Here is a 121,921-nt window from a genome sequence, read left to right as displayed (position 1 = left end):
ATGACTATAGAGGAGCTCACTGTGAACAGATCTGACTGGGTTTGATTGTCTACCAATTTGAAATGTCCTTTTTATAATGAATCAAAATAGCCTCCAGTTTCAATTACATTGCTAGATTCACTGATTTGAAGAGCAATAAATTTAAATTTCTGCAGTAAAATTCTACTTTCTACTTTATATTTCTAAATGAATTCCTTTCTATTGTAAGCACAGAGTAGGTCACTGTATACTGATTTGAGTGAGTTTGAGATTTGAAATGTTAATTTTATTTCAGCAGTATGTAAGAAAACATTAATATTTAATAATATAAAAAAAGAAATATTAATATTTTTGGTGTCAGAGACTTCCTCTGTGAAATGATCCATCTATATTTAAAAAAAATTCATCTATGGTTAGATTTATAATAATATTTTATAGTATTATATTAATATATATTTTCTATATTAATTTATACCAATTGCACGAGCGGCTAGATTAACCGTAGTTTCAGGAAGAGCGGCTGGCTTAACCGCAGTGCGTAGACTTCCAGATAACCTCTTTAATCTTAAAAGTACTGTTGGGTATTTCAGTAATTTTACAGTTAGTACGAGCTCAGGTTTGCCTCCTCACACCAGTGACGTAGTGGGCTCTACATTTATAAACTAGCTTTTAAATAACAACATCTCTCAGTGCTACAGAGAACACATTCGTGTATGTGCTCTGTCAGTAAGTACAGTTTTAGTGATGAGTGGCTGTGATGCTGTTTCTGTGATTTTGGATGAAAGCTTTAACTTCTAATCATGCGTTAGGTTTTATATAGAGTGATTTCTATTCCTGATATATTTGTATTTGTATTACTTGTATGCATTTATTTTCACTATTTAAGCTTTGCTTTGTATTAATGTTGTTTTTTTAGCTATATGTCTTGTACTTTGTTTAAATTCAATATTAATGTTTATACTGTAGCCAGCATTTACTCAGGGATGAATATGCAGTATGGTTTGATGCAGTGTAATATTTGTAATTAAATAGAGTAAAGCTTATTTTGTAATATTTTATGGAAAGATAAGTTTTGTTGTTTAAAAAAATGTGCTTATGTTTGGATACATTTTAATAAAAACAATGAAGTCTGTAAGAAAAAAAAAAAGTTTTCAGTTTTTACTAAATACCCCATGGGATCATTTATTGCCTAGTTGTCTTTCATAAAACTGAATGACTTAAAATCATTACCAACAATATTACAACCGAAAATTTCTGCAAATATAGTCGCTTCTGCTGTCTGTCCTGCTTAAACCCGTTCAACAGGTTGACAGAGCAGATTTGTTTGAAAATGTTGAGGAGAATGGAGTGTCTGCGTCCTGCAAGACTACAAACCACGCCCACTACAAGGAACGCCCACTACAAGGAACGCCTACTAGCAAATCACACTACACAACATTCCCACGCCCACTACACAACATTCCCACGCCCTCTCCCCCCTAACCCTAAGCCTATGTTTTACGTATTTGTTGTGGGTGTAACTTGTAATAGTGGGTGTGCCTTGTAAGGGGTGTGGTTTGTAATCTTGCAGACGGATACACTTGCTATTGAGAGCTACAGGAAGCACGTGACTGCGTGGCGGCGAGAGCAAAGAGAGTCGCAACTCTTTATTTCAGTGGCGCTGGTTTGCCAGAGAGAGAGAGCGGAGTTGGGATTCTTCCTTCATGAGTGGCGAATTAAATGTCATTGTCCATCTGCAGGTATGAGTAATTCCTTTTTATGCTGTTTCATTCATCCTTTTTTAGTGGAATATTTTGTTTTGTATATTTTCAGTCGTTTTGTTTCTTTTGTACTTGTTTAGACTGGATGAAGTTTGCGGCAGATGTGTTTGCTCTCTGTACTGGTTTGGATCGGATGAACCCGTTTAGATGTTAGTGGAGTTAGTCATATATTGTGTAGCGGGGCTTCCTCGTCGTCATGGTTACGGGGGAATTCCTGCGTCCAGTGATGCTGCTGCTTTGCTTCGTTGACTTTGGTTTTGAGTTGTCCTGCGGGTTCCAGTCATCTCTCCATTGCATTTCTGGCAGGTTTGGGTTGTTGATGTTATTGTGTTGGTTTGTCGATTGTGTTTTGTTATGTTAGTTTGATTGCATTGTTTTATGTGTATTTTAGTTTAGATATTTTTGTTTGATTATTTGTTTAGAAACCGTCATATGAGCGGAAATGATCTGGATGCAGTCTGGTTTGGTTACGCCTGTTGTCTCTGATTCTGTTGGCATTGTGTACCATCTCTGAACATCCTGCAATCTCTTTTCTGTCTGTTGAAGGAGCTCAGCGCCTAAAGCCGGGGTTGGATCTTATTCACTTGTGCTGTATGCTGTGCTCTCAGTATCGTGTGTGTGTGTGTGTTTGTGTGTGTGCTATTGGGGTGACTCCTTGATTGGTGGGCTGATTGTGTCCATCCTTAACCTCCTCCCTGTGAGTAAGCCTCGGCTCCTCCATTAAAAGTTCAATGATCGTTTCTGATCTTCAGATGGATACTGTATATTATATTTACACTTAGTGTGTGACTATCAGTGACCTGTCTTCATGGTTTGTTTCATGGATTATTTTTATTGTGGGTTGTAAATTAATATTTGTATTTTTGTATATCTACGTCTCCTGCCTTTCACTAGTGAAACGAACCTGTGTTGTTCTTTTTGTGATCCTGTTTAGATTTAGTAAATATTCTGAGTAAATTTCCCAGGGTGGTGTAGTCATTGCTTTCTATTTAGCACTTGAGCTATTCTCTTTGCCCCCGAAGCCACACAGTGAAAAACCCCATCTCTTTACACCTGTTACTGTGTCTTATCTCATGAACATATTTGGCATGGGTTTGTACAGTTTCACCAAATTAGGAAACGTCCAGGACAACCTTCCCAAATTGCAGATTGTTTACTGACTGCTGAAGAATCAACACGGGAAACCTCCATTCTTTCTTGAAGTCTTTGTAAATGTAACAAGATCCAGGCTCTTGTCTCTCTATTCTTTTTTTCTCTCTTCAGGTATAGCTCATGAGCCACCCATATTCATGTCACTTGTTTCTCCTTTTTCCTTAATAAGGTATTGTAAGAATGATTGATTGTGTGTCGCTGTACTGGTGGTGCATCAACTGGCCTAACTCCTCAGTTAGAAAGAGCAGCAGCAGAACCCCAGATGAAATAAACTTGCTTTATTTCTTATTCCACTGTCAGAAGAACTATTTAGTGTTGTATACTTGATGGAGATATGTGTGGTTCCTACAACAATGAAAATATAACATTAGGTACATGGCTCATTAGCGGAAAACTGCTAATAGTTCAAAGCAAACAAATAGCAGGTCACTGATTGTTTGCTACTGCTGACTACATTAAGTCATTACAAGCAATAGACTGTATATAAGCAACACACAGTTACAAAAATATATGAGAACAACAGTCCAGGAAGTGAATCTAGGCAACAATAGTTTTCCTCCCCACTATAAAACTAAACAAACTGTACATGCACTGTGCAGAAAAGGATGACATAACCATCAGGACAGTCTATGTGAAGCAGGGAAAGCTCACAATCTGCACATCTGAAGCAGGGACCTGATGATGTACAGCCTCAGTTGTATCAGTAGTCGAAGACAGTGACTTTGACCATTCTTGGCCAGAATCCACAAGTCACAGTTCCTTTCATAGTGCATGCTCTTTATGTAAAGTCTGAACAGATATCCACCAAAAACACACCCCATCTGCTCCTACCCAACAGAAAGTAGTCTACAGTCTAAAACAACAAGCTGTGCAATGCAAATCTTTACTGATATATGCTAAACAAACTGATTCAGACGTCCCTCAATGTGAAGACTTATGACATTACCATGCCGGTAAAATCACAGTCACATATTTAAGATGATAAACCATTAATGTGGAGTATTACAGCAATTTTATATTTAAAAATATATTTTAATCATTTAACATAAAAACTGTAAATGGGCTTTTATGATGTTGTAGGTTAAATGTTCTGTGTAAAGTCGTGTATATATCCATCTGAAAACCCAGCATTGTGGATTTATTCTGTTTATATAGAACAGCATATTAATCTGAAACATAAGAGCATGAAACAATGAGGTAATGACGTATATGTGAAAGCCTACAGTAAACAGACTTTGTTATAATTTGAACATTTAAATTGAACACTTGAAATTGAATTGAACATTTTTTTCCCAACAAAAGTACCAGGGATTTGCTAAAACCTAATTATGTTAGTGTTTATGATACAGACTGAGTGAACATTTCCAACTCTGTTCATCACTGGGCTTGAAAATGGCTGTTGTGTTTTGGCTTTTCTCAGCAGTGTGAGTTAAACAGTGAGAAAGAGGGAGCAGGTGCTAAAATGTTTTTGCACTGCTGAGACATCGTTTCACACTCTCAAGCTAAAAGGCTAAAAGATGCACTACTTAAAACTTCTATGGGAGGTCCGGATGACTTGTAATGAATAATGAAATAAGAAAAAGAGAATATAATATTATTGTGAATGAAGCAGCTCCTCACAGATATACACCAGTCAAGTTTGTCACCATATACTGTGATAAATAAAAAGTTTAGAACATTAGACACATTTACCCTGACTTTGAGTATACAGTATGTTAAAAAAAAAACAATGATAATTCTCTGCTCATATGTGAAGCTCAGTACCACAGTAAAGCCACATTCATTGCAGTTATGTTGTGTTTTACTTGCAGTACCTTGTAGAACCAGTAGGTACACACAGCACAGCCGAGCTCAGATGTGCAGGCGCTAATCTATGATTACTGAGGCTTTTTTTTTTATAAATGGCAGCAGTGATGGCAGTTTAAGACAAACCTGTAAAGTAACAAAATTCCAACTTCTCAGTTTCACTTTATCCTCTTGTCCTACCTAATAATCTGTTCTCTCTGTCTGTTGAGCTGTAAATGCACTCCGGCTGCCCGATATGATTAACTCACATCTACTGCTGTGGCTCCTCTCAGCCTCGAAGCTGCCTGACTGCTGTTGATGTTCTACGATTGCTCTGTTCCTCCTGCTGCTTCGGCTTTCTGCATTATGACTCGCCTCCTGCTGCTGTGGATAATCTCACCTGTATACCCTGAAGATGTGCACTTCCCCAAACCAGTTTCCACCACTCACCTTCCTGCTTCACTGAGTAGTCTTATCTGAAAACCATACACAACTGCAAATTAGCTCACGTCAGTTATTTCAGATCATTTCAGATCTAAAAAATAACCATTCACATCTAGCAATGAATGTTCTGATTAATTAACATTATTACACTGAGTTTACTCTTATTTGTTCTTCAGAAAATAAGTGACTTTCAGTGGTGTAAAGTAACGAATTATAAATACTCTCGTTACTGTAATTGAGTAGTTATTCTCAGGAATTGTACTTTATTAGGTAGTTTTAAAACTTTACTTTTACTTGAGTACATTTTTAGCGCTGTATCGGTACTTTTACTGCGCTACTTTCCCTCAACCTGCCATCGCTACTTTATATGTTTATTTTTTCGTCAACGGTGATTGGCTAAGGAGAATAATCAGTCCCGTGATTCCCGTCGAATCAAATCACACATAGAAAACTTGCATCAGACAGACTTCAAGACACCTGGCGCCAATTTAGTTTAATCATGGAGGAGGGAGGAAGTGTGGTGGATGCTTCAACATGCAACAGCTCAAATACAGCACTTCAGCATCCTTGGCCACAATGAAGGAGCTTTTTGCAGTGAAGGCGAAGAAGGGCAATTGTGTCATTATGTCATGTCAGCTTTGCCTGCCTAGACCAGTTGAAATATCGGCATTCAAGAGTTCTTCCTCTAATTTGAAAAAACACATTGAGGTAAGTTTTGAATATCTGCTAAGTATCATATCTTAAATATGTTAAATGGTATAATAAAAGTCACAACCAATATAGTGCGGGGGCGTAAATGCGCAATCTTTCTGGGAAAGTGTGTTCATGTAGAGGTTTTATGAGCCAGTGTGAATTAGGGATGCACTGAACGTTTGGCAACCAGAAAATAGCACAAAAACTGCTGGACACCCTTAGCTTGTTAGCCAGGGTTCAAAGTGCACCTATCGTTAACCTCTCGTCACAGCTGTATTTTTGCCTCCTCAGGTTTCGCTCAGCATATAAACACATTAACCTGCTTTCTGTCGGCTTATTATCGGGGCATATATTAATGTAATGTGTTCTCACATGGTGATTTAAAATTGTAGTCCATGAATAGCAAGTAACACTTATATTTTATAGTTTTATATTTAAATCATGTTTGTTTTTAAATGATGCAAGCAAGTTATCAGTGGTTACAAATGTGAGTTACTCAATTTTGAAGTGTATTCTTTTTACAGAGAAAACATCCATCGAAATTAAAGCAGTACAATGAATGTGTCTTGAAAAGAAAAAACTCAGAAGAACAGAGGTGTGATTCAGCTGTGAAACAGATGAAGATTAAAGACTACTCCATGTCATGCAGGCAGGTTACTCAGTCCACAATTGACAGGCTTGTAGTTGAGTTTGTCTGGGAAAGCCTTCAGCCCTTTACCATAGTTGAACTTCCAACATTCAAAAATCTAATCCATACAATGCAACCTAGCTGTACAGTTATGTCCAGACCAACTGTGAAGTTGAGAATCGAGGAAGCAGCCGCAAAGGTAAAAAAAAAAAAATCATTCCTCAGATGGCAAAAGTCAGCTATATAGGTACCACTACTGATTGTTGGACAGCTCGACAACGGAGTTACATCGGTGTAACCGCACACTGGATCGATGAATCTACACTGGAAAGAAGGTCTGCTTCGATTGCCTTTAGACGCTTGAAAGGATCACATACATTTGATTTGCTTGCAGGGACCCTGGATGACATCCACTCGGAATATGACATCTCAGGAAAAATAGTCAGAACAACAACTGCTAGTGGATCAAATTTTATTAAAGCATTTAAGGTGTATGGTGAACAGAGGCAGCAAGAGTTGACTGGTGCTGACTCTGCTGAGGCAGTGACACTGGAGAGTGAGGAAGATGCAGAAGGAGTTGAGGTTCAGGACACCTGTTCTATTTTAAACACTAACAGTGGGTTGGAGTATCATCTACCCGAGCATCAGCGTTGTGCGTGTCATCTTAATTTGGTGGCTACTGTGGATACTTCCAAGGCAGAGGACAGCAGTGAGGTATATAAGAAGCTTCCCCATTCAATGTTTGCAAAATGCCAGGCATTATACAATAAAACCAGCCGGTCTGCCATCAATGCAGAGATTGTCCAAGAAGAATGTAAGCTGCAGTTCATTCAGCCCAACCACACAAGATGGAATTCGGTGTACAGTGCTGCAGAGAGGGTAATGCGGATCCTAAAGGAGCAGGGAGAAGCATCCCTTCAGAATGTATGTGCAGCATTCAAAATGAAAATGTCAGTCTGTTTGCTCAATCTCACATTGTTCTAATTGGAGTACTTAAGGTGTTTGTTTCTTGCTTCTCTGAATACTGCACTGTGATGAAGCCTGTATCCATGGCCTTGAACATCCTTCAGTCTGAAACCAACACTCAGATGGGGTGGCTGCTTCCCACCATCTACCTTCTTGAGTCCAAGCTCAGAAAGATGGAGAAGATGGAGGCTTCAGTCAAGGTATGTCTTCCCCTTATTCATGCTCTGCAGCAGGGTCTACAAAAGCGCTTTGGGGAGTTTATGGAAGATCCGGAGCTCATCAGTGCTGCAATTCTTCTTCCAAAATTCAAAATGTCATGGACAGACAAGGCCCACATCATAAAAGCAGGTAAGATGTTCCTAATATTTTGTCAGGAGTCATGGGTACATTTTGCTTATCCCACTTGTAACTGGTCCACTACTGTGTATGGGTTTGTGTGGAGTTAAGCTATTGGTTCAATATTTATTTACTTGCCTACTGTAGCACAGTCAGACTGTGAAACAGTGTTAGAAAAGACAAGGGTATTGAGGGGTTATAGGGGAGTAAATGCAGCAGGGCTTATGTAGCAAGTGAACGGTTTTATTTAATTTCTAAACTATCCATGAAAACCCCAATAGTTGGTCCATAACACACTAGTAAACATGCCAAAGTTTGTCTGTCAGCATTATCCACAATTATTATTAATGTTTGTGTGTATGGTAGGTATGGATTACATCCTGCATTATCTTGATGCCATTAAGGGCACCCAGCAAAACGAATCACAACATGATGCCTCTGACGAGGATGACTTCTTTTCTTCCATTAAGACTGTTCCATCCCCAACTGCATCTGAATTGGATGGATACTTGGCTTGTGCCTCAGAAGAGATGGGACTGCTTCACTTGTTTCCTTTGGTGAAAAAGCTAAGCCTCAAACTGAACACACCCTTGCCTGCCTCTGCAGCATGTGAGCTCCTTTTTAGTTGTGCTGGGCAGCTGTTTACACCTAAACGAGCAAGGCTGGACAGTACAAATTTTGAGAATCCGCTCATTGTAAAACTGAATAACAAATTCAGAATATAGGCTCGTTGTTGACCCCTGCGCTAAAATCGCTGCAAGCCTGCGTTCATGTTCAGAGACTTGTCAGTTAATGCATGTTCTATTCACTTCAGTGTAATTTTCTAATTTGTGCTACAGGCTCATCTTTTTATGTTAAATTGTTAATGTACAATGCTTTGCAACCTTTATTAACCTGCAAGAAGACCTCTACAGAATGCTCGTCATAAATGTTACCTGATTATTGGTTGCTTTATCAAATATTACATGCCTGGATTTTCAGTGCTAGCAGTCAGAACAGGGTTCCCACAGGTCCTTGAAAGTTTGTGAATCTGAAAAAAAAAAATTTCAAGGCCCTGGAAAGTTTTTGAAAATAAACATACATAGATACAGAAGATTACAAAGAATGGCTTGCCAGAGATCCAAAGGACCATCACTTGGCCAGGTGCAGAGCCTGTTGTAAATCTCTCAAAGTGCATAGGATGGGAGAAGCGGCTCTTTCAAGTCATGCAGCTGGATCTACACACAAGACGGCACTGCGGAAATCGGAAGCAGGTAAGTCCTACCATAGCCTGCATCTGACATAGAAATGTTGATTTCGAAGGCTGTTGAGTTGTTGGCGATGTGGATAAATTTGCACCAGCTCTGCAATCGGCACTCCAGTCACGCCACGTTCATTTATATAGCGCTTTATACAACAGATTGATTTAAAGAAGTGGTTCTCTGGTACGAGTGCCAGTAGTGGTACTCAGGCTCCCTCTAGTGGTGTGCAGAGGAATCACTAAATTAAATATAAATTAATGTTAAAACACAATACATTTTAATTTCATCTTTGAGTATTTTTTATTTTTTTTACATTTAAGTACAGTACAGTTTTTATTTAACTTTTAGGTACAACACATTTTAATTTAATCATTAAGTTTTTTATTCACCTGTGTGTAAGCACAGTGCAGTTATAATGTTCAAACTGTGTATTTACAATGTTAAAGTGGCAGACAACAATAAATATTCTTATTAGGAATAAAACTGCCTCGTTTTTTAACTGTGCAGAGCTGTAGCTGAATAGTTAGGCCTACTACGCTACTGTATTTTAATGTTGGTCATTATGGTGGTACTTGGAGATCCAAATATTTTCTGAGGTGCAATTGCGAAGACTTTTGCCTGTGGAGCAACAAAGTCCATGTACATTTGCACGCATGGTTTGGCTCCGGATTTCAAACACTTGCTGTGCAAAAAACTCTCTTCTAATAGGGAGGACTATGATATGTTTTCAGTGCTTACACCGAATCCAAATATGTTCAGTCAATGACTGTATCTTGTGTTCAATAAACAAAACATTTGTGATAATCTGTTGCCCAAATATTTTATTTAATATAATGTTGAATTGCTTTGCTTGTTAAGACAAAGTAAACCCATGAGGCGAGAAAAACTTAAGCATATTCATATGTCTTAAAACTTCTGGTTACATGATCCTAAGCTCCTTTCAATAAAATCCATGCAAAAGTTAATATCAGAATTTTTAGAATACAATATAGGATATACCGAATATTCTTCAGTTTTATGCAAAACAGAAATACAACAAATAGAATATCAGATCTGTCATATGGCCAAAAATAAATGCAAAAAAAATGCTTTTTTGCATAGTTGTGTTTGACACATGAAAACTGTAACAATGTATCTTAACAAGGTAACACGATGTAACCTTGCTCTCACTTGAAATGTGTATTGGGTATTGGACCTGGATAGTCCTTGAAAGGTCCTTGAGTTTGAAGTAACCAAGGTGTGTGAACCCTGTCAAAAATAAAACTGTTGGAGATATATATTAGTTAAAAATAAGAGAGAATGACACTGTAAGCTACACTTTTAATTTGCAGGGTATAATGTGGAATAACATTCACAGCATAATACTCACTACTCATTACTCTTGAGTACTTTTAAAAGGGCTACTTTTTACTCGTACTTTGAGTAGTATTTAGGACACGTACTTTTACTCTACTCGCACTACATTTTTTGGGACGTAATAGTACTTTTACTTGAGTATGATTTTTCATTACTCTTTCCACCATTGCTTATTACCGACGGTTTGTTTCCATTTCACACGGCTATCGAGGCCCTTGCATGCCCTGACAGGTAAAGTAAAAAAGGGCAGTGTTAAGCCTCTACCACAACACTTTGTGTGGATTGAAGAGTGCCAAGCAGCATTTGATAGGCTGAGGAAGTGTCTGATGGCACCACCTGTACATGCATATCCCGACTTTAATCTCTCATTCATTGTAAGTATGGATGGGAGTTACCTGGGCCTTGGGGTGGTCCTGAGCCAAAGACAAGAAAGGGTTGAATGTGTGATAGCCTTCGCCAGCCGAGGCTTGCGGGGGTGCGAGAGAAATGACGAGAATTATAGCGGCTTTAAGTTAGACCTTCTTGGCCTCAAATGGGCAGTCACTGAAAAATTCCGTTCACTGTCATCACAGACCACAACCCCTTGTGGTACTTGGAGACAGCAAATCTGGGTGCGGTAGAACAAAGCTGGGTGGCCTAGCTCACCAAGTTCAACTTTGAGGTGCATTATAAGCCTGGAAGACTGAACCAAAATGCAGACATGCCGTCCCATATCCTGGTGGCTTCAGAGCCAGAAGTTGAGTACATACAGAAAGACTTCTTAGTGATAAAGGAAGAAAACGTTTGTTTGTGGCCTGTCTGCACAGTTAGGTCCAAGAAGCCGGTGGCACACTCGGCAGCTCAGTCCAGGCTGAAAATCCAAATCTGTGGACACAGCTGGAATGAGCTTCAGGAACCTCAGATGCAAGATCTTGACATCGGGCCGGTGTTGACTGCCGTTAAGGTGCATGAAAGGCCCAAGAAACAGAAGATGCATGAGATGAGCTGGCCACAACAGAAATGGACTGGATAGTGGAGCGACTGAAGTTGCTGCACGGCGTCCTGTTTCAGTGCTTACGAGACCCCAGACATGGTGAGGAAGTGCGACAGCTGATGGTGCCTGTAAAATGGGAAACTCCCTGAAACTCACTCCTTTTACTTGCAAAACACATCACACTTTAGAAACTGAGTAGTACTATCTGAGTAGGACTAAATTCTTACCCTCACTATATGGGCACAGTGGTACCTTTAAAAATTACACTCAAACGTAAGTTATTGACCACAATTATAAGCATTAAACTAAAAATCTACATAACCATTTCTAATATTTTCAATATAAAACTTCTATAAGCACTACATACTCCTTTTTCTTTGGAACTATTAAAATACCAGTCACTCTGACCATGTACTCTTCCACTCATACCTCATAAGAAGTAGAGTATATTCATCAGTGATTAAAGCCCATGAAAGAATCATTAGGCTAGAGCTGATTCATGCTCAGAAGAGTGCATCAAAACTCATCATTGTGATTAGAGAGACATAACACTTTCAAATCACATTTCCTAGCTAGAAACTATAGAAATGATCCCTGAACGTATAGCATCTTAGCATTTCTTAGCCTCACACAAAACATGACCCAAAATAACACACAAATCCAGAAGATGGTAGATTTTAGATTCTACATATAACACACTACAATGAACAGCGAGAGGCTACACATAACACACACTAGAATGATCAGCTATCCACATAAACTATCTTAAAAACAAAAACTATACTTACTATGCTTAAGTATTATTTTAAAATATTTGTACTTAGGATGATCATTAGGATGAAAGTAAGTACTTCTACTTTTACTCAACTACATTTCCAGGAGAAAAAACATAATTGTACACCTTACATTTTTCATTTAGACCTACAAAGTGCCCACTGTTACAAATCTCAAAGGTCAGCAGACTTTTCAGTTGTTTTTCTCTCGCCAATTAGTCAAGTTTAATAATAATAAACCTAATAATTAGTCTGTTGTTTTTCTCTTGGCAATCAGTCAAGTTATGTGCATTTTAATTTATTATTGATATTTTATTAATAAAGCATGCAATGAAACTCATAAGTGTAAAATTACATATTAATGTACACTATATGGCTAAAAGTATCTGGACACCTGACCATCACACCCACATGTGGCCCTTCCTCAAACTGCTGCCACAACATCGGCAGCACATAATTGTATAGTCTTTGTATGCTGTAGCGTTATAAATTCCCTGGAACTAAGGGATAAATTATAACTGATTAGGGTTTTTTTTTAATATTCTTAATTAATGCTAATAATATACAACTATTGGTTTTCACTCATTTTTCTTGATGGTACTCTTAGTCCCTGACCTAGTGTACTAGCATGAGGGCGTGCTTTTCATAGAGACTCCAAAGCACTTCTATAAGTTGCTCTGGATATGGGAGTCTGCTAAATGCTTTAAAAGTAAAAGATGTTTACATTAGTTAATCTTCTTACACATAAATTTTTCCACACGCTCACTAGCATGAGTAGGATACAAAAGTTTTTCTGAATTTTCATGAATACCAAATTTCTTGTGTAAATGCTCGCCTGAACAATTTACACATAAATCCATTCATATCTAGCTTGATAAATAAGGCCCATTGTGGAGTCAAGAAGCTGTGTGTGCGCACACAGGCACACACACATACACACACATTTTCTTTTAAAGCAAAGTAATTCCACTTTTATTATATCGGTTCCTTTACACCAGAAGCATCACATGAACTTCACATATGAATAATCATGACTCATGAAGTTTACACATGCGGTTTTTAGAGATTTCACATGTTCTGTTTCACATGTAGTGCATGTTTTTATTTTCATGTGATTTTTTTCCTTATAATTTTGTCATATAATTCATTTATTTTCACATGTAACATTTTTAACATGATACCTTTATTTTTACCTGTAATTTTTCCCTCCCATATTATTTATTTTCACAAATAAACTCCACACATGTGAGGCATCTGGTTTTATTTCCCACACATGATTAATTCATTTTTACATGAACACGTTCACTTAATACCACACTTGTGGATTTGAACTCACTCACAGAACATTAATGAAATGCACTTTTTCTGTATGGCTTAAAAAAAAAAAACATTATCCACAAAGCCTAAAAGAAAAACACAAGCCTAAAAGAAAAACATTTATGTCTCCCATAAACAAATGAACAATAAAAGAGCTTCAGAAATCAAGCTCTTTTTTTGGATCAAAATAATACATAAATAAGAGTAAATAAAAATATATAAAAATATAAAAATAAGACCAAAGTCAAGGAAGGTAATATCAAAAACATACAAATTATCACCATAAAAGTTTGAGTGAAAATCACAAAATACATAAGAAGAGTTAAATAAAAATAATAACAACAAATTAACAATAAAACCAACAACAAGCATTCATAAAATTTATGATAAAAATCATTTACCAGAGAAGGGCACACGTATTGATTTGAATTGAAGTGTTAGTGTAGTGTTTATTTATTTTAAAAGACTATAATGCTTTGTAAAACAATGAAAATAATTATCCATCCATCAATCCAGTTTCTATACCGCTTATCCATTGAGAGTCGCAGGGGACCTGGAGTCAATCCCAGCTGACTTCAGCCAAGAGGTGAGGTACACCGTGGACAAGTCGCCAGTCTATCAAGGGGCTTGAAAATACATATTAAATATGTTAAAAATATTATAAATGACAAAAATATTATTGTAATTTAAATTCTATAATATTATACAACTGTAAAATTGAAGAAAATGCAATAAAATTATTTTGCGCAAACATGTCAGTGCTCAAATGTGCTCGAGTGTGTGTAGATTCTGTTCTTACCTAAAAACAAAAACCGAGTAAGAAAATATTGGTGAATGTCAGAATATTGGTGAAAACTGCATAAGTAGGTTTTAAGAAGAAATTTGGTTGATGAATGAGGCCTAGTGCCTTCTGTGACAGTGCTGAGGCGGCCGTTGTGAAATTGCCAGGCAGGGTAGTGTTTCATGGGTGCCATGGCTGATTACACTATGTTGCCAGCATCGCATATCAAATCCAGGGATAGATTCTTTGGCATCCCACAAAATCTCTAGAACCTGGTTTTCAAGGAAATTGGCCCATCTACCAGTCAACACATCAGTGGAATGCCATACCTGATTGCACTATGCTGCTAGCATTAAATGTGAGATCTAGATACAGATTCTGGTTGGGTATCCCACAAATCACCCAGAACCCAATTTTCAAAACATTGGCTCTATCTGTCAGTCCACGCTAAGCCTGAGGCCTTCACATATAGGACTGTGACCTTTTTTGACCTTTGTAATCGGGAGGCTGTACCTTCACACTGGAAAGGCCTAGAGACATGCAGTCAACTGTTCTAAAATCGTCCCAGGTTTGACAGGTGGCTGAGAAAATGGGTTTTCAGGACTAAATGTTATAGACACACAGTCCTCGGTGTGTCTGTACTGATCAGGCATAGACATAACAAGGACTGTGTGCTCAGGCCTAAATGTTATAGATACACAGTCCTCAGTGTGTCTGTACTGATCAGGTATAGACAATAATGAGGACTAAAATGGCTAGGCAGGGTAGTGTGGAGCTGTTTTCATTTTCTGCAACCCAACCTGGTTTACATATTACACAAAATCACTAAACAAAGTATTACATAAAACATTATAATAAGGATACACCAGCTATTGTAAACATGGCACTGGAACCTGAATGTTCAGAGGATCTCTACCAGTGGCGAGGTTACATAAGGTCCAGGGTGGCATTGGCCCACTGAGATTGACGGCTGGTCCACCCAATCAAATGAGGAAAATATTTTTTGTGGGAAAGGAGAAAAAAAATCACACATACATTACTATAATAATCGCTCAAACACACGCTCAAATATGCATATCAAGTTTCAGAAATAAATATTTATTTTAGTGTGAAAACGTGTTTTTTTATAAATAGCCTAACAACAGCCAATCGATAAACATACTGGGTTACTAACGTAACCTCGGTTCCCTGAGAAACGGAAACGAGTACCGCGTCGCTAGACGCTATGGAGAAAACTCCTTTTTCCCCCGATGACTGAAGCCTTTACAATCACGCAGTGAAACTGCACGGCCATTGGTTCATGCAGTGCAATAAACGAACCAATGGCTCGGCAGCGGAACTGCACGCGCCTATGGCGAGGAAGCCCGCCAGGATGAGCGGAGCCATCTGGCTATATGAACGGGCATAGCGCCATTGGATCTCAGGTCAAAGATCTGAAGCGATGACTCTGAGTTGTGTAATGTTATGGCACGGCCTGCAACACAGTACTCGTTTCTGTATCTCAGGGAACCGAGGTTGCGCTAGTAACCGAGTACGTTCCCTTTCGATACTACACTCGTACTGCGTCACTAGATGCTATGGGGAACCAATACAATCACGCCGTGCCATGAGAATGGAACGATAGGCACAAACCGGCCTTGAGCAATAAAGTCCAGAGGGACCAGTAAAAAAGGGTGAACCCCGCAGGAGGCAGGGGGGCTGAACTCACCAAAGACAAGATAACCGTTCCAAAATAATCCTGTGTCGACTCAGCACTTTTTAGAAGGGCCAAGAACGCACAAGGAATACGCCTGTCATAACACGCGTGCGCCCTTCATGCAGAAAGAATCCGAACCAAGACTGGAACGTCCAGGCTATAGAACCTGGCGAACGTGGACAGCGAGGCCCAGCCGGCCGCCGCACAAATGCCTGCCATGGACACCCCGCTAGACCATGCCCAAGACGAGGCCACGCCCCGAGTGGAATGGGCTCTCACTCCTATGGGGCTCTGGAGGCCCAGGGAGGAGTATCCTAGCGCAATAGCGTCAACTAGCCATCGAGAAATTCTCTGCTTTGTGACCAGAGACCCCTGGTGCGGCCGCCAAAGCACACAAAGAGTTGTTCCGACTGCCTAAATGGAGCAGAACTCTTGATGTAAATTCTAAGCGCCCTGACAGGGCAGAGAAGGTTCAACTCTGGGTCTTCCTCCGATGAATGAAGCGCCAAGAGAGAGATAACCTGTGCTCTAAACGGGGTGTAGAGCACCTTAGGAACGTAACCATGCCTCGGCTTAGCATCCTCTGAAACATCTTTAGAGGGCGAAGGGCTCCAATTTTGAAGGAGACCGCGAGCTGCTGTATGACTAGTGCACGTTCTGGTGCGATTGCAGCCCTCGTGTGGACTGAGTCGAAAACTGCCCCCAGGAACGAAGGTCGTTGGCTGGGGGACAGTGAGCTCTTGGCGAAATTGACCCTGAGTCCTAGGCACTCCAAGTGGCTGAGGAGGAGGGATCTGTGGGACTAAGATGAGCCAGTCGTCGAGGTAATTCAGAATGCGGATTCTCTTCTGTCTCAGAGGAGAAAGAGCCGCATCTATGCACTTCGTAAATGTGCGAGGAGCCAGGGACAGTCCGAAGGGCAGGACCGTGTATTGATAAGCCACTCCCTCGAAGGCGAATCTCAAGAATCGTCTTTGCTGGGGGGCTACCTGGATGTGAAAGTATGCGTTCTTCAGATCCAGAGAAAAGAACCAGTCCCCTGGGCATATTTGCGAGAGAATCGGGTTCAAAGTAATCATCCTGATCGGCCGCTTCATGAGCACGCGGTTCAGGCATCTGAGATCGAGGATGGGCCGAAGGCCGCCACCCTTTTTGGGGACGAGGAAGTAGCGGCTGTAAAATCCTGACTCGCTCTGTGCTGGTGGAACCGTTTCTACGGCACCCTTCGCCAGTAGGGCCATCACCTCGGAGCGTAGGACGTGAGCGTCCTTGCCCTGCACTAAGGTGGGAACCACACCGCTGAATCGCGGGGGTATTCGAGCAAACTGGAGTGAGTAACCTCGCTTTATAATCCCCAAAACCCAATCTGACACTCCGGGGATGGCCTGCAAGGCCTCTGCCCGTGTGGCGAGGGGTTGGATTGGTTCAAGTGGCAGATCCCCGTGAGGGAACCTGACACTCGTTATAAGTGGAAGAGGAATTTTGCTCTCTGTCTGAAAATGTGTTTTATTTTTGTTGTTACAACAGTGGCTGCTTGTTTGGGCACTTTCAGAACGGGCCCAGTGTCCACAACAGCATTTACAAACACACTGCCACCGGCACCCAGAACAGAACGGGGTGCTTGGGGGCATAACAGAGATCATTTGGGGGGTGGTCCGGCGATGGCGAGACTTTGTCCCCTCCTCTTCCTGTCTGGCATATCAGGATGACGCCCGAGGCGCAGGATCCACCGTCAGCTTGGGCCGGGGTCCTTGGCGTCTCAAAAATGAGTGGCGTCTGGCCGAGCATGAGCGATGCGGAGGGTCAGGCTTTTGGGTAGGCTGAGCAGGCGCAGGCACAGATCTAGCCAACTGCTGCGTTGGAACAGGCTTGGGGCGACTGGTGGCGCTCGCAGAGCTTGACTGCTTCGGCAAGAAGTGTCACAATGCCTGGGACGACTTCTGTGTGGCAGTAAAGCGCTCTGCAAACCCTTCGACAGCGGGTCCAAACAGCCCCGTGGGAGAAACCAGAGAATCCAGAAAGGGAACCTTGTCCGCCTCTTTAATCTCAGTCAGGTTCAGACATAAGTGGCGCTCCAAGACCACTAGATTGGCCATAGACCTCCCTATGGCCTGGGCCGTCGCATTCGTAGCTCGAAGGGCCAGGTCCGTCGCACTGCGCAGTTCCTTAAAGGCCGCATTAGTCTCGTAGCTCAGAGGAGAGAAAATCTTCATCGCTGAAGGAGAATTGATCTGAGATCCAATGGCGCTATGCCCGTTTATATAGCCAGATGGTTCCACTCATCCTGGCGGGCTTCCTCGCCATAGGCGTGTGCAGTTCCGCTGCTGAGCCATTGGTTCGCTTTATTGCACTGCACGAACCAATGGCCGTGCAGTTTCACTGCGTGATTGTAAAGGCTTCAGTCATCAGAGAAAAAGGAGTTTTCCCCATAGCGTCTAGCAACGCAGTACGAGTGTAGTGTCGATAGGGAACGTGTGAAGTCAGCCATCTCCTCAGTTCACTCGAGCTGTTGAGAAGGATGGTAGGTGAAAATGTCTCTGGTCAATCGGTCAAAAAAAAAAATGTCGGGAGACATTGTTTTATTTTTGTCTAAAGTCAGTTGTATTTGTCTAGAAATGTGTTTAAGATAACTTTACTCTGTATTATTGTGTTAAGGAGGGTAAAGCGGTGTGTAGCAGAGTTTTATGTGTTTTACAGGTAGTTGTGCACACCATGTGCTAATGGCGTCTGCTCTGTTTTTTTTTTTTTTTTCATTTTGTATATTCGTTTGATTTATCCTTATGTGTATTATTTTTCGACAGTTTTGTGACCGGATTAGTAGTATTTATTGTCTGTTTGGTACTTCCCATGTCTTTTCCATGTATGATGTATTACTTTTTCATGCAGTTCTGTGTTCTCTATCTGTGATATACACAGCTGTTACTGATGCAATATGGTCCGTGTACTATAAAGTAATATAGTCAACATGTGCCAAGTAAATTTCAAATATTTCAACTCGAGACCATCTTGCGATGGGATCACACCAGCCACGGTGCAAAATCAGAATTGGAATCAGAAGTCAAAATCACACATCACACAATCAGTGTGTATGGCATGTTTACGTACATGTTACGACCCATGAGTACTCGACGAGTACTCGGACTACACCCATCTTTGAACTCGGCCTTCATTTTGATCTCAACTACACTAACTAACTATTCCACCCTGAAGCTCCACCCGGTTGTTGCTTGTACAGCACTTGTATATATCTTGCATAATATTCCACGTTTTGTATATATCTGGTGTGTCCTTTGTGTGTGTTCCCAACAACACCTCATACTGCCCTCCAGCTAACACAACCCTGTGCTACTAACACTGTATGACCCAACCCTAGACTGCGTCGTAACAGTAGATTTAAACAGAAACTGAAGCCCAATAACATAAAAACTTTAAGTACAGTGCTATTTTATTTGCCATTATATTATATTTGCTAGTCTATTAAAATTTAAAGTAATTAGAACACAAAAACAAAAAAATCCTGAGACTCATTGGAGGTTCAGTGCCACTGCGACCTTCAGCAGCAACAGGAATCTGTGGAACCGTCACACATTCCCCCTCAGTGCACAGCAGTGTGTGTCCTGCAGTGAGTGCTGCTGTGCATTTGTTTCTGTTTCTGGAGCCATATTTCCATGTTCCTGTGTAAATCCACACTTTTCATTTGGATTATGGATCTGCCTACTTTCATATTGCCTTCCTGAACTTTCACCTCTGCTTGGAAATATGATGAAGATGATTGGTTTGCCCTTAGTAAAGAGCATGCTGAGTTTACTCACTTGTGTCCTCTCTCATCAGCTTTGCACATTACAGCTTCTCACATTATTTTTTTGTCTTTATCCCTGAGGAAAATTGTTTCGTTGCAGCAGTACAATAAACAACAAAAATGCAAGGACACAGAAAATGCACAGATGGTAGTACCCATTACAGTAAGTAAATAAAAATAAAATATGATAAAAATAAATGATAAAAATAAAATTCTAAGTAGCAACAAAAGTAAAGTAACTGTAGTCCAGGTGATTAATAAAGTGACTGTCAGTAGAATTTGTCCATAAGAAAAAGAATATATATGAAAAAAAAAAATACATTGTGAAGGAATGTAAAAAATGTTGCGTTATTGCATGGTTAATACAGGGTGGATGAGCTGTGCAACAGCTCTAACAGTAAAAATGATGAACTGTTCACACCTAAAGGGAAAAAAAAAGCACACCACGTTCACTGACTGCTTACATGCTGGTCATTGCTATTATTGGTGACTTTTTACCACCACATACAGAAACCACAACAGCTCTCTCTTTCTCTATCTGACTCTCTGCACGTCCTCTTTGAAACATATGGTTTTAAGACTCCCACTACAGAGGACATCAAAAGAATTTACAGTCCTGTTAAAACTGCAGGGTTTTGTGATACTAAAAATGAAACCAAGATAAATCATGTTAGATCTTTTCCCAACTTTAATGTGATATAGAAACCAACAAAATTCAAGTGAAAAACAAGGTTTTTGTTTTTTTTTTTAATTGGGGGTGGGGGTTCTAACGGGAAAGAAAAACATATTCTGGTTGCTAAAATGTGCACATCCCTTTACTAATACTTGGTTAAAGCACCTTTTACTTGTAATACAGCACTCAGTGTTTTTGGGTAAGAGTCTACCAACTTAGCACATCTTGATCTGTCAATTTTATTCCACTCTCCCGTGCAAAAAATGCTCCAGATCTATCAAATTGCAAGCGGATCTCCTGTGCACAGCCCTCTTCAAGTTATTCCTCAGGTTTTCGATAGGATTTAGATCTGGGCTCTGAGTGGGCCATTCCAAAACACTGAGCTTCTTCTTCTGAAGCTTGTACTTTGTTGACTTGGATTTGTGCTTTGAGTCAATATCATAATGGAAGGTGATTTTTTTTTCATCCTCAGCTGTCTAACAGAGTCCTGCAGGTTTTGTGCCAAAATAGAACTATCCATGATTCCATCTATCTTGACTAGAGCGTCAGTATCAGCTGAAGAGAAGCAGCCCCATAGCATGATGCTGCTACCACCATGCTTCACTGTGGGTATAGTGTTCTTTGGGTGATAAGCTTCCTTTTTTTATAATTATGTCCAAAAATTTCTACCTTGGTCTTTCTCATCTGACCATAACACATTTTGCCACATGATTTGGGGTGATTTAGGCAGGCTTGGATGTTTTTTTTTTTTTTCTTCATGAGAAAGGGCTTCTGTCTAGCTATCCTACTCTATAGCCCAGATATGTGTAGAATAAAAGAAATTGTTGTCGCATACATGGAGTGACCAGTACTTGCCAGATATTCCTGCAGCTCCTTTAATGTTGCTGTAGGTCTCTTTGTAGCCTCCCTGATAAGTTTTCATCTTGTTCTTTCAACAATTTTGGAAGGATGTCCTGTTACAAATGTCACTGTGGTGCCCCATTGTCTCCACCTGTTGATGATGGCCTTCACAGTGTTCCATGGTACATCTAATGTTGTGGAAATTCTTTTGTACCCCTCTCCTGATAGACCTTTTAACCATGAGATCCCATACATGGTTTGTAAGCTCTTTGTGGACCATGGCTTCAGCAATCAGATGAAACCAAGAACCTGTTAAGAAAATTCACCATAAACAGCTGATCTTTATTTGGGGTTAATCAGAATCACTTCATTGATGACAGGTGTATAATAATTACTTTTCAACATGAGTTTGAATGTGATTGGTTCATTCTGAGCACAGTCATATGCCCAATTGTATGAGTGTGCACTCTTGGTTGCTATATCATATTAAAGGTTGAAAAAAAATGTCATGATTTATGTTTTTTTTTTTTTATTCAATTTTAACAGGGGTGTGTAGACTTTTTATATCCATTGTATATTCAGCCATGTGGGGAGAAACTTTTTACATCACTACTATAATGCACATAATGCACACTATGAGTGGTGAAAACATTTTTGCTGCTTGTAGTGAATCTTAATAATGTATGTAACTATAATATAAGTAATGTATGAACTTCCATCTGCATTACCTCTCTCTCTCTCTCTCTCTCTCTCTCTCACACACACACACAAGTGTGATTGGTCTTTAGAAACACAGGAAGTCTTCAGGCTTTAACACAGACACTGCTCATTCAGTCAGTCAGTCATCAGTAGGACAGGATGGAGCTCCGTCCACTCCATGTGATGCTCTGTGAGTAAATGTTCTCTGTATGTCTTCATGGCAGTGAGGGGTGCTGAATTAAGTTTCTAATTAACAGCCTGAGAGTCCTGTGTCTGTGTGATTATTTCATTTGTCTGTAGTTCTGATTTGATGCTGAATTTAGAGTAAACAGTGAATTCTGCTTTTTGTGGTATGTTTAAATTCCACCCAATTTATTTTCTGAGTAAAATATTAAATAGTCACTGTATTAAATCTGCAATTGCATGCTGGTGTCTCACATATGTCCAGAACATTAAAGCTGAGTTCATGATTTTAACTGCAGTTATCTATTGGAAGTCAGTTTTTATTTAAGATTTTACATTTTATAGTTTATTCAATATTTTGGTGATATTTTCTGTACTCTAATGTTTGTAAAGTGTAGAATGTTGCTCTTGTAGATATACTATAAAACCTAGCGTCTGGCAGGAGACTGTGCCAAGCAGACAGGAAATCAATTGACTCAGTTTCTAAATATAAGATGTTTATATTCATAGAGACATGGCACTGTGTTCAATAACAGAACAGAATGGATGCTGCTTTGAATAAATCTATTTGAGATTTATATAGCATATACAGTGTGATAACTAACAATTCATTTTATACTACCACACTGTTGAATTCTCAGTTCTGATTGGTTAGAAGGTGTTGATTAATTTTCTCTAACAGCAGCTCTGACAGTAGTGTTTGTTGCAAGACAAAGTACAGGTTTATATTACTGTTGTCACACTTTATCATTGCTTTATAAAGTGTACAGGGACAAAATCATGTTATTTAACAGACAATTTCATAATGGTTGATATGGTGATGTTTTCTGTAAGAAGACGATTATTAACATTTATGGAACATTTATTTAACATTTATGGAATATTTATGGAGTCTCGAGTGTCAGTGCTTTGTAATGGTGAGTAATTTTTCCATCATGGGAAAGCCTTTATTCCACTAGATTTGGAAAGGAATGTAGATTAAGACAAAGTGTCCTTTGAGGTTTCTCAGTAACATGACAACATTTTTTGTCTCTATATTTTTTGTAACTTTAAGTGTGAAAACGGATGCTGGTGAAAAGGAAATGACTGTTTTTAGTTGCTACAACGCTAGTGACAACAAGAGCTAACTTGTGGTTTGTGTCTTGTGATTGTCACACAACATTAAACATGAACATAAATGGTAAAAAGTATGACATGTTCATTAATAATTTAAAACATTTTAATTGTTGGCAAATTGCTGTGGTATAAGAGGAATAAAACACTTCCGGATATGCTGTTATTGGAAAATAATCAACTTTGGAATGGTAAAAGTAAATCCACTTCACATTGAGCCACATCAGACCACCCCATTGTTGGATTGTTTTCTTACAACAGCAAGCCCCCCAAGCTTTATTGTATACTTCATCTGTCATTTCTTCTGTTTCTCTCCCTATTTTTAGTGCTGACGGGACTCATCCACTGCATACCAACAGGTGATTGCTGTTCTTGTTTATGTAAAACTCAGCCTGCTCATTTTAATAGATGATTAAGACAAGTGGCTCAAATTAGTAAAATCATATCTAATAATACATGTACTGTAAATTTGAGTGTATTCATCTTTCTACATTAACCTTTACTCAATGTTTAGATCAGCTTTACACATATAGATTCAGTGAGACCTTAGACTAAGAGCTTTTAATATAAATGCATGGTCTGGGTCAGTATTGGGCTGGGGGGCGGGGGGGGCGTGTGGTTGAAAGTGTGTGTAACAGAGGTTTGTGGGGAAGTATGCCTCCTGTGGTCAAAAGTGTACAAGATGTGTGTAGTTTTTATGGGGTGGGGATTATCTGCATATTTGCATAAGACTCGTGTAGATTACAGTACAGTAAATTAGCATCATGATAGGAACACCTCATTCCTTTTTAGAATGGACCATACCATTTGGCCTTAAAGAAAAAAATATATAGGAATTAGGACATATAGCATGTTTTAGTTATAAATCTATACTTGTTAAAAAGTCTTGAATATAAGAATATCATGAATACGTCAAGCAACTTGTCTGTTCCATCTTGAAAGTCTAATTAGACTTATTAATAGCCTGTTTAGAAGATGGTATGCCCCATCCTTGCTACCCACCTACATAATGAAGAAAGAAAGAAAGAAAGCTCTTAGCATGCTGTGAATTAACTTTTCCAACTTGGTCCTCACTGTGACCACCCCTCCCCAAACATCATGTCTGATACACTGTTAACAAAGCAGATAACATACTTGTCACACTCTTGTGGGTTAGGAGTGAAATGAGGAAATGGTAAGCAGGCCTGTTACGACTCAAAACGGCTGTTTATTTGTTCCTTTTTTCTTTTGAGCACTTTTTTTTCTTTTGAGTGTCAGGCAGCAGAGACATTTGCAGTTAGGTTTATTAAGATCAGGCAAACAATTCAAAACTTGAAGCAAGATCAAGGTCAAAAACAGGTGGAGATTCAGGCAATCAGCAAACAACATAAAGTAGGCAAAGACAGAACTCATGGAACCAGATAAAAAAAAAAGTCAAAACCAGAATAACTAGAACAGAGATAAAGGCATGGTAAGTCAGACAATCATACACTGAGTATTACTTCGCAGTGAGTGAGTGTTTTTGAGTTCTTTATATAGTAGTGGGTGTGAGACAAGTGTGCATGATTAGAAGTCTGGTGACTGTGAACATGACAATGGACGTGTGAGTTGGAAAGTGTAGTCGGTGGCAGCCAGGTTTGTAGACTGCAGTGTGTTCTGGAAATGGAGTCTGGTGCTGACATGACATACTATTCTAGCTATTCTAGCTCTCAATTCGAGGGGCTAATAGAGCCTGTATTATTCTCTACTTTATAGACCCTTGAAAAAGCGTGGTCCCCACCAGGTATTACCTAGCCTTGTGTCCCCACCAAGTAACAAAAACACTTGTGTGTATAATCTTGTGGGAAAATAACATGGAAAATCACTTTACCAGTCATTAGTCCAGATTCTTTTTAATATATTTTTTTTACATTTTACCAACTATCAGCTACTTGGGAGAGCACTGCTTTAAATGGTGATTTATTTATGTGACTGTGGATTTAGATTTAGTTGGCAAGAACAACTTTCAGATCTGAAACAATAGTCACAGAACTGATAATATTATCATTCATTTTTATTTCCTTTTTCCTATCTAACAATTCTATGTTTATCTCACAGTATGACTCCGATTAGACTGCTCAATACGAAAATGCAAAACCATATAGTTCGCAACCTGGTATGTGTAAGAATGTGGCAGTGGGACTAAATTTATGAAACAAATAAAACATAAGTACCTTTTTCATATTACCCACTTACATCGTTTGAAAGACATAAAATAACACTCACAAAATTATGAGCTCCTGCACAACACGGTACTTTCACTCCATGAGAGTTGAAATCTTTGAGTTGAGAGTTGAGAGTTGAAGATATTGCATAAGGTACTCATAAAACATTTGAACATGAAATGCACACATCATTACATTAGCAAAAAAATTTAAATAAATAAAAAATAACATTGCACTGCATGGCGTTGCATCATACCATTGTGGATATTACATTCGATATCATTCTCTCAATATGATACTTGTTTGACATAAAACATCAAAACATACATCCACAAGTGATACTTATCCAAAATATTGTCATGAAATATTATATTTACCACTGGATGACATGAAATACACCAAAACAATTCAGAGAGTGTGCTTCTCTCCTGCACTTCTCACTGAGCATCGAGTAGTGTGTGTGCGCGCACGTGCATAGTCTCTTTGCTCGTACCTCACATCGCCACTTACTGACACCTCAAGGTTAATTCAGGCAATAACAGCTTTTCTTGTCCTTATACTTAGCTGGAGCCATTCATCTGAACAGGAAATAAGTTTCACACAATGCAAGGAAAGAAGCAAAATAAAGGGACCATTACCACCCTGTTACATTTAGGAAGTTATTACTATTGTACCATTGCATTAAGTTAACGAATCGTTGTGTGTTTTCTGTGGAGTGTCTCCCTTTGATGAGATCAATGTTCATAAGTGTGGGGATTACAGATTCTAGTTTAATTGACAGTGCTTTACTTATCCTTTATATATTTAAATTTATTTATGATATGGGATGGTAGATGAAACATTGATTGGAGTCTTTATTTGGTTTTAAATTTAAAGTCAAATTTAAAATTAAATTAAAGTGGTTTTAAAACACCTTTGGGATGAATTAGAATGGTGATTGAGAGCCAGGCCCTCTCGTCCAATCAGGGACGGATTATGAGAAAGTGGGCCCCTGGGCACGGATGTACAAAAGGCCTCCCAGCATCCAAACGGTGAGGTTAAAAGACACTAAGTTTTTAAAATGCAGAGGTTTAAGGACATACAACATAGTCTGAACCCCTGCCCCAGTAAACAGTTTAAAAAAAAAAAAAAAACAACTCAAGAAAAAAAAAATGTTGAAGAGGGCCTCAGTATGTACTAGTCAACATTTCATACTAGAATTCTCTCCATAGTGTGCAACTATCACTGTACAGCACATGATCATCTATGTGCTGAAACTCTGCTTAAAATCAATGCCTGTCTGCTGCATTTGATGTAAGTCACACTTGTATCTAAAACAATTCAGAAACACGTCGGATGTGAGCAGTGGCATACACAGGAATTGCTTTCAGTGTGATGAATACCTATACAAAATAAAATCTTTTTTTTTTTTTGCATTATCATTTTAAGGCACAATCTACCTTCAAATGACTTTGCCATATTAATAATGTTGCCATAAATTACCTTTATGACCTTTCCAATTAAATGATTAAAATAACATCAATAATAGGAAAACATTATGCCTTTTCTTATAAATCCTGGAAACTTTCTTTTCCTACTGGATTAAACATACTGCAGGCTACTTCATCAGCTCTAACTTCGATATCTCTATGCTTATAGTGTAGCTATCTGGCTAGTAGCTTTCAGACAGAAACGGGGAAGACGCATGGTTTGAATTCGTTAATCCTATTTCTCACCATAGCAGCAGCCATTAAAAAAGGAATGCATTCATTAAAAAAAACCTTTAATCAGGATAATAAATAAGTTAAATATGTCATAAACAAACAAACAAACAAACAAATAAATAAATAAATATCATAGCTTTGGTTTACAAACCACCCCTAGCATTCTTGGCTTAGCTGTATATGGCCTAAAATAATGAACTGAAAATAAACTAAAAATAATCTATAAACAAACAAACAAACAAACAAACTGTATATGTCAACAGGATAGTACTGAGCTACAGGAACACTGTCCCCCTGTCCTCATGGATGGTTGTGCTGTAATTAAAACTAAATTAAAGTTTAAACAAAACATACTGTATGGCAGCGAGCCTCAAGTTCTTCATTATATAAATATATTTCATGGCAATCATAATTGTAAAAGATGCCTGCACCCTCAATCAAGACAGACTAAATCCATCCCTGAATCCCACTACCAAACTAGTGAGCCAAAATAGCTCAGCACGAGCTTCCCTTTCTTAAAAGATGATGATAATTAGCTTAACAATATTATACCTGCAATTACAGGGAGCAAACCCTGACTTGCACAAGGTGGGGCCCTATAAACTATTAAAAGAAAATTATTTGTTCCAGTGTAGGCCTAGCACTACATATTTAAAGGAGAAAAGGTATGCATAATATCTCACAGTACATAAGACTTCAATAGGCAGCACTCTCAGCACCTCTAATGGCCCACTCTACCCCGCAAAAATCAACTCTATGGTCAAGTGACAATGCAGTTGTATACTGGTCTGGAGGACCATGCTGTCTGAGTTAGGGCAGTGTTTCTCAACCAGAGGTCTGCTGACCCCTTGTGGTCCATGGCATAAATTACAGGGGGTCTGTGGGATTGTTTCTAAAAATATTGAAAATATGTATGTGGTATTTTTGTTAAATATTTCAAAGTAAGTGTAGTTTCAATACATTTTTAGGCCCATTAAATTTCAGAAAAGCCACAGCCACAGACTATGCTTAGTCATGAGCATTTACAACTCTCTCACTTACTTTGCTTGGTCATTCTGGAGTGTCCTCGATCAATGTTCAGCATGTCATTATTAGCGCAAGGTTTATAATGTTAAAATTCAGAGTGTACATCAAATTACGTGTAATGTTAGCAATAAAATGTGTGAACGTTTTTCTATTCACTCCAGGCTGCAAAAACTTCAATTTCAGGTTTAACATTAATGGGTAAAATGAAATGTTAAATGTGATAATGTCAATGTGTAATGTACAAAAATATCATTGTTAATATTACAGCAGTGTGAATATCAGGCAGTATATCAAATCTAATATTGAACAGAAAAATTATCAAATTTGACTCTTGTTGCTTTATGAAAATGTGTAATGTAGACTCCTTATATATTATTATACATTATATACATTATAATTATATTGCATATTAATGTATACATATTGTAGGGGGTTCATGAGGATCAGTCAGAATATGCTAGGGATCCATAGCTGAAAAAAGGTTGAGAATCACTGAGTTAGGGGGCTCTAGACAAATCATCCACAGAGCTACGACTACCTCATGTTGAAGGTGTAATGATGGTTTATTTTCTTGTGACATCTTCAAAGTTATTGTGTAGGCTATTTCTTCAGTTTCTGGATCTATGACTCTGGGTATGTAATAAGAGCAACTTTTCATGGAGGTTCTGACATTGGGGCCTGAGTCCTTGAGCTCCTGGTCCTGTGCCCATTAGGCCCGATCAGTAATCCGTCCTTACGTTCAATACCTCGATCTCATAAATCAACGATCTCGATTCTCCTTTGATTCAGTGGGCACAAATTAATGCCCATGGTTTTTTGGATGCTGGGATATGAGGTGGGCAAGGACATAAGGAGGGGATGGTGAAGCATGGGGTAACATAATTAAGGTAAGATTACATTTGGGAAGGGGGCAGACATATGCTGGTAAATGCGCATATACTATGAGCATACATTTACAAACCCTTTTGTCACTGGAGAAAGTGTACTACATATATGTTGACACACCATAATAGTGTGTTTTGGTTCATAGGTAGGACTATAGAACTGTGTGACGTTATAACTTATAAGCATATAAAGTTTATTCCTTTTATTCAAGGAAAAAAGCTTTTTATGTATTAAGCTATTTTTTTTTCCCCACAAATAATACACATACACACACACACACACACACAAACACACACACACACACACATATATATATATATATATATATATATATATATATATACATACATATGTAATAAATATTGAATGTAAATGCTAAATTAAGCCCAAAGTTCACAGAATTACTGGGTGATAGTCTCTAATGAAGGAGAGACGGAGTACTACTGTATAGCACACATTGGAAACTTCAACTCAGAGTTCAGGGGTCCAGCCACAATTACATTGGGAGGCATGTCATGTTTTCTACTTTTGCACTACATGATTAAAGTTATGAGGACTGTGAAGAAATTTTGATGTTAAGATATACTGCATATATGTTCAAATAAACTGCATATGTTTATGTTTTTGTTATCTTTGTACAGTGTTACTAAAACCTGAGGCGAATGGCTCACAGTCATCAAAACCTTCACAGGACAATGATGCTGTTAATCAGACTACAGCAGGTTAGTGTGTATTTAACACATGTTGTCTATTCCATTACCAATTAAAAGTGTGGACATGTAGACATGTATTTTGTCTTTGTGACAGAGGACTCAGCTTAATGGTGAATCACTTAATTACCCCACATACACAAAAATGTCCACCTTCAAATATAGGCACACTCAGAATGAACGATCAGCTGGATTCCATACACATATCTCAAAATCACATCTAACCTGACATATAAAATGCATATCAAACATGCATACACAACCAAGGGCTTTTACTTAACTTACCTTTCTTGTTGTTGTATGTCATTGGGTTTTGTTATATTATCTTGTGAGGCTGCAAGCTGACTATATAGCCCAGAGGGTTGATCGAATGTACCAAATTGTATGCTTTTATTCTGTGAATAAACGGTTATTAAGGTGGGTTTGTAAATTTCTCTGATAATCACACAGTATGTTAGAAGCTCTAATGCTGTCAGTGAGCTCAACTCATAAACACTGGCTACATGGCCTAAAGGCAAAATAACTTATCATAATAAAAGGTTTTCTCTGCGTAACTTGATGCAATAGAGCTCTTTTTGAGTTTTAAAATATTTCTCAGAATGTAGTATAGCATTTTACCAATGATATGTATGTCAAATGGCAGCATGAGATTGTCTTAATTTTGATGGATTAAAAAGCATTATTCTACTTCCTTTTGTTTTGGTACAGTAATACCAAAGGATATTTGCAGCTTAGCATGGAAAAAGTCACTCTCTTGTGTAAAGAGATTTACTATTTACTTATAATAAACCACACAACTGACAGGTCTATGCCTGAATCTGCACTGAACTCCACTTCCCACAATGCATCTCTGCCTACAAACATGGACACCTTGAACTACTTAAGCATGTTCCACACGCACTGACACCGCAAAGTATTTGTTCAGTGCTGACTTTTCACCTGACGTCTCAAGCCTTACATTCATGTTTGTTATTTCTGGTTTTGATCCTAGCAAGCGCTAGTTTTGACCTTCTTTCTTGTTTCTGGATTTTTGCCTTGAACTTAGATGCTCTGTTTGCATGTCGTCTGACCCCCTGCCTGTGATTTGCTATTGCCAGTTGTTTTAATTTGACACACTCTCTGTAATTATCACAGTCTCTGCCGACTGACAACAACATGACGACAAAACGAATCAAATATTTGTCTCTTCTAATTGTAGGGCTTTGCCTGGCTCGGCTTCACTTATTACTACAGAAAATTTTGATAGTGATAGTAACAGTGTGTGTCTCTCTCTATGTGATTCCATGCTGAACATATAAATGTAACCGACTCAATATTGTTGTTTTTATTTTCATATGATTGTTCATAAAATGTTTTAATGTATTGCAATGTGTTTCATGCACACTTTAAAACTGGAATTTTGTATGTGATTGTATTCTTGACATGTTTTAAATTAACCAATAACATGTTTCAGTTTGGGTTAACTAGAATGTAATCACCCAGTCAGGAGTGGGGGAGGCTCTGCGGGAGGAAAAAAAAAAAAATAATAGGTTGCCGGTGGAAAACCTTGAGATGTGGGGTTTGAGTTCACACAAATATCCATATGATGGTTATCTATTGTCATAAGCCGGCTCAAAGATTATGACAAAAAAAGAGGGAAGCAGGGATTTAATCAAAATATAACAAATTTATTTAACAAACGAAATAGTAATGGAACGCAAATGCCGGCAAAAAGTAACATAAAAGGGTGACGCGCGGGAGAGAGAAACTCCCCACACACACACCCCCAACAGGGGAAAGGTGGGAAGCTTTTATAATGAGGAAAGACTCCAGGCCCAGGTGTCCTCCATCCGCACTCGGACCCGCCCCACTGAAACACAAAAATAAACAAAACCAACACAGCAGGCAGGTATGCAGGCCGTCACACTATCCATTAAGCTTAAATTCACTGAAAATGTTGTAGGAGTGCCTCAAACTGTTGACAATCTTGCGTTAGTTTATCCAGACTTTTGGCCAGAGCAAAGAATAGCTATCTTGGTGGGGACTAACACCCATAGAGTGAGATGTTTGTTCAAGACTTGTAAACAGAATCTGGATGAAAACTTCTTACATACTTTGTCCACATATCCAGTAGTTCTTGAAGCCTATGGGAATATTCAGAGGTCACACGGCTCATTTGATGACACCGAGAAGCATGGCCCTGTGTGGTTCATGCAACATAAGCCGGTTATTTTGGGACCTGGGGAGTCACTTCAGATTCAGGGTAAACCCAAGTTATCTGTGGATCACAGACAAGCATGAATTGATAGACCAGCCAAATGACACCAGGGTTTTAGGTGGAGTACTAGTGAGACCTGAAGTGCAGCCTGTCTCAGTAACATCAAAACAAATTGTAACTATTACTGTGAGGAACATGTCTGCCAAAGACATGCATTTGAGACATGGTACACCAATTGCCCATATTTTCCCTGTTGATATGGTACCTCCGCTTGCCCCAGCAGAAGGTCGGTTGCCCAGTGCAGTGACACCTGCAGTGTTTGACTTTGGGAACTCACCTTTGCCTGAGGAAGCCAGGTGGCAGATGTGTGGAGAATTGATGGAGTGACATGATGTATTCTCTAGTCACGAATGGGATGTGGAGTGTTCCAACTAGGCATGAAATAAGTCTTACTGATTCAACGCCTTTTCATGAACGATCTCGTCGATTGCCCCCTGCAGATTTGCAGGATGTGCGAAATCACCTGATGGAATTGCAGAACTATGGCATCATTGATTGACTAATCAGCGTTGATTATTGAACATTGAACTTTGAACTATACCATAATACCTGACCAATACACTGTCCCTCGTATCGAAGGCTCACTCCATATTTTGTCAGGGAGCAAATGGTTCAGTGTGCTGGATTTGAGGAGTGGGTATTATCAGAGCCCAGATATATTACAACATGTAAACTGTAGAGGTCACAGGTACATGCAAAGAACTTCTGCAGCCTTTAACATGTTTAATTAAAGTAGGAAAGAGACAGTGTGAGCACAACTAAGCAGGGCTCAAGTTCAAGTGGACATGCACAGACTTTGATTTCACTAAATCAAGACTAGTATCAAGCCTCTTTGTCCTTTCCAGGTTTGGAGTTGCAGGAAGTTGACCTGGAAAGGACGAAGGGGCTTGATACTAGTCTTGATTTAGTGAAATCAAAGTCTGTGCATCTCCTTTAACAAATGCTCAAAAGCTGTGAAAATGGGCTTCCCTTTCAGATACATTGAAATACTTGAGAAGAGACCTGCCTGAATGTGAATGAATGAAGACAACTCTTTTTTTTAATTAAACCAATGAGTGTAAGAGACTGTAGAATTTGAAAGATTGAGAGAGATTAGAGAGGGAGTGTGTATGAATTCTGAACTTTTTGCAAGTGCAGAGTGGAATTATGAAAGGGAAGTGTATCCCACCATTATTGTCATGATAATGCAGCAGAAGTTATGTCTGTGTGTTTTCTATCATTTTGTTTTTTAAATATCTGTAAATATAGTGGGCAAATTTTACTCAGTCAGTCATTACTATAATAGCAGTTCTCCATTTTTTGCTTAGTTTTATCTTATCATGCTGACGCTATGTTACTCTTGGTTATTTGTCTCACTTTTGAGAATTATTCATTTTTTATTAAGAATGAGTAGTCTTAAAAAATGAAAAGCAATGACCAACAAACTGCATTTTAAACATTACTAAACAGCATAGAATATCTAGATGTTCAAGTTATTCAATTTGGAACACAGTACCAGATTATTTTAGGGCTAGGTTTACTTTTGTGGCATTATTCCAACTTTATGAGATTATAGAACAACAATATATTATTCTACTTCCTTTTGTAATTTTGAAAGATATCATACAGTATGTATCAAAAGAATGCATCATTTTCTACAGCAAGACCATAAGATATACGTATGCAGTTCAGCACAGAAAAAAGTTACTGTTTTGTGTAAATAGATTTACTATTTACTTACAATAAACCACATAACATTGATACTAATAAAAGACTTTCATACAACACTGTTTCTATACACGCTAAACATATAAACAACATGTTAATGTTACGGGTCCCGGGTGTGGCGACCTCAATAACAAAAAGAGCGTGTCTGTAAAATATAAGTGTATTGTTAGAGAAGTGACGACAGGAGCATGCGGGTCTTTCTCCAAATTGCATCTAAAGGGGGACAGGAAATTGGCCCGCTATAGGCAACCCGGACGCGATTACACCACTGCCCAAATACCTATTATTAATACAGGGCTAATTAAAATAATTACCTGATAATTATTCCGAGTATCATCACATTGGAGAAGTGTTAATAAGATGAAGCATGACCAATTTCTTACAAATAATCACCAATGTGGTGACACATTTCGGGGTGCACCACATTAACAGTAAAGGGTCACATGCAGGTACATGCAAAAAATTTCTGCAACCTTCAACCTTGTTTCATTACAGCAGGAGAGTGCGTATTTATATTTTAACAAATAGTCAGAAGCTGTGAAAGGGGCTTGTGCATTTACCAGCATATGTCTGCCCCCTTCCCAGATGTTACGTTGCCTTAATGCCCCATGCTCTACCCTCCCCTCCTTAACTCCTTAACCACCTCACATCCAAGTACAGTTCAGAAAAAAGTTTCTGGTCCTTTAAAATATACCTAGATTACCGTATTACTCTTAACATGTTCTCTGATCTTCATCCAAATCATAATAATAGACAAACCCATTCCAGCTAAGCTGATGACACACAAACACTTGTACATTCTGGTTTTAAAATGTATGTAATTTATGACAGGGTGGAGGGAGCATCAAGGTTTGGAGCTGCTTTGCTGCGTCAGGGCCTGGACAGATTGCAATTATTGAGGAAATGATGAACTTAAAATTGCATCAAGAAATTTAACAGGGGAATTTCAGGGTAGTGCTCCATCACCTTAATGAATGTTGTGTGATGCAACAAGACAATGACTCAAAACTCAAATGTAAATAAATAAGAGATTGGTTTAAAAAGAAGAAAATTTTATGTTTTATAATGACCAGTCAGAGTTCAGTCTTAACCTATTTTACATGCTGATCTGAAAAAGGACTGTTCATGCAACTGACCCTCACCGTAGTGCTGTAGGAACCATAGTGCTATAGGAATGGTCTAAAATTCCTCCTCAATCCTCCTTTCAGCAGCTACAGAAAACAGTTGGTGGAGGTTGTTACTGCTGAAAGAAGTTCTACCAGTTCTACTAATAAAAAAGGGGGTTCAGATCATTTACCCAGCCAGGGTTGTGAAATCTAATCAAAGACTTCAATTAAGAGCTCTTTGTGTTATTAGATTAGACTGAATAAGAGTATTATTATGATTTGATCTTGTGTAAAGATCCGATCACATTTTATGAGTAATTAATGCAGAAATCCAAGTAATTCCAAAGGGTTAATTTCATAAAGGTATAGGTAGGTGTAGGCTTTCCTGCTGGAGTGCCCAGTGAGCTATGCTATATAGGCAACAATATGTTGATATTTCTTTTAATTTATGATACAATGACATTAAGGAGTTATCTATTTCTGACTTTATTGCAATAGTGTGAGGAAGGCCTTTTCCTTACCTACATAACAGTGCCTCCAAGGTCCATTTACAGAGTTTGGTGTAGAAGCCCTGGCCTACAAAGAGCCATCTTTATGATGAAGTTTGCTAGTCAGACTGTATTATCCAACATTAGTGTTTATGTGCAGCTTAAAATTTCATGAATAATATGACTGATATGTCAATCAGGATAGATGGTGTCTATGTGTACACCTCAGCTGGAATAGAGAAACCCAATTGAGGCCAGTCAAATTTCTATCTGATTGAATGAGGTGAGTTAATGTCCTTTTAATAAGCTGGTAAATAATAGAATAGCAGCTGTGTAAAACCTTGCAGTGTCTCTGATTACTTTTGTTAACGGAATCTGTGTGTGCATTCTACGCATCTGTGTTTGGGTCACAATGCATTTCACAAACCACAGTTAATGTTACATGTTGAATATTTAAAAATAATTGTGAGGTCTGAAGGGTGGTGGGATGGATATCAATCTAATATGGCTAATATTTCTAATATTAAAGATTGAGTAAAGGAATTATATACATCTGTTTTACTGATATATGATATGTGCATTACATGTTATTTTTTAACAAGCATAGTTCCTGAATGTTGGGCAAATATGAAATGGTGAGCAGCTTTACTGTGGTCACAAACTCTTCTTCTTACTGACCAACCTCACTAATACTCCTGTCATTGAAAACACAGTATAACATTGAAAGGAACACCCACAGCCATGCTCCTAAATATAGCGGAAAGCATCTTAAATGTATTCCTCAAGGAAACAAAATGGAAGACCACCATACTCAACATTATTCATAATAACAGACTTTTTAACATTATGCCTTTTATGCTATGATAGGTTCATATTTGAGGGTTTGGTTTTGTATTCAGATTGTTATAACCCTGGCACACAAGCATGTAACATGATGTTTTTGCACATGCATAATCCTTTCACACATGTGGTACAGATTGGGTAGCATCATTGCTACCTATGCTGTGTCCCCTGCCCAATTTGCACAGCACATGCGCAGAGTGTGGTGCAAATCAAGTAGGGGATGCAGATTGGGTAACCACAGAGTAAAAGTTTGGATATACTGTACATGGATATTCGTTGCGTGCTTGTGTTATTGATATTGATATGCATTGTATAGAAGTTACTACAAATAAGGTGAATGTGAACTTTTTTTCTGTGAGGCTGGATGTTAATAGAAGTTACATGAACATAAGAATTATACCACACAGAAAACACTAGACAATTTATAAAGAAAACTGATTCTATTTATTAAATATAAATATGCATATGAACTGGTTAACTTCCCTTGTTTTTTACATTATTTGTATTATTTTGTATACGCTTTTCAAAACCAAAGCTATCAAATAAAATCTGAAGCAGCATACTTCTCTGTTTGTAAAATACCCATGCAGTGCCCCTAGCAATACCACATAATACCTGGTGTATTAATGTGCATGTAATAAGCTGCCTGTAGAATTGTGTGCTTCATCTCATACAAATGCTGTTTTAGTAAAATATGTCCTGATTAGGGCTGTGACCAGGCTGAAAAAAGTGACATTACCAACATTGCTTGATTTCAGAAGGGTCTTGCTGGGAGCTATGAAATGCAAGCCACTTTAATCAGCTACTGCATACACAGACAAACTGATTAGCTGAATATTTCAATAGGAAAGACTTTGTAAAGATTAGAACAGTAGCTCCAAAACTAGCTGTACAGCAGTGAGCAGCATACAACACCCATATTTTGGGCATATTTAATCTCATATTTGTAATGAACATGTGATGGTTTTTTAAATAATTAATAATGGATACTGTTAGGAAATGGTAATCAGATGCAGTTAATGTATGAGATTGGCTGAATAGTTGCTATTATATCATAAATTAAAAATAAGTAGTTACTCTTTTGTGTTATAGCGGCATTGATTTTTTTTCTGGTTGGAGCTGTTGTAGATTCGTGTTATGGTGTATGCATAGGGCCCCAACAAGTTGAGTTGTCATGAATTCCACTTCACAGTGAGAGTGCTGCTTTCTCTTGTTTAGTTTTTCATGTGTTTTTGTTTGTTTTGCCATGTGCATTTGTTTCGGTTCCACTCCTGACACCATCCCTGTCATGTCACTGGTTGGTTCCCCTAGTGTGTTCATCTGTTCTGTGTTTCACTTCGATTAGTTTGCCTACTTATATTGTCTTGAAGTCTTGACAGTTTCAATAATGACACCATTATTAGATGTGTAAATATAATAGGATAAATTCAGGTACATTCTTGAGGTAGAAAAATGACAAATACATATTGTATAGTTGTTTCTTTTTTAAATAAGTTTCTAAAATTGTTATTAATGTGCATATAAACATAAGATAAACTGTAACAAAATAAGCATAAAGCTAGTTCAATTCATGTCCAGATGTTTATAATTTAATCATTGTGAAGATTTTCAGGAGAGGAAAAGTGAAGGGATGTGATGGATGCATGAATGGATGAATGAAACACCCCACAACTATGGTTAAATGAGGCATTGATGGATTATATGTGCATTAAATGATGTTTTTACGAAATGTGTAAATAAGCAGGTGATTAAGGTAGACTGGGAAATACAGAATGTTACTTAGACCTCCTACTGAGTATGCAGAGATTTCTACTTAGTGTACTGTCTTCATATTACTTTAATGACTTACATTTATTTGTTTGTTTGTTTGCTGTGAGATGGCAACACGACCCACTTTTATTGATGTTTAGGCAAACCACAAAGTGTTAAAAAATGAAAACTACAGTAAAGATTATATGTGTACTTTCAGATCTGGTTTAGTACATTAAAAAATCCCCATTCCTTCATATCTAGTCATGAATGTTGTGATTAATTGACATTATTAATTGATGAGTTTACTCATTTGTTCTTCAGCAAAATGTGACTTTCACGTTACAATAATAGCAGTTAAGTTAGATTATGTTAGATGCCATTGCAGCCTCTACAGCATCTTATCTTAACTTATAACTTATGACACAAATGCATCTAAACACAGAGAGCTCAGAATGGAAATAACTTGAAATGTGTCCATACCATCCACAGGCAGTGAGTAGAATTAATCAGAAACTGAAGCCCAATAACATAAAAGCTTTAAGTACAGTGCTGTGTTCACCTAAACTGGATATTTTACTTGCTAGTCTACTGAAAATTGTTAACAGTTATCAAGACACAAATCTGAGGAAGAGTCCTGAGACTCAGTGGAGGTTCGGTGCCACTGCGACCTTCAGCAGCAACAGGACTCTGTGGAAGCGTCACACATTCCCCCTCAGTGCACAGTGTGTGTCCTGCAGTGAGTGCTGCTGTGCATTTGTTTATGGTTCACCATTTGCTTTTGTTTCAGTTTTTGGTTTGGTCTCCACAGTTTGCTCATTGTTGGTCTGTTCCCTAATGTGTACACCTGTTCTAAGTTTAGCCCATGATTTGTTTGTCTTTTTATACCCTGATGATTCTCACCTTGCTTGAAATCTTGTAGAGTTTATTAGTGCAGTAGTGAGTCTCAATCCCTGTTCCTGTGTAAATCTGTTTTTTTTTTTTTAATTTTAATGAAACAATATATTTGCTCCCTTAGAGAAAGTTTAAAATTCATGTGTCTCATTTCAGGCCTTTTACTAACAGCTCTAACAGTAAAACTGATGATCTGCTAAAACCTAAGGCTAAAAAACATAACAGCACACCAAGATGCTTACATGCTGATCAGTTGCTGTTATTAGTGTCAGCAACACCAAGACTTTTTCGCCTCATGTACAGAACATCTCTCTCTGCCTCTGTACTTCCTCTTTCAACACTTATTGTTTTTAGACTTTGTAATTGACTATGTGGAGAGATACTTCTTATGCCATTGCTAAAATGCACATAATGCATATTATGAGTGGTAAAAATATTGTGTTGAGGGTGAAAAAATCTTGCTTGAAAACCTATTTGTTTTCTATGGCTTTTAATTGTTGATTTTTGGAAGATGTAAATTCTTTTAATTTTTTCTTCAAGGTTATTTTTATTTTTCTGTTTTGTTGATTTTTGTTTTAGTATCCTTGTATTTTTGTGCTGCTGTACAGTCCTTTGTCCTTTGGTCTACTTTGTAGTGGAAAGGGCTCTATAAATAAAGTAGACTTGAGACTTGAGACTTGAAAATGTGTAATGAATCCTAATAATGGTTTAAAGCATGAATTTCCACCTGAATCCTCTCTCTCTCTCTCTCTCTCTCTCTCTCTCTCTCGCTGGAGTGTGATTGGTGTTTAAGAACAGAGGAAGTGTCGAGGCTTTAACACAGACACTTCTCAGACAGTCAGTCAGTCATCAGTAGGACAGGATGGAGCTCCGTGGATCATTATAGCATATAGAGTGTGAAATTAATTAAGGAGAGGCACAGAATGATTTGAATTCTTTTTATACAACTTCAGCTCTGCATGACACATTAGTGCAGGCTGCAAGACAAAGCACAGGCTTATATTAATGTTTTCATACTCTACATTTTTTGTAACTTCAAGTGTGAAAAAAGCAGACACTGGTGAACAACTGTTCAAACACTCTAGGACAGAAATTAATTGGAAAATAATCTACTTTAGGATGGTAACAGTAAACCTGCTTCACACTGGGCCCCATCACACCACCCTGTTCAGTATTTTCCTATAACAGCACATCACCAAGTGTTTTATGCCTCAATTAACCTGTCATTTCTGTTACTTGCCCTACCTTTAGTGCTGATTGGACTCATCCACTCTACACAAACATGATTTGTTCATTTCATTCAGTGGAATTTTTTTATTTACCTTCTACATGCATGTTAAACTAAGTCTGTTCATTTAACATATGATTAAGACAAGTGGCTCAGATTAATAAAATGACAAATGGTACATACATTTTTACTTTGAAACCAGTGTAATGTAATGTAAAGTAATATTTCTAATGTGTCAAACACCATGAAAATCAGATATATCTTTCATTTTTGGGTTCTTACAGGAGTGCTAAAGGCAACACTCAGAGTGCAGTCTGGTTGGACAGAAGCATTCAGAGGAGAGTCTGTCACCCTTAATTGTGAAATAGAGGGAGGAGAAGACAAGTGGACTTTTATCTGGTACAAGAATGAAGCTGAAGATTCTACTATAAAGGAAAGTAAATACACCTTTGAGGTGAAAGATGGAGATACATTTGCCTGCATGGGAACGCGGACTGACGGTGACCCACAGAGGACAGAAAAGAGTAATGCTGTTACACTGTCTGTGTCAGGTGAGTTTCTTCATCTTTGTGTCTTTACAGAACATTAAACTTTACTCAGTTTAATATTCATACAGTTTCAGTGAGACCTTAGACTTTTGTATTGCTTCATCTCTAGCATGTTAACATGGTTTATTTGAATAGTTGTAATATAACTGGGTGTTTTTCATGCTTCGAGGCAGTGAACACAGAATCCCACTTTTACAGGTGTTGGGTTTGTTGTGCAGGAAGCTCCAGTTGAGTTGTCATGAATCCCCCCTCTCAGTGAGAGCACTTCTTTCTCTTCTTTAGTCTTACATGTGTTTTTGTTTTGGTTCCAGTCCTGTCTCTGCCCCCGTCTTGTCATTGGTTGGCTCCCCTAATGTGTTCACCTGTTCTCTGTTGCACTTTGATTAGTTTGCCTATATAGTTTGCCTGTTTCTTGGCCTCATCAGTTGTTATAATGCTGTTGTTCAGTGACAGCTGTTTATGATATTAGATGGGAGGCTAAAATCTAATATTTGTCAATAGCTCGACAATGAAACTATTATGAGTGTGCAGTTATATCACCAGGTCTCGTCAATGACATAATAAGAACTATGAGGCACAAATATATGGTGAGGGGCAAATATACTTAAAGACACAAACTGAAGGACATGTTCATTTGCTCATTTGACATTTGTTAAATATGGAATTGTAAATATGGTGATGCCTTTGACCTTTTTTTTGAACTTCATTATAGCACACTTACTGCGTAAAACATGTTAGTTGTAAGTGCGTTATGCTAATTATCCATGAGTAACTATTTGGATCAGCATGATTACCTACTTTCCAGGTGACTGTATGCAGAGTTGGAGCTTAACATGCTCATGCTGGTAGTGAGGGAGCTTCGGTGGGCCAATCAGTGAACTTTTAAAATTTTCTCAGATTGGTTCACATTGTTGCTTTTCATTAGCAATGAGGCTTCTACTGTTACTACTATTAGCTTTGGGCAGTGACTATGAGTTTGGGATTGCTGAGTATAAGCACTTGCCTTCTGCCTCTAAAAGCAAGTTACATGTTGTTGCACATAATATTTGTGCAATTTGAAAACTGTCTTTAATTGTGCACTCTATCTATGGAGACATATTTAATTTAAAACCATTATTTCAGAGATGAGCTTGTGGGAGAGTTTTGGCAATGACAAATCTGAAGAAAAACTGAGTAAAAACATTATTTGAAGATTTGCTTTGCATTTTAATCAATTATATGTATATATATATATATATATATATATATATATATATATATATATATATATATATATATATATACATAGATAGATAGAGAGAGATTCAATCATATTGAGTTATGCAGAAATACTTTACAAATGTTTACTTCATATCATTTTCAAGCAGTACAGCCACAATGTGTTTAATATTTGCCTATTTACCTTCTTTATTTAAAATAATATTTCTCAATAAACCTTTGTTAATTCGTTTCTTGTAAACCCACACATCCTCGTCTGGGTGACACCGGATAGTAAAATGTTAAGTAATGCTCTTCTATAACTGTGTGCTATATAGTCAAAAAGTACATTTTCATTTATATTTATGGCAGTTGGCAGATGCCCTTATCAAGAGCAACTCAGAAGTGCTTTGAAGTCTCTATCAATAAATACATTCTGATAGTGGTTCACTAGGTCACGGACTAAGAATACCATCAGTCCAAATACTCTGTTGGGGAGGTCAATACAATTTTTTTTGCTAATATAAATACTGTCCATATGGGGCCATCCTCAGCATCAGCAAGTGGTTTCCAAGTGATGAGAACTCCAACCAGAAGTAGGGCATCAGGATGGATCAGGCAGAGCGGGAGAGCAGAAGGGGTCAGGATCACTAGTATCTCAGTAGTAGCATGTGCAGCTCAACAGAGAGAGGGAGAGAGAGAGAGAGAGAGAGAGAGAGAGAGAGTGAAACACAGATACAGGTATTCTTATTGTCACGTAATGGTTAAGGACAATGGACACTGTGTGCATTTAGCATGCATGCTAAAAGGGAGAACCAGAAGGTAACACAGGGATGAGGGCACCCTGGGACATATAGCAGCCAGCCACTCCACTGTCAAGTAACCTGAGTGAACGCGTGAGAGTGGGGGGAGGGGGGGGGGGGTTGACAGCATCCAAACATCACAGTTCACCAAAACACTCTATGCCTATGAACACTCTATGCCTATGAACACTCTGCTCCTTTAACTAAGAAAAAACTATTGACAAGGTTTGACAAGGTTTGACTAAACAAATATGTTTTCAGCCTAGATTTAAACACTGAGACTCTGTCTGAGTCCCGAACACTAATTGGAAAGCTGTTCCATAACTGTGGGGCTTTGTAAGAGAAAGCTTTACACCTTGCTGTAGCCTTCACTATTCAAGGTACTAACAAATAGCCTGTGGTGTGTTTTAAACACCATGTGAGGGACAGATTTTCACTTACCTTGCACTTGGTACATGTGTACTGTGTCCTCACAATAGGAGACTTTATGTCCTGCACTTGTGTAATAGCCATTTGTGTTGGTCGAGGTTTCATCCTCATCCTGTTGGCAGTCATTCTTGAAGTCTCATTCCTAGGATGAGGAGACTATTCGATTTCACCATTTTTGGACGTCAACCTTTCTTCTCTAGTAGGGTGTTGATGAATTGGTGTTGAGAATGTTTATGTATAGTTGAAAAGTTTGTGCACTTTTGTCTGATGTCCACTTATGTCCAACATCCATGTATGTCTACTTTTTTGTTTGCACTGGATATTACTGTAAACCAGCATCAAATTCCTTGTATATACAAGCATACTTGGCCAATAATGATGATGATGATAGATTGAATTTGATTCATGTATAATATTATGCTCATTATTAATGAACCAACATTGTTTACAACACGATAGTTAGAAAACATGATAGTTAAAAGAGAGATTACCCTTTTTTTAAAAATTTGATTCAAATTCATGATTACTTTTGCAGCTTTCTGCTGATATAGGTGTGCGCTCACCCTCCCAAGAGGGGGGAGGCATATGAAGGCAAGGAATAGAAATAGAGCTGGAAACCCAAACAACCCAAAATACACAGTGTAGTGGCTTTCCTATAAGCTAGGGCAGGGTGGTAAGATGTTCTTTACAAGGCTGGGATGAATAAATAAACAATGTCCACACAGCGATATGGGTTTCTTGATCTGAGGTCTATTTAATGAAAAAATATCACTTACAAAAAAGAAGCATGTGGATCTACAGTAAGAACTGTTACCTGCCACCCGTACCTGTCTAATTCTACCTATGGGAAAGTTATTATCACATGATGTGAACAGGTGACCTACACACCTACCTCCCACAGTGCACACTGGCCTCTACTGACTGAACAACAATATTATTATGGCTCTTACACACACTGTTAGAAAAAGAAGATGCCATGGCAAACAGAAACGATTTGTAAACCAACTTTCATCCTAGGAAAAATAAATCATAGCAGGTTTTAAACATCCTTTCACTCATAAGCAAGCACTAAGTCTTCCATCAGCTGAGGCATTTGTTTACGGCTTATGGCTATGTGCAGACAGAGCGGCCCGTCCTCTGTTTACAGTACTGTGCAAAAGTCTTAGACACATGCAAAGAAATGCTGTAGAACAAAGATGCCTTCAAAAAATGAAATTAAATGTTTGTACATTTAAAAAAAAATACTATAAAGAGCAGTAAACAGTAATCAATGAAACAAAGTCAATATTTGGTGTGATGATCCTTTGCTTAAAAAAAATAGTAGTCTCAGGTACAGTGTGTGCAGTTTTATAAGGAAATGAGCTGTAAGTGTTACTGAGCATCTTGCAGAAGCAGCTGCAGTTCTTCTGGAAACTTTGACTGTCGACTTGCTTCTTATTTCTGCAGCAAAACCCAGCAGCCTTCATTATGTTTCTTTGTCTGAAAAGTGTCTCTTATGTAATATGCTGCTTTCTTTACTAACATACAAACATTTTTCTGTAACATATAATTTTGTGCTGGAAAACTAATGTTTGGAAGTTTTTGTACTGAATCAATAATGTAGAAGTCATAAAATACAAATCGATAGCAAAGTTTGTACTAAAAAAAATAGGGTGCCTAAGACTTTTGCACAGTACTGTATATGGTGGCATTTCTTTTATCATAATTCAATGATTTGTTTTATTTGTCTTAATTTAAGAGGTTTTATTGTCTCACTTTCTTTGTTTTTTATATTCTTTAATTATTACTTAAAATATATAATGTCTGGTTTTTTGTTCTCAGTGGTATTCTTAGTCCCTGACCCAGTGAGGACTAGCATGAGGATGTGTTTTGATAGAGGCTAGAGGCGTATATTTACAGAAGTTCTGACTCATACTTATCATACGCATCATTTTAGAGATCGTGAGAATTGACAACATCCTGTGTAATGTAGGGAATTACAGCTAAATGTGTAAATCACCGGTCTCATGCATAACAGTACATATCAAATTATGCAGCTCCATCATAACTGCATATAGGCTACTTGGTCATGAGAAGCCTACAGCATTGTTTGATGAGTATATTTATTTATTTGTTTGTTTGTTTTTGTAGATCAGTTACTTAGCCTGTTACTGTGTTTTGATATTTATTGACCCAAATAAGTGTTAGCGGCTTACAATTTGTTTAATCCCATTGTTTACACTCACAGATGAGGCATAATGAGGGACTGAGGGAATTTATGTGAATAAGGTAGAATGAGAAATACAGAATAAAATTTAGACCTTCTGCTGAGTGTGCAGAGATTTCTGATATGTCCGTGTTTTGTGTGTTTTGTGTGTGTGTGTGTATACACCCATAAAAATGAAATGGTTTAGAGAACAGAGAGAGATTGAAGATCTGCATAATCACCCAGCAGTTATTGTTTTTCCCTCTCTCACAGTGAAGATTTAAATTTAATATCACTATTTTTATCCTCATCATTTGTCTAGCTAAAATTCCAAAACAATGGAAAAGTAGTACAGTGAAGTTGTTGAGCTAGGGCAAGTGTCACAGAGACAGTAATACTGTTTTTCACTGGCGAAGTGATTTAAGACTATTTCAAACCCTGAACTGCTGTTTCATTTCTGACAGAAAAACCTAAACCTGAACTCACATCAGACCTTAAAGGCAATCATGTTCTTTGTTTGATGCTTCTGGTTTTGACCCTCGTATTTGCCTTCTACTCTTGATCTTTGTCTTGTTCTGTGATCTCCAGTTTGTACCTCACCTGATCTTCTGCCTGTTTAACTTTTTTTGAGATTTGCCTCATGATTTGGATTTGTTTATCATTACCAGTGATTTTAATAAAAATCATCCTCTGTAATTGTCACCATCTCTGCTGCCTGAAACAATAATTCCAATATTGACAACATTATAAGACGTGTAAATATAATATGATAAATTCAGGTATATTGGGACAGTTAATCCTAGTGTTATTTATTTTCTGGCTTGATGAGTGAATGTAAAAACGTATGTTACTGAGGACTTGCAGTGGAAGTGTTTGATAGAAATTAAATGACTTCAATCATGTGACATCATATAAAGGGGCGTGGTCAGAATTCAACAGGAAGTTTCATTTATTATCTCATTTAACCTTTATTTAACCAGGTAAAGTCTCATTGAGATTAAAAATCTCTTGAAAAAGAAGGCAGCATGCAAAGTTTCAACAAGCAAAACAGTCAAGTAATTATACAGAGTTAGCATAGCATTATAGCATCCCAAAAATTTGACCTAAAAATTTCTTGAGGTAGAAAAATGACCCACACGTATTGTATTATAGTTATTATAGTTGTTTCTTTTTAAATAAGATTCTAAAATTTGTATTAATGTGCATATATAAACACATGATAAACTGTAACAAAATAAGCATAAAATTTCAAATCATGTCCAGATGTTTATAATGTAATCATTGTGAAGATTGTCAGACATGGGGAGGTCATTAGGAACAGCACAGTGTTCAGTTTAATTGGGACAGTCTTAAATACAATAAGTGGAGAGAGGGAAAGTGAAGGGATGTGATGGATGCATGAATGGATGAATGAAACACCCCACAACTATGGTTAAATGAGGCATTGATGGATTATATGTGCATTAAATGATGTTTTTATGAAATGTGTAAATAAGCAGGTGATTAAGGTAGACTGGGAAATACAGAATGTTACTTAGACCTCCTGCTGAGTATGCAGAGATTTCTACTTAGTGTACTGTCTTCATATCATTTTAATGATGTACAGTTATTTATTTGTTTGTTTGTTTGTTTGTTGTGAGGTGGCAACACGACCCACTTTTATTGATGTTTAGGCAAAACACAAAGTGTTAAAAAACAAGACCATTTCTAAACATTTCCAATATGTCTTCCAATAAAGATTATATGTGTAGTTTTGCATTTTGTGTTCCACTTTTCCAAAATAATCTTTACTCTATACACCCATAAAAATAAATTGATGTAGAGTAGAGAGAGATTAGAGACCTGATAAATTATCACACACATATGAGTAGTGTCAATATAGCAACATTTACACAGCTACATACAAAGAACTCTTTCAGCTAAATCATTAATTAAAGTTAAAGAGAGACAGTGTGAGCACGGCTGAGCAGGGCTGGTGTGAGGTGAGCTGGAAAGCAAGTGGCACAACACTAGTTTAGCTTTGGAAGAAAATATCACCAAAATCTGTAAAACTCTTTTAACAAGCTGCTCAGAGGCTGTAAAAGGGGCTTCATAAAGGTCATAAAGTTACTGCTTCAGAAACATCAACATGCTCGAGTCGAGACCTGCCTGAGTGTGAATGAGTGAAGAGGACGAGGAGCGAACTTTTATACTGAACCACTGAGTGTAAGAGGCTGTAGAATGTGAAAGAATGAGAATTATTGTTTTCTAGGACTATTTTTTGCTTTTTCATTAAGTATACCTGTTAAAAGTGTAATCACTTTATACTGTCAGTTATTTCTAACATTATTGTGATCTACATTTACTTCATTAGTAGTGATTGTTAAAATGACTCAGTGCACCTCTGACAGAGCTTCATCATTTACATGTGAGCAGATATACTGCCTTCCATTTTAAAATCTTACTACTCATTTAAATAATGGTGTTGAAGTCCTAAACCTGTGGTGATTATAGAGCCTGATACACAGGTGTTCAGAGGAGAGAGAGTGACTTTCAGGTGTGACATACAGACAGGAGGAGACACTGAGTGGACACACAGCTGGAATAAGAATGATCACACACTCTACTCAGACAGAACAACACAGGAGTTTGACTCAATTAGAAATGATGCCAGTGTTAAATACACCTGCAGAGGGACGAGAAGTGACTCTCAGAGAACAGTTACTGTTTATATGTAAAAGTTATCAGTAGTTTTAGGTTTCATGTTTTTTTCCCAGATTTTTTCAGCTACATAGTGTCATTATAGCAACTTTAAACTTCTTTTTGATTTTTATTTTCCTATTTTAAAGCCATCAATTAACTTGATTTGTCAAGAATCACCACAACTAATTAGCCAATCTGATTGGTGGCACAGAGTAAGCATTAAGTAAGAAAGGCAGTCAGTCCCACATCATCTTCCCTCTGCTATTATTTGAATCAAAAGAAAATAATTTCGTGTATGAGAAACACTTTCCTATTTATCTAATAGTCAAGCTGATTCTACTGTCATGTTTAAAAAAGCTTTTTGAAGTTTCACTGCTGAGGATTCACAGTAATGTTTTGTAAGTTTAAGAATTGACTAACATTTCTAAATAGATACTGATAGGTGCAGGTTGTGATACATGACTTGACACACTATTTACACAACATCAAACTAACAATAACAAATACAGTGACTTTTACACTTCAGTTCAATCTTCAATTTCATTTTATAGAATGTTTTGGATATAAACTGTGCTGAAAAATCATACTAAAAATTGTGTAACTCTGTATCTAAATGCTAAATCAGACACAAAAATAATAAAACTTATGATGTAAAGATAAAAGCAGCTCTGATACCTTCATCATTTCATATCAACAGAAAAACCCAAACCGACTGTGAGTGTGAATCCTCAGAGCTCCGTCTACACTGGAGACAGCGTTACTCTGAGCTGTAATCTGCAGTCTACTGGATGGAAGTTTTTCTGGTACAAAAATGATCAGAAATCAAATCCATTGTCCCCTCGGGCCCCCAACACCAACACACTCAGTGTGACAGTCTCTAATGAAGAACAAATAAATTACTACTGTAAAGCACGCAGGGGAAACTACGACTCAGAGTTCAGTTATCCAGCCACGATTACAGTGAGAGGTACGTCATGTTTTCCTCTTTTTCACTACACATTTAAAGTTAGTAAGTCTGTGAAGAACTTTTTTTATGTTGACATATTGTTATTGTTTAAGTTTTTATTATCTTTGTATAGCGAGACCAAAGCCTGCAGTGAAAGTACAGGCAGCTGAGCCTGTGTTCATTGGGGAAACCGTCACTTTCTCATGTGAGATACAGACTGGAGGATCCTGGCAGTATCACTGGTATAGAGATAATAAAGAAGTCAAAGATACTGCAGGAAATAATCAATACACAATCTCTGATGTTAAAGCATCTGATAAAGGTGATTACACATGTAAAGGAACAAACTCATCAGACCCAGAATACACACAGCCCAGTGATGCTGTTACACTGACTGTATCAGGTGAGTGTGTTTTATGTTTATTATGTTAATATTGTCTATTGCATTAAAACTGAAAAGTGAAAAGTGTAGAGATGTATTCTGTATAGAACTGCTTTAAACATGTTGAATAATATCAACTAAAAGAGTAATGTGTATCACAAGAATGTATCAACTTTGTACATCAAGACTGAAGGGATCTGAGTATGAGTTCATCAAGAAGAAAGAGATTCACTTGTGTAAATAATCTCATTTATTTCTTAAGTAATTTACTAATTATAAACCACAGAAGAATCACATCATGTAGGCACCTGCTATTTCGCTAATGTTTGATCTGTTTTCTTTTTTAGCAAACAACTGTGAACATGATTATTTTAGCTTACTATGCTACACTAATAAAGTAATTCAGTAATAGAAAAAGATATGTAGGCTTAATTATTGTTTAGCTGAGACCAGGATCATCACAGAGACAACAAAAATGTTTTCACTCTGTAGAGGTGATTAGTACAGTAAAGATCACATTACTCCTGAACTGTGTGTTTCTTCTCTAACAGAAAAACCTAAACCTAAACTCACATCAGTCCTTAAAGGAGCTGCGCTGACAGGAAACTCAGTGACTCTGTCCTGTACACTGAAGCTGCAGTCTGCTGGATGGAAGTTTTACTGGAACAAAGACACACAGAGCACTGAGACTGAGACTGAAACACACTCCTACAACATCAGCTCAGTTAGAGTCTCTGATGGAGGTCAGTACAAGTGCAGAGCTGGAAGAGGAAACCCAGTCTACTACACAGACTACAGTGATGCACTCTGGGTAAATGTTATTGGTGAGTAAGAGACTTTCTTTTAAGCGATTTTGCACAACAATCAACATATAAAGAACATGTGAGCAGTGTCACAATATAGCAACATTTACACAGCTACTCTATCAGCTACATCATTAATTAAAGTTAAAGAGAGACAGTGTGAGCACGGCTGAGCAGGGCTGGTGTGAGGTGAGCTGGAAAGCAAGTGGCACAACACTAGTTTAGCTTTGGAAGAAAATATCACCAAAACCTGTAAAACTCTTTTAACAAGCTGCTCAGAGGCTCTAAAAGGGGCTTGATAAATTTAGTGCTTCAAAAACATCAACATGCTCGAGTCGAGACCTGCCTGAGTGTGAATGAGTAAAGAGGACGAGGAGCGAACTTTTATACTGAAACACTGAGTGTAAGAGGCTGTAGAATCTGAAAGAATGACAGCGATTAGAGAGTGAGTGTGTATGAGGAGTTATAAACTGATAACAGGTGTGTGGTAATGACTGAGAATGTGCATCACAGAGTTATATAAATATACTGCTCAAAAAAATTAAAGGAACCCTTTGAAAACACATCAGATCTCAATGGAGAAAAATATCATGCTGGATATCTATACTGATATGGACTGGGTAATGTGTTAGGAATGAAAGGATGCCACATTGTTTGATGGAAATGAAAATTATCAACCTACTGAGGGCTCAATTCAAAGTCACCCTGAAAATCAAAGTGAAAAAATGATGCAGCAGGCTAGTCCATTTTGCTGAAATTTCATTGTAGCAACTCAAAATGGTACACAGTAGTTTGTATGGCCCCCATGTGCTTGTATGCATGCCGGACAATGTCGGGGCATGCTCCTAATGAGACGACGGATGGTGTCCTGGGCTATTTCCTCCCAGATGTGGACCAGGGCATCACTGAGCTCCTGGACAGTCTGAGGTGCAACCTGGCGGCGTCAGATGGACCGAAACATAATGTCCCAGAGGTGTTCTATTGGATTTAGGTCAGGCGAGTGTGGGGGCCATTCAATGGTATCAATTCCTTCATCCACCACGAACTGCCTGCATACTCTCGCCACATGAGGCCGGGCATTGTCGTGCACCAGGAGGAACCCAGGACCCACTGCACCAGCGTAGGGTCTGACAATGGGTCCAAGGATTTCATCCCGATACCTAATGGCAGTCAGGGTGCCATTGTCTAGCCTGTAGAGGTCTGTGCGTCCCTCCATGGAAATGCCTCCCCAGACCATCACTGACCCACCACCAAACCGGTCAAGCTGAACGATATTACGGGCAGCATAACGTTCTCCACGGCTTCTCCAGACCCTTTCACATCTGTCACATGTGCGCAGGGTGAACCTGCTCTCATCTGTGAAAAGCACAGGGTGCCAGTGGCGGACCTGCCAATTCTGGTGTTCAATGGCAAATGCCAATCGAGCTCCATGGTGCCAGGCAGTGAGCACAGGCCCACTAGAGGACGTCGGGCCCTCAGGCCACCCTCATGAAGTCTGTTTCTGATTGTTTGGTCAGAGATATTCACACCAGTGGCCTGCTGGAGGTCATTTTGTAGGGCTCTGGCAGTGCTCATCCTGTTCCTCCTTGCACAAAGGAGCAGATACCGGTCCTGCTGATGGGTTAAGGACCTTCTACGGCCCTGTCCAGCTCTTCTAGAGTAACTGCCTGTCTCCTGGAATCTCCTCCATGCTCCTGAGACTGTGCTGGGAGACACAGCAAACCTTCTGGCAATGGCACGTATTGATGTGCCATCCTGAAGGAGTTGGACCGCCTGTGCAACCTCTGTAGGGTCCAGGTATCGCCTCATGCTACCAGTAGTGACACTGACCCTAGCCAAATGCAAAACTAGTGAAAAACAGTCAGAAAAGATGAGTAGGGAAAAAAATGTTAGTGGCCTCCACCTGTAAAACTATTCCTGTTTGGGGGGTTGTCTCATTGTTGCTCATCTAGTGCACCTGTTGTTAATTTCATTAACACCAAAGCAGCTGAAACTGATTAACAACCCCCTCTGCTACTTAACTGGCCAGATCAATATCCCAGGAGTTTAATTGACTTGATGCTATACTCTGATTAAAAAGTGTTCCTTTAATTTTTTTGAGCAGTGTGTATGTATATATATAGGGTCCTGTTTAAAGTTAATATGACAAGTTTGTTATTTTCAGTGTTTTTTCTAATAAATGTGTTGTTGTAGTTTTATATAAATGAGAATGAATATTATTGTGTTCTTTTTGTAAAATGGTTATTGTTTAAAATATTGTAATCAGTAATTAATGGGTTTATTTTGCTACGCTATTGGAAATGCACGGAAAAGAAAGGAGAGATTATGGAACTGATTGGGTTTTCCCATGGGGGAGTATTCAATAAGGAATTTATGACAAATCGAAGTTTTGGAAAGAGAAGAAAGGAGAGCGCAGGAATACGGGAAGAAGAGAGAGAGAGAGAGAGAGAGGAGAGAGAGGACGCCATGTTGGACACAGTTTAGCGTGCTTTGATAAACTTTGGTGGAGATTAACTGCGTAAGTACTGGCCCACAGAGTTTAGAGCCGTTAACCCGGCTACAGAGCGTACCGTATTCTAAACACAGCAAAATGACGTGAAGGGAAAAAAGGCGAACACTGAGTAAAGAGAGGAGCCGTGGACAATTGCCGCTCCAGACGCCATTTTCACGCTCGTCGGCTGTTAGGTCTACGGACACCTGTTGATTCACCACCGGTTGGATGCTGAGTGGACAACTGAACGGCGCGGGGGGAAGGTTCACATCGTGTCCTCGAGAGAGAAGAGCCAAAGCAGGTTTCTTCTCAAAGTTCCACCAGTGACTACATACTGGAGTACAGGACCGAGTGAGTACTTGGTTATATTTTTGTTGTCGTATTTTCCAAGGATTTACCTGTCATATGTGCACCAACGATATGGGCCCCAACGAGGTTACCAGCGCTGGTACAGTTTAAGAACTATTTCACATGAGAGTTTGGTTGAAATTGTCTTCTCAATATTTCCAAGTTAACCACTGAGGTTAAACTGTGAACATTTCCAGACATACTCATACCTGACTGGGGTTTGAACTTTTCCTCTCCATTCCTGCATTGTCCATAGGGGTTGAGAATTACTACTGAAACTTGAAGGTTGTTTTGGTGTTATAAATAAGTGGCTGTGTATTTATTTTTCAGGAGGATTTTTATAGTGGTTAAAGTATTCAGCATATTGGGAATAGAAGAATAAACATAACTGAAGTGGGGAATTTATAATTTATTTGGGCTATGTTAATAAAGTAAGAGGGTTATGTTGCTAAGCTAACTGATTCCTTTATTTGTTTCTTTCTTTTTCGTTGTTTATCTACTGATTAATGGTTTATTTGGTCGTTTTCCTAGATTTAAATAAATTGGGTATTTTATTACTTTTCTATGGGTAGAAAGTGTCATTTTAGCCCTATATAGGCTCTGTATTTATATTCTTTAACATCCAGCACATTTCACCATCACAAGCTGGGGACCCAGAGATTTCTTTGTAGGAAGCTATATATGTAAATGTAACACTTTGTTAGACTTCACCCATTGGTGCTTTACCAGAGGTTTCTGGGAGGGGCCAAAAAGGGGTTATAAAAATTATATATATATAATATATACTGCTCAAAAAAATTAAAGGAACACTTTTTAATCAGAGTATAGCATCAAGTCAATTAAACTCCTGGGATATTGATCTGGCCAGTTAAGTAGCAGAGGGGGTTGTTAATCAGTTTCAGCTGCTTTGGTGTTAATGAAATTAACAACAGGTGCACTAGATGAGCAACAATGAGACAACCCCCAAAACAGGAATAGTTTTACAGGTGGAGGCCACTAACATTTTTTTCCCTACTCATCTTTTCTGACTGTTTTTAACTAGTTTTGCATTTGGCTAGGGTCAGTGTCACTACTGGTAGCATGAGGCGATACCTGGACCCTACAGAGGTTGCACAGGCGGTCCAACTCCTTCAGGATGGCACATCAATACGTGCCATTGCCAGAAGGTTTGCTGTGTCTCCCAGCACAGTCTCAGGAGCATGGAGGAGATTACAGGAGACAGGCAGTTACTCTAGAAGAGCTGGACAGGGCCGTAGAAGGTCCTTAACCCATCAGCAGGACCGGTATCTGCTCCTTTGTGCAAGGAGGAACAGGATGAGCACTGCCAGAGCCCTACAAAATGACCTCTAGCAGGCCACTGGTGTGAATATCTCTGACCAAACAATCAGAAACAGACTTCATGAGGGTGGCCTGAGGGCCCGACGTCCTCTAGTGGGCCTGTGCTCACTGCCTGGCACCATGGAGCTCGATTGGCATTTGCCATTGAACACCAGAATTGGCAGGTCCGCCACTGGCACCCTGTGCTTTTCACAGATGAGAGCAGGTTCACCCTGTGCACATGTGACAGATGTGAAAGGGTCTGGAGAAGCCGTGGAGAACGTTATGCTGCCCGTAATATCGTTCAGCTTGACCGGTTTGGTGGTGGGTCAGTGATGGTCTGGGGAGGCATTTCCATGGAGGGACGCACAGACCTCTACAGGCTAGACAATGGCACCCTGACTGCCATTAGGTATCGGGATGAAATCCTTGGACCCATTGTCAGACCCTACGCTGGTGCAGTGGGTCCTGGGTTCCTCCTGGTGCACGACAATGCCCGGCCTCATGTGGCGAGAGTATGCAGGCAGTTCGTGGTGGATGAAGGAATTGATACCATTGAATGGCCCCGACGCTCACCTGACCTAAATCCAATAGAACACCTCTGGGACATTATGTTTCGGTCCATCTGACGCCGCCAGGTTGCACCTCAGACTGTCCAGGAGCTCAGTGATGCCCTGGTCCACATCTGGGAGGAAATACCCCAGGACACCATCCGTCGTCTCATTAGGAGCATGCCCCGACATTGTCCGGCATGCATACAAGCACATGGGGGCCATACAAACTACTGTGTACCATTTTGAGTTGCTACAATGAAATTTCAGCAAAATGGACTAGCCTGCTGCATCATTTTTTCACTTTGATTTTCGGGGTGACTTTGAATTGAGCCCTCAGTAGGTTGATAATTTTCATTTCCATCAAACAATGTGGCATCCTTTCATTCCTAACACATTACCCAGTCCATATCAGTATAGATATCCAGCATGATATTTTTCCCCATTGAGATCTGATGTGTTTTCAAAGGGTTCCTTTAATTTTTTTGAGCAGTGTGTGTGTGGGTGTGGGTGTATATATATATATATATATATATATATATATATATATATATATATATATATATAATGTATGTGTATAGTGTAGAAGATGTCAATTGTCATTACAGAAACCTGATTATTTTAAGTGCTGAGTCTGTATTTTAAAATTGTGATCTACATTTACTTCATCAGTAGTGATTGTTGTCTGACAGAGCTTAATCATTTACATGTGAGCAGATATACTGTATCTACACTCTGAATGTTTACCCAAATTCTGTATTCAATTTTAAAATGTTACTACTTCTTTATATGATAGTGTTGGAAATTAATTCATATATAGAAACAGTAGTGATTTTTTTTTTCTTACAGAGAGTCCTAAACCTGTGGTGACTATAAAGCCTGATACACAGGTGTTCAGAGGAGAGAGAGTGACTTTCAGGTGTGACATACAGAGAGGAGGAGGCACTGAGTGGACATACGACTGGTATAGGAACGATTACACATTCTACCCATCCCACACAACACAGGAGTTCATCATCATCTCTGTTGAAAATTATCACGGTGGTAAATACACCTGCAGAGGGAGGAGAAGTGACTCTCAGATCTCAAAGACGAGTGATCCTGTTCCACTCTCTGTATCAGGTGAGTGTGTGAATGTATGTTATTACTTGTAAATGTAAAAGTTATGATTCGTTTCAGATTTTGTTCCAGATTTTATTAGATGAGACACAAAGTCTCATTATAATGGTTTTACAGCTTCTTTTTTGTCTGTTTACTTTTGTCTTTCAATTTCCTAGTTTAAAGTTACCGATTCAATTGATTTGTAAAGAATCACTACAACTTATTAGTCAATCTTACTGCTGGAACTTCATTTTGCCTTTAATTTTATTTTAAAATTGTTAGAAAATCATTGATATGTATAAGAAAAATGTTCTTCACCTAATAGTCAAGCCGATGCTACTGTCATGATTCTGCATGTCTGAAAACCGATTTCAAGGTTTCACTGTTGTGGCTTCACAGTAAAGATCTGTAAGTTTAATTGAGTGAAGAAGATTTTTAAATAGATACTGATGTGTGCAGTTGGTGGTGCAGGTTGTGTCAACCCAAGCTTACAACTGCAAAACACACTTTACCCCATTTTTCTTTAACATGCACACACAAGAACTAGAACACATCTCAGTCCAACACAGAGTCTCTGTAACACATCAGCTGCACCAAAGAGCCCTACGTTCACTGACTGGAGGAATTCAGCAATAAAGATCTACTTGTTAAAAATAACTAAAAATGTACACTCTAGTAAGAAAATCACAAAGCCAAACAATGTGTCATGGCAATGCCGGAATCTGCACCGGACTCTATTTCCCACAATGCACCATCACCTACAAACATGGACACTAGGGACTACAACACCCATGCACCATGTTCAGTGTCACACTCACAGTCACCCAATTCCTGATCACACACACCTGGACTCTATTAGCACACACACTGTATAAGCACACTCACTGCACCAGCACACTGCAAAGTATTTGTTCAGTTTGTGTTCTCACCTGATGCACTAAGCCTTTGTTTGTTACTTCCTAATTCTGGTTTTGACCCTCGTGTTTGCTGTCAACTCTTGAACTTTGTCTTGTTCTGTGATCTCCAGTTTGTACCTCGCCTGACCTTCAGCCTGTTTAACTTTTTTTGAGATTCGCCTCATGATTTGGATTTGTTTATCATTACCAGCCATTTTAATAAAAATCATCCTCTGTAATTGTCACCATCTCTGCTGCCTGAAACAATAATTTCAACATTGACTACATTATAAGACGTGTAAATATAATAGGATAAAATCAGGTATATGTGTGGCGTCCCATGTGCTAAGTTTTTAATGTGTTTTTGTTCGTTTGTCTAGTGTTAGCTACTTTTTTTTTAGCATAAGTCGTTTAGCATATTTTAAATTCGCCAAGATCAGGAGTGCGTAAACACAGAAAATGTTCAATCTTCGACGACTCCTGTTGCTACTCATCTTTCTGGGAGAAGCGGCGCGCAGTTTTATGCCACTAAAGTCGAGCACACATTTTAAGTGTGTGCCTGGCTTAAGCCGAGTCAATACATTAATGCTCTCCAGGGAATTTATCCTGAGTCTACGCTCGGCTCCTGGTTCGGTGGACCCTTCGTGGGATATCCCTGTAGAACTACGGCCAGGTTCCTACACAAATGTGGATACAGTGCAAAATTACAACGCCGGGCTGTTAACAAGGACCAAAAGGAAACGGGGTAAGCGCAGAGGAGTCAAACGGAGACTGACAGTGAATCAAAGATTTACCCCACTGCCTAATATTATAATGTCAGTTCTCTTCGTCATAAGATGGATGAAATACAAGGGAATGTGGCCTTTCTACATGAGTACAGGAATGCACACATGATAGTGATGACTGAAACATGGTTGGATGATTCTGTGGATGATGATAGCCTGAGGATAAGTGGCTTTTCCGGACCGGTTTGTTTGGATAGAGATAAAGATGCTACTGGGAAAAGGCATGGAGGTGGAGTGTGTGTGTACACTAGGGAGAGTTGGTGCAATAACGTGATTGTGCAGGACAAAATATGCTCTATGGACATCAAAATGCTTGTTCTCTCTACCCGACTAATTTATTTACCACGTGAGTTTCCTCAATTATACTTTCTTGTTGTGTACATTCATCCTCATGCTAAACTGGGCTCAGCCATAGATGTGGTGATGAAAACTCTGCATAAATTGGACGCCACTGCTCCTGATTCTCCTAAATTCATCTTAGGTGATTTTAATCAGTGTTACATGGACAATGTTTTAAAAGGATATTTTCAATATGTTACATGTGCAACTCGGGCGAATAGGACTTTGGACAAGTGTTATGGCCCGATCAAAGATGCCTATAAATCGATACCGCCGATTGGAACGGCTGACCATAACACAATACTTTTAGCTTCGACCTACACGCCAGTGGTAAAGCGTGAGGAAAGAGAGGAAAAGATAATAAAGAACTGGACTGTCTCTAGCATAAAAGAACTGAACAGTTGCTTTGAGAGTACTGATTGGGACTCGTTTTTAAATGATAGCCCTGATTTGAATGATCAGGTTTTGGTGGTTTCCAGTTATATTAATTTTTGTGTTGATTCTATTATTCCTACAAAAAGCTTGACAGTATTTCCAAACAACAAGCCATGGGTAACCAAAGAGCTTAAAAATATTCTTAATATGAATATTTAATAAAAGTATAGAATAAAAGCGATTTTAAAGTGTTTGGGTAAAAGACTCGACTTTCCATCCGTTCCCAGTCAGGTTGGTGCATACCATCCCAAAAAGACACATCGAATGTTACAAGACCAGTAATACAACCGAAAGCTTGGCAATCCCATACCCCCTGTGGATTTAGGTCTTTGTAAAAATGCCTTTCTTATTCTTGGAGTTTTTTTATTCCAGATGAATGATGAAATGAGAGAATCTTTTTATTTTTTATTTTTGGGTAATATAATTGGAATACATTGAAAAAGAAATAGATATTTGAGTAGAACATTCATTCTGATTATACTTATGCGACCAGCCAGTGAGAAGGGGAGAGTGCATAATCTTTTTAATTGTTGATCAGTTTTTTGATAAAGATTCTGTTTAAAAAGACCGGAGATCTCCCGTGTAATATTTATCCCAAGGTATCGGAAACCATTTGAGATGCTGAAGGGAAAAGTAGATAGTGTCTGTGAATTTTCTCCGTTTTTAAAACCAATTGGAAATAGTATACTTTTAGATATATTAATTTTGTACCCAGACACCTTACCAAATTCCGACAATATGGTTATGATTGTTGGTATTGAGATTAGAGGGTCTGAGATGTATAAAAGCAGATCATCTGCGTGCTCTACATCTCCTCTTAAAATTCCTCTATAACCTACTGCAGAGCGTAACGATATGGCGAGAGGTTCTATAGCTAGAGCGAATAAGAGAGGTGACAAGGGGCACCCCTGCCATGTTGAACGATGAAGAGAGAAAGGACTGGAGCTGATGTTATTTGTCTGCACCGATGCTTTGGGTCTAGCGTAAAGCAATTTGATCATCGATATATAATTGGGGCCAAATCCAAACTTTGACAGGGCCGAGAAGAGAAAATCCCACTCGACCCTGTCAAAGGCCTTCTCAGCGTCTAATGAGAGCACCACCTCCGACATCCGACTATTGGGTCTGCGGGTATAGATTATATTAAAAAGCCGTCTAATATTAAAAAATAGTTGCCTATCCTTAACAAATCCAGTTTGATCTGGGGACACAACTGTTGGTAGAACTGTTTCCAAACGCCTGGCTAAAATCTTGGCTAATATTTTGTTATCGATATTCAAAAGACTTATAGGTCTAAAGATCCTGGCTCTTTCGGGTCTTTGCCTGTTTTGTGTATTAAGGAGATACTTGCATCGTATAAAAAGGGTGGGAGATATCCGACTGTTAAAGATTCATTAAAGACTGTTAATAGAAGTGGTGCGAGCTGTTCATTAAACGCCTTATAAAATTCTGCACTTTGAACTTTGCATACTATTAATCGCTTGTTTTATTTCTTCAATTGAAACAGGCTGCTCTAACACTTTTTTGTTCTCTAGATTAAAAATGTCTTTTTTGTGTGTGTGTGTGTGTGTTTATGTATATTTGAACTGAAGTTTGGGATGTGCTGCCTATGCCTTACGCAATTGCCCCGTGTGGGATTAATAGAGTAGTAAACAAAAAACATATTGGGACAGTTAAACCTAGCATTATTTATTTTCTGGCTTGATAAGTGAATGTAAAAACGTATGTTACTGAGGCCTTGCAGTGGAAGTGTTTGATAGAAATTACATGACTCCATTCATGTGACATCATGTAAGGGGGCGTGGTCAGAATTCAACAGGAAGTTTTATTTATTATTACATTTAACCTTTATTTAACCAGGTAAAGTCTCATTAAGATGAAAAATCTCTTGAAAAAGAAGGCAGCATGCAAAGTTTCAACAAGCAAAACGGCCAAGTAATTATACAATACAGTTAGCATAGCATCATAGCATCCCAAAAAGTTAACTTAAAAAGTTCTTGAGGTAGAAAAATGACACACATATTATACAGTTGTTTATTTTTAAATAAGATTCTAAAATTGTTATTTATGATGCATATAAACACATGATAAACCATAACAAAATAAGCATAAAATCAGTTCAAATCATGTCCAGATGTTTATAATGTAATCATTGTGAAGACTGTCAGACATGGGGAGGTCATTAGGAACAGCACAGTGTTCAGTTTAATTGGGACAGTCTTAAATACAATAAGTGGAGAGAGGAAAAGTGAAGGGATGTGATGGATGCATGAATGGATGAATGAAACACCCCACAACTATGGTTAAATGAGGCATTGATGGATTATATGTGCATTAAATGATGTTTTTATGAAATGTGTAAATAAGCAGATGATTAAGGTAGACTGGGAAATACAGAATGTTACTTAGACCTCCTACTGAGTATGCAGAGATTTCTACTTAGTGTACTGTCTTCATATCATTTTAATAATGTACAGTTATTTATTTATTTGTTTGTTTGCTGTGAGATGGCAACACGACCCACTTTTATTGATGATTAGACAAAAAAAAGTGTTAAAAAACAAGATCATTTCTAAACATTTCCAATATGTCTTCCAATAAAGATTATATGTGTAGTTTTGCATTTTGTGTTCCACTTTTCCAAAATAATCTTTACTCTATACACCCATAAAAATAAACTGATGTGGAGTAGAGAGAGATTAGAGACCTGCATCATCACACAGCACTTATTTTCTGACCCTCACTTCAATCACAGTGAAGCTTTACATTTAATATCCCTATTTTCATCCTCATCATGTGTTTAACTAAAAATTCTAAAACAATTTAAAAGTAGTCATAAGTTGTTTAGCATCATCACAGAGAGAGTATTACTGTTTTACTGTAGATGTGATTAGTGTAGTAAAGATTATTTAACATTCTGAAATTGTATTTAATTTCTGACAGAAAAACCTAAACCTAAACTCACATCAGACCTTAAAGGAGCTGCACTGACAGGAAACTCAGTGACTCTGTCCTGTACACTGAAGCTGCAGTCTGCTGGATGGAAGTTTTACTGGAACAAAGACACACAGAGCACTGAGACTGAGACTGCAACACACTCCTACACCATCAGATCAGTTAGAGTCTCTGATGGAGGTCAGTACAAGTGCAGAGCTGGAAAAGGAAACCCAGTCCACTACACCCACTACAGTGATGACCTCTGGGTAAACGTTATTGGTGAGTAAGAGACTTCCTGTTAAGTGATTTTGCACAACAATGAACATATAAACAACATGTTAGCAGTGTCACAGTACAGCCATATTTACACAGTGACATACAGAGAACTCTGTATAACAAAGGAAATATCACCAAAATCTGTAAAACTCTTTTAACAAGCTGCTCAGAGGCTGTAAAAGGGACTTCATAAAGTTACTGATTCAGAAACATCAACATGGTCGAGTCGAGACCTGTCTGAGTGTGAATAAGTGAAGAGGACGAGGAGCGAACGTTTATACTGAAATACTGAGTGTAAGAGGCTGTAGAATCTGTGTGTGCGTGTGTGTGTGTGTGTGTGTATAGTGGTGTGTATGTGTCTGAAAGAATGAGACAGATTAGAGATATATGAGGAGAAGCTATTGTTTCCTAGCACTATTTTTTCTTTCATTTATTAAGTATACCCATTACAAATGTAATCAAGTTATACTCAGTCAGTTATTTCTAGCATTACTGTGTGTCTTTTACATTCATCAATAGTGAAAAAGATCTAAATTTTCAGAACAGTAACTTGATTAATTTTAGGACTGAGTCAGTTTTCCAAATTGTGATCTACATTTACTTCATTAGTAGTGATTGTTAAAATGACTCAGTGCACCTCTGACAGAGCTTCATCATTTACACGTGAGCAGATATACTGTCTTCCATTTTAAAATCTTACTACTCATTTAAGTAATGGTGTTGGGAATTAATTCATACAAAAAAAATAGTGATTTTTTTTTTTTTAACAGCGAATCCTAAACCTGTGGTGATTATAAAGCCTGATACACAGGTGTTCAGAGGAGAGACTGTGACTTTCAGGTGTGACATACAGAGAGGAGGAGGCACTGAGTGGACATACAGCTGGAATAAGAATGCTCGCACACTCTACTCAGACAGAACAACACAGCAGTTCAGCATCAGCTCTGTTGAAAATGATCACGGTGGTAAATACACCTGCAGAGGGAGGAGAAGTGACTCTCAGATCTCAAAGACGAGTGATCCTGTTACACTCTCTGTATCAGGTGAGTGAATGTATGTTATTACTTATAAATGTAAAAGTTATGATTCGTTTCAGATTTTGTTCCAGATTTTATCCTATGAGACACAAAGTCTCGTTATAATGATTTTACAGTTCGTTTTTGTCTGTTTACTTTTGATTTGCAATTTCCTAGTTTAAAGTTACCGATTCAATTGATTTGTAAAGAATCACTACAACTTATTAGTCAGTCTGACTGCTGGAACGTCATTTTGCCTTTAATTTTATTTTAAATTGTTAGAAAATCATTGATATGTATAAGAAAAATGTTCTTCACCTAACAGTCAAGCTGATGCTACTGTCATGATTCTGCATGTTTGAAAACCAAGTTCAAGGTTTCACTGTTGTGGCTTCACAGTAAAGATCTGTAAGTTTAATTGAGTGAAGAAGATTTTTAAATAGATACTGATGTGTGCAGTTGGTGGTGCAGGTTGTGTCAACCCAAGCTTACAACTGCAAAACACACTTTACCCCCATTTTTCTTTAACATGCACACACAAGAACTAGAACACATCTCAGTCCAACACAGAGTCTCTGTAACACATCAGCTGCACCAAAGAGCCCTACGTTCACTGACTGGAGGAATTCAGCAATAAAGATCTACTTGTTAAAAATAACTAAAAATGTACACTCTATAAGAAAATCACAAAGCCAAACAATGTGTCATGGCAATGCCGGAATCTGCACCGGACTCTATTTCCCACAATGCACCATCACCTACAAACATGGACACTAGGGACTACAACACCCATGCACCATGTTCAGTGTCACACTCACAGTCACCCAATTCCTGATCACACACACCTGGACTCTATTAGCACACACACTGTATAAGCACACTCACTGCACCAGCACACTGCAAAGTATTTGTTCAGTTTGTGTTCTCACCTGATGCACTAAGCCTTTGTTTGTTGCTTCCTAATTCTGGTTTTGACCCTCGTGTTTGCTGTCGACTCTTAAACTTTGTCTTGTTCTGTGATCTCCATTTTGTACCTCGCCTGACCTTCAGCCTGTTTAACTTTTTTTGAGATTTGCCTCATGATTTGGATTTGTTTATCATTACCAGCCATTTTAATAAAAATCATCCTCTGTAATTTTCAACATCTCTGCTGCCTGAAACAATAATTTCAATATTGACAATATTATAAGACGTGTAAATATAATAGGATAAATTCAGGTATATGTGTGGCATCCCACATGCTAAGTTTTTAATGTGTTTTTGTTCGTTTGTCTAGTGTTAGCTACTTTTTTTTTAGCATAAGTCGTTTAGCATATTTTAAATTCGCCAAGATCAGGAGTGCGTAAACACAGAAAATGTTCAATCTTCGACGACTCCTGTTGCTACTCATCTTTCTGGGAGAAGCGGCGCGCAGTTTTATGCGACTAAAGTCGAGCAGACATTTTAAGTGTGTGCCCGGCTTAAGCCGAGTCAATACATTAATGCTCTCTAGGGAATTTATCCTGAGTCTACGCTCGGCTCCTGGTTCGGTGGACCCTTCGTGGGATATCCCTGTAGAACTACGGCCAGGTTCCTACACAAATGTGGATACAGTGCAAAATTACAACACCGGGCCGTTAACAAGGACCAAAAGGAAACGGGGTAAGCGCGGAGGAGTCAAACGGAGGCTGACAGTGAATCAAAGATTTACCCCACTGCCTAATATTATATAGAGTAATGTCCATTCTCTTCGTCATAAGATGGATGAAATACAAGGGAATGTGGCCTTTCTACATGAGTACAGGAATGCACACATGATAGTGATGACTGAAACATGTGCAACTCGGGCGAATAGGACTTTGGACAAGTGTTATGGCCCGATCAAAGATGCCTATAAATCGATGCCGCCGATTGGAACGGCTGACCATAACACAATACTTTTAGCTTCGACCTACACGCCAGTGGTAAAGCGTGAGGAAAGAGAGGAAAAGATAATAAAGAACTGGACTGTCTCTAGCATAAAAGAACTGAACAGTTGCTTTGAGAGTACTGATTGGGACTCGTTTTTAAATGATAGCCCTGATTTGAATGATCAGGTTTTGGTGGTTTCCAGTTATATTAATTTTTGTGTTGATTCTATTATTCCTACAAAAAGCTTGACAGTATTTCTGAACAACAAGCCATGGGTAACCAAAGAGCTTAAAAATATTCTTAATATGAAAAAAAGGGTATTTCTATTAGGGACTAATGAGGAGAAAAAAAATATTAATAAGGAGTTTAAAAGAGCGATTAGACGTGCTAAATTAAATTATAGAAATAAAATAGAAGAAAAGTTTGTTCAAGGTGATATGAAGGCTGTCTGGCAAGGTATCAAAAATATGGCGGACATAAATACATCCAAGAAGGGGCCAGGTATAACGGATAAAAATGATATGAACTCCCTAGCCAATGACTTGAACTTGTTCTTTCCACGTTTTGAAAAACATGATTTAAGTGCTGCACTTGAAGAGTTTAAACAGACATTGAGTCCCTCTGCCTCTGTGAAACTGTGTCTCCCTAATATAATTAAACAGCTGAAGTCTACACCTTTTAATGAAGCTCCCGGACCTGATGGTATATGTGGCAGAACCCTTAACCACTGTGCAGAGCAGCTCAGTGGGGTGTTTCACACATGGTTTCAAGCCTCACTGGATCAAGCCATAGTTCCTCGGTTATGGAAAGCCTCTATTGTAGAACCCATCCCGAAGCGAGAGAAGTCACGTTCTTTTAATGATTATCAGCCTATTGCCTTAACCTCATTAGTTATGAAAGCTCTGGAAAGGGAAGTTAAGTTACAGCTTATGAAAGTTTGCGATGAGAAATTAGACCCCTTACAGTTTGCTTATCGCACTAAAAGAGGTTTCTTTCTTCTGAACACTTTACATCAACATTTGGAAAATGGGGGCTCATTTGCCAGACTATTATTTGCTGACTTTTCCTCAGCATTTAATACAATGAATCCAATTATCTTAGTTAAGAAACTTGTGAATGAGTTTAATGTTAATCATGGGCTGGTTTTATGGATCTTGGATTTTTAAATTAGTAGACAGCAAAGGGTTAGGATGAATGGAGTTTTGTCAGATACACTTAGTATGTCTATCGGGACTCCACAGGGGTGTGTATTGTCGTCAATTCTTTTTATCCTCTATACAAATGAGTGTAAAAGTTATGAGGATAATTGTTATGTTGTTAAATATGCAGATGATACAGTTTTCCTATCCTTGTTATCAAGCTCAAAGGATGATGATAGTCTCGCACTTCTTAAGTTTACTACATGGTGCAATGAGTTGAGATTAAATATAACAGAAACAAAGGAGATGTTGATTGATTTTAGAAAAAATGCTCCAAGGGTGCAGCTCTTATTCAGGGTAAAGAGGTTGATAGAAGAGAGGAGTACAAATATCTTGGAACTGTTTTTGATATGACTTTAAAGTTTCAGCAGAACACAGAGGTTATTATTAACAAGGTTCGTCAAAGAATGTTTGCTTTAAGGAAATTGAATTCTTTCTGTGTACAAAAACCTTTACTGAGTGTATTTTATAATACTTTTATTGAGAGCGTTTTGAGTTTTTCATTTTTATGTTGGTTTTCATCACTTTCTCTAAAGAATAAGAATCACCTCCAGACCATAGTTAAGACTTGTTCAAAAATGATTGGTATGCCACTGCAGAGCCTAAATGAATTTTATGAGCAACAAGTGATAAGGAAAGCTCGGCGTATCATGAATGATGACACGCATCCATTGCACAAGCATTTTGAGGTAATGCCTTCTGGAAGGCGGCTTAGAAGTATTAAGTGTACGACCAATTGATACAAGTCTACTTTTGTGCCAGAAGCTTTTCGTATTTGTAACCTGAATTGTAGTAATGAGTATTTTTTTTTTTCCATTTCTTTTTATTAGAGTTTTCCAATATACAACACTGTCTCAATATGCGAACATTAGTTATACAAGAATTCACAAGTGTTAATAAATGAGACACGAATACATACAGAAAAAACAAAACAAAACAACAAAACAGAAAAAAAAAAAAAAAAAAAAACAGAACAACAGCAACAAAAACACAACAAAAACCTGCACATACAATATCAAATTAAAATGTTGCCTTTTACTCTAGTGTTGAAATATTCAATAAAAGGCTGCCAAATAATATTAAAAAGACCTTCTTTTTGTCTCAATGAGAACTTGATTTTCTCTAGTTTTAGATGTTGCATTGTGTCCCTTAAAACTTGTATTATGTGAGTTGGTGGATATTTACTCTTCCAATTTAATAGAATTAAACGCCTGGCCAATAATGTAACATAACATAAAACATTCCTTTGTTTGAAGTTTAGACATAATCTATCATCAGGTACCCCAAACAGTGCCAACACAGGATCCATAGGAAGCTGTATCCCAAGCACTAGTGACAGAGTTTTAAATATCTCTGTCCAATAGAGGGTGATGTTGGGGCATTTCCAAAATGTATGACCTAAAGATGCAGGGGCATGTCCACAACGCTCACAAATACGCTCTTGAATAACTTTTCTTTTGATAGATGTAGTCGATGTAGAATTTTAAACTGAATAAGGCCATGTCTTCTACAGACTGAGGAGGAGTGAACCCAACCTTGAGCATCTTCCCATCGACTTACTGTAATATTTGTCGATAAGTCATCATTCCACGCTTCCCTCAAATGGTCCAAAGTGGAAGTACAGTCAATCTGTGAAAGGCTGTGGTAAATTTTGGAGATAGACCCCTTTTTAAGTGGCTCTTGAAGAAAAATTTTATCCATAGCATTTTCTTGTGGTTGACTGGGAAAAGAAGGAAAGACCGTCTTCGCAAGGTCACGGATTTGTAAATATTTAAAAAAATCTTTATTATCTATATTAAATTTAAGTTTCAATTGGTCGAATGTAGAAAAAATCTTGTTGGTAAACAAATTTGCAAATGAATGAACACCCTTTGAGTCCCATAATTTAAATGTGTTTTCTGAAAGTAACTTGTGGGCTTGATTATTAATCAATGGTGTCTGTATTGAACAGCAGTTCCATTTAAAGTATCTCCTAATCTGAGACCAAATTTTTAATGAGTATGAGACCACGGGGTTCTTGCATTTGAATTTGGAGAGATCGGAAGTATAGAATAAAAGTGATTTTTAAGTGTTTGGGTAAAAGGCTCGACTTTCCATCCGTTCCCAGTCAGGTTGGTGCATACCATCCCAAAAAGACATACATCGAATGTTACAAGACCAGTAATACAACCAAAAGCTTGTATCCCCTTGTACCCCCTGTGGATTTAGGTCTTTGTAAAAATGCCTTTCTTATTCTTGGAGTTTTTTTATTCCAGATGAATGATGAAATGAGAGAATCTATTTTTTTTTTATTTTTGGGTAATATAACTGGAATACATTGAAAAAGAAATAGATATTTGAGTAGAACATTCATTCTGATTATACTTATGCGACCAGCCAGTGAGAAGGGGAGAGTGCATAATCTTTTTAATTGTTGATCAGTTTTTTGATAAAGATTCTGTTTAAAAAGACCGGAGATCTCCCGTGTAATATTTATCCCAAGGTATCGGAAACCATTTGAGATGCTGAAGGGAAAAGTAGATAGTGTCTGTGAATTTTCTCCGTTTTTAAAACCAACTGGAAATAGTATACTTTTAGATATATTAATTTTGTACCCAGACACCTTACCAAATTCCGACAATATGGTTATGATTGTTGGTATTGAGATTAGAGGGTCTGAGATGTATAAAAGCAGATCATCTGCGTACTTTGTGCTCTACATCTCCTCTTAAAATTCCTCTATAACCTACTGCAGAGCGTAACGATATGGCGAGAGGTTCTACAGCTAGAGCGAATAAGAGAGGTGACAAGGGGCACCCCTGCCTTGTTGAACGATGAAGAGAGAAAGGACTGGAGCTGATGTTATTTGTCTGCACCGATGCTTTGGGTCTAGCGTAAAGCAATTTGATCATCGATATATAATTGGGGCCAAATCCAAACTTTGACAGGGCCGAGAAGAGAAAATCCCACTCGACCCTGTCAAAGGCCTTCTCAGCGTCTAATGAGAGCACCACCTCCGACATCCGACTATTGGGTCTGCGGGTATAGATTATATTAAAAAGCCGTCTAATATTAAAAAATAGTTGCCTATCCTTAACAAATCCAGTTTGATCTGGGGACACAACTGTTGGTAGAACTGTTTCCAAACGCCTGGCTAAAATCTTTGCTAATATTTTGTTATCGATATTCAAAAGACTTATAGGTCTAAAGATCCTGGCTCTTTCGGGTCTTTGCCTGTTTTGTGTATTAAGGAGATACTTGCATCGTATAAAGAGGGTGGGAGATATCCGACTGTTAAAGATTCATTAAAGACTGTTAATAGAAGTGGTGCGAGCTGTTCATTAAACGCCTTATAAAATTCTGCACTTTGAACTTTGCATACTATTAATCGCTTGTTTTATTTCTTCAATTGAAACAGGCTGCTCTAACACTTTTTTGTTCTCCAGATTAATAGTGGGTATAATAATATTCTCAAAAAAAGTGTCTATAAGATTTGTGTCACGTTTGGAATCTGATGAGTAGAGTTTACAATAAAATTGTTTAAAAGTATTGTTAATTACACTTGGGTCTGTAGTGATATGTCCAGTTTCCGTTCGTATTTCTGTAATTAATCGTGATGCAGCATCTTCTTTAATTTGTTGCGCCAGCAATCTACCCGTTTTTTCCCCATATTCATAATACTTATGTTTTAGTTGTGTCAATAATTTTGTGGTGTCCATTGTATAAAGTAAATTTAGCTCAGTTTGAAGAGAGAGTTTTTTGTTGTAGAGATCTGGCGTAGGAGAGATGGCATATAATCTATCAGTCTCCAAAATTTCTTGGGTTAATCTTGATTCTTTTTCCCTTCGGTGTTTATTCTTAAGGCAACTCAGTAGAATAATTTGGCCTCTCATGTAAGCTTTGAATGTCTCCCAAAGTGTGGATTTTGTGGTTTCAGGTCTATCATTCATTTCAAGAAAAAATCTGATTTGTTTTTTAATTTCCTCTACTATTTTCTTATCTGACAAAAGGGTGTTATTGAAATTCCATTTTCTGATTATGGGTTTATGTGTAGTAATGAGTATTGATGAGTATTAATGGTTCTTAATTTGTCCTGCACTATTTTTTAGATCTTACTTGTGGTTGAATTTACTATGAAGCATGTTGTACTGTTGTAATTTGTGTTGTAATTTGTAAAAATGTCTTTTTTGTGTGTGTGTTTTTATGTATATTTGAACTGAAGTTTGGAATGTGCTGCCTATGCCTTACGCAATTGCCCCGTGTGGGATTAATAGAGTAGTAAACAAAAAACAAATATTGGGACGGTTAAACCTAGCATTATTTATTTTCTGGCTTGATAAGTGAATGTAAAAACGTATGTTACTGAGGCCTTGCAGTGGAAGTGTTTGATAGAAATTACATGACTCCATTCATGTGACATCATGTAAGGGGGCGTGGTCAGAATTCAACAGGAAGTTTGATTTATTATTACATTTAACCTTTATTTAACCAGGTAAAGTCTCATTAAGATTAAAAATCTCTTGAAAAAGAAGGCAGCATGCAAAGTTTCAACAAGCAAAACGGCCAAGTAATTATACAATACAGTTAGCATAGCATCATAGCATCCCAAAAAGTTAACTTAAAAAGTTCTTGAGGTAGAAAAATGACACATATATTATACAGTTGTTTATTTTTAAATAAGATTCTAAAATTGTTATTTATGATGCATATAAACACATGATAAACCATAACAAAATAAGCATAAAATCAGTTCAAATCATGTCCAGATGTTTATAATTTAATCATTGTGAAGACTGTCAGACATGGGGAGGTCATTAGGAACAGCACAGTGTTCAGTTTAATTGGGACAGTCTTAAATACAATAAGTGGAGAGAGGAAAAGTGAAGGGATGTGATGGATGCATGAATGGAGGAATGAAACACCCCACAACTATGGTTAAATGAGGCATTGATGGATTATATGTGCATTAAATGATGTTTTTATGAAATGTGTAAATAAGCAGGTGATTAAGGTAGACTGGGAAATACAGAATGTTACTTAGACCTCCTACTGAGTATGCAGAGATTTCTACTTAGTGTACTGTCTTCATATCATTTTAATAATGTACAGTTATTTATTTATTTGTTTGTTTGCTGTGAGATGGCAACACGACCCACTTTTACTGATGTTTAGACAAAAAAAAGTGTTAAAAAACAAGACCATTTCTAAACATTTCCAATATGTCTTCCAATAAAGATTATATGTGTAGTTTTGCATTTTGTGTTCCACTTTTCCAAAATAATCTTTACTCTATACACCCATAAAAATAAATTGATGTGGAGTAGAGAGAGATTAGAGACCTGCATCATCACACAGCAGTTATTTTCTGACCCTCACTTCAATCACAGTGAAGCTTTCCATTTAATATCCCTATTTTCATTCTCATCATGTGTTTAACTAAAAATTCTAAAACAATTTAAAAGTAGTCATAAGTTGTTTAGCATCATCACAGAGAGAGTATTACTGTTTTACTGTAGAAGTGATTAGTGTAGTAAAGATTATTTAACATTCTGAAATTGTATTTAATTTCTGACAGAAAAACCTAAACCTAAACTCACATCAGACCTTAAAGGAGCTGCACTGACAGGAAACTCAGTGATTCTGTCCTGTACACTGAAGCTGCAGTCTGCTGGATGGAAGTTTTACTGGATCAAAGACACACAGCGCCGTCAGACTGAAACTGCAACACACTCCTACACCATCAGCTCAGTTAGAGTCTCTGATGGAGGTCAGTACAAGTGCAGAGCTGGAAGAGGAAACCCAGTCTACTACACACACTACAGTGATGCACTCTCGGTAAACGTTATTGGTGAGTAAGAGACTTCCTGTTAAGTGATTTTGCACAACAATGAACATATAAACAACATGTCAGCAGTGTCACAATATAGCAAGATTTACACAGCTACATACAGAGAACTCTGTATAACAAAGGAAATATCACCAAAATCTGTAAAACTCTTTTAACAAGCTGCTCAGAGGCTGTAAAAGGGGCTTCATAAAGTTTCTGATTCAGAAACATCAACATGCTCGAGTCGAGACCTGCCCGAGTGTGAATGAGTGAAGAGGATGAGGAGCGAACTTTTATACTGAAATGCTGAGTGTAAGAGGCTGTAGAATCTGTGTGTGTGTGTGTGTGTGTGTGTGTGTATGGGTGTGTATGTGTCTGAAAGAATGAGACAGATTAGAGATATATGAGGAGAAGCTATTGTTTCCTAGCACCATTTTTTCTTTCATTTATTAAGTATACCCATTACAAATGTAATCAAATTATACTCAGTCAGTTATTTCTAGCATTACTGTGTATCTGTTACATTCATCAATAGTGAAAAAGATCTAAATTTTCAGAACAGTAACTTGATTAATTTTAGGACTGAGTCAGTTTTCCAAATTGTGATCTACATTTACTTCATTAGTAGTGATTGTTAAAATGACTCAGTGCACCTCTGACAGAGCTTCATCATTTACATGTGAGCAGATACACTGTCTTCCATTTTAACATCTTACTACTCATTTAAATAATGGTGTTGGGAATTAATTCATACAAAAAAAATAGTGATTTTTTTTTTAACAGCGAATCCTAAACCTGTGGTGATTATAAAGCCTGATACACAGGTGTTCAGAGGAGAGACTGTGACTTTCAGGTGTGACATACAGAGAGGAGGAGACACTGAGTGGACATACAGCTGGAATAAGAATGATTACACACTCTACTCAGACAGAACAACACAGGAGTTCATCATCAGCTCTGTTGAAAATTATCACGGTGGTAAATACACCTGCAGAGGGAGGAGAAGTGACTCTCAGAGCTCAGAGATCAGTGATCCTGTTCCACTCTCTGTATCAGGTGAGTGAACGTATGTTATTACTTATAAATGTAAAAGTTATGATTCGTTTCAGATTTTGTTCCAGATTTTATTAGATGAGACACAAAGTCTCATTATAATGATTTTACAGCTCCTTTTTGTCTGTTTACTTTTGATTTTCAATTTCCTAGTTTAAAGTTACTAATTCAATTGATTTGTAAAGAATCACTACAACTTATTAGTCAGTCTGACTGCTGGAACGTCATTTTTCCTTTGATTTTATTTTAAATTGTTAGAAAATCATTGATATGTATAAGAAACATGTTCTTCACCTAATAGTGAAGCTGATGCTACTGTCATGATTCTGCATGTTTTAAAACAGAGTTCAAGGTTTCACTTTTGTAGCTTCACAGTAAAGATCTATAAGTTTAGTTAAGTGAAGAAGATTTTTAAATAGATAGTGATGTGTGCAGTTGGTGGTGCAGGTTGTGTCAACCCAAGCTTACAACAGCAAAGCACACTTTACCCCATTTTTCTTTAACATGCACACACAAGAACTAGAACACACCTCAGTCCAACACAGAGTCTCTGTAACACATCAGCTGCACCAAAGAGCCCTACGTTCACTGACTGGAGGAATTCAGCAATAAAGATCTACTTGTTAAAAATAACTAAAAATGTACACTCTATAAGAAAATCACAAAGCCATACAATGTGTCATGGCAATGCCGGAATCTGCACTGGACTCTATTTCCCACAATGCACCATCACCTACAAACATGGACACTAGGGACTACAACACCCATGCACCATGTTCAGTGTCACACTCACAGTCACCCAATTTCTGATCACACACACCTGGACTCTATTAGCACACACACTGTATAAGCACACTCACTGCACCAGCACACTGCAAAGTATTTGTTCAGTTTGTGTTCTCACCTGATGCACTAAGCCTTTGTCTGTTGCTTCCTAATTCTGGTTTTGACTCTCGTGTTTGCTGTCAACTCTTGAACTTTGTCTTGTTCTGTGATCTCCAGTTTGTACCTCGCCTGACCTTCAGCCTGTTTAACTTTTTTTGAGATTTGCCTCATGATTTGGATTTGTTTATCATTACCAGCCATTTTAATAAAAATCATCGTCTGTAATTGTTACCATCTCTCCTGCCTGAAACAATAATTTCAATAATGACAACATTATATGACGTGTAAATATAATAGGATAAATTCAGGTATATGTGTGGCGTCCCATGTGCTAAGTTTTTAATGTGTTTTTGTTCGTTTGTCTAGTGTTAGCTACTTTTTTGTAGCATAAGTCGTTTAGCATATTTTAAATTCGCCAAGATCAGGAGTGCGTAAACACAGAAAATGTTCAATCTTCGACGACTCCTGTTGCTACTCATCTTTCTGGGAGAAGCGGTGCGCAGTTTTATGCCACTAAAGTCGAGCACACATTTTAAGTGTGTGCCCGGCTTAAGCCGAGTCAATACATTAATGCTCTCCAGGGAATTTATCCTGAGTCTACGCTCGGCTGCTGGTTCGGTGGACCCTTCGTGGGATATCCCTGTAGAACTACGGCCAGGTTCCTACACAAATGTGGATACAGTGCAAAATTACAACGCCGGGCCGTTGACAAGGACCAAAAGGAAACGGGGTAAGCGCGGAGGAGTCAAACGGAGGCTGACAGTGAATCAAAGATTTACCCCACTGCCTAATATTATAATGTCAGTTCTCTTCGTCATAAGATGGATGAAATACAAGGGAATGTGGCCTTTCTACATGAGTACAGGAATGCACACATGATAGTGATGACTGAAACATGGTTGGATGATTCTGTGGATGATGATTGCCTGAGGATAAGTGGCTTTTCCAGACCGGTTTGTTTGGATAGAGATAAAGATGCTACTGGGAAAAGGCATGGAGGTGGAGTGTGTGTGTACACTAGGGAGAGTTGGTGCAATAACGTGATTGTGCAGGACAAAATATGCTCTATGGACATCAAAATGCTTGTTCTCTCTACCCGACTAATTTATTTACCACGTGAGTTTCCTCAATTATACTTTCTTGTTGTGTACATTCATCCTCATGCTAAACTGGGCTCAGCCATAGATGTGGTGATGAAAACTCTGCATAAATTGGACGCCACTGCTCCTGATTCTCCTAAATTCATCTTAGGTGATTTTAATCAGTGTTACATGGACAATGTTTTAAAAGGATATTTTCAATATGTTACATGTGCAACTCGGGCGAATAGGACTTTGGACAAGTGTTATGGCCCGATCAAAGATGCCTATAAATCGATGCCGCCGATTGGAACGGCTGACCATAATACAATACTTTTAGCTTCGACCTACACGCCAGTGGTAAAGCGTGAGGAAAGAGAGGAAAAGATAATAAAGAACTGGACTGTCTCTAGCATAAAAGAACTGCACAGTTGCTTTGAGAGTACTGATTGGGACTCGTTTTTAAATGATAGCCCTGATTTGAATGATCAGGTTTTGGTGGTTTCCAGTTATATTAATTTTTGTGTTGATTCTATTATTCCTACAAAAAGCTTGACAGTATTTCCAAACAACAAGCCATGGGTAACCAAAGAGCTTAAAAATATTCTTAATATAAATATTTAATAAAAGTATAGAATAAAAGTGATTTTAAAGTGTTTGGGTAAAAGACTTGACTTTCCATCCGTTCCCAGTCAGGTTGGTGCATACCATCCCAAAAAGACACATTGAATGTTACAAGACCAGTAATACAACCGAAAGCTTGGCAATACCATACCCCCTGTGGATTTAGGTCTTTGTAAAAATGCCTTTCTTATTCTTGGAGCATAAGAACCAAGAATCATACAATCATTGTAGCATAAGAACCCTAACCCTTTTTTATTCCAGATGAATGATGAAATGAGAGAATCTTTTTATTTTTTATTTTTGGGTAATATAATTGGAATACATTGAAAAAGAAATAGATATTTGAGTAGAACATTCATTCTGATTATACTTATGCGACCAGCCAGTGAGAAGGGGAGAGTGCATAATCTTTTTAATTGTTGATCAGTTTTTTGATAAAGATTTAAAAAATTCTGTTTAAAAAGACCGGAGATCTCCCGTGTAATATTTATCCCAAGGTATCGGAAACCATTTGAGATGCTGAAGGGAAAAGTAGATAGTGTCTGTGAATTTTCTCCGTTTTTAAAGCCAACTGGAAATAGTATACTTTTAGATATATTAATTTTGTACCCAGACACCTTACCAAATTCCGACAATATGGTTATGATTGTTGGTATTGAGATTAGAGGGTCTGAGATGTATAAAAGCAGATCATCTGCGTGCTCTACATCTCCTCTTAAAATTCCTCTATAACCTACTGCAGAGCGTAACGATATGGCGAGAGGTTCTATAGCTAGAGCGAATAAGAGAGGTGACAAGGGGCACCCCTGCCTTGTTGAACGATGAAGAGAGAAAGGACTGGAGCTGATGTTATTTGTCTGCACCGATGCTTTGGGTCTAGCGTAAAGCAATTTGATCATCGATATATAATTGGGGCCAAATCCAAACTTTGACAGGGCCGAGAAGAGAAAATCCCACTCGACCCTGTCAAAGGCCTTCTCAGCGTCTAATGAGAGCACCACCTCCGACATCCGACTATTGGGTCTGCGGGTATAGATTATATTAAAAAGCCGTCTAATATTAAAAAATAGTTGCCTATCCTTAACAAATCCAGTTTGATCTGGGGACACAACTGTTGGTAGAACTGTTTCCAAACGCCTGGCTAAAATCTTTGCTAATATTTTGTTATCGATATTCAAAAGACTTATAGGTCTAAAGATCCTGGCTCTTTCGGGTCTTTGCCTGTTTTGTGTATTAAGGAGATACTTGCATCGTATAAAGAGGGTGGGAGATATCCGACTGTTAAAGATTCATTAAAGACTGTTAATAGAAGTGGTGCGAGCTGTTCATTAAACGCCTTATAAAATTCTGCACTTTGAACTTTGCATACTATTAATCGCTTGTTTTATTTCTTCAATTGAAACAGGCTGCTCTAACACTTTTTTGTTCTCCAGATTAATAGTGGGTATAATAATATTCTCAAAAAAAGTGTCTATAAGATTTGTGTCACGTTTGGAATCTGATGAGTAGAGTTTACAATAAAATTGTTTAAAAGTATTGTTAATTACACTTGGGTCTGTAGTGATATGTCCAGTTTCCGTTCGTATTTCTGTAATTAATCGTGATGCAGCATCTTCTTTAATTTGTTGCGCCAGCAATCTACCCGTTTTTTCCCCATATTCATAATACTTATGTTTTAGTTGTGTCAATAATTTTGTGGTGTCCATTGTATAAAGTAAATTTAGCTCAGTTTGAAGAGAGAGTTTTTTGTTGTAGAGATCTGGCGTAGGAGAGATGGCATATAATCTATCAGTCTCCAAAATTTCTTGGGTTAATCTTGATTCTTTTTCCCTTCGGTGTTTATTCTTAAGGCAACTCAGTAGAATAATTTGGCCTCTCATGTAAGCTTTGAATGTCTCCCAAAGTGTGGATTTTGTGGTTTCAGGTCTATCATTCATTTCAAGAAAAAATCTGATTTGTTTTTTAATTTCCTCTACTATTTTCTTATCTGACAAAAGGGTGTTATTGAAATTCCATTTTCTGATTATGGGTTTATGTGTAGTAATGAGTATTGATGAGTATTAATGGTTCTTAATTTGTCCTGCACTATTTTTTAGATCTTACTTGTGGTTGAATTTACTATGAAGCATGTTGTACTGTTGTAATTTGTGTTGTAATTTGTAAAAATGTCTTTTTTGTGTGTGTGTTTTTATGTATATTTGAACTGAAGTTTGGGATGTGCTGCCTATGCCTTACGCAATTGCCCCGTGTGGGATTAATAGAGTAGTAAACAAAAAACAAATATTGGGACGGTTAAACCTAGCATTATTTATTTTCTGGCTTGATAAGTGAATGTAAAAACGTATGTTACTGAGGCCTTGCAGTGGAAGTGTTTGATAGAAATTACATGACTCCATTCATGTGACATCATGTAAGGGGGCGTGGTCAGAATTCAACAGGAAGTTTGATTTATTATTACATTTAACCTTTATTTAACCAGGTAAAGTCTCATTAAGATTAAAAATCTCTTGAAAAAGAAGGCAGCATGCAAAGTTTCAACAAGCAAAACCGCCAAGTAATTATACAATACAGTTAGCATAGCATCATAGCATCCCAAAAAGTTAACTTAAAAAGTTCTTGAGGTAGAAAAATGACACATATATTATACAGTTGTTTATTTTTAAATAAGATTCTAAAATTGTTATTTATGATGCATATAAACACATGATAAACCATAACAAAATAAGCATAAAATCAGTTCAAATCATGTCCAGATGTTTATAATGTAATCATTGTGAAGATTTTCAGACATGGGGAGGTCATTAGGAACAGCACAGTGTTCAGTTTAATTGGGACAGTCTTAAATACAATAAGTGGAGAGAGGGAAAGTGAAGAGATGTGATGGATGCATGAATGGAGGAATGAAACACCCCACAACTATGGTTAAATGAGGCATTGATGGATTATATGTGCAGTAAATGATGTTTTTATGAAATGTGTAAATAAGCAGGTGATTAAGGTAGACTGGGAAATACAGAATGTTACTTAGACCTCCTACTGAGTATGCAGAGATTTCTACTTAGTGTACTGTCTTCATATCATTTTAATAATGTACAGTTATTTATTTATTTGTTTGTTTGCTGTGAGGTGGCAACACGACCCACTTTTACTGATGTTTAGACAAAAAAAAGTGTTAAAAAACAAGACCATTTCTAAACATTTCCAATATGTCTTCCAAAAAGGATTATATGTGTAGTTTTGCATTTTGTGTTCCACTTTTCCAAAATAATCTTTACTATAAATACACATAAAAATAAATTGATGTAGAGTAGAGAGAGATTAGAGACCTGCATCATCACACAGCAGTTATTTTCTGACCCTCGCTTCAATCACAGTGAAGCTTTACATTTAATATCCCTATTTTCATTCTCATCATGTGTTTAACTAAAAATTCTAAAACAATTTAAAAGTAGTCATAAGTTGTTTAGCATCATCACAGAGATTACTGTTTTACTGTAGAAGTGATTAGTGTAGTAAAGAATACTTCACTTTCTGAAATTGTATTTAATTTCTAACAGAAAAACCTAAACCTGAACTCACATCAGACCTTAAAGGAGCTGCACTGACAGGAAACTCAGTGACTCTGTCCTGTACACTGAAGCTGCAGTCTGCTGGATGGAAGTTTTACTGGAACAAAGACACACAGCGCACTGAGACTGAGACTGCAACACACTCCTACACCATCAGATCAGTTAGAGTCTCTGATGGAGGTCAGTACAAGTGCATAGCTGGAAAAGGAAACCCAGTCCACTACACGCACTACAGTGATGCACTCTGGGTAAACGTTATTGGTGAGTAAGAGACTTTCTGTTAAGTGATTTTGCACAAGAATGAACATATAAACAACATGTGAGCAGTGTCACAATATAGCAACATTTACACAGCTACATACAGAGAACACTTTCAGCTAAATCATTTATTAAAGTTAAAGGAAATATCACCAAAACCCACAAAACTCTTTTTACAAGCTGCTCAGAGGCTGTAAAAGGGGCTTCATAAACTTACTGATTCAGAAACATCAACATGGTCGAGTCGAGACCTGCCTGAGTGTGAATGAGTGAAGAGGACGAGGAGCGAACTTTTATACTGAAATGCTGAGTGTAAGAGGCTGTAGAATCTGTCTGTGTGTGTGTGTGTGTGTGTGTGTGTGTGTGTGTGTGTGTGTGTGTGTGTGTGTGTGTGTGTGTGTATATAGTGGTGTGTATGTGTCTGAAAGAATGAGACAGATTACAGATATATGAGGAGAAGCTATTGTTTCCTAGCACTATTTTTTCTTTCATTTATTAAGTATACCCATTACAAATGTAATCAAGTTATACTCAGTCAGTTATTTCTAGCATTACTGTGTATCTGTTACATTCATCAATAGTGAAAAAGATCTAAATTTTCAGAACAGTAACTTGATTAATTTTAGGACTGAGTCAGTTTTCCAAATTGTGATCTACATTTACTTCATTAGTAGTGATTGTTAAAATGACTCAGTGCACCTCTGACAGAGCTTCATCATTTACATGTGAGCAGATATACTGTCTTCCATTTTAACATCTTACTACTCATTTAAATAATGGCGTTGGGAATTAATTCATAAAAAAAAAATAGTGATTTTTTTTTTAACAGAGAGTCCTAAACCTGTGGTGATTATAGAGCCTGATACACAGGTGTTCAGAGGAGAGAGAGTGACTTTCAGGTGTGACATACAGAGAGGAGGAGACACTGAGTGGACATACAGCTGGAATAAGAATGCTCGCACACTCTACCCATACAGAACAACACAGGAGTTCATCATCAGCTCAGTTACAGACTCTGACGGTGGTAAATACACCTGCAGAGGGAGGAGAAGTGACTCTCAGATCTCAAAGACGAGTGATCCTGTTCCACTCTCTGTATCAGGTGAGTGTGTGAATGTATGTTATTACTTATAAATGTAAAAGTTATGATTCGTTTCAGATTTTGTTCCAGATTTTATCATATGAGACACAAAGTCTCATTATAATGATTTTACAGCTCCTTTTTGTCTGTTTACTTTTGATTTTCAATTTCCTAGTTTAAAGTTACCGATTCAATTGATTTGTAAAGAATCACTACAACTTATTAGTCAGTCTGACTGCTGGAACGTCATTTTGCCTTTAATTTTATTTTAAATTGTTAGAAAATCATTGATATGTATAAGAAACATGTTCTTCACCTAATAGTCAAGCTGATGCTACTGTCATGATTCTGCATGTTTGAAAACCGAGTTCAAGGTTTCACTGTTGTGGCTTCACAGTAAAGATCTGTAAGTTTAGTTAAGTGAAGAAGATTTTTAAATAGATAGTGATGTGTGCAGTTGGTGGTGCAGGTTGTGTCAACCCAAGCTTACAACTGCAAAACACACTTTACCCCATTTTTCTTTAACATGCACACACAAGAACTAGAACACATCTCAGTCCAACACAGAGTCTCTGTAACGCATCAGCTGCACCAAAGAGCCCTATGTTCACTGACTGGAGGAATTCAGCAATAAAGATCTACTTGTTAAAAATAACTAAAAATGTACACTCTATAAGAAAATCACAAAGCCAAACAATGTGTCATGTCAGTGCCGGAATCTGCACCGGACTCTATTTCCCACAATGCACCATCACCTACAAACATGGACACTAGGGACTACAACACCCATGCACCATGTTCAGTGTCACGCTCACAGTCCCTCAATTCCTGATCACACACACCTGGACTCTATTAGCACACACACTGTATAAGCACACTCACTGCACCAGCACACTGCAAAGTATTTGTTCAGTTTGTGTTCTCACCTGATGCACTAAGCCTTTGTTTGTTGCTTCCTAATTCTGGTTTTGACCCTCGTGTTTGCCTTCAACTCTTGATCTTTGTCTTGTTCTGTGATCTCCAGTTTGTACCTCGCCTGACCTTCAGCCTGTTTAACTTTTTTTGAGATTTGCCTCATGATTTGGATTTGTTTATCATTACCAGCCATTTTAATAAAAATCATCCTCTGTAATTGTCACCATCTCTGCTGCCTGAAACAATAATTCCAATAATGACAACATTATATGACGTGTAAATATAATAGGATAAATTCAGGCATATTGTGGCGTTTTTAATGTGTTTTTGTTCGTTTGTCTAGTGTTAGCTACTTTTTTTTTAGCGTAAGTCTTTTAGCATATTTTAAATTCGCCAAGATCAGGAGTGCGTAAACACAGAAAATGTTCAATCTTCGACGACTCCTGTTGCTACTCATCTTTCTGGGAGAAGCGGTGCGCAGTTTTATGCCACTAAAGTCGAGCACACATTTTAAGTGTGTGCCCGGCTTAAGCCGAGTCAATACATTAATGCTCTCCAGGGAATTTATCCTGAGTCTACGCTCGGCTGCTGGTTCGGTGGACCCTTCGTGGGATATCCCTGTAGAACTACGGCCAGGTTCCTACACAAATGTGGATATGGTGCAAAGTTACAACACCGGGCCGTTAACAAGGACCAAAAGGAAACGGGGTAAGCGCGGAGGAGTCAAACGGAGGCTGACAGTGAATCAAAGATTTACCCCACTGCCTAATATTATACTGAGTAATTTCCGTTCCCTTCATTATAAGATGGATGAAATACAAGGGAATGTGGCCTTTCTACATGAGTACAGGAATGCACACATGATAGTGATGACTGAAACATGTGCAACTCGGGCGAATAGGACTTTGGACAAGTGTTATGGCCCGATCAAAGATGCCTATAAATCAATGCCGCCGATTGGAATGACTGACCATAATACTTTTAGCTTCGACCTACACGCCAGTGGTAAAGCGTGAGGAAAGAGAGGAAAAGATAATAAAGAACTGGACTGTCTCTAGCATAAAAGAACTGCACAGTTGCTTTGAGAGTACTGATTGGGACTCGTTTTTAAATGATAGCCCTGATTTGAATGATCAGGTCTTGGTGGTTTCCAGTTATATTAATTTTTGTGTTGATTCTATTATTCCTACAAAAAGCTTGACAGTATTTCTGAACAACAAGCCATGAGTAACCAAAGAGCTTAAAAATATTCTTAATATGAAAAAAAGGGTATTTCTATTAGGGACTAATGAGGAGAAAAAAAATATTAATAAGGAGTTTAAAAGAGCGATTAGACGTGCTAAATTAAATTATAGAAATAAAATAGAAGAAAAGTTTGTTCAAGGTGATATGAAGGCTGTCTGGCAAGGTATCAAAAATATGGCGGACATAAATACATCCAAGAAGGGGCCAGGTATAACGGATAAAAATGATATGAACTCCTTAGCCAATGACTTGAACTTGTTCTTCCCGCCTTTGGAAAAACATGATTTAAGTGCTGCACTTGAAGAGTTTAAACAGACATTGAGTCCCTCTGCCCCTGTGAAACTGTGTCTCCCTAATATAATTAAACAGCTGAAGTCTACACCTTTTAATGAAGCTCCCGGACCTGATGGTATATGTTGCAGAACCCTTAACCACTGTGCAGAGCAGCTCAGTGGGGTGTTTCACACATGGTTTCAAGCCTCACTGGATCAAGCCATAGTTCCTCGGTTATGGAAAGCCTCTATTGTAGAACCCATCCCGAAGCGAGAGAAGTCACGTTCTTTTAATGATTATCAGCCTATTGCCTTAACCTCATTAGTTATGAAAGCTCTGGAAAGGGAAGTTAAGTTACAGCTTATGAAAGTTTGCGATGAGAAATTAGACCCCTTACAGTTTGCTTATCGCACTAAAAGAGGTTTCTTTCTTCTGAAAACTTTACATCAACATTTGGAAAATGGGGGCTCATTTGCCAGACTATTATTTGCTGACTTTTCCTCAGCATTTAATACAATGAATCCAATTATCTTAGTTAAGAAACTTGTGAATGAGTTTAATGTTAATCATGGGCTGGTTTTATGGATCTTGGATTTTTAAATTAGTAGACAGCAAAGGGTTAGGATGAATGGAGTTTTGTCAGATACACTTAGTATGTCTATCGGGACTCCACAGGGGTGTGTATTGTCATCAATTCTTTTTATCCTCTATACAAATGAGTGTAAAAGTTATAAGGATAATTGTTATGTTGTTAAATATGCAGATGATACAGTTTTCCTATCCTTGTTATCAAGCTCAAAGGATGATGATAGTCTCGCACTTCTTAAGTTTACTACATGGTGCAATGACGTAAAGTTAAGATTAAATATAACAAAAACAAAGGAGATGTTGATTGATTTTAGAAAAAATGCTCCAAGGGTGCAGCTCTTATTCAGGGTAAAGAGGTTGATAGAAGAGAGGAGTACAAATATCTTGGAACTGTTTTTGATATGACTTTAAAGTTTCAGCAGAACACAGAGGTTATTATTAAGAAGGTTCGTCAAAGAATGTTTGCTTTAAGGAAATTGAATTCTCTCTGTGTACAAAAACCTTTACTGAGTGTATTTTATAATACTTTTATTGAGAGCATTTTGAGTTTTTCATTTTTATGTTGGTTTTCATCACTTTCTCTAAAGAATAAGAATCACCTCCAGACCATAGTTAAGACTTGTTCAAAAATTATTGGTATGCCACTGCGGAGCCTAAATGAATTTTATGAGCAACAAGTGATAAGGAAAGCTCGGCGTATCATGAATGATGACACGCATCCATTGCACAAGCATTTTGAGGTAATGCCTTCTGGAAGGCGGCTTAGAAGTATTAAGTGTACGACCAATTGATATAAGTCTACTTTTGTGCCAGAAGCTTTTCGTATTTGTAACCTGAATTGTAGTAATGAGTATTGATGAGTATTAATGGCTCTTAATTTGTCCTGCACTATTTTTAGATCTTACTTGTGGTTGGATTTACTATGAAGCATGTTGTACTGTTGTAATTTGTGTAAAAATGTCTTTTTTGTGTGTGTGTGTGTGTGTGTGTTTATGTATATTTGAACTGAAGTTTGGGATGTGCTGCCTATGCCTTATGAAATTGCCCTGTGTGGGATTAAAAAAGTAGTAAACAAAAAACAAATATTGGGACGGTTAAACCTAGCATTTATTTTATTTTATCTATTTATTTTCTGGCTTGATAAGTGAATGTAAAAACGTATGTTACTGAGGCCTTGCAGTGGAAGTGTTTGATAGAAATTACATGACTTCATTCATGTGACATCATGTGAGGGGGCGTGGTCAGAATTCAACAGGAAGTTTTATTTATTATTACATTTAACCTTTATTTAACCAGGTAAAGTCTCATTAAGATTAAAAATCTCTTGAAAAAGAAGGCAGCATGCAAAATTTCAACAAGCAAAACAGTCAAGTAATTATACAATACAGTTAGCATAGCATCATAGCATCCCAAAAAGTTAACTTAAAAAGTTCTTGAGGTAGAAAAATGACACACATATTATACAGTTGTTTCTTTTTAAATAAGATTCTAAAATTGTTATTTATATTGCATATAAACATATGATAAACTGTAACAAAATAAGCATAAAATCAGATCATGTCCAGATGTTTATAATGTAATCATTGTGAAGATTTTCAGACATGGGGAGGTCATTAGGAACAGCACAGTATTCAGTTTAATTGGGACAGTCTTAAATACAATAAGTGGAGAGAGGAAAAGTGAAGAGATGTGATGGATGCATGAATGGATGAATGAAACACCCCACAACTATGGTTAAATGAGGCATTGATGGATTATATGTGCATTAAATGATGTTTTTATGAAATGTGTAAATAAGCAGGTGATTAAGGTAGACTGGGAAATACAGAATGTTACTTAGACCTCCTACTGAGTATGCAGAGATTTCTACTTAGTGTACTGTCTTCATATCATTTTAATGATGTACAGTTATTTATTTATTTGTTTGTTTGCTGTGAGATGGCAACACGACCCACTTTTATTGATGTTTAGACAAAAAAAGTGTTAAAAAACAATTTCCAATATGTCTTTCAGTAAAGATTATATGTGTAGTTTTGCATTTTGTGTTCCACTTTTCCAAAATAATCTTTACTCTATACACCCATAAAAATAAACTGATGTAGAGTAGAGAGAGATTAGAGACCTGCATCATCACACAGCAGTTATTTTCTGACCCTCACTTCAATCACAGTGAAGCTTTCCATTTAATATCCCTATTTTCATTCTCATCATGTGTTTAACTAAAAATTCTAAAACAATTTAAAAGTAGTCACAATTTGTTTAGCATCATCACAGAGAGAGTATTACTGTTTTACTGTAGATGTGATTAGTGTAGTAAAGACTACTTCACATTCTGAAAGTGTATTTAATTTCTAACAGAAAAACCTAAACCTGAACTCACATCAGACCTTAAAGGAGCTGCACTGACAGGAAACTCAGTGACTCTGTCCTGTACACTGAAGCTGCAGTCTGCTGGATGGAAGTTTTACTGGAACAAAGACACACAGCGCCGTCAGACTGAGACTGCAACACACTCCTACACCATCAGATCAGTTACAGTCTCTGATAGAGGTCAGTACTGGTGCAGAGCTGGAAAAGGAAACCCAGTCTACTACACACACTACAGTGATGCACTGTGGGTAAATGTTATTGGTGAGTAAGAACCTTTCTGTTAAGTGATTCTGCACAACACTGAACATATAAACAACATGTGAGCAGTGTCACAATATAGCAATATTTACACAGCTACATACAGAGAACTCTGTATAACAAAACCTGTAAAAGTATTTTTACAAGCTGCTCAGAGGCTGTAAAAGGGGCTTCATAAAGTTACTGCTTCAGAAACATCAACATGCTTGAGTCGAGACCTGCCTGAGTGTGAATGAGTGAAGAGAACGAGGGTCAAACTTTTATACTGAACCACTGAGTGTAAGAGGCTGTAGAATCTGTGTGTGTGCATGTGTGTGCATGTGTATGTGTGCGTGTATATGGGTGTGTATGTGTCTGAAAGAATGAGACAGATTAGAGATATATGAGGAGAAGCTATTGTTTCCTAGCACTATTTTTTCTTTCATTTATTAAGTATACCCATTACAAATGTAATCAAATTATACTCAGTCAGTTATTTCTAGCATTACTGTGTGTCTTTTACATTCATCAATAGTGAAAAAGATCTAAATTTTCAGAACAGTAACTTGATTAATTTTAGGACTGAGTCAGTTTTCCAAATTGTGATCTACATTTACTTCATTAGTAGTGATTGTTAAAATGACTCAGTGCACCTCTGACAGAGCTTCATCATTTACACGTGAGCAGATACACTGTCTTACATTTTAAAATCTGACTAATCGTTTTAATAATGGTGATGGGAATTAATTAAAAAATAGTTTTTTTTTGTTTTTTTTTTCTTAACAGAGAATCCTAAACCTGTGGTGATTATAAAGCCTGATACACAGGTGTTCAGAGGAGAGACTGTGACTTTCAGGTGTGACATACAGAGAGGAGGAGACACTGAGTGGACATACAGCTGGAATAAGAATGATTACACACTCTACCCATACAGAACAACACAGGAGTTCATCATCAGTTCAGTTACAGACTCTGACGGTGGTAAATACACCTGCAGAGGGAGGAGAAGTGACTCTCAGATCTCAGAGACGAGTGATCCCATTACACTCTCTGTATCAGGTGAGTGTGTGAATGTATGTTATTACTTATATATGTAAAAGTAATGATTAGTTTCAAATTTTGTTCCAGATTTTATCATATGAGACACAAAGTCTCATTATAATGATTTTACAGCTCCTTTTTGTCTGTTTACTTTTGATTTTCAATTTCCTAGTTTAAAGTTACTAATTCAATTGATTTGTAAAGAATCACTGCAACTTATTAGTCAGTCTGACTGCTGGAACGTCATTTTGCCTTTAGTTTTGTTTTTAAATTGTTAGAAAATCATTGGTATTTATAAGAAACATGTTCTTCACCTAATAGTCAAGCTGATGCTACTGTCATGATTCTGCATGTTTGAAAACCGAGTTCAAGGTTTCACTGTTGTGGCTTCACAGTAAAGATCTATAAGTTTAGTTAAGTGAAGAAGATTTTTAAATAGACACTGATGTGTGCAGTTGGTGGTGCAGGTTGTGTCAACCCAAGCTTACAACAGCAAAACACACTTTACCCCATTTTTCTTTAACATGCACACACAAGAACTAGAACACACCTCAGTCCAACACAGAGTCTCTGTAACACATCAACTGCACCAAAGAGCCCTACGTTCACTGACTGGAGGAATTCAGCAATAAAGATCTGCTTGTTAAAAATAACTAAAAATGTACACTCTATAAGAAAATCACAAAGCCAAACAATGTGTCATGTCAGTGCCGGAATCTGCACCGGACTCTATTTCCCACAATGCACCATCACCTACAAGCATGGACACTAGGGACTACAACACCCATGCACCATGTTCAGTGTCACACTCACAGTCACCCAATTCCTGATCACACACACCTGGACTCTATTAGCACACACACTGTATAAGCACACTCACTGCACCAGCACACTGCAAAGTATTTGTTCAGTTTGTGTTCTCACCTGATGCACTAAGCCTTTGTCTGTTGCTTCCTAATTCTGGTTTTGACCCTCGTGTTTGTCGTCGACTCTTGATCTTTGTCTTGTTCTGTGATCTCCAGTTTGTACCTCGCCTGACCTTCAGCCTGTTTAACTTTTTTTGAGATTTGCCTCATGATTTGGATTTGTTTATCATTACCAGCCATTTTAATAAAAATCCTCGTCTGTAATTGTCACCATCTCTGCTGCCTGAAACAATAATGTCAATATTGACAATATTATAAGATGTATAAATATAATAGGATAAATTCAGGCATATTGGGACAGTTAAACCTAGCATTATTTATTTTCTGGCTTGATAAGTGAACGTAAAAATGTATGTTACTGAGGCCTTGCAGTGGAAGTGTTTGATAGAAATTACATGACTTCATATAAGGGGGCGTGGCCAGAAATCAACAGAAAGTTTTATTTATTATCTCATTTAACCTTTATTTAACCAGGTAAAGTGGTTAAATAAATCTAACTGAGATTAAAAATCTCTTGAAAAAGAAGGCAGCATGCAAAATTTCAACAAGCAAAACAGTCAATTAATTATACAATAGAGTTAGCATAGCATCATAGCATCCCAAAAAGTTAACCTAAAAATTTCTTGAGGTAGAAAAATGACAAACACATATTGTGTATAGTTGTTGCTTTTTTAAATAAGATTCTGAAATTGTTATTTAAGATGCATATAAACATATGATAAACTGTAACAAAATAAGCACAAAATCAGTTCAAATCATGCCCGGATGTTTATAATTTAATAATTGTGAAGATTTTCAGACATGGGGAATTATTCTTTGCTCTATACACCCATAAAAATAAACTAATGTAGAGTAGAGAGAGATTAGAGACCTGCATCATCACACAGCAGTTATTTTCTGACCCTCACTTCGATCACAGTGAAGCTTTACATTTAATATCCCTATTTTCATCCTCATCATGTGTTTAACTAAAAATTCTAAAACAATTTAAAAGTAGTCATAAGTTGTTTAGCATCATCACAGTGAGAGTATTACTGTTTTACTGTAGATGTGATTAGTGTAGTAAATAATACTTCACTTTCTGAAATTGTATTTAATTTCTAACAGAAAAACCTAAACCTGAACTCACATCAGACCTTAAAGGAGCTGCACTGACAGGAAACTCAGTGACTCTGTCCTGTACACTGAAGCTGCAGTCTGCTGGATGGAAGTTTTACTGGACCAAAGACACACAGAGCACTGAGACTGAGACTGAAACACACTCCTACTTCATCAGCTCAGTTAGAGTCTCTGATGGAGGTCAGTACAAGTGCAGAGCTGGAAGAGGAAACCCAGTCTACTACACACACTACAGTGATGCACTCTGGGTAAACGTTACTGGTGAGTATGTGACTGCACTGCACAGAACGTGTTAACAGTAGAGCTGGGTAGTAACACACAGTAAGCTATATTTACACTGCTTTATATACAGAACAAATAAATTTTCCCCAGTATCATGCTCGAGTGTGAATGAGTGAAGAGGAGGAAGTTTGAATTTTATACTGAACCACTGAGTGTAAAAAACTGCAGAATCAGAAAGGATGAGAGAGTTATTGTGAGGTGTTTTGAATTTGTGTGTGTGTGTGTGTGTGTGTGTGTGTGTGTGTGTGTGTGTGTGTGTGTGTGTGTGTGTGTGTGTGTGTGTGTGTGTGTTTGGGGGGGGGGGGGGGGGGGGCATGGTGGCTTACTGGCTTAGTGGTTAGCATGCTTGCCTCGCACCTCTGGGATTGGGGGTTTGATTCCTGGCCCTGCCCCGAGTGGGTGGAGTTTGCCTGTTCTCTTTGTGCTTTGGGGGTTTCCTCCGGTTCTCCAATTTCCTCCGCCAGTCCAAAGACATGCGTTGTAGGCTGATTGGCATCTCTAAATCGTCTGTAGTGTGTGAATGGGTGTGTGAGTGTGTGATTGTGCCCTGCGATGTGTTGCCATGCCATGTGTCCCCTGCCTTGTGCCCCGAGTCCACTGGGAAAAGCTCCAGGCTCCCTGCAACCCTGTGTAGGATAAGCGGTAAAGAAAATGGAGTGTGTGTGTGTGTGCGTGAAGCATGTAATAATGAGTAAAAAATGTATGTCTGAGTTTTTGTGACTTAGCTCTGGTGCAATGCAGCACTTCAAACAGAAAGCTATTTTTTACTCAGTAAATTATTGTCACTAGCATCTTTTATGCTCTATGTATAGTTTAATCTATAATCTTCCTTACTTCACACTGCAAATCTTTTTTTATATCCTTTAATTTTCTTACCTTTTTAAGCAAAAATAAATGTTAATATAATATTGACATAAATTGAAATAGAATAATATGAATATAATTATTAACAGGTGGATCTCCTCCAGTGTCTCTGATCATCAGTCCCAGCAGAACTCAACACTTTACTGCTGACTCTCTCTCACTGAGCTGTGAGGACCAGAGTGACTCTACTGGATGGACAGTGAGAGGATACACACACAATGAGACACTGTTCGATTGTTCATCAGTTTCAGGATCTACATGTAACATCAGCTCCCTCTCTACATCACACACTGGAGTTTACTGGTGTCAGTCTGAATCTGGAGGACGCAGTAATTCTGTCAACATCACAGTGCACAGTGAGTCATTTTATCAATTCTCATCAGTAGTATTTTAATACATAAAATCATATCTAACATTTAAAAAAATCTAATCTTAGGAATTGAAAATGAAGTCAAGTGATACATTACCTTTAATAATAAAACATGAAAATTTATTTAGTATCTTGTGATTAACAGAATTGCAGTAAAACCTGTTTTAATGTCTGAAAGCTTCTGACAAACTTCTGGAAATTTTACTTAACACAGTGTCTTAGTTCCTTTTAAATGAACAATTACATTAGACTCTTCAGCTCATGTAGCTCTCTGTTTCCTTCTCTCTGAGTCACTCTGTCATGGTTAACATAACTGCATAGCTATGTATTTCCATAACCTGAGAAAATGATGAAAGCTTTAACATTAAACTACATTCACAGATAGTTATTAAGCTACTGCTGTGTTCTTTAAGATTTATGATGTTAATTGTGTTGTAGGCAGGACAGCATGTAGGTCTGAATAACTGCAATATTAGCTCCAAAGTTCTGATATCTTCCATAACTGGATTTAATATTTTTAAAATTATTTTTTTAAATAATTTAAATGATAATATTCATAATATTCAGGCTGTAACTTAACTCCCATTTATTTGTAAATTCCATAAGCTTTGAGTGACTTGTAATTGTAAAAAAAAAAAAAAAAAGTCAGATGTAAAAAATAAGCACTGCCGCCACAAGCAAAATAGAATACTAGAAATATTTAGGGAAGTTAGAGCCTGTGGGTCATATAAATGCTACACTGCATATTAAACAAAAAGTTATATGGAGTCGCCATCCATATAACTGGTGATTCCTATTCATCTATTTCAGTCACGTTACCTCTTTCTTATAGCTGTCATAATTATGACCATAATTTATGATCCATACCAAGTCCCAGGGGAAAATATATAGAGATCTGGAGTCAGAAAAGACATTGCCAAATCTACAATTCACAGACATTTACATATATATTTAATCTACAGTCCATCTCTGTACATGGGCAAGAGTCTGAGGGCTTTAGTGTACAGATACTTAGCAGTACGAAGTACAAAACGATGGCAGAAAGATAAAAAACTTAATGTAATCCCTAATTAAACTTATGGACAGACCTTTATTGATCTGTTCCATGTGAGGTTACTGTATGATCACACTGCCATATTTATGATCAAAAGATTGTGTGAAAAGATGTGGCTATAGATAAATAAACAGCAGTATCACAGCAGTCTCTAGCTTCATAAATAGAAACAAAAGTTCGTGGTCACATTATTTGTGAGCTAAAACTAGCCAGTGAACTGTGTAGCCTAGGTAGATATGTACAGCTACCAAATGCAGGTTCAACACTTGGAATCAACTTCAGACCTTTTATCTCCTTAATTTGTCATGAAATAAGGAGGAAACAGGCCACACCTGGTCATGAAACTGCATATCAGTGAACTGTCCAATTACTTTTGAGCCTGTGAAAATGGAGGAAGTAAAAAAAAAATGGCTGTAATTCCTAAACGGAGTGTGGAGGTGTACAGAGGCAATATGATGAAAATTGTGTCACTGTCTAAATACTTATGGACCTGACTGTAGATATGGCCAGCAGATATGTACAAGAAGATATTTATTATTTTGAAAACCCACTGGTAAAGCTACAGACAGCAACATTAAACATAAAACCTCTGCACATCTGTCTCAGACAAATGTTCAGATAATTTATTTAGCTTAGCACATATAGCTATAGCCACCAACTTACTGATGTAAAGTGCTCATTACAGAGAATGGAGTGTTTTGGAATGGAGTGAAATCAAATCATTCAAATCAAATCAAAATCATTATTTTTGACTGAGATTGTCACATTTTCCACAATCTTTTGGTCATAAATATGGCAGTGTGGTCATACAGTAACGTCATATGGAAGAGATCAAGAGGTCTGTCCGTAAGTATTTGGACAGTGACACTGGAATTACAGCCATTTTTTACATAGTTCCTCCATTTTTACAGGCTCAAAAGTAATTGGACAAACTAACAATCATAAATATTAGGAATATGTACATATGTTTATACAGTACATATGTTTAATAATGTTTTCAAGATGGCGCCGCACATGGCAGCCTCGGTTTGTTGTTCCTTGGTACTTGTACTATTTTTGTTTGTTTGTCCTGTCTTAAGCAACTTTTCTCCGATCAGCTTTACAAGAAACGAACTCTTGGACATCAGAAATAGCACACCAAATAACTTTTTGCCGACGCTTGAGCATTCAGACGTTTTACTGGACATTTTAGTCGGAGGAGCTGCGATCCTATACAAGCGCTCCAGGCGACGCAAACGAGGGAAGCGCGCTGGTGCGCTCGTGAAATTCCGACAGCGCGGTTTTAGGACTCTGCTGCTGAGCATTCATCTGGCGAATCTCCGCTCCTTAGCAAATAAATCAGCCGAACTACAACTCCTCACCCGCACAAACAAGGACTTTTTAAACTCTGCTGTGCTTTGCTTCACGGAAACCTGGCTGAACGGAGCCATCCCGGACAGCACGCTTCATCTAACGGGCTTCCAGCTGTTCAGAGCGGATCGCGGGGAAAACGAGAGGCGGTGGATTATGTTTTTATGTCAATGAAGGCTGGTGTACAGACATGACAGTTTTAAAGGAGATGTGCTGCTCAAATTTGGATGCTCTCTTTATTAACTGTAAGCCTTTTTATTCGCCGCGGGAGTTTTCTTCGTTTATTCTGGTGAGTGCGTACATTCCTCCTGACGCGCGTGAGCGCGGAGCTAGAACTGTTGGCCGATCAGATCACACACACAGAGCAGCGTTACCCGGACTCTTTCATCATCATACTCAGTGATTTTAATAAAGCTAATCTCACCCGCGAACTGCCTAAATACAGACAGCACATCACATGCCCCACCAGGGACAGCAATATACTGGACCATTGCTACACTGTTTTAAAGGATGCATACCACTCTGTCCCCCGAGCAGCTCTGGGACTCTCTGATCACTGTTTGGTTCATCTTCTACCGGCCTACAAGCAGAAACTTAAACCTGCTAAGCCTGTAGTAAAAAGAGATGGACTACTGAAGCAGAGCGGGATTTACAAGCCTGCTTTGACTGCACTGATTGGAGTGTTTTTGAGGCTGCAGCTACTGATTTGGATGAGCTCACTGACACCGTGACGTCCTACATCAGTTTCTGCGAGGACGTGTGTTCCCACCAGGACTTATTTAACATTTAACAATGACAAACCTTGGTTCAGTGCAAAACTCAAACAGCTTCGCTAGGCCAAAGAGGACGCCTACAGAGGTGGGGACAAAGCCTTGTACAAACAGGCCAAATACAAACTAAATAGGGAGATAAGAGTGGCAAAGCAAAACTACTCTGAAAAGCTGAAAAAACAGCTTTCAAGTAATGACTCTACATCAGTGTGGAAAGGCCTGAAAGCCATCACCAGCTACAAGACCCCATACCCCAGCACTGAGGCCAATCAACAACTGGCTGAAGACCTGAACGCGTTCTGCTGTAGGTTTGAAAAGCCTGGTCTGACACCCCTCACCCACTCTGACCGTCTCACAACACGGCCATCAGCACCCTCCCCCTCCCTCCCCCCTATTGTTTCTCAGCCTGTACTTAAGATCTGTGAAGATGATGTACGCAAATTCTTCAGGAAACAGAAGATAAGGAAAGCCAAAGGCCCAGATGGTGTCTCTCCAGCCTGCCTCAAAGCCTGTGCTGTCCAGCTATCATCCCTCTTCACATTGATCTTCAACAGATCACTGGAGCTGTGCGAAGTCCCCTCCTGCTTCAAACGCTCCACCATCATCCCTGTACCCAAGAAACCAAAAATCACAGGACTAAATGACTACAGACCTGTTGCTTTAACGTCTGTGGTCATGAAGTCATTTGAGAGGCTGGTGTTGGCCTACTTGAAGGACATTACTGGACCCTTGCTGGACCCCCTTCAGTTTGCTTACAGGTCTGTGGATGATGCAGTCAATATAGGATTGCACTACATCCTCCAACATCTGGACAAACCAGGGACTTATGCAAGGATCCTGTTTGTGGACTTCAGCTCCACTTTCAACACCATTATCCCAGATACCCTTCTAAATAAACTGACACAGCTCTCTGTACCCACCTCCATCCGTCAATGGATCCCCAGCTTCCTGACAGACAGACAGGCAGCAGCTAGTGAGGCTGGGAAAATTCACATCCAACACCCGCACCATCAGCACTGGAGCTCCTCAGGGCTGCGTTCTCTCCCCACTGCTTTTCTCCCTCTACACAAATGACTGCACCTCTAAAGACTCCTCTGTCAAACTCCTGAAGTTTGCAGATGACAATACAGTCATCGGTCTCATCCAGGACAGCGACGAGTCTGCTTACAGACAAGAGGTTGAGCAGCTGGCTGTCTGGAGCAGTCACAACAACCTGGAGCTGAATACGCTCAAAACTGTGGAGATGATAGTGGACTTCAGGAGAAACCCCCCTGCTCTCCCCCTTCTCACCATCATGGACAGCACTGTGGCTGCAGTGGAGTCACTCAAGTTCCTGGGCACCACCATCTCGCAGGACCTGAAGTGGGACATTCACATTGACTCCATTGTGAAAAAGGCCCAGCAGAGGTTGTTCTTCCTTCGTCAACTGAAAACTTCAACCTGCCACAGGCGCAGATGACACAGTTTTACTCAGCTGTTATTGAGTCGGTTCTGTGCTCTTCTATAACTGTCTGGTTTGGGTCAGCCAGCAAATCAGATATAAGAAGACTGCAACGGACTGTTAGGACAGCAGAAAGGATCATTGGTGTGCACCTGCCCGACCTTCAGGACTTGTACAACTCTAGAGTGAAGAAACGGGCAGGTAACATCATCACAGACCCCTCTCACCCCGGCCACAACCTGTTTACTCTTCTCCCTTCAGGCAGACGTTACAGATCTCTGTGCACTAGAACATCTAGGCATAAAAACAGTTTTTTCCCCCATGCCATCTCCAGCTTAAACAGCTAACACAGGAATCATTACCTGTGTTCTGTAATTAATTCCTGTAATTCATCCTCCATCTCTAATTACTGCCTCTTTCTCTAGTATTATGTTAATACACATGCATATCTCTTTATTTATACCGCTGTATATAGAGTAAATAATGCACAAATCTGTACATAAATCTTCTGTTCCGGATCCATACACATTATTATTATTCTTTTTTATTGTTAAGTCTTACTATTTAAATGTTTTCTGTTTTCATGTAAGATATGTATGTATGTATGTATGCATGTACTGTATGTACCAAGGAGCACCTTAAAAAACCACAACAAATTCCTTGGGTGTCTGCGCACACACTTGGCGAATGAAGCTAATTCTGATTCTGATTCTGAATACTTGGAAGCAAATCCTTTGCAGTCAATGACTGCCTGAAGTCTGTATCCCATGGATATCACTAAATGCTGACTTTCCTCCCTTGAGATGCTTTGCCAGGCCACAATTTCAAAAACTGTGTCGCTGTCCAAATACTTATGGACCTGACTGTATACTTGTATTTTACACACTTTGTGTTTTCAGTGTCGTCTTTCTCTTTCCTACAGATGGTGATTTGATCCTGGAGAGTCCTGTCCATCCTGTAACTGAGGGAAATCCTCTGACTTTACGCTGTTTAAATCGCTCAAAGATCTCAGACTCTGGTGCTGATTTCTATAAAAATGATTCCATCCTCCAGTCCCAGACTAAAGGAGAGATGACCATCAGTAGTGTATCAAAGTCAGTTGAAGGTTTCTACCACTGTAAACTCCCAGAGAGAGGAGAGTCACCGAAAAGCTGGGTTTCAGTCAGAGGTGAGGAAACCATGTCTTGCATGAATTAGATTTGTAACAATACGATTTCAATATGTAGTGCTTAACTGGATATATGGGTTCTCTTCTTTCCCTAGTTTCAGCTTCTGGATCCACTGGTGTAATTATAGGACTGAGTTCGGCCTTCGTGTTTCTCATCTTATTGATCTTACTGATTCTGCTGTTGCACCACAAGAAGAAAAGAGGTTTGATGATAAGCTGTTCATGTCCATAGCACAAAAAGCCTGTCTACAGGCCACTCAAAGACAGATGCTATGGTGTATTTGCTATTTCAGATAATATTTGTAATTTTTGTGGAAAAATAGTGAAAAAAAAAAAAGTTTTTACATGTTCATGTTAGGGGTGGAACGGCACACAGAAGCCACGGTTCAGTACGTACCTCGGTTTTGGGGTCACGGTTCGATACGGGTTCGGTACAACAGGAATAAGCAACAAATCCCCAGTGCTTGCTTTTTTTCTGTTTATTTTGAACAGGCAGTAGTGTTTGGTCACAATCAGCTACAGAACTGAAAAGCTTCTTGTGATATGAAAGTACAAAATATATAGAATAATGAAAAATAAAACTTTTTAATTAGGAGACTATATATTAAACTTTCAAAGGTTAAGCCCAACCCTCTCCTAAAACAACAGAAAAACATTAAATGTGCATTAAATTTAAGATTCAATAAACTTTAAAACCGAAATCTCTTTTAATGAAAATGCTTCAAAATAAATAAGGCATCAAAATAAAAGGCTTCAGATTTATTCTATTCTAAGTTTTTCTTCAAAAATATCAGTTTGTCCACATTTTCAGTAGTGAGTGAAGATCGTGTGGCGGTAACAATGTCACCTGCCATTGAGAAAACCCTCTCGCTTGGGACTGAGGTTGCAGGTATTGCCAGGTAACGCTTTGCCAGCTTGGCTAGATTTGGATATACAGACTCTTGAGATGGGACAGTGTAACGTGGCTGGAGCACATTTAATAAATACTTGAAGCCGGGATCCTCTACTACTGTATATGGGCGCATTGCAGATGCAATGTATATGCCAGTTGCCTCCGTAATAGCTCTGGTCCTGTCTGCTCTCACATCTAAAGGCTGCTTAAAAGCTGCAGGGATTAGTTGTTGCACTACTGTAGTCTTTTTCTGCCTAACTCTGGTGACTGGCACATCTGGATGATGTCGTCTGATATGTGTTAGCATATTGGTCGTATTTCCACTCACGCGGTACAGCTGCCTTACAACGCCAACACACCGTAATCGTCCTACTACGACTCGCTCTCCTTTACTGCCGTACTTCACAGGAAACCTGAAACTTTCCCACACTACGGGTTTAAAACAAGCAGGCGGGTCTTCGAGCTCTTGTGTGCTGTCTGAACTTGCCATTCTTGTTTTGGATTGGTGTGTAGCAGATCTCTTCTGCTTTTTCCTGTTGTGACAGTAGCCTTCTGTGCGCCTGTGACTGACTGTATTCGTCGTCGGAGTACATGAACCGGACAGTGACGCCTGTACCGTGACGGTTCAGGACGAATACATGTACCGTTCCACCCCTAGTTCATGTTTCACCAGAAATTCTTATACATGTGTAAAGGCAATGTTTTAATGTGTATCACTGCTTTACTCTGTTGAGAAGGTGTAGAATATCAGACTCCTTCTGCTGTAAATCAGGACACCAATCAGCCTGCAGGTCAGTCTGCAATAACATTAACCACATCAGCATTTATTTTTGACATTAGTTAACCTTTTTCCCTAAAGTCTTTATTTTTTTTTCTATTTTAAAAGATGGTGATAACATCTACGAAAATACTAATATCAGAACCACAGGTATAGTCTAAATTTTTGCAGCTAAATGTGAGATAGATTTAGTAACATAACATTGCAAAAGCTTCTGTACTGAGTCTATTTTATTCTCTTCTAGATGATTCTGCAGCTGAAGCCAGCAATATGCTCTACTCAGAGGTTGTCACTAGGAAGAAGAAACAAAAGGGTAAGAATACTGCATGCAACTAATGTCAAATCTTTTGTTTTTAATTGCCTTTGTTGTTCATCTAAAATAATTTCTGTATTAAATGATGCTGTCGACAAAATTTATAGTCTAAATTTTTGCAGCTAAATGTGAGATAGATTTAGTAACATAACATTTCAAGAGCTTCTATATTGACTCTGTTTTAATCTCTTCTAGATGATTCTGCAGCTGAAGCCAGCAATATGCTCTACTCAGAGGTTGTCACTAGGAAGAAGAAACAAAAGGGTAAGAATACTGCATGCAACTAATGTCAAAACTTTTGTTTTTAATTGCCTTTGTTGTTCGCAGGTGTGTGCATGTTTGTGGTATTAGTGCTGGTGTATTATACACTGTAACCTTTTGGTCGACAACTCGCTGACCTTCAGGATTATAACTTACCAGGAAGGTGAAGTGCTGCATTACACCAGACCTTAATGTTTTTGGGGAATCTTTCAGCTCCTGCTTGCTGCTGAACGTAGAATCTACTATGCTAGTATGTTAGCACATTGTCCCTTGAAAACAGTGTGCTTAGAAGAAGTATTTTTTTTTTTTAAAAAGCCTCATAGCATAGGTGGAGGGACTGTGAGCTTTAAATGTTTATTATGCCAAGTCAAGTGAAGTGGAGTTTATTGTCATTTCAACCATATACAGCCAGTTAGTACATAGTGAAATGAAATAATGTTCCTCCAGGACCAAGGTGCTACATAGGACAAACACAGAACAACACAGAACTACAAGGGACTGCATACATTTATACATAAAGTGCACAAGCGCAAACATGTGCAGACAGTACAATGACTACTGAGATAGACAATGGGCACAGTAAGTCCCAGTGCAGCGCCGACCAGTACACAGTTCTATTACAAAGTCAATTCAGTGACAATAGTGCAAACAAAGTACAATATAAGTTGCTGAAATAGGTGTAAACATAAGAAGTAGCAGCCTAGTAGAGAGTATAAGATATGTACAGTATAATAAATATTTGTATGTAATGCGGGGATGTGCAAAAAATTGCAAAGAGGATGGAGGATGTACAGTTATGTGTGTGTATGTGTGTGTTCCTTCAGTCCAGTTTCTGAGTACTGAGGAGTCTGATGGCTTGTGGGAAGAAACTGTTGCACAGTCTGGTTGTGAGGGCCCGAATGCTTCGGTACCATTTGCGAGACAGCAGGAGGGTAAAGAGTGTGTGAGAGGGGTGTGTGGGGTCATCCACAATGCTGGTGGCTTTGCGGATGCAGCGTGAGGTGTAAATGTCTGCGATAGAAGGAAGAGAGACCCCGATGATCTTCTCAGCTGTCCTCACTATCTGCTGAAGGGTCTTGCGATCCAAGACAGTGCAATTCCCAAACCAGGCAGTGATGCAGCTGCACAGGAAGCTCTCAGTAGTCCCTCTGCAGAACATAGTGAGGATGGGGGGTGGGAGATGTGCTTTCCTCAGTCTTCTCAGAAAGTACAGGTGCTGCTGGGCTATCTTTGTTATGGAGCTGGTGTTGAGGGATCAGGCAAGGTTCTCCGCCAGGTGAACACCAAGAAATATGGTGCTGTTGACGATCTCCACGGAGGAGCCACCGATGTTCAGCTACCCACTACGGTCGTGTCATCTGCGATCATGATGATGTGATTCGAGCTGTGCATTGCTACACAGTCGTGAGTCAGCAGAGTGAACAGCAGTGAACTGAGCACACAGCCCTGGGGGGCCCCAGTGCTCAGTGTGGTGGTGTTGGAGATGCTGTTCCTGATCCGGACTGACTGAGGTCTCCCAGCAAAGAAGTCCAGGATCCAGTTGCAGAGGGAGGTCTTCAGGCCCAGCAGGTTCAGCTTACCAATCAAGTGCTGAGGAATGATTGTGTTGAATGCTGAACTGAAGTCTATGAACAGCATTCGAACATATGTGTCTTTATTGTCCAGGTGGGTGAAGGCCAGATGGAGGGTGGTGGTGATGGTGTCATCTGTTGAACGGTTGGGACGGTAAGCGAATTGCAGTGGGTCCAGTAAGGGGGGCAGCAGGGTCTTGATGTGTCTCATGACGAGCCTCTCGAAGTACTTCATGATGATGGGTGTAATTGCAACGGGACAGTAGTCGTTGAAGCAGGACACTGGATACTTTTTAGGCACGGGGATGATGGTGGTGGCCTTGAGGCACGTGTTGAAGATGTCTGTGAAACCATCTGCCAGCTGGTGTGCACATCCTCTGAGCACTCTGCCAGGAATGTTGTCTGGTCCAGCAGCCTTCCGTGGGTTGACTCTGTGTAGAGTCTTCCTCACCTCGGCCGTGGTTAGGAACAACACCTGGTCATTGGGAGGAGGGGTGGTCTTCCTCACCGTCACATAATTCTGCGCCTCAAACCGAGCACAGAAGTTGTTCAGCGCATCTGGGAGGGAGGCATCACTGTCACAGGCAGGTGATGTTGTCTTGTAGTCGGTGATGGCCTGGATGCCCTGCCACATGCGCCGAGTGTCTCCGCTGTCCTTGAAGTAGTTGAGGATTCTCTGTGCGTGTGCGCGCCTTGCCTCTCTGATGGCCCAGGACAGTTTGGCCCTCGCTGTTCTTAGGGCTACCTTGTCGCCTGCTCTGAAGGTGGAGTCTCGGGTCCTCAGTAGCGCACGCACCTCTGTAGTCATCCAGGGCTTCTGGTTGGAGCGTGTGGTGATGATCTTGGAGACAGTGACATCATCAATGCACTTGCTGATATAGCTGGTCACTGATATAGCTGGTCACTGGTCACACATAATATAAGCGGTATTTTATGACATATAGCCTATTGTTTTATATACAGTATATAAACTCTATCACTCTGCCCCGAGAAACACTGAAAACCTACTGGAAATCTTTCTATTTAATGTGACCGAGTAAGGCTAACTATCTTTAAAAACAACGTCTTTCCCAAATCAGGGAAATGTTGTTCATAGTTGACAACAAAAGCCACATAATAACATTTTATTAGATTTGGAGATTCTGAGATTTTGGAGCTTTGAAGTTCATTCTTTTATAAGCAATGAAAAAATGTATTAAATGGAGATTTGGATCAATGGCTGTATAGAAAATAAAAGCATATTTCTTTTGTGAAATGTGGTCCATTTTATAGATAAATATGGTAGTAATATGGTTTTATTTGGGAGTATGCCAGTATTTAAGGCTACTGAACAAATCATAAAAAAAGGATCATTCGCCTCGTATTCGTAAATGAATGTTGTCTTTGTCACACAAGCTCTCTCGCCCTTTGCAGTTATGAAGTATGTAAGTATGAAAGTAAAAATATCCCACTCTCACTTTTTTTTTGTTGCATCCTGTAGAATGTTCAGATACCTAAGCTTTCTTAAAAAATATTTTAAAAAATACATTATAATTTGTTGAGTAAGAGATTACTTTTCTCTGTCTCAGAAGTTTCAGCCTGCAGGTCAGTCTGCAATAACATTAATCACATCAGCATTTGTTTTTGACATTAGTTAACCTTCTCCCCTACAGTCTTTATTTTTTTCTATTTTAAAAGATGGTGATAACATCTACGAAAATACTAATATGAGAACCATAGGTATAGTCTAAATTTTTGCAGCTAAATGTGAGATAGATTTAGTAACATAACATTTCAAGAGCTTCTGTGTTGACTCTATTTTATTCTCTTCTAGATGATTCTGCAGCTGAAGCCAGCAATATGCTCTACTCAGAGGTTGTCACTAGGAAGAAGAAACAAAAGGGTAAGAATACTGCATGAAACTAACGTCAAATCTTTTGTTTTTAATTGCCTTTGTTGTTCATCTAAAATAATTTCTGTATTAAATGATGCTGCCAGAAAGCCAGGTGATGTGATCTATTATCAAATTGAAATAAAAACTTTTTAAGATGATAATTGTTTTTCATCCTATGACTCTCCATGTATATAAAAGGTGTAATGATACACAAAATTCAAATTCAATACGATTTAGAAAAGGCGGTGCCTCGATACGATACATTTTCTGTAGAACAAAAATAAACACTACCTAAATATATGTCTTAAGTTTACATTTCAACTGATTAAAACATTCAATATTATAAACGTACAATAATTGAAACTTAATAATGACGCAGTGTTCAGACTCTTAGCAGCTTGTAATGGAAAAAAAAAACTTGTGCATGTAATTGGCTGAGCTGTTACTGGTGTGACTCACAAGAGGGCATGTCAGATGCCTGGAGATTTTCATATTCTGCTGTAAGGTCGTTGTGCTAGCAGTGTCACGTAACCCTATAGGTGTGTTTTTGAACTCCACATTCTCCACTACCCAATATGAACTTCTCAACTGCCACAGTAATTTCTTCAGCAATAAAAGCAGCCTGAATACAGCAGAGAGTTTGTTGCAGAGAGTGTAATGGAGCCGAAGTGCTGCATTACACCAGACCTTAATGTTTTAGGGGAATTTTTCAGCTCCTGCTTGCTGCTGAACGTAGAATCTACTATGCTAGTATGTTAGCATCTTGTCTATTGAAAACAGCGTGCTTAGGAGAAATGTGTTTTTTCTTAAAGCCCCATAGCCTCTCCTGAGCCAAGATAATGGCGAAGCTAATTTTTTGGAGGAGGGACTGTGAGCTTTAAATGTTTATTACACCACACATAATATAAGCGGTATTTTATGATGTATAGCCTACTGTTTTATATACAGTATATAAACTCTATCACTCTGCCCCGAGAAACACTGAAAACTTTCTGGAAATCTTTCTATTTAACGTGAACCAGTAAGGCTAACTATCTTTAAAAACCTAAATCAGTGAAATGTTGTTTATAGCTGACAACAAAAGCCATATAATAACATTTTAGCAGACTTGGAGATTTGGAGATTTTGGAACTTTGGCGTTCATTCTTTTATTAGCACTGAAAAAATGTATTAAATGGAGATTTGGATCAATGGCTCTATAGAAAATAAAAGCATATTTCTTTTGTGAAATGTGGTCCATTTTATAGATAAATATGGTAGTAATATGGTTTTATTTGGGAGTAAGCCAGTCTTTAAGGCTACTGAACAAGCCATAAAAAAGGATTCGTATTCGTAAATGAATGTTGTCTTTGTCACACAAGCTCTCTCACCCTTTTCAGTTATGAAGTATGTAAGTATGAAAGTAAAAATATCCCACTCTCACTTTTTTTTGTTGCATCCTGTGAAATGTTCAGATACCCAAGCTTTCTTAAAAAATATAAAAAAGGGGTAAAATTACACAAAGCTACTTCTACATTATAATTTGTTGAGTAAGAGATTACTTTTCTCTGTCTCAGAAGTTTCAGCCTGCAGGTCAGTCTGCAATAACATTAATCACATCAGCATTTGTTTTTGACATTAGTTAACCTTCTCCCCTAAAGTCTTTATTTTTTTTTCTATTTTAAAAGATGGTGATAACATCTACGAAAATACTAATATGAGAACCATAGGTATAGTCTAGATTTTTGCAGCTAAATGTGAGATAGATTTAGTAACATAACATTTCAAGAGCTTCTGTATTGACTCTATTTTATTCTCTTCTAGATGATTCTGCAGCTGAAGCCAGCAATATGCTCTACTCAGAGGTTGTCACTAGGAAGAAGAAACAAAAGGGTAAGAATACTGCATGAAACTAACGTCAAATCTTTTGTTTTTAATTGCCTTTGTTGTTCATCTAAAATAATTTCTGTATTAAATGATGCTGCCAGAAAGCCAGGTGATGTGATCTATTCCCAAATTGAAATAAAACCTTTTTTAAGATGATAATTGTTTTTTATCATATGACTCTGCATGTATATAAATACTTGTTGCATTACACCAGCCCTTAATGTTTTAAGGGAATCTTTCAGCTCCTGCTTGCTGCTGAATGTAGAATCTACTATGCTAGTGTGTTAGCAAACTGTCCCATAGCCTCTCCTGAGCCAAGATAATGGCAAAGCTAATTTTTCGGCGCAGGGACTGTGAGCTTTAAATGTTTATTACACCAAGTCAAGTGGAGTTAATTGTCATTTCAACCATATACAGCCAGTAAGTACATAGTGAAACGAAACAATGTTCCTCCAGGACCAAGGTGCTACATAGGACAAACACAGAACAACACAGAACTACAAGGGACTACATACATTTATACATAAAGTGCACAAGCGCAAACATATGCAGACAGTACAATGACTACTGAGATAGACAGTGGGCACAGTAAGTCCCAGTGCAGCGCCGACCAGTACACAGTTCTATTACAAAGTCAATTCAGTGACAATAGTGCAAAAAAAGTAGAAGTTGCTGAAATAGGTGTAAACATAAGAAGTAGCAGCCTAGTAGAGAGTATAAGATGTGTACAGTATAATAAATATTTGTATGTAATGTGGGGATGTGCAAAAAATTGCAAAGAAGATGGAGGATGTACAGTTGTGTGTGTGTATGTGTATGTGTGTGTTCTTTCAGTCCAGTTTCTGAGTATTGAGGAGTCTGATGGCATGTGGGAAGAAACTGTTGCACAGTCTGGTTGTGAGGGCCCGAATGCTTCGGTACCATTTGCGAGACAGCAGGAGGGTGAAGAGTGTGTGAGAGGGGTGTGTGGGGTCATCCACAATGCTGGTGGCTTTGCGGATGCAGCGTGAGGTGTAAATGTCTGCGATAGAAGGAAGAGAGACCGATGATCTTCTCAGCTGTCCTCACTATCCGCTGGAGGGTCTTGCGATCCAAGACAGTGCAATTCCCAAACCAGGCAGTGATGCAGCTGCACAGGAAGCTCTCAATAGTCCCTCTGTAGAACATGGTGAGGATGGGGGGTGGGAGATGTGCTTTCCTCAGCCTTTGCAGAAAGTACAGCCCCTGCTGGGCTTTCATTGTTATGGAGCTGGTGTTGAGGGACCAGGTGAGGTTCTCCGCCAGGTGAACACCAAGAAGTTTGGTGCTGTTGACGATCTCCACGGAGGAGCCACCGATGTTCAGCAGAAAGTGGTCATCCTGAGCTCTTCTGAAGTCAACAACCATCTCTTTAGTTTTGTCCACGTTTAGAGACAGGTTGTTGGCTCTGCACCAGTCCGTTAGCCGCTGCACCTCCGTCTCTGTACGCTGACTCGTCGTTCTTGCTGACGAGACCCACTACGGTCGTGTCATCGGCGAACATGATGATGTGAATCGAGCTGTGCATTGCTACACAGTCGTGAGTCAGCAGAGTGAACAGCAGTGGACTGAGCACACAGCCCTGGGGGGCCCCAGTGCTCAGTGTGGTGGTGTTGGAGATGCTGTTCCTGATCCGGACTGACTGACGTCTCCCAGTCAGGAAGTCCAAGATTGCAGAGGGAGGTCTTCAGGTCCAGCAGGTTCAGCTTACCAATCAGGTGCTGAGGAATGATTGTGTTGAATGCTGAACTGAAGTCTATGAATGGCATTCGAACATATGTGTCTTTATTGTCCAGGTGTGTGAGGGCCAGATGGAGGGTGGTGGTGATGGTGTCATCTGTTGAACGGTTGAGACGGTAAGCGAATTGCAGTGGGTCCAGTGAGGGGGGCAGCAGGGTCTTGATGTGTCTCATGACGAGCCTCTCGAAGCAGTTCATGATGATGGGTGTAAGTGCAATGGGACGGTAGTCGTTGAAGCAGGACACTGGCTACTTCTTAGGCACGGGGACGATGGTGGTGGCCTTGAAGCATGTCGGCGTTGCTCAGGGAGGTGTTCAAGATGTCCGTGAAAACATCCGCTGGTTAATCTGTTGGTTAAATGGTCTTCACTAAAGGTAGATAGTTCTTGGCAACAGTTAATGAAAAAAATAGACTCTCCAGCAAAATCTAGAAGGGAGCTAACACTAGATCTTAAGATGTTGCATTTCTAATCAGTAAACTACATATTACTTGAGAATAAATTGTTTATTAATGAACCTTAAATTAAAGTGTTTTCAAAGCGTTAGTAGCAGGTATGGAAGTATTTTCTGGACAAATTTCAAAAGTAATTACAAATTACATTTGCAATTGCATTTCCTATTTGTGGATGCATAAATTTTGACAATTCAAATGAAAATGCAAATTGCATATTACCGCGTTACCGCTATTTCACTTTCTCGGTGTCCCGCATGGAGCCTGCCAAAATTCAAATGGAATCACAATTCCCTTTGCATTTGAATTTCCGATGCCTTGCACAGAAACCTGTCAATCAGGGTTGGGAGTGGGAGTATACTACGGGGCGTGTTTGTATTTGGAATTTGGAATCATTTGAATTGTCACAATTTATGCGTCCACAAATAGGAAATGCAATTGCAAATGTAATTTACTTTCGAAAAATTTGTCCAGAAAATACTTCCATACATTTGAAAATGAAACGTAGAATAAACAATTTGTGTGTTGTTTCACAATCACACTAAATCAACTGGAAACAGATTTTTTTGAAATCATCCATTTAGTTCATAATTTTGAAAGGAAAATACAGTAACCAGTTTAGCATTATTAAATAATCCAGTACCACCAGCATAACCTCACTGAGATTATTACAAAGATACAATCCACTGCAGTAGAAACCAGAGGTTATGCTTTGCTCAGAAGTTTATTAACAAGTCTGAAAAGTTCTGGGAAAAATCTTATAGAGAGATAGCTTAAAGACTAAGACAGAGTGCTTGCCTTAGTGAATCACAGAGGTAGTGCCATGGAGAGGGCCTGTATGGCAGCTAATGGAGTTGGATTTTTATTTTCTTTTATTTGAAAGATTGGCTGTGGACAACAGCATCATGTTATACAACATAATATATTTTTAGAATGGGAAACAATGGGATAACAAAGCTGTGTAATCTTTTATAGATGCTGCCACTGGACCAAGTGATGTGACTTATGCTGACATTGAACTGAAAAACCAAAAGAAACCAAAGAGAAAACAAGGTGGGACTAAATTCTTTCAATTTATGCAGTGCAAATGGCCACCATTTTAGATTTCATTTAATCTTTTAAAACCTTTGATTATTTGCCAGTTATTCATCTTAACGCATGGTATTCAGTAACTGCTATGAATCATTCAATAAAATAACAAAAGAGGTAAATGTAGTAAATGAAGTTTAAGGGGTTAATAGAATGGTGTATTTGATTTAAGCGAATGCTAAATAAGTGACTGTTGCCCACTAGGAAAGAGCAGTGAGGCAGCTGACACTGTTTACTCAGAACTGAAGCAGAACACAGATAAAGGTAAGATGAGCTCAAAGAGTTTACACAATCTCTCCAGACAACAGTATTACTTAGACAAACAGAGATATTTATACGTTTACTGCATTTACACTACATTCAGTAACATGGAAAAGGCTCTTATAGAGACTTAGAAATGTGCAAACCGGTGAAGGCACAGCAATACAAATCACCCAGAGAATAGGCAACGATTAATAGCCTGGAGGTCAGAACTGGGACATAAGTACCATAAATCCAGTGGATATAAGATATTATTCACCATTGTTGAATTGATCAAATCGACTGTGTATACGGCTGGACATCATAACAGGAGTTTCACAGTGAAGCCACAATGTCTCTGAAGCCCTCTAGTGGCTGGTTGCAGTACAATTTTAACTCCGCCCCTTTCCCATGTACGAGAAGGGAAAACATGCCAAACTTACAGTTAAGTTTTTTTTTTAGCCTAGTTCCATTATTATTATTATTATTATTATTATTATTATTAAATCTTTCAATTTAATTATAGTCCAAAAGACTATTTCAATTTTAAACACAGATTCAAAATGTATTTGGTGGGCTGGATTATAACGTTGCACTTGAATGTGCTTGGTAATTAATGGCTCATGTATCAACAGCTGTACATGAGTACAAAGAAAAACAGTGTTAATGAAACATTGTAAAATTGGCAGGAATTTTTAGTTCAGTTTGGCCTGTAGAAATATTTACACACAACTTTACTAAATGTTTGATAAATGGCACCCAACAGTAGTTAGATCATTATTAACTAAATGATATAAACTGTCCTTTTTGCATAGGTCCATGAAGAAAGTCTAAAGTCTCCAATCAAGAATTGCTGAAACGGCCAAAGAACATGGTAAATATATATTTTAGGGAGAACACTGTAGTTTCTGGAAAGCTTGTTTTTTGCTTAATTCAAATCTAAGCATTGTACAAACTCCTGATAGGGATGTTAAAGGAACAGGAAGCTGAATGTATTTAAAATTATACCTTCTATCTTTCACAATGGGCTGGAATTGGCTTTATCCAGGTTAAATTTAGTTGCCAGTTTTCATTCACTGCATCAGTATAACTAAGCTGGCAGTGTTGGTTACTAAGTGTTCACTGGTATATTTTAATACTGATCTCAATTACAAAAAAAAAAAACAAGTATATTATTGTTTCACATTTAACATTCCGCATTTAATTTGTTGTACATTATTTTATTCAAGTATTTTGTGTTGTACATTATTTTATTCATGTATTTTGTGTTTATTTACTCATTTATGCTATTTACCTATTAATGGATTGTAAAAGGGGGAAAAAAAAATCCAGCATTGGATTTTAGAGTTTAGGAATAATCAGATATTTTGTCTTCACTGCTTTAAACAGTCAGTAATGCTGTACTGTTCTTGAGGGACTTTTCGCACATAGACTGATATTGTGCCTTTTTTTTTTTTAATCTTTTAAAATCTTTTTCGAGTTTAGTGCCTATATAATATGTACATTTCTATTTTTTATAATTATATATTTTTTCAGTATACAAATACAAGTATCAATAAAGTAATAAATTTCATCATTTTGAGTTAGATAATGTACTTTCTTTGGTTTTCCTCTGGTTTATTGCCTTCCATATCCACCAGGATGTTACAGGAGCAAAAGAAATATAAGGCTGTATACATGCTGTGTGAAGAGCTTTGAATAATAATTATCCTCAGCAAAATCTTACTATGGTATTTTTATGCTTGAATTTTGTACCTTTCATTATATTGTTCCTTTCATTATATTCTCATGTATTTTTATAAGTATTATATTCCAAATTATATAATTAATTTAAGCAGTACATAAAAATGAATTTAAAGTTTGTATTTTTTTAAGCATGATGCCTGAAATTAGCATGAATAAACAATTTTAAAAACAACAGCAGCTCTTATGTTCTGTTCTTCTCTTCATTATCAGACATGATTGAGGTTAAATCAGTGCTGATTGACTGTATGTAAAATGTATGCTCACTTTAAATGAAGATCTGGAAGTCAATTATTCTTTGTTTTGTGGACATTTTACACAATATGAATTGAATATTTTCAAAGTTTCAATGTTTTATTTTAACCTTCAGCTTCTAACGTTGCCATTACAAATATTACAATACGCAGAATCCCTGTCTTCTCTTAGGCAATGCCTTTTTTTACACTTTTTACACTTTTTACACAAACCATGGAAAAATGCAACTCAGCCAAAACCTAAGAAAAAAAAATGTGGGCAAGTCTGGTTCCTCCTTAAGATTAATTTCAAAACAACAGTACAATACAGTAAAAGTCTTGGAGCCAAACAGACACTGCTTTGTTCAGGAAAGAGGCACAAATTAACTCCCAGGGATGAACAACCTTTGGTCTAAAAGGTTCAACTGAACCCCATGACAACAAAGGAACTGATAAGAGTTCCATACATTAGGTATCAAATTTTGTAAACTACAGCCATCATTAAGAGTCCTACATGATCATGGTCTGAAAGGCTGTCGCCCAAGGGAGAAGCCCATACTCTAAGACCAGCAGAAAAAGCCAGACTGTATTTTGTAGCTTTTGGAGAAGTGTTCTCTGATTAAACAAAAATTGAACTGTTTGACCATAATGATCAGCGCTATGTATGTACTGTAAGGCTTTTAATTCAAAGCACATCATCCCAATTGTAAAGCATGGGGGTGGCAGCATCATGTTGTGGGAGTATTTTGCTGGAAAAGGTACTGGTGCACTTAAGAAAATAAATGGTATCATGAAGAAGGAGGATTATCTAGAAATACTGAAGCAACACTCCAAGACATCATCCAGAAAGTTAAAACATGGCTGCAAATGAGTCTCCCAGCAGGACACTCCTAAGCATACCTCCAAAATTGTAACAAATTTAGTGAACTCACTGCAAGCCACACAGTAAGCCATCCTCGTAACACAGTGGTTCTCAACCCGCGGCCCGCATGCGGCCCATCGCAAATGCAAATGCAGCCTGCGATGCAGACAAGGTAAAAAATTTTTTTTTAAATAATTAATTAATTAATAACTTATAGTTTTACAATTCATATATTTTTAAAAATGTATTAAACAAATAAAAGTTTGAACAATAATTTTTATGCCATATAAAATAATTTTGGTGATCATGTATTGTTTTCAGACATGCTATGAACTGACGCAATTACAAGCACGCGCTCTGGCAGATTTAAAACAGTCATCAATTAAGGATCAAAATGGGCAAATTTGTTATTAGAAGAGAAAAAAGATGTGAGGAAAATCCTAATGAAGGAACACATGCAAACAAGAAGAGTCGCAGCATCAGCAGTGAAGGTATAGGAGAGTGCTTGAAGAATGGAAGAATCAGTTTGCTGTCCATGAGCGAGATGGACAGCCTTTCTGCTCGCTCTGTAGTAAAATACTGGGTGTATGCAAAACTTACAATGTCAAAGACATTTCGAAACCACCTATGCAACTTTTGACAAGAAATATCCACCTGGATCTCAGGAAAGAGCTCTCAAGATAACTAGTCTTGAAAAAAAATGCCATTGCTGAACAGAATACAATGAAAGCTTAAAAGTATCTCAGGCCGCAACATTAGCAACGTTCAAAATTTCCTGGCTCCTTGCCAAACACGGCAAAGCATTCAGTGATGGGGAGCTAGTTAAGAACTGTTTTCAGGAATCACAATGTCTGTTTGATGATCTGAGCAACAAGAGCGAGATAATTCGCAGGATAAAAAGTTTACAGCTCAGCAATGACACAGTTACTCGTCGAATTTCTGAAATGTCTGAGAATTTGACAGAACAACTAAAAACTAAGCTAGCCACTGCTTCAGCACTCAGTTTGGCAGCGGATGAATCGACAGACATCGGAGACGTTGCTCAGCTTTGCATTTGGGTGAGATGTGTGAATTCAGAGACTTTTGAGGTTACAGAAGATTTATTGGCGTTGAAATCGCTGCATGAACGAACAAGGGGTGAGGACATTCATAGAGCACTTAGTGAAACATGCAAAGCCATGAACATACCAGCATCCTCAGTTGTCTCCATCACTACTGACGGTGCGCCCTCAATGACGGGAAAACACAAGGGTCTCGTTGCTGAAATGCAAAAAATCTCCCCTGACTTTTGGCATTTCACTGTATTGTGCACCAGCAAGCACTATGCAGCAAGTTAGTTGATGGATACTTCGTGGAGGTTATGGACACCGTGGTCAAGGTGGTCAACTTCATTCGAGCGCGGCCTCTAAAGCACCGCCATTTTATTGCGTTGTTGGACGAACTGGACAGTGCCTACAGAGACTTCATTCTGCACAGTGAAGTGAGATGGCTAAGTCATGGAAAAGTCTTGCATCGCTTTCTGGCTGTACTCCCCAAGAAAGTTCACTTTCTTAATGACATCGGCGAGGGAGAAAGATTTCCAGTCTTGAGAGACAATGAGTGGAAAACAAACGTTGCTTTTCTTGCAGACGTCACAGCTCACCTAAACAAGCTGAACCTGCAACTTCAAGGTGACGGAAAACATGTTGATGACCTGTTGGGCTGTGTTGAGAGTTTTAAAATGAAGCTAGGACTGTACAATGCACAACTGAAAGATGGTGATTTAACTCACTTTCCACTTCTGAATGACGCGTGTGAGGGTGTACTGGACATACAACAGAGAGAACGATTCGTTACAACTGTCAGTCAAATGCAGGAAAAATTCATCTCTCGTTTTTCTGATTTTGAGCAAATAAAATCTGCAGGACATTTCATCAGAGAGCCATTCACTTTCCCTGCGGAAAAAATCAAGGACCTGGCTGCGACTTGGACTTGGACTTGGACTTGGACTTGGGCTTGGGGAGCAGTCGTGGCCTAATGGTTAGAGTCTTGGACTTGTAACCCGAAGGTGAACCTGAAGGTCGTGGGTTCGAGTCTCAGGTCCGGCAGGGATTGTAGGTGGGGGGGGGTGAATGACCAGTGCTCTCTCCCACCCTCAATACCACGACTGAGGTGAGACCCTTGAGCAAGGCACCAAACCCCCAACTGCTCCCTGGGCACCGCAGCAAAAAAAGGCTGCTCACTGCTCCGGGTGTGTGTTTATGGTGTGTGTGTTCACTACTGTGTGTGTGCACTTGGATGGGTTAAATGCAGAGCACAAATTCCGAGTATGGGTCACCATACTTGGCTACACTTCACTTCAACTTTCGGTTTGCCCCACCACCGCACACTCGAAGATGAACTGATGGATGTTCAGGCAAGAGGACACAGCCATACCGCGCAGCAGTCATCCTCAGTTGCAGAAATGTGGCGAAACATCTGTGGACAAAACCTCAGATTATTAAGTTCAAAAGTGCTTTCCATATTTGGATCAACATACATTTGCGAACGCACATTTTCTGCACATTTTCTGTGCGCATCTTACAGTCGCAACCTCATTGTGCTGTTACTCCTTTTGAGCCGAATTTCACCAAATTGGTCTGCTCCCAACAACATCAGGTGTCCCATTAATGGTAAGTAGAATTATACTCTCTAATAATAATAATACATCTAATTGTAAGCATTTAGATACCTTAAGAGACTTGAAATTGGACATAGTGCGGCCCACTGAAAAAAAAGGTTGAGAACCACTGGTCTAAAACAACAAGCTGTGGAATGCAAATCTTTACTGATCTATGCTAAACAAACTGATTCAGACGTTCATCAATGTGAAGACTTATGACATTACCATGCCGGTAAAATCACAATCACATATTTAAGATGATAAACCATTAATGTGGAGTATTACAGCAATTTTATATTTAAAAATACATTTTAATCATTTAACATAAAAACTGTAAATGGGCTTTTATGATGTTGTAGGTTAAATGTTCTGTGTAAAGTCGTGTATATATCCATCTGAAAACCCAGCATTGTGGATTTATTTCGTTTATATAGAACAGCATATTAATCTGAAACATAAGAGCATGAAACAATGAGGTAATGACGTATATGTGAAAGCCGACAGTAAACAGACTTTGTCATAATTTGAACATTTAAATTGAACACTTGAAATTGAATTGAACATTTTTTCCCAACAAAAGTACCAGGGATTTGCTAAAACCTAATTACGTTAGTGTTTATGATACAGACTGAGTGAACATTTCCAACTCTGTTCATCACTGGGCTTGAAAATGGCTGTTGTGTTTTGGCTTTTCTCAGCAGTGTGAGTTAAACAGTGAGAAAGAGGGAGCAGGTGCTAAAATGTTTTTGCACTGCTGAGACATCGTTTCACACTCGCAGGCTTAAAGGCTAAAAGATGCACTACTTAAAACTTCTATGGGAGGTCCAGATGACTTGTAATGAATAATGAAATAAGAAAAAGAGAATATAATATTATTGTGAATGAAGCAGCTCCTCACAGATATACACCAGTCAAGTTTGTCACCATATACTGTAATAAATAAAAAGTTTAGAACATTAGACACATTTACCCTGACTTTGAGTATACAGTATGTTAAAAAAAAAACAACATAATGATAATTCTCTGCTCATATGTGAAGCTCAGGACCACAGTAAAGCCACATTCATTGCAGTTATGTTGTGTTTTACTTGCAGTACCTTGTAGAACCAGTAGGTACACACAGCACAGCCGAGCTCAGATGTGCAGACGCTAATCTATGATTACTGAGGCTTTTTTTTTTTCAGCAGCAGTGATGGCAGTTTAAGACAAACCTGTAAAGAAACAAAATTCCAACTTCTCAGTTTCACTTCATGCTCCTGTCCTACCTAATAATCTATTCTCTCTGTCTGTTGAGCTGTAAATGCACTCCGTCTGCCCGATATGATTAACTCACATCTACTGCTGTGGCTCCTCTCAGCCTCGAAGCTGCCTGACTGCTGTTGATGTTCTACGATTGCTCTGTTCCTCCTGCTGCTTCGGCTTTCTGCATTATGACTCGCCTCCTGCTGCTGTGGATAATCTCACCTGTATACCCTGAAGATGTGCACTTCCCCAAACCAGTTTATATCCACCACTCACCTTCCTGCTTCACTGAGTAGTCTTATCTGAAAAGCATACACAACTGCAAATTAGCTCACGTCAGTTATTTCAGATCATTTCAGCTCTGAAAAATAACCATTCACATCTAGCAATGAATGTTCTGATTAATTAACATTATTACACTGAGTTTACTCTTATTTGTTCTTCAGAAAATAAGTGACTTTCAGTGGTGTAAAGTAACAAATTATAAATACTCTCGTTACTGTAATTGAGTAGTTATTCTCAGGAATTGTACTTTATTAAGTAGTTTAAAACAGTGTACTTTTACTTTTACTTGAGTACATTTTTAGCGCTGTATCGGTACTTTTACTGCGCTACTTTCCCTCAACCTGCCGTCGCTACTTTATATGTTTATTTTTTTCCTGTCAACGGTGATTGGCTAAGGAGAATAATCAGTCCCGTGATTCCCGTCGAATCAAATCGCGCATAGAAAACTTGCATCAGACAGACTTCAAGACACCTGGCGCCAATTTAGTTTAATCATGGAGGAGGGAGGAAGTGTGGTGGATGCTTCAACATGCAACAGCTCAAATACAGCACTTCAGCATCCTTGGCCACAATGAAGCAGCTTTTTGCAGTGAAGGCGAAGAAGGGCAATTGTGTCATTATGTCATGTCAGCTTTGCCTGCCTAGACCAGTTGAAATATCGGCATTCAAGAGTTCTTCCTCTAATTTGAAAAAACACATCGAGGTAAGTTTTGAATATCTGCTAAGTATCATATCTTAAATATGTTAAATGGTATAATAAAAGTCACAACCAATATAGTGCAGGGGCGTAAATGCGCAATCTTTCTGGGAAAGTGTGTTCATGTAGAGGTTTTATGAGCCAGTGTGAATTAGGGATGCACTGAACGTTTGGCAACCAAAAAATAGCACAAAAACTGCTGGACACTCTTAGCTTGTTAGCCAGGGTTCAAAGTGCACCTATCGTTAACCTCTCGTCACAGCTGTATTTTTGCCTCTTACACAGGTTTCGCTCAGCATATAAACACATTAACCTGCTTTCTGTCGGCTTATTATCGGTGCATATATTAATGTAATGTGTTCTCACATGGGGATTTAAAATTGTAGTCCATGAATAGCAAGTAACACTTATATTTTATAGTTTTTTATTTAAATCATGTTTGTTTTTAAATGATGCAAGCAAAAGTTATCAGTGGTTACAAATGTGAGTTACTCAATTTTGAAGTGTATTCTTTTTACAGAGAAAACATCCATCGAAATTAAAGCAGTACAATGAATGTGTCTTGAAAGGAAAAAACTCAGAAGAACAGAGGTGTGATTCAGCTGTGAAACAGATGAAGATTAAAGACTACTCCATGTCATGCAGGCAGGTTACTCAGTCCACAATTGACAGGCTTGTAGTTGAGTTTGTCTGTGAAAGCCTTCAGCCCTTTACCATAGTTGAACTTCCAACATTCAAAAATCTAATCCATACAATGCAACCTAGCTGTACAGTTATGTCCAGACCAACTGTGAAGTTGAGAATCGAGGAAGCAGCCGCAAAGGTAAAAAAAAACATCATTGCTGAGATGGCAAAAGTCAGCTATATAGGTACCACTACTGATTGTTGGACAGCTCGACAACGGAGTTACATCGGTGTAACCGCACACTGGATCGATGAATCTACACTGGAAAGAAGGTCTGCTTCGATTGCCTTTAGACGCTTGAAAGGATCACATACATTTGATTTGCTTGCAGGGACCCTGGATGACATCCACTCGGAATATGGCATCTCAGGAAAAATAGTCAGAACAACAACTGCTAGTGGATCAAAGTTGACTGGTGCTGACTCTGCTGAGGCAGTGACACTGGAGAGTGAGGAAGATGCAGAAGGAGTTGAGGTTCAGGACACCTGTTCTATTTTAAACACTAACAGTGGGTTGGAGTATCATCTACCCGAGCATCAGCGTTGCGCGTGTCATCTTAAGTTGGTGGCTACTGTGGATACTTCCAAGGCAGAGGACAGCAGTGAGATATATAAGAAGCTTACCCGTTCAACGTTTGCAAAATGCCATCAATGCAGAGATCGTCCAAGAAGAATGTAAGCTGCAGTTCATTCAGCCCAACCACACAAGATGGAATTCGGTGTACAGTGCTGCAGAGAGGGTAATGCGGATCCTAAAGGAGCAGGGAGAAGCATCCCTTCGGAATGTATGTGCAGCATTCAAAATGAAAATGTCAGTCTGTTTGCTCAATCTCACATTGTTCTAATTGGAGTACTTAAGATGTTTGTGTGTTTTTGATTTTGACTTTGTTTTTTTTTTTTTTTTAAACAGGCTAAATCCTGCTGAAGTTTCTTACCTCTCTAAATACTGCACTGTGATGAAGCCTGTATCCATGGCCTTGAACATCCTTCAGTCTGAAACCAACACTCAGATGGGGTGGCTGCTTCCCACCATCTACCTTCTTGAGTCCAAGCTCAAAAAGATGGAGGCTTCAGTCAAGGTATGTCTTCCCCTTATTCATGCTCTGCAGCAGGGTCTACAAAAGCGCTTTGGGGAGTTTATGGAAGATCCGGAGCTCATCAGTGCTGCAATTCTTCTTACAAAATTCAAAACGTCATGGACAGACAAGGCCCACATCATAAAAGCAGATAAGATGTTCCTAATATTTTGTCAGGAGTCATGGGTACATTTTGCTTATCCCACTTGTAACTGGTCCACTACTGTGTATGGGTTTGTGTGGAGTTAAGCTATTGGTTCTATATTTATTTACTTGCCTACTGTAGCACAGTCAGACTGTGAAACAGTGTTAGAAAAGACAAGGGTATTGAGGGGTTATAGGGGAGTAAATGCAGCAGGGCTTATGTAGCAAGTGAACGGTTTTATTTAATTTCTAAACTATCGATGAAAACCCCAATAGTTGGTCCATAACACACTAGTAAACATGCTATAGTTTGTCTGTCAGCATTATCCACAATTATTATTAATGTTTGTGTGTATGGTAGGTATGGATTACATCCTGCATTATCTTGATGCCATTAAGGGCACCCAGCAAAACGAATCACAACACGATGCCTCTGACGAGGATGACTTCTTTTCTTCCATTAAGACTGTTCCATCCCCAACTGCATCTGAATTGGATGGATACTTGGCTTGTGCCTCAGAAGAGATGGGACTGCTTCACTTGTTTCCTTTGGTGAAAAAGCTAAGCCTCAAACTGAACACACCCTTGCCTGCCTCTGCAGCATGTGAGCGCCTTTTTAGTTGTGCTGGGCAGCTGTTTACTTAAATTTTGAGAATCAGCTCATTGTAAAACTGAACAACAAATTCAGAATATAGGCTCGTTGTTGACCCCTGCGCTAAAATCGCTGCAAGCCTGCGTTCATGTTCAGAGACTTGTCAGTTAATGCATGTTCTATTCACTTCAGTGTAATTTTCTAATTTGTGCTACAGGCTCATCTTTTTATGTTAAATTGTTAATGTACAATGCTTTGCAACCTTTATTAACCTGCAAGAAGACCTCTACAGAATGCTTGTCATAAATGTTACCTGATTATTGGTTGCTTTATCAAATATTACATGCCTGGATTTTCAGTGCTAGCAGTCAGAACAGGGTTCCCACAGGTCCTTGAAAGTTTGTGAATCTGAAAAAAAAAGTCAAGGCCCTGGAAAATAGTTTTTGAAAATAAACGTACATAGATACAGAAGAAGATTACAAAGAATGGCTTGCCAGAGATCCAAAGGACCATCACTTGGCCAGGTGCAGAGCCTGTTATAAATCTCTCAAAGTGCATAGGATGGGAGAAGCGGCTCTTTCAAGTCATGCAGCTGGATCTACACACAAGACGGCACTGCGGAAATCGGAAGCAGGTAAGTCCTACCATAGCCTGCATCTGACATAGAAATGTTGATTTCGAAGGCTGTTGAGTTGTTGGCGATGTGGATAAATTTGCACCAGCTCTGCAATCGGCACTCCAGTCACGCCACGTTCATTTATATAGCGCTTTATACAACAGATTGATTTAAAGAAGTGGTTCTCAAAGTGTGGTACGAGTGCCAGTAGTGGTACTCAGGCTCCCTCTAGTGGTGTGCAGAGGAATCACTAAATTAAATATAAATTAATGTTAAAACACAATACATTTTAATTTCATCTTTGAGTATTTTTTATTTTTTTTACATTTAAGTACAGTACAGTTTTTATTTAACTTTTAGGTACACCACATTTTAATTTAATCATTAGGTTTTTTATTCACCTGTGTGTAAGCACAGTGCAGTTATAATGTTCAAACTGTGTATTTACAATGTTAAAGTGGCTGACAACAATAAATATTCTTATTAGGAATAAAACTGCCTCGTTTTTTAACTGTGCAGAGCTGTAGCTGAATAGTTAGGCCTACTACGCTACTGTATTTTAATGTTGGTCATTATGGTGGTACTTGGAGAGCCAAATATTTTCTGAGGTGCAGTTGCGAAGACTTTTGCCTGTGGAGCAACAAAGTCCATGTACATTTGCACGCATGGTTTGGCTCCGGATTTCAAACACTTGTGCAAAAAAACTCTCTTCTAATAGGGAGGACTATGATGTTTTCAGTGTTTACACCGAACCCAAATATGTTCAGTCAATGACTGTATCTTGTGTTCAATAAACAAAACATTTGTGATAATCTGTTGCCCAAATATTTTATTTAATGTAATGTTGAGTTGTTTTGCTTGTTAAGATAATGTAAACCCATGAGGCGAGAAAAACTTAAAAGCATATTCACATGTCTTAAAACTTCTGGTTACATGATCCTAAGCTCCTTTCAATAAAATCCATGCAAAAGTTAATATCAGAATTTTTAGAATACAATATAGGATATACCGAATATTCTTCAGTTTTATGCAAAACAGAAATACAACAAATAGAATATCAGATCTGTCATATGGCCAAAAATAAATGCAAAAAAAATGCATAGTTTTTGCATAGCTGGGTTTGACACATGAAAACTGTAACAATGTATCTTAACAAGGTAACACGATGTAACCTTGCTCTCACTTGAAATGTGTATTGGGTATTGGACCTGGATAGTCCTTGAAAGGTCCTTGAATTTGAAGTAACCAGGGTGTGTGAACCCTGTCAAAAATAAAACTGTTGGAGATATATATTAGTTAAAAATAAGAGAGAATGACACTGTAAGCTACACTTTTAATTTGCAGGGTATAATGTGGAATAACATTCACAGCATAATACTCACTACTCATTACTCTTGAGTACTTTTAAAAGGGCTACTTTTTACTCGTACTTTGAGTAGTATTTAGGACACGTACTTTTACTCTACTCGCACTACATTTTTTGGGACGTAATAGTACTTTTACTTGAGTATGATTTTTCATTACTCTTTCCATCATTGCTTATTACCGACGGTTTGTTTCCATTTCACACAGCTATCGAGGCCCTTGCATGCCCTGACAGGTAAAGTAAAAAAGGGCAGCATTAAGCCTCTACCACAACACTTTGTGTGGATTGAAGAGTGCCAAGCAGCATTTGATAGGCTGAGGAAGTGTCTGATGGCACCACCTGTACATGCATATCCCGACTTTAATCTCTCATTCATTGTAAGTATGGATGGGAGTTACCTGGGCCTTGGGGTGGTCCTGAGCCAAAGACAAGAAAGGGTTGAATGTGTGATAGCCTTCGCCAGCCGAGGCTTGCGGGGGTGCGAGAGAAATGACGAGAATTATAGCGGCTTTAAGTTAGACCTTCTTGGCCTCAAATGGGCAGTCACTGAAAAATTCCGTTCACTGTCATCACAGACCACAACCCCTTGTGGTACTTGGAGACAGCAAATCTGGGTGCGGTAGAACAAAGCTGGGTGGCCTAGCTCACCAAGTTCAACTTTGAGGTGCATTATAAGCCTGGAAGACTGAACCAAAATGCAGACATGCTGTCCCATATCCTGGTGGCTTCAGAGCCAGAAGTTGAGTACATACAGTAAGACTTCTTAGTGATAAAGGAAGAAAACGTTTGTTTGTGGCCTGTCTGCACAGTTAGGTCCAAGAAGCCGGTGGCACACTCGGCAGCTCAGTCCAGGCTGAAAATCCAAATCTGTGGACACAGCTGGAATGAGCTTCAGGAACCTCAGATGCGAGATCTTGACATCGGGCCGGTGTTGACTGCCGTTAAGGTGCATGAAAGGCCCAAGAAACAGAAGATGCATGAGATGAGCTGGCCACAAGAGAAATGGACTGGATAGTGGAGCGACTGAAGTTGCAGCACGGCGTCCTGTTTCGGTGCTTACGAGACCCCAGACATGGTGAGGAAGTGCGACAGCTGATGGTGCCTGTAAAATGGGAAACTCCCTGAAACTCACTCCTTTTACTTGCAAAACACATCATAGTTTAGAAACTGAGTAGTACTATCTGAGTAGGACTAAATTCTTACTCTCACTATATGGGCACAGTGGTACTTAGTATATTATGACATCGACAAACATCAATAACAAGACAAACAAACTAGTATAACACACTACCTAAAAATTACACTCAAACTTAAGTTAACTTGACCACAATTATAAGCATTAAACTAAAAATCTACATAACCATTTCTAATATTTTCAATATAAAACTTCTATAAGCACTACATACTCCTTTTTCTTTGGAACTAATAAAATACCAGTCACTCTGACCATGTACTCTTCCACTCATACCTCATAAGAAGTAGAGAACATTCATCAGTGATTAAAGCCCATGAAAGAATCATTAGGCTAGAGCTGATTCATGCTCAGAAGAGTGCATCAAAACTCATCATTGTGATTAGAGAGACATAACACTTTCAAATCACATTTCCTAGCTAGAAACTATAGAAATGATCCCTGAACGTATAGCATCTTAGCATTTCTTAGCCTCAGACAAAACATGACCCAAAATAACACACAAATCCAGAAGATGGTAGATTGTAGATTCTACATATAACACACTAAAATGAACAGCGAGAGGCTACACATAACACACACTAGAATGATCAGCTATCCACATAAACTATCTTAAAAACAAAAACTATACTTACTACGCTTAAGTATTATTTTAAAATATTTGTACTTCGGATGATCATTACTGAAAGTAAGTACTTCTACTTTTACTCAACTACATTTCCAGGAGAAAAAACATAATTGTACACCTTACATTTTTCATTTAAACCTACAAAGTGCCCACTGTTACAAATCTCAAAGGTCAGCAGACTTTTCAGTTGTTTTTCTCTCGCCAATTAGTCAAGTTTAATAATAATAAACTTAATAATTAGTCTGTTGTTTTTCTCTTGGCAATCAGTCAAGTTATGTGCATTTTAATTTATTATTGATATTTTATTAATAAAGCATGCAATGAAACTCATAAGTGTAAAATTACATATCAATGTACACTATATGGCTAAAAGTATCTGGACACCTGACCATCACACCCACATGTGGCCCTTCCTCAAACTGCTGCCACAACATCGGCAGCACATAATTGTATAGTCTTTGTATGCTGTAGCATTATAAATTCCCTGGAACTAAGGGATAAATTATAACTGATTATAGTTTTTTTTTTTTAATATTCTTAATTAATGCTAATAATATACAACTATTGGTTTTCACTCATTTTTCCTGATGGTACTCTTAGTCCCTGACCTAGTGTACTAGCATGAGGGTGTGCTTTTCATAGAGACTCCAAAGCACTTCTATAAGTTGCTCTGGATATGGGAGTCTGCTAAATGCTTTAAAAGTAAAAGATGTTTACATTAGTTAATCTTCTTACACATAAATTTTTCCACACGCTCACTAGCATGAGTAGGATACAAAAGTTTTTCTGAATTTTCACGAATACCAAATTTCTTGTCTAAATGCTCGCATGAACAATTTACACATAAATCCATTCATATCTAGCTTGATAAATAAGGCCCATTGTGGAGTCAAGAAGCTGTGTGTGCACGCACACGCACGCACACACACATTTTCTTTT

General features: G+C 38.3%; 2 protein-coding genes, 1 long non-coding RNA gene and 2 other non-coding genes across 5 annotated transcripts; 3 read left to right on the top strand and 2 right to left on the bottom strand.

Annotated features, from left to right (window-relative positions):
• Window positions 1-11,710: 11,710 nt before the first annotated feature.
• Window positions 11,711-11,922, bottom strand: LOC128318237 (small nucleolar RNA U3). The gene has a single exon (XR_008301714.1). It is a non-coding gene; the product is annotated as a small nucleolar RNA U3 (small nucleolar RNA).
• A 10,113-nt stretch (window positions 11,923-22,035) lies between these two features.
• Window positions 22,036-29,785, top strand: LOC128318091 (uncharacterized). Its single transcript, XR_008301581.1, has 3 exons — window positions 22,036-22,081; window positions 23,514-23,546; window positions 29,626-29,785. It is a non-coding gene; the product is annotated as an uncharacterized LOC128318091 (long non-coding RNA).
• Window positions 29,786-49,047: 19,262 nt separating this feature from the next.
• LOC117597152 (basement membrane-specific heparan sulfate proteoglycan core protein-like) lies at window positions 49,048-108,873 on the top strand (the record flags this gene model as incomplete). Its single annotated transcript, XM_053233532.1, has 22 exons — window positions 49,048-49,159; window positions 49,690-49,962; window positions 55,498-55,770; window positions 61,148-61,420; window positions 62,188-62,460; window positions 71,077-71,349; window positions 72,112-72,384; window positions 78,527-78,799; window positions 86,292-86,564; window positions 88,580-88,852; window positions 89,827-90,093; window positions 95,645-95,890; window positions 95,986-96,093; window positions 97,520-97,573; window positions 97,669-97,710; window positions 97,805-97,873; window positions 98,069-98,137; window positions 101,519-101,587; window positions 103,382-103,450; window positions 106,628-106,705; window positions 106,946-107,005; window positions 107,797-108,873. Coding segments are annotated over 22 exons (3,708 nt in total), but the record flags the coding sequence as incomplete, so codon positions are not given.
• Window positions 108,874-113,888: 5,015 nt separating this feature from the next.
• On the top strand, window positions 113,889-116,207 carry LOC117597148 (E3 SUMO-protein ligase ZBED1-like). The gene is made up of 2 exons (XM_034303887.2): window positions 113,889-114,690; window positions 115,205-116,207. Exons 1-2 carry the CDS (start codon window positions 114,517-114,519, stop codon window positions 116,045-116,047), a joined length of 1,017 nt encoding a protein of 338 aa, XP_034159778.2. The 5' UTR covers window positions 113,889-114,516; the 3' UTR covers window positions 116,048-116,207.
• A 4,391-nt stretch (window positions 116,208-120,598) lies between these two features.
• LOC128318234 (small nucleolar RNA U3) lies at window positions 120,599-120,810 on the bottom strand. The gene has a single exon (XR_008301710.1). It is a non-coding gene; the product is annotated as a small nucleolar RNA U3 (small nucleolar RNA).
• Window positions 120,811-121,921: the final 1,111 nt, after the last annotated feature.

This window comes from Pangasianodon hypophthalmus, chromosome 4 (genome assembly GCF_027358585.1).
Source record: "Pangasianodon hypophthalmus isolate fPanHyp1 chromosome 4, fPanHyp1.pri, whole genome shotgun sequence".
NCBI lineage: Eukaryota > Metazoa > Chordata > Actinopteri > Siluriformes > Pangasiidae > Pangasianodon > Pangasianodon hypophthalmus.
This window is presented reverse-complemented; position numbering and strand designations above follow the sequence as displayed.

Coding starts and splice junctions, on each gene's coding strand:
- LOC117597148 (XM_034303887.2), top strand. CDS start 114,517: ATGCAACAGCTCAAATACAGCACTTCAGCATCCTTGGCCACAATGAAG. Junction 114,691..115,204: donor ATTTGAAAAAACACATCGAG/GTAAGTTTTGAA, acceptor TTCTTTTTACAG/AGAAAACATCCATCGAAATT.